General features: G+C 45.9%; 21 protein-coding genes and 1 non-coding gene across 32 annotated transcripts; 13 read left to right on the forward strand and 9 right to left on the reverse strand.

Moving 5' to 3' along the window:
- Positions 1-10,734: 10,734 nt before the first annotated feature.
- On the reverse strand, positions 10,735-12,995 carry LOC9630305 (signal recognition particle 54 kDa protein 2). The gene is made up of 9 exons (XM_002989158.2): positions 12,668-12,995; positions 12,485-12,584; positions 12,267-12,420; positions 12,055-12,205; positions 11,846-11,994; positions 11,673-11,773; positions 11,462-11,619; positions 11,291-11,405; positions 10,735-11,234 (listed from the first exon to the last, which is right to left on the reverse strand). The coding sequence occupies exons 1-9, from the start codon at positions 12,896-12,898 to the stop codon at positions 10,918-10,920; spliced, it is 1,476 nt and encodes a 491-aa protein (XP_002989204.1). The 5' UTR covers positions 12,899-12,995; the 3' UTR covers positions 10,735-10,917.
- A 570-nt stretch (positions 12,996-13,565) lies between these two features.
- On the forward strand, positions 13,566-15,453 carry LOC9630306 (pentatricopeptide repeat-containing protein At2g13600). Of its 3 annotated transcripts, XM_024662911.1 has the most exons (4): positions 13,647-13,682; positions 13,762-13,840; positions 13,903-14,014; positions 14,089-15,453. In XM_024662911.1, exons 3-4 carry the CDS (start codon positions 13,947-13,949, stop codon positions 15,413-15,415), a joined length of 1,395 nt encoding a protein of 464 aa, XP_024518679.1. In that variant the 5' UTR covers positions 13,647-13,682; positions 13,762-13,840; positions 13,903-13,946; the 3' UTR covers positions 15,416-15,453. The 3 variants fall into 3 exon arrangements, with proteins under 3 accessions (XP_024518677.1, XP_024518679.1, XP_024518678.1); XM_024662910.1 differs by having other exon boundaries at positions 13,903-15,453; XM_024662909.1 differs by having other exon boundaries at positions 13,566-13,682; positions 13,762-15,453.
- LOC9629843 (40S ribosomal protein S14-3) lies at positions 15,454-16,401 on the forward strand. Its single transcript, XM_002989117.2, has 6 exons — positions 15,454-15,553; positions 15,613-15,735; positions 15,803-15,848; positions 15,900-15,985; positions 16,063-16,192; positions 16,257-16,401. The coding sequence occupies exons 1-6, from the start codon at positions 15,551-15,553 to the stop codon at positions 16,322-16,324; spliced, it is 456 nt and encodes a 151-aa protein (XP_002989163.1). The 5' UTR covers positions 15,454-15,550; the 3' UTR covers positions 16,325-16,401.
- A 15,456-nt stretch (positions 16,402-31,857) lies between these two features.
- On the forward strand, positions 31,858-32,840 carry LOC9630307. Its single transcript, XM_002989118.2, has 3 exons — positions 31,858-31,995; positions 32,091-32,550; positions 32,616-32,840. The coding sequence occupies exons 2-3, from the start codon at positions 32,262-32,264 to the stop codon at positions 32,684-32,686; spliced, it is 360 nt and encodes a 119-aa protein (XP_002989164.1). The 5' UTR covers positions 31,858-31,995; positions 32,091-32,261; the 3' UTR covers positions 32,687-32,840.
- On the reverse strand, positions 32,761-34,142 carry LOC9629845. Its single transcript, XM_024662963.1, has 5 exons — positions 34,097-34,142; positions 33,707-34,049; positions 33,405-33,658; positions 33,192-33,351; positions 32,761-33,139 (listed from the first exon to the last, which is right to left on the reverse strand). Exons 2-5 carry the CDS (start codon positions 33,909-33,911, stop codon positions 33,063-33,065), a joined length of 696 nt encoding a protein of 231 aa, XP_024518731.1. The 5' UTR covers positions 33,912-34,049; positions 34,097-34,142; the 3' UTR covers positions 32,761-33,062.
- Positions 34,143-38,912: 4,770 nt separating this feature from the next.
- LOC9630308 (G-box-binding factor 1) lies at positions 38,913-40,206 on the reverse strand. Of its 2 annotated transcripts, none has more exons than XM_024662951.1 (5): positions 39,685-39,792; positions 39,390-39,619; positions 39,262-39,339; positions 39,066-39,191; positions 38,913-39,004 (listed from the first exon to the last, which is right to left on the reverse strand). In XM_024662951.1, the coding sequence occupies exons 1-5, from the start codon at positions 39,695-39,697 to the stop codon at positions 38,948-38,950; spliced, it is 504 nt and encodes a 167-aa protein (XP_024518719.1). In that variant the 5' UTR covers positions 39,698-39,792; the 3' UTR covers positions 38,913-38,947. The 2 variants fall into 2 exon arrangements, with proteins under 2 accessions (XP_024518719.1, XP_024518720.1); XM_024662952.1 differs by lacking the exons at positions 38,913-39,004; positions 39,066-39,191; positions 39,262-39,339 and adding exons at positions 39,890-39,981; positions 40,036-40,077; positions 40,167-40,206 and having other exon boundaries at positions 39,508-39,619; positions 39,685-39,832.
- A 709-nt stretch (positions 40,207-40,915) lies between these two features.
- On the forward strand, positions 40,916-42,030 carry LOC9630309 (plant UBX domain-containing protein 3). The gene is made up of 4 exons (XM_024662949.1): positions 40,916-41,038; positions 41,090-41,405; positions 41,473-41,568; positions 41,631-42,030. The coding sequence occupies exons 1-4, from the start codon at positions 40,923-40,925 to the stop codon at positions 42,009-42,011; spliced, it is 909 nt and encodes a 302-aa protein (XP_024518717.1). The 5' UTR covers positions 40,916-40,922; the 3' UTR covers positions 42,012-42,030.
- A 10-nt stretch (positions 42,031-42,040) lies between these two features.
- Positions 42,041-44,043, forward strand: LOC112341923. 3 transcript variants are annotated; one of them, XR_002990748.1, is made up of 12 exons: positions 42,041-42,180; positions 42,237-42,271; positions 42,321-42,384; positions 42,455-42,533; positions 42,586-42,758; positions 42,821-42,853; positions 42,901-43,045; positions 43,094-43,256; positions 43,305-43,367; positions 43,419-43,512; positions 43,559-43,610; positions 43,671-43,734. XR_002990748.1 is itself a non-coding variant. In XM_024662946.1 (12 exons), exons 1-12 carry the CDS (start codon positions 42,064-42,066, stop codon positions 43,821-43,823), a joined length of 1,164 nt encoding a protein of 387 aa, XP_024518714.1. In that variant the 5' UTR covers positions 42,041-42,063; the 3' UTR covers positions 43,824-44,043. The 3 variants fall into 3 exon arrangements, 2 of the variants coding, with proteins under 2 accessions (XP_024518714.1, XP_024518716.1); XM_024662946.1 differs by having other exon boundaries at positions 43,426-43,512; positions 43,671-44,043; XM_024662948.1 differs by having other exon boundaries at positions 42,824-42,853; positions 43,426-43,512; positions 43,671-44,043.
- Positions 44,044-46,137: 2,094 nt separating this feature from the next.
- On the reverse strand, positions 46,138-48,110 carry LOC112341917. 3 transcript variants are annotated; one of them, XM_024662927.1, is made up of 5 exons: positions 47,832-48,110; positions 47,503-47,759; positions 46,961-47,398; positions 46,476-46,887; positions 46,138-46,389 (listed from the first exon to the last, which is right to left on the reverse strand). In XM_024662927.1, the coding sequence occupies exons 1-3, from the start codon at positions 48,077-48,079 to the stop codon at positions 47,079-47,081; spliced, it is 825 nt and encodes a 274-aa protein (XP_024518695.1). In that variant the 5' UTR covers positions 48,080-48,110; the 3' UTR covers positions 46,138-46,389; positions 46,476-46,887; positions 46,961-47,078. The 3 variants fall into 3 exon arrangements, with proteins under 3 accessions (XP_024518695.1, XP_024518694.1, XP_024518696.1); XM_024662926.1 differs by having other exon boundaries at positions 46,476-46,893; XM_024662928.1 differs by having other exon boundaries at positions 46,476-46,893; positions 47,818-48,110.
- A 41-nt stretch (positions 48,111-48,151) lies between these two features.
- On the reverse strand, positions 48,152-50,595 carry LOC9629847 (DEAD-box ATP-dependent RNA helicase 8). Of its 2 annotated transcripts, none has more exons than XM_024662925.1 (10): positions 50,343-50,593; positions 50,110-50,283; positions 49,985-50,045; positions 49,683-49,917; positions 49,383-49,621; positions 49,070-49,321; positions 48,828-49,008; positions 48,690-48,778; positions 48,553-48,626; positions 48,152-48,494 (listed from the first exon to the last, which is right to left on the reverse strand). In XM_024662925.1, the coding sequence occupies exons 2-10, from the start codon at positions 50,280-50,282 to the stop codon at positions 48,416-48,418; spliced, it is 1,383 nt and encodes a 460-aa protein (XP_024518693.1). In that variant the 5' UTR covers position 50,283; positions 50,343-50,593; the 3' UTR covers positions 48,152-48,415. The 2 variants fall into 2 exon arrangements, with proteins under 2 accessions (XP_024518693.1, XP_002989208.2); XM_002989162.2 differs by having other exon boundaries at positions 48,359-48,494; positions 50,110-50,295; positions 50,343-50,595.
- A 405-nt stretch (positions 50,596-51,000) lies between these two features.
- LOC9630310 (pentatricopeptide repeat-containing protein At4g02750) lies at positions 51,001-52,599 on the forward strand. The gene has a single exon (XM_002989121.2). It carries the CDS (start codon positions 51,001-51,003, stop codon positions 52,597-52,599), a length of 1,599 nt encoding a protein of 532 aa, XP_002989167.2.
- Positions 52,600-52,956: 357 nt separating this feature from the next.
- On the forward strand, positions 52,957-57,579 carry LOC112341915. Its single transcript, XM_024662918.1, has 6 exons — positions 52,957-53,733; positions 53,844-53,921; positions 54,232-54,357; positions 54,540-54,848; positions 54,900-56,338; positions 56,397-57,579. Exons 1-6 carry the CDS (start codon positions 53,002-53,004, stop codon positions 57,508-57,510), a joined length of 3,798 nt encoding a protein of 1,265 aa, XP_024518686.1. The 5' UTR covers positions 52,957-53,001; the 3' UTR covers positions 57,511-57,579.
- LOC9629848 (aspartate carbamoyltransferase, chloroplastic) lies at positions 57,561-58,970 on the forward strand. Its single transcript, XM_002989122.2, has 5 exons — positions 57,561-58,011; positions 58,077-58,216; positions 58,281-58,454; positions 58,519-58,755; positions 58,812-58,970. Exons 1-5 carry the CDS (start codon positions 57,579-57,581, stop codon positions 58,917-58,919), a joined length of 1,092 nt encoding a protein of 363 aa, XP_002989168.2. The 5' UTR covers positions 57,561-57,578; the 3' UTR covers positions 58,920-58,970.
- A 21,592-nt stretch (positions 58,971-80,562) lies between these two features.
- Positions 80,563-81,841, forward strand: LOC9629849 (40S ribosomal protein S3a). Its single transcript, XM_002989123.2, has 7 exons — positions 80,563-80,638; positions 80,696-80,743; positions 80,793-80,898; positions 80,952-81,089; positions 81,150-81,335; positions 81,390-81,590; positions 81,657-81,841. The coding sequence occupies exons 1-7, from the start codon at positions 80,628-80,630 to the stop codon at positions 81,756-81,758; spliced, it is 792 nt and encodes a 263-aa protein (XP_002989169.1). The 5' UTR covers positions 80,563-80,627; the 3' UTR covers positions 81,759-81,841.
- A 105-nt stretch (positions 81,842-81,946) lies between these two features.
- Positions 81,947-82,018, forward strand: TRNAH-GUG. Its single transcript has one exon. It is a non-coding gene; the product is annotated as a tRNA-His (tRNA).
- LOC9629850 lies at positions 81,958-82,876 on the reverse strand. The gene is made up of 4 exons (XM_024662937.1): positions 82,862-82,876; positions 82,585-82,821; positions 82,362-82,529; positions 81,958-82,035 (listed from the first exon to the last, which is right to left on the reverse strand). The coding sequence occupies exons 1-4, from the start codon at positions 82,874-82,876 to the stop codon at positions 81,958-81,960; spliced, it is 498 nt and encodes a 165-aa protein (XP_024518705.1).
- On the reverse strand, positions 82,782-85,229 carry LOC112341926 (protein GAMETE EXPRESSED 1-like). Of its 3 annotated transcripts, none has more exons than XM_024662957.1 (7): positions 84,713-85,229; positions 83,874-84,637; positions 83,652-83,808; positions 83,500-83,603; positions 83,249-83,430; positions 83,109-83,183; positions 82,782-83,059 (listed from the first exon to the last, which is right to left on the reverse strand). In XM_024662957.1, exons 1-7 carry the CDS (start codon positions 85,222-85,224, stop codon positions 82,883-82,885), a joined length of 1,971 nt encoding a protein of 656 aa, XP_024518725.1. In that variant the 5' UTR covers positions 85,225-85,229; the 3' UTR covers positions 82,782-82,882. The 3 variants fall into 3 exon arrangements, 2 of the variants coding, with proteins under 2 accessions (XP_024518725.1, XP_024518726.1); XM_024662958.1 differs by having other exon boundaries at positions 82,946-83,059; positions 83,241-83,430; XR_002990749.1 differs by having other exon boundaries at positions 83,043-83,059; positions 83,284-83,430.
- A 621-nt stretch (positions 85,230-85,850) lies between these two features.
- Positions 85,851-87,200, reverse strand: LOC9630311 (40S ribosomal protein S3a). The gene is made up of 7 exons (XM_002989164.2): positions 87,095-87,200; positions 86,990-87,037; positions 86,825-86,930; positions 86,634-86,771; positions 86,380-86,565; positions 86,126-86,326; positions 85,851-86,069 (listed from the first exon to the last, which is right to left on the reverse strand). Exons 1-7 carry the CDS (start codon positions 87,103-87,105, stop codon positions 85,968-85,970), a joined length of 792 nt encoding a protein of 263 aa, XP_002989210.1. The 5' UTR covers positions 87,106-87,200; the 3' UTR covers positions 85,851-85,967.
- Positions 87,201-87,259: 59 nt separating this feature from the next.
- On the forward strand, positions 87,260-87,948 carry LOC112341927 (U11/U12 small nuclear ribonucleoprotein 25 kDa protein-like). Its single transcript, XM_024662959.1, has 4 exons — positions 87,260-87,398; positions 87,447-87,558; positions 87,613-87,712; positions 87,794-87,948. Exons 1-4 carry the CDS (start codon positions 87,290-87,292, stop codon positions 87,869-87,871), a joined length of 399 nt encoding a protein of 132 aa, XP_024518727.1. The 5' UTR covers positions 87,260-87,289; the 3' UTR covers positions 87,872-87,948.
- On the forward strand, positions 87,949-89,054 carry LOC9630312 (NAD(P)H-quinone oxidoreductase subunit M, chloroplastic). The gene is made up of 2 exons (XM_002989124.2): positions 87,949-88,428; positions 88,501-89,054. Exons 1-2 carry the CDS (start codon positions 88,042-88,044, stop codon positions 88,684-88,686), a joined length of 573 nt encoding a protein of 190 aa, XP_002989170.2. The 5' UTR covers positions 87,949-88,041; the 3' UTR covers positions 88,687-89,054.
- Positions 88,721-90,160, reverse strand: LOC9629851. The gene is made up of 7 exons (XM_024662938.1): positions 90,147-90,160; positions 89,790-90,054; positions 89,669-89,727; positions 89,568-89,604; positions 89,435-89,506; positions 89,080-89,368; positions 88,721-89,020 (listed from the first exon to the last, which is right to left on the reverse strand). Exons 5-7 carry the CDS (start codon positions 89,497-89,499, stop codon positions 88,721-88,723), a joined length of 654 nt encoding a protein of 217 aa, XP_024518706.1. The 5' UTR covers positions 89,500-89,506; positions 89,568-89,604; positions 89,669-89,727; positions 89,790-90,054; positions 90,147-90,160.
- Positions 90,161-93,862: 3,702 nt separating this feature from the next.
- Positions 93,863-95,484, forward strand: LOC9630313 (rac-like GTP-binding protein 5). The gene is made up of 7 exons (XM_002989125.2): positions 93,863-94,388; positions 94,454-94,541; positions 94,610-94,719; positions 94,777-94,840; positions 94,909-94,973; positions 95,035-95,100; positions 95,163-95,484. Exons 1-7 carry the CDS (start codon positions 94,290-94,292, stop codon positions 95,259-95,261), a joined length of 591 nt encoding a protein of 196 aa, XP_002989171.1. The 5' UTR covers positions 93,863-94,289; the 3' UTR covers positions 95,262-95,484.
- Positions 95,485-133,266: the final 37,782 nt, after the last annotated feature.

Raw genomic sequence — 133,266 nt, forward strand, 5'->3', positions numbered from 1 at the left:
AGGTCGCCCATTGATGACTTTCTATGGACTCACCCTAATACTCGAGTGTGGTGAATTGTTATAACACATTTTTGCAAGTCTTAAATGACTTACCCAATCAGTTTGGTCTCCGGAGACATAGCATCGCAAATAATCCTCCAACTACCTATTCACCCTTTTTGTTTGTCCATTTGTCAAAAAGTGTTAATGCTATCAAACTTGACTTAATACCTAATACTTATCTATGGATGATAGGCTGTGTTGAATTTCAACTTGGTGCGATACTGTTCCAGGAGAGTTCTCCAATACCTACTAGTAAAGCTCTTATCTCGATCTAAGATAATCTCTTCTAGCCTTCTCTGCACTCGAACCACTTGTTCAAAGAACAGCTTCATCACATTTTTTGCATCCACTTCTGTTGTGGTGGGTGTGAAATGTGTCATCTTTGAAAATCGGTCCACCACCATGAATATCGCATCAAACCCCTCACTCAAGGGGAGTTATGTGATTGTAAGATATTTCCACAAATGATCTAGAATTGGGATGCTTTGTAATAAACCCCCATTAGCCTTAGTCACGGCTTTGACATACTGATATGCTGGACATGTCTTTACATAGTCTTGGATGTCCTTAACCATACTTCCTTTTGAGTAAATCTATCATTTTGGGCACTCCACCGTGTCTCGCCAGAGGTCCATAATAACACTCTTTTAAAGCTACCTTCCTTAGTTCCCCTTCTGGAACATACACACCCTTGTTTGTTTATAATAGATAAGTCCATTGCATTTTCATATAACCTATTTTCTCTTCCGTTGGTAGCTCACATATCTGGTGAGTTTCTCATGCCTCTTGGTTTTTCAGCAACACCTTTTGTGCTAAACCATCGTTCTTATACGCTATCCACACATCATCCCAAAAGGTTGCTGTCGTGCTAGATATCGCCAACTTTAAGCTTGCTTTTCGACTTAGAGCATGTGCCACAATGTTGCTCTTCCCAGGTTTATACAGAATCTCACAATCAAACTCGGCCAAAGCATTGGCCCATCGACCTTGTTTCCCTCTCAAGTCAGGCTGTGATAAGAAGTGTTTCGTTGCCACATTATCCGTGTAGACTTTGAAGTGTCTCCCAAGGTAGTGTCGCCACTCCTTGAGTGCCTTGACCACCACAAACAAGTCCTTCTTGTGGGCAGGCCACTTTCGCTGAGCCTTGTTCAACTTCTTCGAAAAAAACACTACTAAATGGTTGTCTTACTTCAAAACTATACCCAATGCAAAGTTTGAAGTGTCTATTTCTACCTTGAAGTCCTTACTAAAGTTTAATAACACCAACATAGGAATCTTCTTCAACTTCCCTTTGAGGTAAACAAATGTTACCTCACATTTTATTGTCCATACCATTTTTCTTTTTCCCGTTTGGTCCGTTAAGGGTAGAGTTACTCTCGAATAGTGTTTGATAAACTTTTGGTAGTAGTTGTATAACCCCAAAAACGCCCTCAACTCGTGTACATTAAATGGTCACTCCCATTCCTAGATCGCTTGTACCTTCTTAGGGTCCACCTTGAGCCTGTCTTTGCCCACCACATGCCCAAGAAACTTTACCTCTTATTGAGTAAAAACACATTTGCTCTCTTTAGCATATAGTTGGTGTTCCCTTAATTTCTCAAATACCTTTGTCAAGTGTTTGGCATGCTCCTCTAGCATCTCACTATAGATCAAGATGTCAATGTAAACGACCATAAAATGATCCAGATAGAGTACAAAAATATGATTCATCAACGCTAAGAATGTTGCTAATGCATTGCACAGCCCAAAAGGCATCACTAGAAGCTCAAAGCTTGCATATATTGTTTGATAAGTTGTCTTCTCGACATCTTCCTTTGCTACCCTGATCTAGTAGTATTTTGACCTTAGGTCGATCCTCGAAAAGTATTTCACCTTTCCCAACCTATAAATAGATCCTCAATCCTTGGTAAAGGGTATTTATTCTTTTTTGTATACTTGTTGAGCAACCAATAATCTATACACATGCATATAGATCCATCTTTCTTTTTCACAAATAACACCGGTGCACCATACAATGACTTGCTCAATCTAACATACCCTTTTTCCACCAACTCCTCAAGTTGGTGTTTGAGCTCCTCGAGTTCCTTTTCATTCAACTGATAGGGGGGACAAACCACTGCCTTAGCACCCTCGATTAATTTGATCTTATGTTCTATTCAGGGGGTAACCCTGCCAATAACTCTTTTGGCATGGTATCTTGGAATTGGTCCAACACCTGTTAGATCACCAAAGACACTCCTTTTGTCTTTGTCTTTTTGTCACTCTTCATTGAGAGTAAGCACAAAAATGTTGCTTTAGTTCCTTTAGTGAGTTATCCTCTTATAAACACCAGGTTCAAGCAGGAGTTTTTGGCTTTACATTGCCCTACCTTTACATCCTGGGCCTCCACCCTTGATCGTTCTCTTCAGGCATTCGCTAGTACCACAAGGTTCCTATCTTGTCCATGTGGGGCTACCATAAATTAATTGAACCAATCCATCCTAAAGATTACATCAAATTCCACCATGTCCAATATGGTGAAATCCAAATCTACTTTCCATGTCTCTACTTCGACTCTTGCTTGTCGAAGTACCTCATCAGTGCTTTGGCTACCTTGAACGAACTCTATAGTCCTTGGTTCACCCAGCCGCTGGACCGTTAGTCCGACTTGCCAGACTATGTCTGCAACCACAAAATTATTTGAAGCACCTATGTCAATAAGGATCTTAACAAAGTTACCTCCGAGCTTCCTTCAGAAAGCTGGTAGATGTCACAAACGACTTTCTACCAAAGTTGCTCGTGTAATGAGTAACTTTGAGTTAGGGACTGAATCACATACCTCAGTTTGGATTTCACCCAACTTAATAGCCATATTAGCTCTAGCCTTCTTCGGATAGGGACATTGTAAGGAACCAACTCCCCAAGGTGTTGTAGGCTAAAGGATCCCCAAAAGCATGACCAAAATGACAAAGAGTTCATCGGATGGGACCGAGTCTAAGATCGAGTCCAAGACCGACTCTGAGACCGAGTTTGAGATAAAGTCCAGAATCGAGTCTGAGGCCGACTTGAAGACCGAGTTCGAGACGAAGTCTGAGATCCGAAAATCGGGTCCAAGACCGAGTCTGAAGTCGAGTCCAAAGTCGAGTCTGAGATCGGGTCCAAGATCGAGTCCAAGACCGAATCCGAAGTCGAGTCCGATATCAAGTCCGAGATCGAGCCCGAAACTGAGTCCGAGTACTAATACGGGTCAAGGGGTGAAAGCCCAAGCTTCGACAAACGAGGTTCCAAAAGTATAGTAGGGATAGGGAGGTCTAGGAACTAGTCTTGAAAGAACTCTCCAATGGTGCTTCCAAACTGACTTGAGGTTGAGACTGGGGCCAAGGGGCCTTGGGTGGGAGTGAGCATGGACTCGGGTGGTGCCGGAGGGGCCACCCAAAGAAGTGCTCAAGAGCAACTCCCACTCCTGAAAGGGAAACCGATTGCGGTGCTCCCGACTCATGTAGAGTGGTGCCCCACTTGAGTACCTTGTGGCTCATTGGTCCTCGCCCTTCCTAAGGGCTTGGGCCTTCCCTTCGGGATAGAAGTGCAGGGGTAGAGGTACCTATATCGGGCCGTTAGGACACAGTGTTTCGCCCCAGTGTCCCGAAGCAAGTGTTACACCCAAGACTTGGGATTTAGAGGGTCCCATGATCAAGTTTTGTGGTACCAAGGGATGTTAGGAACCTAGAGGCTTGGTATGTTTGGTTGCTTGTGCCTGCGAGGAGTGTAGCCGAACCTTAAATCCAGTCTAACCTGGGGAGGGGGATTGGGAGAGATTTGGGAATTCATGGATGGATGGCTAACACTCTATTGCTCGTGCAGTGAGTAGCTGAAACCAAGTAGGACCAAGTAGGAGCTGGTACCATAGGCGGGAACTTTGGCAAGGGAACTTAGCAAAAGCTAAAGCAGTGTTGGATGGGTAGACGAGGTAAGCTGGCAAATTGGAAAGGAAAAATTTGTGGCTTACAATTTGGTATCGAAGCCTTTTCCTTAGTTCTAGCGAAGGATAGAGGCAGATTGCTGAGAGATGGCAAAGGCAAGGCAAAAGCGAACCAAGGTAGAGACAAAACCTCCTCCAGAGCTAGAGCTTCCGGTCGAACGAGAGGCTATGGATGAGGAATCCTTGCATAAGGAGGACTCCAGTGAGGAAACTTCCAAACAAGAGTCCGGTGGCGAGGTTCGGTCGTCCAAGGCTCGAATGGATGTTCTAGAAGGACAGTTGGCACAAACCAATGCTGGAGACTCTCATACCCAAGCTAAAGTGTGACAAGAAGCGGAAGAAAAAGCGAAAGACTGCGGATGCTGGCAGTGCAGAAGGTGTAGACCCTTCGGTAGGGACTAAGGCAAAACCAAATAAGGTCGAACAGACTGAAGTGGAATCAGTCCCTCAGGCAGTTCCCAAGTACAAACCAAAGCCCCCACCGGTCTTCAAGGGAGTGAATGACTATAAGGTGGTGGAGGATTGGTTTTACGATATGGAGGATTATTTCCGAGCGTTGCGATTACCAAGCTTAAAGAAGGTTCTATGTGTAAACCATAATTGGCAGATAATGCCAAGTCTTGGTGGAGAACGACGGAGGCCAACGAAGGACTAGTGGCTACTTGGGACATGATGAAGGCGAGGATCTGTGCAACTTATGTTCCTCCGAATGCTACTCTGCATCTAAGAGACGAGCTGAGTACGCTGAAGTAGACCGGAACCATTCAGGAGTACGTGAATGGGTTTATGGCAAAGAGGATACTTGTCACGGACATGAGGGATATGGATGCATTCCATGCCTTCATATCAGGTTTGCAAACCTGGGCTTGCGATGAGGTGATGTGCTGGAACCCGACCAACTACAAGGAAGCGTTGGATGCGGCCATCAAGGTGCATTTCAATAATAATCTGCGAAAGGGCAACACAATGGGGTCGGGGTTCACATTTAGCAAAGGGGCTAAACCAAGGGGAATGTATAGCAAAGGGAAATTCAAGAAGAGTTTCTCTAAGAATGAGTCCTCGGGGTTCTGGAAAGGCAAATCCGGTGGCTAGCGAGCAAGTACGTGGGGGAGTCAAGCGAAAAAAGACAAACCCACAGATAAGAAGGTCAAGTCGTATAGCAACGTGGGAAACAACATATGCTACAACTGTGGTGAAGCGGGACACTTTTCGAGGGAATGTCCCTACCCGAAGAAGGCCAGAGCCAATATGGCCATTAAGTCATGTGACATTCAAACTGAGGTATGTGACCTAGTCCCTAGCTCAAAGTTACTCATTACACGGCAACTTTGGTAAAGAGTCGTTCGTGACATCTACTAGCCCTACGAGGGAAGCTTGGAGGTAGCTTTGTTAAGATCCTTATTGACACGGGTGCTTCAGATAATTTTGTGGCTGCAGACATAGTCCAGCAAGCCGGATTAATGGTGCAGCGGCTGGGCGAACCAAGGAGTATAGAGTTTGTTCAAGGTAGCCAAAACACCGATGAAGTACTTCGACAAGCGAGGTTCCAAAAGTATAGTGGGGATAGGGAGGTCCAGGAACTAGTCTTGAAAGAACTCTCCAATGGTGCTTCCAAACTGACTTAAGGTTGAGATTGGGGCCGAGGGGCCTTGGGTGGGAGTGAGCATGGACTCGGGTGGTGCTGGAGGGGCCACCCAAGGAAGTGCTCAAGAGCAACTCCCACTCCCGAAAGGGAAACCAATTGCGGTGCTCCCGGCTCATGTGGAGTGGTGCCCTATTTAAGTACCTTGTGGCTCATTGGTCCTCACCTTTCTTAGGGGCTTGGGCCTTCCCTTCGGGATGGAAGTGGGGGGGTAGAGGTACCCATACCGGGCCGTTAGGACACGGTGTTTTGCCCTGGTGTCCCGAAGCAAATGTTGCACCCAAGACTTGGGATTTAGAGGGTCCCATGATCAAGTTTTGTGGTACCAAGGGATGTTAGGAATTTGGAGGCTTGGTGTGCTTGGTTGCTTGTGCTTGCGGGGAGTGTAGCCGAACCTTAAATCTAGTCTAACCCAGGGAGGGGGATTGGGAGAGATTTGGGAATCCGTGGATGCATGGTTAATGCTTTGTTGTTTGTGTAGTGAGTAGCTGAAACCAAGTAGAACCAAGTAGGAGCTGGTACAATAGGTGGGAACCTTGGCGAAGGAACTTAGTTAAAGCCAAGGCAGTGTTGGACGGGTAGACAAAGTAAGCTGGCAAATTGGAAAGGAAAAATTTGTGGCTTACAGACATTCCCTCAAAAAGTGTCCTGCTTCACCGCAATTGAAGTTATTTCCCACGCTACTAGCAAACTTGACCTTCTTATCTGTGAGTTTGTCTCTTTTCACTTGACTCCCCCACGTACTTACTCGCTGGCCACCGGATCTGCCTTTACGGAACCCTGATAACTCAGTCTTAGAGAAACTTTTTTTGATTTCCCTTTGCCATATGTCCCCCTTGGTTTAGCACCTTTGCTAAACATGGACCACAACCCCATCATATTCCCCTTTCGCAAATTATTATTGAAATGCACCTTGATAGCCGCATCTAATGCTTCCTTGTAGTTGGTTGGGTTCCAATGCATCACCTTGCCGCGAGCCCAGGTTTACAAACTTGATATGTAGGCATGGAATGCATCCATATCACCCATATCCATGAGAAATATCCTCTTTGCCATAAACCCATTCACATACTCTTGAATGGTCCCAGTCTACTTTAACCTACTCAACTCACCCAACACCTTAGGAACATCACAAACGTATTCCTCCCATGTGCCCTTTGAGTGGATTAAGACATCTTTGATAAAGCCAACAATCATCTCTGGCATATCGCAAAGAACATTATCCATCATTTGCTAGAAAGTTGTTAAAGCATTTATCAAACCAAATGGCATCACTAAGAACTTATACAAACCAAACAATGTATGAAAAACAGTCTTAGAAAGGTCGTCTTCAGCCATCAGTACTTGCTAGTAACCAAAAGCAAGATTTAACTTGATGAACAAGCAACTTTTCCTTAGACAATCAAAGAGATCACTAGTGTGAGGAAGAGAGTACACATTCGGGATCATCACTTCGTTTAATAGATGATAATCAATGCAGAAATAAAAACTTCTATTAGGCTTCATCATAAGATGAGGTTCATAAGCCCAAGGACTTTGCAATTTTTGAATAATACCCTTTTCCATCATCTTTTTAATGTTTGCGTGTAAAATATTGATATTTTTGGGTCACCGACAACGAACAAGAACCTTGATTAGATAAATATCCCTAGTTGAAATAGAATGATGTGTTGCAATCTTAGCCCCAAACAATATGTCAAATTCAAAGACATCGGCATACTCCTTCATGAGCCAATCAACCACTGCAATATAAAAACCATTAAAGATGGAAATATATGAAGAAGTAATGGAAAGATAAAAGTGATGGAAGTAAAGGTAAAAGCAAAAGAATAAAAAAGAACAAAAGTGAAAGGAATGGAAGAGATATAAAGAAATATAAAACAAAAGAGAAAAGCCTCAAACTCACACTTGGCATAATTGTGCCGCAATCAATCTATACCATAGATGAGGTCAAAAGTTTGACTTAGCACTACTCATAATGACTACAACTCAAACTTGAGACCACCCATCCACACAACCAGGCCCGCCTCATCCCGTGCATATATGTGTGTACGGCCATTGCCATAAAGAATGAAAACTGGCTCTGCTAAACAATGCAAATATAGATGGTAATATATAGCAATAGGCCAAGCAATAGAAGATAAACTCAAGCCTATATCAACTAATACGGAAAGAAGAATAAAAGACCTCTTGCTATAAAAACAAGATTGGAAAGTAAACACTGAATGAACTAATGCCAAGTGAACCCCTTGATGTTACTCCCGAAATAAAGATGGAGCGGTCACTGACTTATTTACGCAAGGTCCCTCCACTAAACACATAACTCCTCATTTCCCAGAAGCATCTCGGTGTCTAGACTTTCCACTGTAGCATCATCAACAAGATGTTGTTGACACCAAGGTCCACCCATGAAATGGAAGTTGCAAATCTAGAAAATGCCAGTAATGCCACTAAGTGTGACTAACTTTATCACATGCCCAACAGTGGACATCATAACCACAACCACATCCTCGCCCTTGTCTTTAAACTTGAGTAGCAACAGCATTAACATCCATTAGAATAGGATCATTTCCCATAGAAAGTGGAGCTAAAGGATGTGTAATGAGATATGGAAGAAGCGACATTTTATAACATTATGCCAAGCAAAAAGCATCATCAATGGTGGCAAGAGTAAGTGCATGTATAAGTTTTACAAGATTTTGACAAAGTGTTAGCCACAACATTCCTAACTTGATCCGCTCCAACATATTTGGCTCCGCACAAAATAAAAGGCTTAAAAAACAAATGCCAAATTGCATTATGGATTCAAATGGCCCTTGACGAAGATGATGTAATTGTTGAAAGGCATCATCACCATCATCGGCATATCCAAATATGCATTTGAAGACATCTACAAAAATGCTCTAATCTTCATAAGTGGCTACACTTAAACCATTGTACCATTGTAATGCCATCCCTTAGAGACATCCCTTAAAGACACGTGGGAAATTCACGCAAACATTGAATATCATCCCAAGAATGATGTATGGCAATCATCGTGAAGTGATTGAACCAATGGTACACTTTATCTCTAGGATTTCTATGGAAGAACTCTGATCAGACTCAAGGATTGGTACCAAGAGCAGGAGGAGCTGTACCATGTGTCATGAATGCTGTCATCAACTGAGTCTGTTGTTCAATTGCAACCACATAACATTGAGCAATTATACCAATTGGTGCTCCAGAGTCAAAGGAGGAAGTTGCTGTTTTGCTATGAAAATGAACAAAAAGGATAAAAAAGCAAAAGAGAAGAAATTGAAAAAACTATAAGGAAAAGGAGATCTAGACAGTGAGAAAGCTAGATCTATAGCAAAATCCCAAATCTAAGCACTCCTCAAAGACAATCAAAGCAACCCCTCACTTCCACCAATATGAGTGCATAGAATATGGAAATGAAATACAAAAATATGTATATATATCAATTAGCCCAAAAACCTTATTATATACAGGAGCAAGTGGTCTGGATTGAAACCAATCTAATGGCTATTAAATGGCTAATTAGTAGATCACACTTATTAACTTAGTAGATCACACTTATTAACATTATCAGTATTTTCTGGATTGGCAACTTTCATTTCCTGGGTGAAAACCTTGGCATCAATAACATTCTGTTGGTGTTATTGCAATAGAAGGTTTGGATATTGAGATGTTTTTAGAAAACAAGGAGTCATGTGAATAGTAAAGGGTCTTTATGTGAATAAGTCAATAACCCCTTCATCTTTCTTCTGAGAATGTTATTAAGGGGTTCACTTAGCATCAATTCATCTAGTGTTTATTTTCCAAACTCATTATTATAACAAAAGGTCTCTTATTATTTTCTTTGTGTTGGTTGATACCGGCTCAGAGTTTATTTTCTATTGTTCAGTCTGTTGCCACATGTTATCGTTTACATTTGAGTCATGCAGAAGAGCTAATTTTCCCTCTTTATGGCAGCGGCTATACACTTGCTTTTGTATATAAGCTAGGCTTTTTGGGCTAATTGATATGCATATTTCTACTATATTCCATGCAGTCACAATTCTATATTTTATTTCAGAAATAAAAATAAGCATTATAAATATTAAAAGATAAAAATATTATTAAAAACATTTTTACAATAATACTTCTATTTAAAATATTTCAATCTTGAATTATAGAAATCCAAAACTGGAGATGAGGAATTAGACACTAAGAACATAAATGAAAAAATACATATAAACTATTTTATTTTCAAGGTATAATTTATTAATGATTTAGCTATCAAATTAAATAAATAGTTTTTCATAAAAAAATTAAAGTTTTGACAAATTTTTGTAAAGTTGTTGTGAATTAATTTTTCAAGCATGAATTAAAGATATATTAGTGTCTTTAGAAAATCACTTGTATACACTTTACATTCTTACATAATTTTTTGTTAATAATATTATGCTGTATATTTTTTATATTGTCTAAGATTTTAGAATTTTATAAAATAGAGTCAAAAAGATAATTACTACAGTTTAACTTTGTTTTATATATACTCATGTTAATTTAAATACATACAAACTCACTTATTAACTATCATTAGGAAATTATTTTAATAAATATTTTTTTAAAATGTTTATACAAGTTAAAGAACATTTTTTTAAGAAATAAGAAAAATAGACTATTATTTAATATCAACTAAAAAGTAAAAAACTTTTACAAACGAAAAACTTACAATCTTGACATATATATCACATTTGCTCCATCCATTTCCAAGCTTCTAATTATATAAAAAATATAATGATAAGGTCTTTCTAACTTTTAATTTTTTTAAAGAAACTTTTAAATCATAATCTGATCGAGAGGATGAGGGCTAGATTGCTGCTCAGAGACTAGAGATTTACTTGGTAGAGGCCTGGATTGGTGGTTAGAAAGAATTGCACAATATTGCTCATCATTTGCCAGAGAAGATTGACGTATTACATCGCGATTGATGGCTTAGACACAGATAGCTTGTCCCTTTTCTTTTCTTCAGACAGCACTGTGATTTTTCCAAGGAGTTCTGACTGTTCGTCTTGGGTGATCTGGAAACTTATGTTATCAACAAGTAAACTCCAAACTCGCAAATCTGGTTTTAGCAAAAAGAAAAAAGGTTCTACGATCGACTGATGCTTTTGGAGCAGTGGCAGGAATCCCAGTGGCACTAAGCTCCACGGCTTGCTTGACAAGGAATTAAAGCACTAGCGATCATTTTTTTCTTTTTTCCTTTTTTGTTTACAGGGCGCGTCTTTGTTTACTTCCCCATGTCTTTGGGGCCGCCACCTCCAAACTGCTTCATGAGATTTTGGAGGCCGCCGAGGCCGCCCATCTGTTTGAGCATCTGCGGGGGCAGTACTTTGCTCATGTGTTGCGCGTTCATGTTCCTGGCCATGGCGCTCATGTCTCCCTTCTTTGGGATCTTGAGGCCTTTCATCTTGCTCCACAGCTTGGCCAGCCTCTTGTACTCCTCCAGCATCTCCGTCACGTCCCTCACGCTCCGCCCCGATCCCCTCGCCACTCTCATCACCCGCGACGCCTCCGCGAAGAGCTTCGGGTTTGTGCTGTCCAGCTCTGTGTAAGGAAAGTAGAGTCAGGCTTGGAAGAGCGAGCTCTAACTAAAGGCCAACCTGCGCTCGTCATCGAGTCCATCATCGTCATGAACTTTTTGATCTTGGCTTGGCTCTCTTTCTCTCGGCCTTTCGGCATTAGCTCAGAGCTGAAGCCCGGAATCATGGACATTACCTGCGGGAATAGGAAACAACTCAAAACAAACACCAACCGAAGATCTTCCCTTTTACCTGATTGAGAGGTCCCATGCTCATGATGTTCTGAAACTGCTCGTACATAAGCCTCAGTGTAAAATTCCCGTCGGTCAGCTTTTGTATTAGCTCGGGCTGTTGATCCATTGGCACCACCTCTTGTATCCTGTCCATGAAACCAGCCCAGTCCCCCATACCTGTGGAGTTTCTTCACGGTTAGCAAAAGAGGAGCACAAACACAAGAACGTACCGAGTAATCTGCTAACAAAAGGCTTGGTCTCAAACGTCTCGAATTCGTCTATGTGCTCCCCTGTACCTATAAAGATGACTGGACTCTTGGTTGCAGCAACACTGTTGAGGAAAAGTCAAGGAAAAACAAGAGATGATTGCTAGTTCTTTCAAATAGGAAACAAAAGAACTTACGCACTGAGCGCTCCTCCTCCTTTGGCATGGCCATCCATTTTGGTGATGATAACAGCACCGACGGAGGCACTTTGCTTAAATGCTTGAGCTTGATCGAACGCGGCTTGACCGATACTCCCGTCCATTACAAAGATAACCAAGTCTGGGCTCTGTAAATAAAAACCGAGCACTGTCAAGACAGGAAGAGCTCTCGAGGATCTAAACCTCACCGTTGCTGCAGCAACTTGACGCATCTCCTCGAACAAGGCCGCCTCTTGCTTGTGCCGGCCACTCGTATCCACGATGATCAAGTCACACTTCTCCGCCCTGAACGTTTCCAGGCCCTCTTGAGCAATCTTGACAGGATCCGTCTCGGTGTAGCTACAAACAAACGAGTGAGAACTCGAAAGCAAAACGACGAGCACGCGAGGGAAAAACTCACCTTCCATAGAACGGGATATTAGCTTTGGTGGCATTTTGTTTCAGTTGATCGAACGCACCAGCTCGAAACGTATCGGCACAGATCAAAGCGGGCTTGAACCCCTTCTTCTGATAGTGATACGCGTACTTGGTACACGTCGTGGTTTTACCAGATCCTAGGTAGTCACACATCACACACAAAGAGATTAAAAGAGGTTTCGATCGATAGATGGTTGTTACCTTGGAGCCCGACGAACATAATCACACTGGGCTTCCCTTTCTGAGGCGAGAAGGATGGCTTCCCTGGATCGAGCATACTGCAAAGCTCGTTAAACACCGCCTAGAAAACCAAGACAAGAAAGAGAGAATTTCAATCCAGATGATCCAGCAGAAGAAGAAGAATGAATCGATTCTATCGCTTACTTGCTGGATGATCCTTCGCTTGTTGTGGCCGGCAGCCAGATCCTCCAAATTCACGATCTTCTTGATGTTCGTACACATGGTTTGCACCATCTTGAGCTGGACATCGGCCTGGAAGAGCGCGCGCGAGATCTCGTTGAGACACGCCGTCAGTACCTTCTCGTCGATCACCGTGGCATTGGTCATCTCCTGGAGGGCGCGGGAGATGCGCCCTCCCAGCTCCGCGAGCACCATCGCGGCCGATTAGAGAAATCCCAACGAGCGACCTACAAACCCTAGCCTTACTAGCTAGGGATCGTGAAGACGAGCTCCATCCACCGGTGCCGGGCTAGGGAAGATCGTCGATGGCGATCACAAGGAAGCCCACAACACTGGAGAAGATCGATCGTCGGCAGGCAAGCTCTCGAAATATCTGAGATTCTGGATGGAATGGCGGTGGAAACCGCGTCGCTGAGCGCTGCCGCGGCGGTGCGCTTGCTCCACCAGTGCTCCGCCAGGCGCGACTTAGCGCTGGGAAGATCCATCCACCAGATGCTCCTGGCGAAGAACAGGCAGCAAGAATCTGGATTGTCACCGCTCGTCGCCAACACACTGATCGACATGTACGCCAAGTGTGGCAGCGTGGAGGAAGCGCGATGCGTGCTAGAATCCATGGGGAGCAGCGGCAGCACCATTCCAGACGTGGTGTCGTGGACGAGCCTCATCTGGGGCTACTCGCAGCGCGGGCAATGGGATCAAGCGATGGCGCTACTGGGAAGAATGCAGCAAGAGGGAGTAGCGCCCAATAGCTTCACGTTTGGATCCATCCTCAAGGCGTGCAAGGATGTGGAAGCCGGGGCTCGGATCCATCGCTTCCTCCTCCAAGTCCGCCATGGCCAGATCCTCTACCACGACGTTTACGTTGCCACAGCGCTAGTGGGCATGTATGGCTCTTGCGGCCATAGCGCCGCGGCTCGCGAGGTGTTTGACGCCATTCCCAGCGCCACCAAGAACATCGTCACTTGGAGCGCCATGCTGGGTACGTATGCCAGTGCTGCTACTGGCGATCATCCTGGAGGAGATCACTCACTTCCTTCTTCCTTCCCTTCTTCTTGCAGCAATGCTAGCGTGTGGAGGCAACAGGGAATGGAGCTCTTTTGGAGCTTCCTCAACGATGGAAGCCTGAGAGTGGACAAGGTAGTGTTTATCACTGTTCTTGGTCTTTGCAGTAACTTGACGCAAGGATGTTTCTGCCATAGCTGCGCTCTGGAAGCTGGATTTGCTGCTGATCCTGCCGTGTGCCATGCTCTCATTGTCACGTATGGGAGATGCGGTAGCTCTCCTCTCGCACGCCAAGTTTTCTCCGAGATGGTACGTAAAGATGTTGTCTCTTGGACTTCGATGATCAAGGCAGCGGACGCTGACGAGTGCTTGCTGCTCTTCAGGCAAATGCTGCTCGAGGGAGTGGCTCCGAACGAGCTCACGCTTGCGGAGGCTTTGCATTCGTGCTCGCTCGCTCCCGACCTCCCCGCCACCTTTGCTCTCGGCCAATGCGTCCACGCGTGTGCCAGGGAGCTCGGCTACGAGACCGACGTCGTGGTTGGAACTTCGCTGATCAACATGTACGCCAAGTGCGCCGCTCTGCCTCAAGCCGAGGCCATCTTCCATCTCCTGGCGACGAACGCTCGAACGAACTGCGTGTGCTGGACGGCGATGATTACCGCAAATGCCAAGGCAGGGGAATGGAAGCAGGCCATCCGACTCTACAGGCAAATGCAGCTGCAAGGCATCGCTCCCAACAGGGTTTCCTTCATTGCAGCTCTCTCGGCGTGCTCCACGCCCGAGTTTCTGGCCACCGGGAAGCTTGTCCACTCTTGCACTGTGGAGCGGGGGCTGGAGAGTGACACAATGGTGGCGAACGCAGTCGTGAGCATGTATGGCAAGTGTGGAAGCACAGAGGACGCGAGGAAGATGTTTGACGGGATGAAAAGGCGCGACAGTGTCACTTGGAGTGCAATGCTTGCGGCCATCGCGCTGGCCGGGGAGCTAGATAGCCGCGCAAGAAACGAGCAAGCTTTGCTTCTCTTCGCAAGCATGCAGCTCGAAGGGGTGAAACCAACAAAGGTGACGCTTGTTTCGCTTCTAAACTGCTGCTCTGACTTGGCTGCTGGCAGGATGATCCATTCCCGCGTGCTTCTCGATCGCCGGCCCGACGGAGGCGAGCTGGAGGTTGCGCTGTGGAACGCCGTCGTTAACATGTACGCGAGATGTGGATCACTGGACAGCGCTGCTCGCGAGTTCCATGGAGCACAGGCAAGAGATTTCATTTCCTGGAACGGGATGATCACCGCGAGCGCACAGCACTCGCGCTGGAGTGACGCGGTGGCTTACTTCCAAGAGATGCAACAGGAGGGCGTGGATCCGGACGAGGTGACAATGGTAACTCTGCTCTTCGCGTGCAACCATGCCGGATTTGTGGAGCAGGGCTGCAACTACTTTGCGTCGATGAGCAAGGACTATGGGCTGAGCCCGCGACTTGAGCACAGCGCTTGCGTGCTCGACATGCTGGGACGATCGGGGCATGTCGAAGTCGCGCAGGAGATGTTGAAAGACTCGGCTTGCAGCGATCCTGTGCTGTGGACATCGCTGCTTGGATCTTGCAGAGTTCATGGCGATTTGGAGCGCGCAAGAGCGGCGTCCGGCCAAATTCTCGATGTCAATCCCGCGAGTTCTTCCGCTTATGTGGTCTTGTATCAAGCTCAAACCGTGTAAAAATGCAAGCTCGTTTAGGGCAAAAACTCATTTTTAAATTTCGGCCGTCGGATCAATCCGACGGTTGTAAGGTATAGATGCTGGGTTTCTAGGTTTAGGTTTAGGGTTTGGCGGGGAGCTCGGGCGGCAGCAACCATGGTGAGCGATCGGCGCGAGAGAGCTTGGCGATGATGCTAATGGGTGTGTGATCTTGGCAGTCGGGCAAGAAGAGGACCAAGGAGGTGAAAGAGGAGAATGTGACCCTGGGACCGTCGGTGCGCGATGGCGAGCAAGTCTTCGGCGTGGCGCACATCTTCGCCTCCTTCAATGACACCTTTGTGGTGAGGGTTTTGTGGAATCTCTGTTTGCAAGAAACCGCTGAAATCTTTCTTCTTTCGTTACTACTAGCACGTCACCGATCTCTCTGGGAAAGAAACGCTCGCCCGAGTCACAGGTACCAGTGCCTTTCCGAGATCCAAGTGATTGATGGCCTTCGTTTTTCTAGGTGGCATGAAGGTGAAAGCCGACAGGGACGAAGCCTCTCCCTACGCTGCCATGCTCGCAGCCCAGGACGTCGCTGCCAAATGCAAAGTGAGAGAGCTTTCTTCTCGAATCATGTTTTCTTTTCCTTTGTTTTGCGTTCTAACTTGGTGAGCTCGATGTTCCAGGACTTGGGAATCAATGCGCTCCACATCAAGCTACGGGCCACCGGCGGTAACAAAACAAAACAGCCCGGACCCGGCGCACAGTCTGCTCTGCGCGCTCTTGCTCGTTCCGGCATGAAGATCGGCCGAATCGGTACGTGAAAAGAACAAAATTCTCTTGTCACCGGACTGGTACTAAGTTGGATTCAATCTTCCAGAGGATGTGACTCCGATTCCAACTGACAGCACGAGGAGGAAGGGTGGTCGTAGGGGTCGCCGTTTGTAAGGAGCGACTTGATCTCTGTTCTGTTTTTCCAGCTCTGAAGAGTATCTAAAAACTCGTTGAGGTGTCTATTTGGAAAAGTTCTCCTTGCTGCTTGCCTCGCATCTCAACTTCCATTTTCCCTTCTCATACTTCGCAGGATATAAAATTGTTGGTTTGTCTCCGATCATAAAATCGTATGCATAATCCAGAATCTGTTGGCCATGATTCCAAAACTAGGCTAAAACATACAAGGGAAATGAATCATATTCAGGGTTGTGGTCGTAAGTATTCAGAAAGAGGAAGAGGTGTATCCTTTTGAGATCAAGATCCAAGTGATAAACCCTAGGTAGATAAGCCATGATCGGACGGTCACTGGCTCAAATAGTATATATATAGATGCCTCTTCAGCGGGGCTTTGCCACCAAAGATCATCGTGATCCAGAGTCCCTTTCCCTAGGTAGAAGAGCCGCCCAGGATGGACGCTCAGGGCGATGAGATCATGGGCCAGAAGAACAGGATTCCGGAGCAACGTGTCCGACGAGAGCGCTGCCAGCACCATGAGTGACACGGATGTGAGCAATGCTGATGCTACATTGCATCTCAAGGCCCCCAATTCGGCAGATCTTAGTGGCGGTGCTGCTGTTAGTTCTCGACATACTCTGTTTCCCCTAACCACCACTTTATCATTTTCTCCATGTAAATATATAGAAGTCTTGTGTCAACGTCCACATGAATCTCTTGCCTTGGATTAGACTCCAGTCTGTCTATCTACACTCCCACTCAGCTGTGAGAGTGTATAACGCGCATATCTTCACGATGTTTGAAACTTGTCTTTGCTCAAAGCTTTTGTCATAATGTCTGCTGTCATCTGCTTTGTTGAAACATATCTTTGTTGAAACAGGCTAGAACCTGCTCTCAAATAAAATGTACCTTTATCTCGAAGCGTTTGGTGCAGCCATGGAACTTAGGATTCTTCGACAACTCAAGCACACTTCGATTGTCACAAAACAAAGTCACTGGCTGCTACACTGGAACACCAATCTGCTCCAGAAAATCTTTCATCCACTTCGCTTCTTGAGCTGCTGTTGTTGCATCGGCCTCAGTGGATGAAAGTGCCGTGATTGCTTGTCGCTTGCTGCTCCAGCTGACAAGTCCACCTTCCAGGAAGAAAAGATTGTAGATAGCCAGCCTAGAGTCTAATCCAAGGTGGCAAGAGATTCATCTGGACGCTGAAATGAGTGGACACAAGACTTGTATATACTTACATGGAGAAAATGACAAAGTGGTCGTTCGGGAAATAGAGTATTAGGTATCGGAGCAAACGATGATCTCATGGGCAAAACAAGACCACCCAGCGAGCACCAAGGCTACGCGACTCTAGATCGCATGACCGCTCGACTGCAGCAGCAAAAGAGGAAGGGAAAAATCCGTGCTGTAGAAAAGTTCATTCAAGATCAGGGTTGGAGCAAAGCATCACCGATCCCTCTCTTTACAGGCACAGATTTTGAGAATTGGGCGAAAGTGATTTCATTCCTCTTTCTCCGGGACAACTGTCTTCGAGTTGTCCAGGGGACAGAGCTTAAGCGACGAAGACGAATGGCAGGTCAGAAATGATAAGGCAGTCTCCACCATGGGGATTGGCTTGGGAAAATTGCACCACCACCACCTGGATATCACGAAGACTGCAGAAGAGAACTAGACAGCCTTTTGGGGAACCAAGTAGAGATTTCAAAGGTTGAGTTAAAATCTAAACTTTTTGGCTTAAAAATGGCAGCAGCAGCTTTTCTAGGAAGGCTGAAGTCGGTGCTCTCCCAGCTGTCAAGTCTAGGTGAAGCAGTCACCGAGAATGGTAAGCAAGCAGTTCTTCTCAATGCTTTGGTTCGCCCAGAATTCAAATCATTGAAGAGTATGCTCAAGAACTCAATGAAAACCTTCATTGAAATGCAAGCAGCTCTTATCAATGAAAAAAACCAGCTGAAGACCAGACACCCACAGATACAACCACAACCACAGCTTTGTTTGTCAACTCAAAGCAAACAAAGAATTCTCCAGGTAGAGGAGGCAGTGCTAGCAGTTTCAAGGCTGGTGCGAGCAACAGTGCGAGCAGTTTCAGGGCTAGCAATGTTGGAGACAGTAACTCACACGAGCGTAAAGGTGAGTGCAATTATTGTAAGCGGGTTGGATATTACGCCAGAGAATGCCGAGATAGGTTAGTAGGGTGTCCTCGATGATTGGGGGGAAAGAACGCCAAGACTGGCTATATAAACCAGTCAAGAGCTCTCATGGTAAGAGCTATTCCAGAACCTGTGTTTGTTCAGCAGCAGGATCAAGACGTAATCTGGCTGGACATAGCAGCAAATATGCACATGACAGGCAAGCGAGAAGCTTTCCTGAACCTCAGGAAAATTTCTATGGGCAGGCAGGTTGGTTTAGGAGACAAGAGTCTTCTTTCAGTTGTAGCAGTGGGTACAGTTCAAGTAAAGCTGGCCTCAGGAGACCTACGACAGATCAGGAACATGTATTTTGTTCCAGGCTTGGCGTATCATCTTTTCTCAATCGGTGCAGCTTCTGACAACGGTTTTTATTTTATTTTTAACGCCAAGCAGGCTATTATGCGAGACGAGAAGACAGATCAAGCAGTGGCTTATGGACAACGCTATTCTGGACTTTATAAACTCAACGCCACCATGGTTGTTCCAGACAAGCAGTCAGATCGAGCACTCTCAACTCAAGCGAGTAATCTCCAGTTGTGGCATGAGCGTCTAGGCCATGTGCATGAAGACGCCCTCAAAGCAGTGTCCAGAGATCAAGCACGTGCACAAGAATTCGAGTTTACAGGCAAGCTTGAATTTTGTGAGGCTTGTGTGCTAAAACTTTATTCTAAGTAACAACATGTGGCACGCACATCATTTCCAAAGTTTTCAGAATCCAAGAGCAGTCAGCCTCTTGAGCTCGTTCACACAGATGTGTGTGGGCCTCTCCATGTCCAAAGTCATTGTGGAATGAGGTATTTTTTGACATTCATTGATGACTTCTCACGCTACACAGTCGTGAGACTTTTGCCCAAGAAATCTGAAGTTCTTGATCTGGCAAGCAGCTCAAGACTTTACGCAATGACAGAGGTCGCAAGTACAAGTCACGAACTTTTATGAAGCTGTGCAATGAGAGCAGTATCCAGCAGCAGTTTACAGCTCCAGATAGTCCTGCTCAAAATGGAGTTGCTGAAAGAATGAACCGGACTCTTATGGAGAGGAGAGTGCACATAGTATGCTTATTCACGCATATCGTTCTGGGCTGAGGCGATTAATACAGCCACATATATTCGCAATCGAGTGCCTACCCAGCCTCTTGCAGACGTCTTTGGACCGGGAAGCAAGTCAGCTTGAGACATCTACGAGTTTTTAGATAAAAGTTTCTAACAGTCATTGCAGAAAATTGGAGCCGAAGAGCATTCCTTGCATCATGGTTGGCTATTGTCTCGAGACATCGTCTTTACAACATGGCCACCAGATCAATTCTTATCAGCAGAGATGTCAAGTTTGATGAGAAATCTCTTTACAAGCTCCTGAGACTCCATTGATGAAGAGGACGTTTCTAAGGCATCTGGGCCGCAGCAGTCCACGGCCAGCAGCAGCTGCGAGCTCAGCAGCCTCAGCCTCAGCAGCAGGTCGAAGCAGAGCAGCAGCCTCCACTCGAGCCCAGTCCTGTCACACTCGAGCAAGAAGATGAAGCAGTTATGCCATTTGATGACGGCTTCATTTCTCCAGGTTTGTTTGATGAACCAGAGGAGGAGTCTCCACTAGGGCAGCCACAAGCAGATGGCTGCAAGATCTCAGCAAGAAGTCGATCCAATTATTCCTGGGAAACCTTATCAAACTGTCACACGCAGTGGGGGAGTTAGCTATTTATTGCAAGCAACTCACGATGCTCAAAACTCTGACCTCAAATTGCTATCGATGATGGAGCAGCTTCCTCCTGATCCACGCACAGTTTGTGCAACTCTCCAATCACACCATGGAAGGCTGCTATGCAAGAGGAGTACAACTCTTTAATATGTAACAGCGTTTGGGAGTTTGTTTCTCTCCCACCAGGTAGGAAAATTGCCAATACCAAGTGGCTATTCAAGTGCAAATTGGATGCCACTGGAGCAGTGACTTGACATCGAGCTCACTTTGTTATATATCACAGGATTCTACTCTTCCTACATAGCAGCCTTCCACTTTTGGTGATTAGAGAGTTGCATAAACTGTGCATGGTTCAAGAGGAAGCTACTCCATCACTGACAGCAATTTGAGGCAAGAGTCTTGAGCATCATAAGCTGCTAGCAATAAATAGCTAACTCACCCACTGCGTGTCATAGTCTGATAAGGTTAATTGGATTGGTTTCTTGCTGAGATCTTGCAACGATGGGAGTACTAGGCTCTACTTACAGCTGCTCTAGTGAAGACTCCTCCTCTAGTTCATCAAACAAACCTGGAAAAATGAAGCTGTCATCAAATGGTGTAACTGCTTCAACAAGACTGCTTGAGTGGAGGCTGCAGCTCTACTTCGACCTTCTACTGAGCAGAACTTTCCCCAGTTTGTGCCCGCTGTGTCGATCGCCAGAATTGCTGGGCATTGCGAGAGGAGGAGGAGCCGTGGATGAGGGCGATTTCATATGCAACTACAACGAGCTTGCAGCACAATTGTGAGAGGCAATCCAGGCCGAGGAGTACCAGCTGCAATCGTGGCGATGTGGCTCGAGCCTGAAGAATATACTTAAATGCTTGCAATGCCCATTTGCTGCAAATGCAAACTTTAACTTTCATTCATATTGTTTTGTTCTCAAATAGCACCTTTTTTGGGAGTTTTTTCATTGTTGAGCATGCCATCTTTTTTGTTGATGTGTAATGATTTGAGCTGTTTGGAAAACAGCTTAACTTGATCCACCATTTGCTTAACCTCGCCAATACTCCTTCCTGAGTCCTTTGGAATTCTATGTATCTGAGACTCCAACAAACTAGAACTCTCCCTCTCTAGAAATAAACACTTCAGTTAGTAAATAGATCAGAAATAACCTTTGTTCGTCATAGAGTTAGCATGCACATCATTTCCAAAGTTTTCAGAATCCAAGAGCAGTCAGCCTCTTGAGCTCGTTCACACAGATGTGTGTGGGCCTCTCCATGTCCAAAGTCATTGTGGAATGAGGTATTTTCTGACATTCATCGATGACTACTCACGCTACACAGTCGTGAGACTTCTGGCCAAGAAATCAAGCTTATGCAAAAGTTTCTAATAGTTGTCACAGAAAATTGGAGCCGAAGAGCATTCCTTGCATCATGGTTGGCTATTGTCTCAAGACAAAAGCTTATCATCTTTACAACATGGCCACCAAATCAATTCTTATCAGCAGAGATGTCAAGTTTGATGAGAATTCTCTTTACCAAGCATCGTTATAAAAATCCTGAGACTCCATCTTACGCTTTATTTTATGATGACGTTTCTAGCCGCAAGTGCATGGCCAGCAGCAGCCGTGAGTTCAGCAGCTTCAGCCGCACATCGACGTGCTGCGAGTAGCAAGGCCTGCAAAATCGATGCGAACAATCGGTTCGAACGAGACGATCCCAAGGAATAACGCTCAAGCAAATCGGGCATTCAAAAGAGGAAGAATCGCTGCCAGTCAACGACGACGATGCGGGACTGGCGCTCTCGAGATCGTCATTGATAGCTCGCATTGCCTGATTACCATGATCAGCGATGTGAATCAACGAGGAATTACGGCCGGTAGAGATTTCCAGGGCCTGGAAGCCGAGGAGGAATCGGCTGCAGCGATCGCAAAAATTCGAGCTTCGAGGGTCCTGCGCTCCAATCGCCACGGTCTGATTGATCGTGTACACGCCAGACAGCGCCGGCGACGGGGAATCCTGCCTCCTCCTCTCAAGCTTCGCGATCAACTCATTGCGATCGCCTGGAACACCTGTAGGGCACACATAAGCGACACAAGTCTGTATTCCCGAATCAGGTTAAAATGTAGGGTCAAGATCGATCCGTGTGATCGTAGATTCCGAAAGCGAGGAGGAGAATAATGAGGACAGGCGAAGATATCGCCCGTCGAGGAGGATCAGTGTTTGTTACCTTCGGTTAGATCGCACTGCAAGAACTCGACGGAGTGACAGCGGTGAGGATTACTCGCTGGTACTATGGTGTATAACTCCAAAGTCCACACCTCACCTCATACAATCTGGGGATGTTTAAGTTGCTAGCATCGAAGATGAAGCCACTGCAAATTTCTTCCGGGAGAGCTGCCACTCGGGACGATGATTTTGCTGCTAAATTTGCATTTGCAACTTGGAGGCAGAGAGGTGGACGCCTTGGCGAGAATGCGGTGAGCACAGATCTGGGAGGGGGAAGGCGCATCCACGAGGAAAATCGTCTCCAGCGGCCTCGAGCTTCCTTGCTAATCTGGTCATGGAAATGTCTGGAAAGTGTGGGCACTGGGATCAAGATTCTTTCTCGTGGAACATTGCGATCGCGGCATTTGCCCGTTGCCTTGGCACTCTTTTTCTCGATGGCGAGCATCCAATTATTTCTCTTGGCAGCTATCAATGCCGATCCGGTGGACATCCACACGCTAGTCGTCGCTGCTGGGGCCTGGATCACTTGTGCCAGCCAAGAGCACATTCGAGCCTCATTCGGCTTCCAATTGAGGCACTCGGTTGCAGCTCGGACACTGGCATCGAGAAGAATCGTTGGAGCTACACTAGCCTTGGACTCTTCCCCACTCCTTCATTCTCAAGCGCTGAAATTTGGCTCGACGCTAGGAACTCCGCCTCGTCTAGCTTCTCAAGCATCTTAAGTGCTCCATGATCGCGGAGATGCTGTAGTCTTAGCTCTTGGCTTTGCCCATCATCCCGAGATCTCTCACCAGGCACGGTAGCTTGCAAGATGCAAAGGCGAAGAACAAGCGCGGTTGCCCATTCATACAAAAAAATTTGATTAGGTCTCTGGCTGTGGATTCGAACCCGTGACGTTGCCAATATGTTTCTTTATTCTAGCCAGATATCCGGCCATCAGGTTCCCGTCCAAATTGGACACTAATTGCCTCTTAACGTATATCTTATCTTCACCATAATGTAAACAACGGCGCAAGCTCTCGCTCATTTCTTGTTTTGTGGCCGCAAATTCTTCGGCTTGTGGGAATGTTTTATAAGGCTCTCATCCTTTCTGCGGCTGTCAAAGAAACCAGATTTCACCACTAAGTTTGGAAGAATCCCTGGGATGGACAAGGCAAGCTACCTTTTCTTCTTTTGAGAAACAGTGCTGCAACAGAAATCGGCTTGTTTGAGCATTGAAGTTTAAATTGATCCAGGCACGCTCTTGATCAGCAGCAAAGTTAAGAGCCCAAGGCTGGAGGTACTTCTCTGTTCTTTCAAATCCTGGGAGCTTGAGATTTCATCAAGGTCCAAGTTTGATGCTTGTTCCTAGCAGCAACAAGACCAAAGATTTTTAAAACTCCAACACCCACAAGGTTTAGTGTGTGAAGAAGAAGGGGCAATGCATGGAAAATACTCAAGACCAGGAGGTGGCTGTCCTTCACAAGAGTGTTTAGAGCAAAAAAGGGCGAAAGAAGAACTGTGGAGCAGCAATGCTTGTGAGTGCTTGCGAGCCTAGTTTGAAGATTGAGCCAGACCGGATCCCCAGACAAGTCATCGAGAAGAGAGTCGATCAGCTCGACTCACATAGCTACATTCTTGCACAAGAGCCCCCGCCGGGAGCAGCGGATCGTCATCGAGGCACCATGTAGTCAATGGCAATGGCAGTGGTTTTCCATGGCATGATTTCTAGGCAGGGGCAAGCGCATCCACCAGGAATATCGTCTCCAGCGGCATGCGCATCCGACAGCTATCAATGTCGATCAGGCGGAGATCCATGCACTCGTCTCGTCGCTGCATCACCCTGCGCAAACCTTGCACGTATGTTTGTTTATTCTATTTTTATTATTTCAGCCCTCTTGCTTCGCAAACACGAGATGAGATTTTTGTGTATCTAGAAAATATAGGGAAGACCCCTGGCTTTATGTCCGCTTGGCCTTGGATCCGGATCCACTCAGCTTCAAATGGCCGATCAAGGTAAGAAACTTTGTTCACCTTTGGACATTGTACAGGTCCTCGTGCTTCCATCAGCTGCCAGACCCAGCTGCTAATTGATCTATTAGCAGTTTGCCACCATTCTCAAAGAATAAACTAGAATATTCGAATTCTACAGTTCGCAAATTCTGGATTTAAGCAGCATCCTATCACATCCGACTCATGTCACCAGTAAACACGTCCCGTTGCTCAAGTGCTGTTTTAGTCCCTAAAATCCCACATTAAAAGCATACTCTCAGAAAAACTAATGAAATTACAAAAATGGGCCATCTGCCACTTAAATGACTCCACTATAAAACTTGAAACCATCTATTATGTTCTATAGTATGCAAAACTGTTATAGAGCACTCTACCACCAACTTGCCTCCAATGCTAAAATAATGCCCAATTGCAATGTGACTCTAATTTGTAAATCCAAGCAAGGTGTGAACATTCTCCAGGAGTGTGCTATCTTGCCTCTTACACGGGACAAATGCACTAACCCATTTTCAAAAGAGTCTTAGCTCTATTTGTGTGCTGCTGGAGCAAATCAAATATATATCTTCCCTTCCACAAAATTTAATTGCATGACTACAGTGGAGATGCACTTTAAGTTAACACTTTTTAATGATCTGTTTGTTTAAGTCTGTAAGAATGGATTCCATTGACTACAAGTTTGGTTTTTCTTCTTTACTATGATCTAGTACCAACTTAACACCCAGAAACTCAACATAGTTAATCTTAGGTGAGATTTTGAGGAGAGCCACTCTCACTAGTAAATTGTATAGTGTTAAAAAAGGAAAATAATAAAATGGTACTTAACACTTTTTACTGATCTGTTTGTTTAAGTCTGTAAGAATGGATTCCATTGATTACAAGTTTGGTTTTGCTTCTTTACTATGATCTAGTACCAACTTAACACCCAGAAACTCAACATAGTTAATCTTAGGTGAGATTTTGAGGAGAGCCACTCTCACTAGTAAATTGTATAGTGTTAAAAAAAGGAAAATAATAAAATGGTACTTAACACTTTTTACTAATCTGTTTGTTTAAGTCTGTAAGAATGGATTCCATTGATTACAAGTTTGGTTTTGCTTCTTTACTATGATCTAGTACCAACTTAACACCCAGAAACTCAACACAGTTAATCTTAGGTGAGATTTTGAGGAGAGCCACTCTCACTAGTAAATTGTATAGTGTTAGAAAAAGGAAAATAATAAAATGTTACTTAACAGCCAGAAACTCAACACAGTTAATTTAATAATGAAATAATAAAATAATAAAATAGTGTTCATGTTAGGGGGCGACCCTAAGACCGTATTATTCTTAATTGAAAGTTAAGGCAAATGGGAATTGAACCCATGCATGCTATAACCACAAAGCCATGAACACTGGGAAATAACAAAATATAAATTCAGCACCTCTTATTAGATTTGGAATGCAAAAGAATCCATCTGATTGTCCACGTGGACGACATCCAAGGGCTGCGAGGCCAGAGATTTGGAGGATCCACGCGCGGATCCTGGAGAGCAGTTACTGGCCGAATCAATACCGTCTTCATCCGGCATGAAATCAAAGATTTCTTTGGAGGTGGCCCCCTCTGGTATTTGGAACGTCCTGTCATTCTGGGCAGTAGATTCGTCCAGGACACGAGATCCTTGGCCGGCGTTTTTGCCCAAGGTCGATTTCGCTGCCACAATTTGCCCCTGGTGCGCGAGCGCCATTATCATCGAGTTCCATGGCGCTCTGAGACGCAATCAAACATAGACTCTCACTCTCGGATGCGGGATGCCGCCACATACGCGGTGATCATCGCGTTCCAGGAGACGTTCACGGAACTCCTAATCGAACAAGGTTGATGCCGCATCGATCGAATGCCCTGTTCTTGCTGCTCGCATTTGCCAGCGAAAGGGAATATCGCGCGATCCAAGAGCCTGAACCCGGCGCGGCGGCGTGGATCATTCGTGGCGTCGCGCCTGGGGGATCGGCACGATAGAAGATTTAGCTCCAGCAACGCTGCCGAGAGCGACTTTGCGGAGAAGAGAAATCCCTCGTTCATATAAAAAAACTTTGATGGGGCCTCTGGCTGAACCTGTGACCTTGCCAATATATTTTTTTATTCTAGCCAGATATCCGGCCATCAGGTCCCCGTCCACAGTGTACACTAATTGCTTCTTAACGTACCATAATGTAAACAGCGGCGCAAGAGATTTTCGTTTTGTGGGCGCATGGCGCTCAGCGCGTTGCTGCTGTCAAGCTCAAGAAAGAAACCATTCTCTTCTCGATGGAATGAAACTCTCACTTTCTCCATGCTCTGGCGAGGCCATGGCAAACAAAACGGGTTGGATGGACTCTGCATCTCAATCTGAGCAAGCAGCTGATGTAGAAGCTATTTTTGAGAAACAAAGTATAAGTATGTTGCAACAAGAACCAGCAACATCCGTTTAAGATATTGTTCTGGAAGATGGCTTGTCTGAGCTCGAGTTTGATTTGATCCAGGCACCCTGGTCCCGGGAATCTATTCTTCACTTGGTTGTCAAAGCTGGAGGTCCATAGGTTTGGATCCTTTCAAATCCTTGGGGCGTGAGACTCGGAGCTCCAAGTTTTGATGCCTTTTCTTGGCAATAATATATTGCTCTGAAACCGTAAAAGCTTACTCACCCGCAAACAAAACTCCAGGGTTGCACCAGAGATCCAATAAACCTGTGAGAGCCTTGACCAAACTCAAACTCAATCAGCTGAGAGCAAGCTTTCTCAAAAGTTTCCAAAGAGCAGATGGCATAACACAAAAAAGTATACCAGGTCACCAACTCATCACATCACAAGTTGCATTGTGGTCACTCCACGCCTTGGATGTTGATGAACTACAGGCCTCCATTTTATCTTGGAAAATGCTTGAGGCCAAAGGGTGGCAAAGATGAGGAATGAAGCGATCTGGACTAGACAAGAGTATAAGTAAAATGAGCACGAGAAGAACCATACATACCACGGAAAAGCAGTGCTTGTGCTTGTGAGCCTAGTTTGAAGATGTCTAAGACTGAGAAGAAAGACCATGCTGCTCGACTCATAGAGCATGCCCGGCAGCAGCAGACTGCCCGGGTAAAGAGCCCTTTGGATTGAAAATGTGCAGCAGTAGCGTATAATGGCAATGGCGGTGGTTTTCCATGGCATCGTTCTTGAGCCTTTGACAAGGAGGTGCCATCTAGCAAAGATTTGTAGGAAGGACCTTAAACTTTAAAACCCATAAAGAAATATGATAAATTAAATTCTTCACTTTCATAATAAAATGACTGTAATAACATTTGAAAATCATGTAATTATACATGAACCTTCTAGACACTCTTTTGTCATAAAGTAGTTCACTTTTTTGCAATACACTTTTGAGATTAATATTAAAAGCATCTATGTGCAAAATGAAAAATTGAGTGTAGTCAACATATGCCAAATTAAGGGAGTTGTCAATTCTATGAGATTTGCAAATACAATATTTAGACGAAATAAAAGATGATGTTGATATCTTTAATAATGCTTGCAATTGTACAATATGATTAGAAAGATTATAGAATGTTATTCAAACTAAATAACATCACTAAAAACTTATACAAATTAAATAATGCATGAAAAACAATTTTAAGAACATCCTCCTTAATCATTAGAATTTGTTAATACCTAAAAGCCAAATACTTAGTGAATTAATGACTCAAGAAACTGTGAACTTCACTACCAACTCGAATGATGTTGCTGATCCCTGGAACTTTCCTCACTCGCCTCGACTTCATCAGGTTCCAGATCGTTGAGGCCTTGCTGAGAGAGTCGCAGCAAAGATCTTCGAGAGTGCTGGAGCCCTGCTACACAACTGCCTACGATGTTCTCTCAAACATGGACTTATCGATTGGGAGGTGGGACACAATCGGCCATGGAGGACTCAAGCTCCCAGCAGCAACATCCAGATCACGACATCTGGAAGGAATGGCATCGATTTTGACGAGCTCCTCTGCACTCAGAGTTCTCCTGGATCGACCCAGGACATCGATCATGCAGAAATAAAGAGTGCTGCCGTCTCCTCGCCACCATCCCAAAGTATTGGCTGTTCAAGACGCAGTGTTCCCAGGTCGGCTGACCGACATGGCTGCACAAAGTTAGAACGCTCCGGAACGTCAACTCGCCCGACTTGACACCCTCGAGATTCATAAGCTGGAAGACTTCCACTGCTCAATCGTAGTGCCCGTTTTGAGCTTTGGTCGTCCAGGAAACCAGGGTGCGCATTTTCATGCTCTCAGACATGCTCCTGGCGGCGCTCAAGTTGAAACTGGCGTGAGAGCTATCCAGCAGACAATGGTCTTGCGCAAGATCTCGTGAACGGCCTCGTCAAAATGCCCATTCTCGCAAGGAACCACGGTACTGGATTCTTCTCCGGGTATTTGATCGAAGATGTTCTTCGTGAGGGCGACGAAGCCTTGGTGGCTGTCTTCATTGCCGTCCACGCACCACGTCTTGATCTGGCATGAAATCAAAGATCTCTTTTGCAGTGGCCAAATCCCCCGTCTGGTATTCACCGCTGTGCTGGTGAAGGGGAACCGATGGAACGTCCTCTCATTCTGGGCAGTAGATTCGTCTAGTACACGAGATCCTTGGCCGGCATTTTGTCGAAGGTCGATTTCGCTGCCACAATTTGCCCCTATCGGCATTATCATCAAGTTCCACGGCGCTCTGAGACGCAATCAAACATAGACTCTCAGTCGCGGGTCCGGGATGCCGCCACATACGCGGTGATCATCGCGTTCCAAGAGAGAATCACGGAACTCCGTGTTCTTGGAAAGCTCGAGATGCCCGGACTGGGCATACAGTGTAATGAGTGAGTTCCAAGCAACCACGTCATGATCCGGCATGGAATCGAAGATCTTGTTTGCCTGGCCGAGATTGGAGATCCGGATGTAGGATTTTACGACTGTGTTGCGGGACACTGGGGCACTCAATCGAACAAGATTGACACCGCATAGATCGAATGCCCCGTGTGTTCTTGCTGCTCGCATTTGCCAGTGAAAGGGAATATCGCGCGATCCAAGAGCCTGAACCCTGCGCGGAGTAGGCGTGGATCATCGTGTTCCAGGTCCTGGCGTCGCGCTGGGGGATCAGGTACGATAAAGCTTCAGCAACGCTGCCGAGAGCGCAAGAGCGACAGCCAAAAGGCAGCGAAGAGCTGGTGTAGAGAATGTCGCTCTGGCCAGCGACTTTGCAGGGAGGAAATGGCGGTGGAGAAGAATGCTTCCTGTTTTTTGATTGGGTCTCTGGCTGTGGATTTGAACCTGTGGCCTTGCCAATATATTCTAGCCAGATATCCGGCCATCAGGGCGAGCCCGCATTAGCCTTGAATCTAATAAATGCATGCCTTAAAGAGGTCAGGACTCTTTGCACGTATTAGCTTTAGAATTACTATGGTTATCCAAGTAGTAAGGTACCATCAAATAAATTATTATTGATTTAATGAGCTATTCACAGTTTCACAATACAAAGCAATTTATACTTACACATGCATGGATTAATTTTTGAGACAAGCATATGACTGCTGGCAGGATCAACCAAGTAGCTATTGTCTGAGGATGCAAGGCACACAAGTCCTAACACTGAAAGATGGAGCAAAGGCAATGCATAGCCAATATCAATTAAGATGCCACAGCTGTAAGGGTCATGCTTCAAGTGCCAAGGCAAGCCAAAACCCTTAGTAGCTAAGTGAAGCTTACGCATGGTGAGAACACATGCGCACAGCCTTTGCCCACCCTAGCCGGACTTGGACTGGACCTTGGCTACCTAATGCATGAGCCCCTCTACTTGAGCAGGTTCCCGTCCAACTGGACACTAATTGCTTCTTAACGTATACCATAATGTAAACAGCAGTGCAGGAATTCTTTGTTTTCTGGGCGCAAATTCTGGGCATGGCGCTCAGCTCGTTGCTGCTGTCAAGCTCAAGAAAGAAACCATTCTCTTCTCGATGGAATGAAACTCTCACCTGCTCATGTTCTGGGACACGTTTTATTTAAAAACCCAGAGGCCATGGCAAACAAATGGACTCTGCATCTCAATCTGAGCAAGCAGCCGATGCAAACGCTACTTCTGAGAAGCAAAGTATAAGCATGCTGCTGCAACAAGAATCAACAACATCCGTTTAAGATATTGTTCTGGAAAATGGCTTGTTTGAACTCGAGGTGGACCCTGGTTCCATCTATTGTCAAAGCTGGAGGTCCATAGGTTTCAATTCTTTCAAATCCCCGGGGCATGAGAGTCGAGCTCCAAGTTTGATCCCCTTTCCTAGCAATAATATATTGCTCCCAAACCGTGAAAGTTTACTCACCCACAAGAAAAACTCCAGGGTTGCACCAGAGATCCAATAAACCAAGAAAGCTCTCAAGGAAAATCCTAGATTCAACATAAAGTCACACCCCATGGAATTGGTTGTGATCTTGGTGCAACTAGCTAGTGAAGCTTGTCTTCAAACACATGGTTTTAGTTGCCAAAAGTATGGCCATGATGTCTTTCACACTATTGTCCAATCTGGTGAGAGCCTTGATGGAGCTCAAACTCAATCAGCTGTGAGCAAAAAGTTTCCAAAGGGCAGATGGCATAAAATTCTAGCCAGATATCTGGCACTAATTGCTTCTTAACGTATACCCAAGTATATATTTGTAAATAATGTTTTTAGTGTAAAATAATTACATAACAAACATTTCACCACACAATGTACACTTAAGTTCCAACTTAAACTCTTTTGTAGAAATCTCCTTAAAGCACTGCTCATCACCCCCTTGCAACATGGTTTCAAATTCATGCAACTGCCTGATAAAACCATTGTTGGGACTAACACTCTTCCTACACTCTACCAAGCTCTCGAGTGCCTCATCAAAACTACACCCTTCCTTCCACATCAAGTACGCAATCAGCACTGCTGCGCTGCGCGAGCGCCCGCCAATGCAGTGGACGAGCACCATCCCCTGCGCGAGGCCTTCGTCGATAAACTCAAAGCACTCTTGCAAGACAGGGAGAATATCTTGGTCCTCTTTATCCTGCAAAGGGACTATCTTGCGCACCAGCGCCTTGCCCACCATGCTCGGGCAAAACTCCTTGAGCTTGGCTTCCACGCTGTGAAACTTATGGAAGCGATGGGGTGGTACCATGCCGATGAAATTACAATTTGGTTGAAGACATACTGGTGCCAGGGACAAGACGTGACTGAATCCTTGCATGAACCCGCAAAGATAAATCGCTGCATCGTTGGAAGTGCCAATGTAAAGCCTGTCGCGAACTTGCTTCATTTTTTTTGGTAATCCTTAACCTAAAGAAAAAGGATGGTCCGGTCGTTTATATAGGACGCCGCCACGTGGCGTTGGATCCCGGTGTTAGTATGAACGGCTCAGAATTGCTAGGGTTTTCTTCCAATGTTGCGCATAGCGGGGGATGGCATGGTGGCCAGGGTCGTCGTCCACGACGGGCGCGCCTTCAAGGTCGGCGACCAAGATCGAAGACGAGAGAAGGCTGATGGAGGAAATCGAGAGGCGCTGGAGGAATCACCCTCTCAACCGCGGGAATATCAAGGTATGTTCGGTCATAGCCTTCTTCAGCTCTATGTGCGATGCGGCGGCTCACTACCTTCTTCCCGATTATGACTTGGGTGTTTTGGACGAGGATAGCGCGGTCCTCGTGACAACGGAAGTGCCTCCTTTGGCAGCGGATGTTTGGTCCCGGCTTGTCCCTGGGACGAGCGAGCCCGGCATCCTCAAGCTCTACTTGGGGGTTGAACGGACAGAGAATGAAGCGTACGACGACGAGTTCTTGAGACGGCTCATCCAGCCGAGCTTGGGATGGCGGAGGAAGTTCTAGCTATGGACGTGGAGGCAGTGTCCTACGACTTCGCACACTACATGCTGCACCTTGATGCCCAGGACATCGAGCTGCAAGTAGGCTCTGGCGGTTGCACGTTCGTGCTAGATTTCTCGGAGGTCAAGGAGTTCACCAGTCCAGCCAGTGCAGCAAAAGAAATGGTTAGGAACCAGAAATTCCTGCCCACGGGAGCTCTTGGCGAAGAAGAGGTGGGCTACAAGCTATGGACCAAGTTTTCTCGCGGGTACGAAGCTCTTGCGCGGGCTGCTGGTACGTCTAGTGAACTTGCTTTGCTATTTTCTTTGCTCACGTTTGGATGTGTTTTTACTTTGCAGGAGTTCTTGACAAAGCCCAGAAATTCCTGGCTGTTCTGTGTGACGAAACGCGACGACTGAGGCTTGCTTGACTTTCTAGTCGGCAGCATCCTTGTGTACATAGATCTGATAGCGCAGGGATCGAATTCGGCCCATCGGACAAAGCTGAGTCTGAAACATACTTTTCATTGTACTTTATAGACATACGAGTGTGGGAAGATTTCTTCCTTTTCCAATCTCTCTCAATACATGTGAAGAAAGTTAGTGCGAGTTCTAATGCCGGAGGTGAGGGGCAGAATGCACTAACAGCTTGTGGCGTAGATTGCTCAAGTCAGAGGGCAATGCGATCATACTGCTATAGGCAGACAAGCTTGCTAGCTCTTGGTGGCGAGCGACATTGACCACCAGTTTGATCCTCCTGGGATCACTGCGGTGTGGCTCACGTATTCCTCGTCCGAGCGAGGGAGCTCATAGTTGATCACATCCTGGGACGCTCGGTTGTACACGTTCGTGACGACAACCGAGAGGCCATGCTCGTAAACTTTCTGCACACAAGCCATTGTCGTGAGCTCTCTGCCATCCGACTTCTAGCGTTACCTCTAGGATAGCGTCGTCTTGGGAATAGACGGGATACGCCTCGTAACCACGCTCCACCATGCCGCTCACGACTTCGTCCACCTTTGCAGCCGAGTTGCAGAAGACGGAGTAGTAGCGGGGGAACGACCTCTGGAGTTCCTCCCATCACTCCAGCTCCAACCTGAAACAAGCCTGGTGAGCCAAAGAAACATGGGTACAACTCCCGCTCGTCACCTTTGAGATCCTGGCCTCGGACATGCCCATCTCGCGCGCACAGCATTGCACGAGTTGAGTGAGAGCGTGCACCTTGCTCTCTGGCGCAACCAGAAGCGGTGGCGGGGCACAAGGAAGTGCATGTCGGACAAGTCCGGGGATCAAAGCTACTAGCCCGGACCAGTCCTGACACACCACATTGTCTCCACGGGCAGAAAAGCTCCTCATGATCCTCGCAAAAGTTTTATCTCCCCACCCAGGACAGGATCTGGCCTCTGAGAGCAGATTGAAGAGAAAGAAAAGGAAGAAAGAGGAAAGGTTACCGGGCAACTTGGAGGCCAAAAGCTCCTGCAACGTCGAGCTGCAAGAGAGGCGGTCGCGGTCGGAGGGAGAAAACCAGCGCTCTTGTCGGGTCGTCATTCGGGACGAAGGAAACGACGATGGGAACAACCGGTGGATGACGCCCGTGGCCTGCTCGCGGAAAGAACCGCCGATGTCGCCATCGACGAGGATGGTAAGCACGCCCATCGATTGGGAAGGGAGCTTGTCGAGCGGTGTAGCTATCAGGAAATCAAGGCTTGGGATTAGCCATTCTTGGTCGGGTAAGCTCGCGGCTATCTTATCCTCGCCAATCTCCGACCTCACGAGTGAAACCAGGGGCTCAACCTGAGAGAAGAATCAGCGAGTTTTACATTCGAGATGGACAACACAACCTTTTCGGTAGACGTGAGCACCAGGATGAAACGCCCCGGCCGCAGCTTGCTCGAATGTCCCGCCCACCCCAAAACCCTAAACTCCTCCACTCGAACGCGCGACCTTTAATTTCAAAAAGAAAAGCAGCAGGATTGTTAGAGGAATTGGAGCGGGGGACTTCACGAGGTGTTCTCACGCGAGGATTGCGGATGGATCTGCTTCCGATCCATGGAGGATTGCTGGCGAGCATGCCCTTCTGTGCCAAAGTAAGAAAGAAGGAAAGCATGTTGTTAGAAATACGCCACTGATCACCAGGCACGGCAGTGTGTATTCCGCCATCGTTTGAGGAAGGCCGCACAAATATTTTTGAGCGAGCAACGAGCTTGAACGAGGTGGGATCCTTTTCAGCAAAGACCGTGCTGCACCCAGCTCGCAGATTTCATGCTCTTGCCAGCTGCTTCCTAAGCATTGTCCGGCACTGTGGCATTTCTAAGTGGGATTCCCAAGTGCCGCAATCAAAACGTTTGGAGCTATTACTTTTCTTTGGCACGCCTTGCCAAACAACCTGGATCGAACCTTCCAGCCCCCTAGCTTCAATGCACACGATCTAAGATAGATTCTATAGATCCAAGTGGTGAGGGAAGGTGGCTACAAGTATTTAGACATTATTGTAAACACTATAATGACACCCTGTTTTATTGGCCTCAGATCTAAAGTTCCATCAATTCCCTTGTGTAAGTAAAGACCTTTATGTATAAGTAAAACCTGGAAGGTGTCTGTGTATTGAGGAGAGAAGACTTCCTCCTTGTGTTAGTGACTTGGATTTCAAGACTTAAAAGATTGGAGCCTCACAGAAGATTTTGTTCTTGACAGTTTTGATTTCTTGTTTAGCCCATAATGTTTAGATTTTCTCTTTCTTTTGATCTTCATTACATATCCTTCTTTTGCCATGCTATGCTGTCATTGATCAAGGAGTATATAACTTCAAGTTGCTAATGTTACTCCATTGAATCAAATTTTTTATGGTTTGGGGCATGTATCATATTAGTGTTATGCCCATCTTTGATGTGTTGCCACCTCTAACTATGATTACATAATTTATTCTGTTTTTGGTCTTTTGCCATTTCCCATTAGTATAAAGTATGATTGTGATATCGATTTACAAGTTATAAATGATGTAGTTAGTTTTTCGATTATGATGAGGAATTTGATTATTATAGAAATAGCTTTAGAGATGAGTGGAAGATTTTGCAATGTAAGTATAGAAACACTATCTTATATTCATAATGTTTCTTCCTTATGTACAATATTTCATTTTCCTGATATAATGATTCTTATTCTTAGTTCAATGTTAAGTTGAGTGTTTTCTATTTTTATATTAATTTAAATGTTGAGCATGCGTGTGAAGTTGAAAATCTTGTTTATGTTCCAAGGGTTGAATCACTTTTATTAAAGTTGCAAATTGAGTACATGTCCCCAATTGTGAATGCCACTAAAAGACTTTGTTTTACCATTGTTGTTGAAGGCTTTATATGTTTTGAGAGTGAACATTTCTATAGATTTTTTTGTCTCAAGTGTTGAATTATATATTAAAGAAGTTGAGTAGTGTGAATCTTTTACTTATATTGTGGTATTTTATAATAGGAGGTTTTCTATTTCCAAACTTTGAGCACATGTCCTTTTTATTTCTCTATTTTTACATTAACAGCTGTTGAAAATTCCTTCTAATACTTTTATATCCATTTTTTCTCCACAATATCCTCAATTTTCTCTTTGCTTTGACACTTTAAATTTTTTTTCCTTCAGAGAATAAGGTAAAGAAGACATATGGGAGTTTAGCCTTGATGATGGAATGCGGACAAACAAATACAATAATGGAGTGAGGATGAGCATAATAAATTTGAACAGATCCTCAATATAGTGAGGTTGAATAAATGTGATAGTGGAATAAAGCTAAACATAAATAGCAAAATAAAGACAAATATAACACATTTGAATGGAGCTGGTGTTTTAAATTTTTTATTTTTATTTTTTTTGAAGAGGGGATTAGGAGGATGTGAAGGATAAATAAAGTGAGTCTGACCTCCTATATTTAATGTTAGACAAGGATGAAGGTTGTGAGTTTTAAGTTAACATAAGTCTCAAATGCTATTGAAAGGAAGACGCAAAGACATGTTCTACTTATGGTTGAGAATGAGTTAACATCGATCATCGATAGGTAAACTTAGAGATAGAATGTATTATTTGTTACAATGGTACTTTATGAATTGCTATCGAAGTCCCTTGCTTTGGTTTAAAGTTATGATTTGAACTTTTAGCAGCTGTACATAAAGCTGTAATTAGTTCATTAAGATTCAATAGTCAATTGATGTTTGTGCCATAACTTTGAGTTTTGTTTAAATTATGATTGTTAATAATTAGTGTGTAAGTGACTTACTTTAGTCCCTTAACCACACTTTTGACCATTTGAAAGAGACTCACTCACAACTTCCATAAATTCTATTCATAACTTGGGGACATGCTAGCCCTGTAAATAGCATTTATACCACTTAACTTTTGCACTTAGCCCATGTGCTTTATATGTCTGATCCCATGACTGAGAAAATACTCAACACTAGAACTGATCAAAGACTTTGCCAATGAAACAAAAGAAAAATTTTCAACTTCATGGATACACTCAACATCTAGATTAGTATGAAGAGGACAAAAAACACTCAACTCAACACTGGACTAAGAATGAAAATTATGAGAGTCACAAATGATCAACGTGCTAAGAGAAGAAAACATTGCAGATGAGGAAGAAATACTAGAAACATGAAACGATGGCTCAAGCCGAGAAATAAAAAAGGTTGGGAAAGAGTAGAAAGGAAAGAAAAAGGATCAGATGGCAAATTAAAATATTGACACCTACCCTGCAAAATCTCCACTTCATCTTCAAAGTTATCTCCATAATAATCAAGCCCATCATCACACTTTGGAATCCACTTAAGCTCATACATATTGTTTTCTCATAAACTTGATCCTCAAACATTTTCCAAGAATTGGACTACATTATCCATAGCTTGCCAATCAATATCACAAGCACACTCCACATCAATAAGAGATGGCAAAACACCGAGAAAAAGACAAACTATGTAATCACGTCCTACAAAAGTTGGAGACGACAACACATCAAAGATGGGCATAACACCAATATAATCACACCCTATAGCACCAAAAGTTCGATCTAACAAAGTAGCTTAAATGACATATTCCTTGATCAATGACAGCATGGCATAGTAGAAGAAGAAAATGCAATGAAGATCAAAAGAAAGAGTAGATTTAAGCACAATGATAGCTAGAATTTTAAATCTTGCAAAAAACTAATACAGATCTAGATCTAAAAGAGAATGAAGAAATAAAAATAAAAAAACATAATCTCAAACACTAGAGTAAAGCATTGCCAAAAAACTTTACCCTTTAGAGACATTATAATGCCCCTCACTTCCACCAATGTGAGTGCTTAGGATATAGGAATAGATATATTAATTGGGGTTTAAACCCTTGCTTATATATAAGAATTAATGGATTAGATTCAATCCCAAATGGACTATCCATATGCTATAATACTATAATTAGTGTATTACTTAGCTAGGGTAATATATGTATATACATACATGTATTTATACACCTTATAACATAAAAGCTTTGCTGGCCAAATAAACCACCTTTTTTACCACATCCTGTTCCAAAGAAGCAGTCAACACTTCTACATACACGGAAGACCCTCAAGAGCTCTGGATTTGGCTTTCAATCTTCTGCCCTTGTTATGCTTCAAAGACACGATTCTAGCTGCTCCAATCTTGCAACTCACCAGCCCTTTATCATGAAGGCATGTGAAGTGTCTTCTGTGTTCTCTTCTTGAGTAAAGGTTTTTGCTCCAGAGTGCGTAATTAAGTGTTTTATTCACTATATGATCAAAAAACACATATCTGTTGGCCCCATTCTACAGCAACTAAAGGCACAAGTTCTTACACGTGAGTGAGAAGATTAGCATTCATCATGCTCATTGCCCTCAATCTCCTAACCTACAAGTGGTTTTTTAGAAGCAGTGAGACATAGCTTAAATGATAGAAAAGAAAAACTCTGTGAACAACTTCCTCACATGATCAAGCCGCTATCAAATGCTTCAGTGAGTGGCCACTTACAAAATGCCCAGTCCAATGGTAGATCCGATTGTCCAAAACCAGAGATCATCAGGATGGAGATGGTAGTACGAAGATCCAAATGAAAAGAAATGTGAGGAGCTATACCTCAAATGAAAGCTTCCCACAAGACATGCAAATATGAGAACCAGTGCTTACCCAGCATTGTGTGATCATATGATGGGGAGACGAGCAGAGAGGGAGGAGAGGCGGCTGGAGGGTGCTTTAGTAGGGGGTGGGACGCTGCTCCCAGGCGGGGTCGTTTTGTGGAACATTGAAGGGTGACATTTTTCTTTCTTTTGAAGGGGTTGAGATTTATCTTTCACCTTGAAAGTCTATTAAAAAGTATAAACTTCAAAGTATAAAAGATAATCAAAGTTAAATGATATTTTATAAGCATAAGTATTTACCATCAATTACATTATCCTACTACATTATGTTTAATTCTTTATTAATAAGAACACTACATTATTTCAGCCTTTCTTTTGAAAGGTTTAATAATAAATCACCTTTTTATAAAAGGTAAAACACTTTTTTTTTAAGGGTACAAAAAGCTGTCCAAGTTCAGGCATGTTGGCAGTGTGGAATCTTGGGTGTGACTAGGGAATGCGACATTTTTAAGGAAAGAAAAATGACATCCTTTTAGATTTGAGAAAGAATTATGTATTAAATTTAATGAATGATGAATTAACTAGGAGCAAACATTGTGTCTTGCTCGTGTTGTGATTTTTCTAGCACTTGTTCCTGTAAGAAATTAGACTACATATGTTTAGCTAGAAAAACCACAAACTTTGTAAAACCATACCATCAAAGTGACATTTTCTTGTGCGAGCTTGTTACGCTCTTCCATAAGTCGGCCCAACTCGCTCCTCAGTGCCGCGTTCTCCACAGCCAAAGCATCCACTCTGGTGCTTAGTTCTTCACACTCTGCCTGTCTCATTTCACACAAATTAATTCGATTTAAATCACTTTCTTCTGAAAAGGAATGAAGACAAACTTGCCTGCTTTCGCAATCTCGATCGCCTTGCTGACTCCCGGTTGGATTGCTTTCTTCTTTGCCTTTTGAGCTCCCGTTCATCCTACCAGAGGTACATTGAGAAAAAAAAAGAAGGAAACAAGTGTGATAAACCTGTGACCACATATCAGAACCATCGCAAGCGGAAGCAGCCCCCAACAGCGAGCTTGGCATCCCCGGGAGCAGCGGCTGCGATGGCACTGACGAGTGCTTCGATTTCCTGTGTACTCTGGAAACATTTCCGCTCCAGTAATCCATCAGAGTATTCGGTACTCCCGTTGGATTCGCTTCAATGGAGCCAGAGCAGCTTCCAAACATTCCTGCTGTATTGCTACTCTCCAAAACTGCAACATCCGAGACCGAGTGAAGTTCCAGCTACTCAAGAGAACAGACTTTAAAGATCGGTCACCTTCCATAGCCATTTGATGGAAAGCATTCTTCTGCAGCAGAGAACTTGTAAAGCAGTGTTGACGAACGAGGCTAAAACATTCCTTACATTGTTGTTGTTGTTGGAGTTGTCATCTTCGCTTCCTTCGCTTGATCCATCGCTGCCACTGCTGCTACTGTCAAAGTGCGGTGAGCTCGATAATCAAAACGAAAGAAAGCTGGCTGACCTGTGGCCAAAGCTGCCGTTCTTGACGGGCTTGCTCTTCGATGGCGAGTCGGCTTGTTGCACATCGGCTGACGCAGCAGGACCACTCTGAGCCTGTGGAGCTCTCGCGAGTAAAAAACAATCCGTGGTCGCTCACGGTGGACGTACCATTTGGAAAGCCTTTGCACCGAAATGTCCAGGAGGTGGCCCCTAAAAGCATGCTTAAGACATAGCAGGATGCTTGTTGCTCATTTGCTGTATACGATCAACACTGTTTTTTCTGACGAGAAAAATCTTACCGGCTGCCCGTAAGGATTGTATGTCGCGAACGATGGCATCAAAGGCTGAAACGCAAACAAAAAAGAGAAAACTTCTCCATTGTCAAAAAAGAGAGAAAAAAAAACGTATAAAAAGATGAATACTTGCCTGGATTCCTCCCCACATATAGCGTACTGGCGATGAAGCGTAGCCTGGAACAGCTGCTGCCTGCGAGAGAAACCAATCCATCAGTCGCAGAAACGAATCAAAAAGGAAGAACGATCGAAGAACCAAGGATAAGAAGTAAAAAACTCTTGAAAGGAAGAACCTGGAGTGCTGGAGATGGCGCTGCTGCTCCAATTACATCGGCCATGGGCCATTGGCAAGCGAATTGATGAGCGGCGGACGTGGTCGGCTCCTCGTGATCCTCCTCCTCCTCCTCCTCCACCACCACCTCTTCCTCCTCGTCCTGTGAACCAGAAAGAGATAGATTGCTAAAAGCTGGTCGATCAAACAGTGGATGGATGAATGAATCAGTGAGCTCCATTCCTTCGATCGATAGCAAGAAAATGCCATGCCGATCAAGCAAAGAACACACAGCGCAAGGGAATTTCACGCGAACGATCAAGTACCTGGCGCTGCTGCTCCGGATCGTGCTGCTCGGGGGCGATCGATTTGCCGTCGCCTTCACTGCCCATGAAAGAGAGAAATTTTAGGGTGACCGGTGGTGGTCGTTAGTTATGTATAACTACTAAAGTAAAGAGAAAAGGGCTTTAGGTTAGGGTTCTTGGAGGAGGATGGGAGACAAGAAGAAGAAACGCGGCGAGGTCGCTACACTCTCTGATCTCAAGCGCGCGCAGGAATCGGACAGCGATTCGGATGGGCAAGAGTACTACACTGGCGGCGAGAAGAGGTAGGCACATCCAAGTTTCGTGGCCGATGAATCGATCGATGTGATTTTCAGTGGCATGGTGGTCCAGGATCCTGCCAACAACAAGCAGAACAAGGATGTCGACTCGATTTTCAATCGCGCGCTGGAGCTTGGAGCCCAGAAGGGGACGGGCGATGTCTCGTCCTCATCCAGCCGCGCCAAATCCGGTGGGTTTGGGGGCGTTGGAAGAACCCTAGCAGGCGGCCAGACATCCGCGGCGGCAGCTCCGGACGAGGATTCGACGCCGGAGCCAGTGTTTCACACCATCACTTTCTGGAGGAATGGCTTCACTGTGAACGATGGTGGCTTGAGAAGGCTCGACGATCCAGCAAACATTCCTTTTCTCCAGGTGCGTGAGATAGAGTTTCTTGTTTCTCTCTTTCGGTTCTCACAAGCCCCCTTGCTTGTTCTTCTAGAGCATCCACAGAGGTGAGTGCCCGAGAGAATTGGACTCTAGAAATCCAGACATCCCGGTCCATGTCAACTTGATGAAGCGCGACGCGGACTGGACCGTAAGTTCCTTCTCTCAAGTTTCTCTCTTCTCATCTGTGATCTTTGCTTTGCTCCATGCCAGCCGCCGCCTCCAGCGCAGCAGCAATACTTCTTTGGAGCAGGAAGAACTCTAGGATCTTCGCAGCCTCCCAGCAGCAATGACGCTAGTGACGCCGCTGTGACCCCTGCCGCTCCATTCCGTGGGATCGTGGTGGACGAGCAGAAGCCTTTCACGTCGCTCCAGCTGCGGCTCGCCGATGGGACGAGAATGGTAGCGCGATTCAACAATCACCACACCGTGGGAGACATTCGTGGGTTTATCGACGCGGCCCGAGCCGGCGGACCCAAGCTCTACTCGCTCCAAGTCATGGGGTTTCCTCCAAAGCTCCTCAATGATTCGTCGCTCACGATCCAAGAGGCTGGATTGGCTAACGCTGTTATCATCCAAAAGAGCAATGCGTGAATAGAACTCCCCTTATTTATTCTCAAGTTTTAGGGCTTGTGAATCGATCGATATGGATGCGCGAGCGACGCTGCAGCGTTTTCGGGAGGATCTGTATACCGGAGCTCCGGCGGGGGAGGACTTGGATGGCCAGCTCCTGGCAGAGCCCAGCGATGCGCTCTCTCATCAGGTATTTCGCGAAATATTTTCTTTCTTTCTACTCGCTTTCTTCTTGATTCAATGCAGGAAGCTGCTGTTCAGGAAGTAATCGGCAGGCAGAGGTAAGAAGAAATGCTTGATCGTGTGATCGATTTGATGGCGCGTTTGCAGGCAGGATGAAAACGCTACTGGCAACGATGTTCTTTGCGAGCGTCACAGTCCAGGACGCCTTAAGGTATTCTCACTGGCTAGAATCTTGGCGACTTTCTTTTTCTTCTTCATCTCCTTTCTTCTTCTCTGGACAGGATACTCTCGTAAAGATGACGGCCGACCATCGTGCTGATGCTGCCTCGAAACGAGCCAAGCAGTTATCCTCGCGACCAGGTAAGTGATGCTTTTCATGAGCTATCTCTGAGTTCTTAGTTCTTACCTGTAGAGAACACGGAAATTGGAAACGGCTATGGACTGCCTGGAGGTGGCGCCTATGCTGTTCGGCCTCCAACGTTTACTCTCGCGGCTCCTGCTGCTGAGCCTTGCCATCAAACAGCTTCAACAACGCAGCCATCCTTGCAACACAACCGTGAAGAAGTAGCGAACGTCGGCTCTCTTGTAAGTTACTGTGTTTTCTTTGTTTCACGGCGTGAACGGTTTTAACTCGCTCGCTTGGACAGAAGAGTTCATCGACATCCTTGCCTAGGGGCTGGGTAAGATATGGTGAAAGATCTGGTCTAACACCAAGGTTGGGGTTTAGGCAGAAGGGAGGGATCCGGCCAGTGGCTATCCTTTCTACTATAATGAAAGCACTGGGGAAAGTCGCTGGGAACGTCCACCACCGGAAGAAGAATCTGTCGAACGACTGCCTCCTGATTGGCAAACTGCGATTGATCCTGGATCTGGTACGTTTGTGCAGATCTTCGAATTTTTTTCTTATAATGAACTTCCAGGACAAACGTACTACTTCAATGTGAGAACGAACGAAAGCTCCTGGGAGAGGCCCAAAGCTCCCGCTACTGCTGTTGCTCCTATCAAAATGAAAAAATGTACCGGATGTGGAGGCTGGGGCGTGGGATTAGTTCAAGCCTGGAACTACTGCAATCACTGTACGAGGTACTTAACCGCGTCGCTTTTGTTCCGAAACTGAAATGAGGAACGCAGGGTTCTCAACATCACAGTACCTCTGCACAAGATGACGCCTACGAATGAAACTCCCAAGCAAAGGTGAGCTTGCACATCGCATTTCTCTCTAGATGCGTACAGGAAATGTGTAAGTTGCCAGGCAAGTGAAGAACAGGAAAAAAAGGGGAGCGGAAGACTTGGATCCCATGGATCCTAGTGCCTATTCTGATGCTCCTCGAGGAGGATGGTAAGGCCACCAGAAGTTTAGCGGGTTTAAACGGCTTAACTTGCAGGGGTATTGGCTTGAAAGGAGTACAACCCAGGGCAGCAGATACCACTGCAACAGTAAGTGTTGTTTTTGCTTTAGAATATCATCTTAGCTTTGTCTGGATTTGTTTGGTCCAGGGTCCACTGTTCCAGCAACGGCCATATCCATCTCCCGGGGCTGTTCTACGGAAAAATGCGGAAGCTGCTGGTCACCAAGGGAAATCTGGTGCTGGTTTCGCTCCCATCCATAAAAGAGGAGATGGGAGTGATGGATTAGGAGATGCTGACTAAGTTTCACCACGAAGCTGTTTTGAAACTAGCACGACACTAGGTTGTTGTTTAGACAACCTACGCAGGATAAAGACAAACACTCAAATAATTATAACCAGGCTGGTATCAATGCTCTCTCAGCTATCAAGTCTAGATGAAGCAATCACCACGAATCATTGGTTTGCCTAGAATGCATAAGATAGTAAAATGCTCTTATTAATGAAGAAAAACCATTAACTCACAAAGACAACTACGGCCATAGCTTTGCTTGTCAACTCAAAGCAAACAAGGATATCTCCAAGTCGAGGAGGCAATTCCAAGGCTGTTCTGGGTGTCTTGACATTCTCTAGCATAGTGTCTGACCTACTTACAATAGTTACACTCACATTTGCGTTAACATTAGTGGACATCGCCAACATTGCTCAGGTTATAAACATTATGGAATCTATCCTCAAGGATTGAAAAGAAAGAACGCCAGAGCTCTGGGTTTAGGATATCTCTTCAAACTTAGAGCACCAAGTGACAAGCAATCATAGCTCTTTCATCCATCGAGGCAGAGTATTGTAAGATGAGCAAACATGGAAGAACCACTTTTACCTAGGGACTACAGCCTCTTTACATTGTGGCTGTCCAGAGGTTTGTCCTCCTTGGCACCGACCTTATTGGCAGCACCAGTGTGTTCGACTCCATGGCACGCCACTCTCTTGCTATTTCCCTAAAGCTTTTCTCTTGTATTTCCTCCTCTTCACCACTGGAACCCTATGATTATTGCCCACTAATTAATCACACTTAGAGAGAAAAACACACTTTTGACTTGCTAGCCCCTTTACAAGTATATTGCTGCAACACAAGCAACTCAAAAAGCTAGGTGGCTTGAAAACATGACTGCAGCAACCAATGACCTTGTTTTGCAATTATCGGAGTGCAATCGAGTTGTCAAAGAATCTGAATCTCATGGCCACATCAAACACATTGAGATAAGGTACACTTTATTCAAAAACAAGTTCTAGTGAATACGAAACAAATGACAGTAGATATCATGACAAAAGCTTTGAGCAAAGACAATTTTAAACAACATTGTGAAGAGTTCTGCCTTATAGACTGATATGAGCAGACACATGTATATGGTGAAAATACAAAATGGTAGTTAAGGGACAAAGACATAGGCAAAATAAACCTAACGAGCAGCAAGGCTACATGACTTTAGATTGCATGACTGCTCAACTGCAGCAAATAGGAAGAGCAAATGGCCATTCCCAAACATGTTCTTCAAAGCTGTCCAATTCTCTATTGCAATCTTTGTTAAATGGGCCTTTTATATACCAACAAAAAGCTTTCAAAGGGAGGGTTTTACTATGGAAGTACGTACAAAGCAGAGGTTTGCTTGTGAATTAGAACTTTAAATGTATCATCTGAAACCATTCATCTAGTGGTATCCACATCCATTCACAAGTGCCTACCTCCTTTTGCTTCCACAAAAAATGCCAAATTTGTGCTTCTCTTTTTGCTTTCTCTGGACCATTTTGCCCTCATCTTTTCTCTAGTTGGAGCATACAAGCTGCTACTGCAGTGATGATTCAAGCCAAACTCACACAGCTACCACCTTTGGGCCATCTGTTACACCTGGCTTTCAATATTTCCCATAGAGTAATTCCTTTCAACAAGTTTATCAATTTGGAAGACACCTTTGTTTTGTTTGTTTGCAGACTGTTGAATTGGTTAAACCAGCAAAATCTTGGCATTGAACTCACCTTGGCAAGGGAACTTGCCATGTATTGGACGAGATACCATAAACATGCCCTTCTCCAGACTCAACCAACACAATTTTCCCATTCCAGACAGTCGCCAAAAAGAAAGTTAGATGTCACTTTTCCTTCTATAGGTAGCTTTGGGCTATTAGCCGCTTTTACAGAAGGCCACCTGCGCTTGTCTTACACACCAAGCCATTGACTTTTGTATGGGCCAGTTCTAAAGCTTCTGATGGCTATGATTTTCTAAATCACTTTTCTTGTTTACACTATTACATGTTTTAAATCCTTACTTTTATAGTTCTTCTCACTTGCTGGAACACACCACACTCCTGAGGGAAAGATTGCGAGACAACTGATGTTATTGTGACATCCGTAAACAAGCACACTTCTAATTTAGCAGGGTCACCCCATTTCAAACTCAGTTCCTATACATAAGAGTTTGTTTGCCCCTGTGGCTCGAACACCTCAATCCAGCTCTCTCAATCTCGCAAGAAACCTACCGAATGAGTACCATTCGGCTCTTGACCTGGCCGCCGCTGATGCTGACCGAGTTTCACCACGAAGATCTTCGCCATTAGAGGTGATTTAAACTTTTGCATTTTATAAGAGAAAGGATCTTCAATGGTACATCTCCTCTTCAGGCACGATAACACCAGGCTCGCCTTGTGATCTTGTCCTTGACATACATAGTCGTACTTCGCAGTCTCCAATATCAAGCATGTAATGTCAAATTGCTTTTTCTGCTCCTTTAGCTTCTTTCCCAGTTTGAGACTTGCCCAAAACTCCCCAGACTCGTCAAGCATCCGGCTCATCCTTGGACGCGTTCACCACTCATCCTGACCCAGATCAAACCGACAGTAAATTTTTTTTGCTCATTCCAGATATCCCGGGTAGGGGCCTCTGGTTCTATACAGAAACTCACCTGCGCTTGTCTTATCCCAATCCATTGTAAACCTTAAATTTCCTTATACATTTATGAGGAGGTCATGGATTCCTGTGACCCCTGGACGTCATCAAAGAGTCGGAGGAGCTGCAACATTTTACAGATTTAATAGAATCCACTGCTCTCCCGTGAGCTTGCAAAGAAAACATTCAATGTGAATCCATGGCTTCCAACTATATAATGCGAGAAACAAAAAGAGAAGTTTCTCGCCTTTCAACTGGAGTAGAAAGGATGATGTTTCTTGTAAGTATCGTGATCGCTTCTTCCTGTATCATCCTCTGCATCGTCACGACTCATGTGAGCTGCGACGACATGGTCCTCCCGATCATGCAGCAGAATGCCAGCGCTCGCACCGATCCACGCGAGATTCGAGCCGTTTACGACGTCATGGCTGCCACTGGAAACTCGTGGGTCACAACAATTCCGGATGTTTGCAATGGAAGATGGCATGGAATTGAGTGTACCTTGGACACGAGCACCAACCTCCTTCACGTCGTCTCGCTCTCGTTTGGAGTCCTCTCCGACGACACGGCCTTCCCTGCCTGTAGCTCCGACTCCACAATCTCGCCTTCCATTGCCAAGCTAGTCTTTCTCAGGCGCCTCTTCTTCTACAGGTGCTGCAGCGGCAATCCCCGGCCAATTCCGCCGCAAATCGGTCGGCTTGGAGCTCGCCTCGAGTCTCTGGTGCTTCGAGAAAACGGACACGTTGGTGCTGTTCCTGCGGAGCTTGCAAGCCTCTCCAAGCTTCACACCTTGGATCTTCACGGTAACAACTTGAGCTCTTCTATACCACCTTCGCTTGGAAACCTGAGCTCTCTCCAGAGGCTCGATCTCAGCAACAACAGGCTGAGCGGTTTCATTCCCAGCTCGCTGGACAAGCTCGCCAGCGCCATTATTCTGGACTTGAGCAACAACGATCTGGAAGGTGAGATCCCAGGCGTGATCAGCAGCTTGAGGAGCTTGAAGAAGCTCGACTTGGGCAACAACAGACTGAGTGGAAGCTTACCAGACGAATTGGGAAGGTTTGAGTCGCTGCTCTTCATGGATCTCAGTCGCAACCGGCTGGTTGGAGGCATCCCCGAGTCGTTTGGAAGGCTGCATACGCTCCAAGATTTGATCCTCCGGGAGAACAGCCTCAGCTTCACGATCCCAGAGTCACTGGGAAACATCACCAGCCTCCAGGTCCTCGTCCTCTCCTCGACCAACATCGCAGGGAAGATCCCCACGGCGCTTGGAAGGCTCAAGAGCCTCAAAGTTCTCCACCTGGAAAACAACAAGCTCCACGGATCAATCCCAAGAGAGATCCTCGCGCTGCCTCAACTCTGCGAGCTCAACCTTGCCAGGAACTCCTTGTCCGGCCCAGTTCCAGTCTCCAGAGAAGTCGCCACCAAGCTCGGCGCTCGCCTCCGCCTCATGAACAATACGGGTCTCTGCTTGAAGTCGCCATTGAAACACGATGGAGTGGAGCAATGCGCTGAATTGGAGGAAAGTTTCAACAATCCCTCGCAGCCCAGCACTGAAACCTCTAGTAGCGTTGCACATACCGATGAAAGCATAGCTCTCCTTTTCTTTCTCGGCGCCATAGCCTATCTCAATTCGAAAACGTTGTAGACAGAATATCCTCGTTATAAGCGCAGTCAAGCATATTCCGCCTATTCAGAACTAAACTTCGCATTTTACTGAACTTCACGCAAAAGGATGCGGTGGAACCAAAATTTCCACAGTTACGACGACAAGAACAAAGAATTCGCCACCTGCTGCTAACTGGTTAGAAGATTGCTGGTTTTTTTTTTTCCTTGTTTTTTAGCATTTTTTCTTTTTGTTTTTGACGTTTCTCGTTTTTTCTTCTTTTTTCTTTTTTTCTGGTTTTAAGTTTAAATGAGAGTTTTTGGTAGGAAATACAAGTACCCGCTGCTACATCACCTGCAGTAAATCGCTTGATCAATCTGAGGAGGGATGGGCTTGATCTCAGTTCCCAGCTCTTGCTCAATCCGGTATCTGCAAAACAATGTAGATAGGTAAAGCATCGATCGAGCAAAGTCACGGCATCACTTACAAGTTGAAGCGATCTTCGTAGGTTATCAAATTTACAGCGAGGCCGAGGTGACCAAACCTCCCTGAGCGACCAACCTATATATCACAGAACCAAAACGAGTGAGCAAAGCTCTGAGGTTACGCAAACGCATCGCTTACCCTGTGAAGGTATGTCTCGGAGTTCTTGGGGAAGTCGAAGTTAATGACGACGTTAACCGCCTGAATGTCAATCCCTCTTGTAAAAAGGTCTGGAAGGAGATGAGAGTCAGGCTGTATAAACACAAGACGTTCACGTACCAGAGGACACGAGATTGCGGCAGGCCCCGTTTCGAAAGTCGTGGAACACTCTGTTCCGATGAGACTGGAGCATCTTGGCGTGGATGTAGAAGCACGAGTATCCGAGCTCGGTGATCTTCTTAGCTAGTAGCTCAACACGATTGACGGAGTTGCAGAAGATGATCGACTGGTTTATTTGTAGCTGCGAATCGCATTGGGTGTTAGCACCTGAGTTTCTCCACAATCGAAAACTAATTCCAAACCTTGGAGAACAGCGTGTTGAGGCAGTGAACCTTCTGTCTTTCCTCGACGAACGCGTAGTACTGGGTTATACCCTTCAGCGTTAGCTCGTCCATCAGGTTAATGACGTAAGGCTTCCGGAGAAACTTCTCTTTGAACTGCTTCACTGTGACAGGGAACGTTGCCGAAAAGAGTAGAACCTGGCGGCTTTCGGGAAGGAAGCTCAGCAATCGTTCCACCAAAGGCTGGATCTCCGGTGAGAGAAGCTTGTCAGCCTACACAGAAAGCCCTCTTTAAGTACATCCCAAAGTAAGAAAACGTTGCGTGATATCTTACCTCGTCCATCACCATCATCGAGCAATCCTTGAGCTTGCAAACGCCCTTGTTGGCCAGGTCCAGTACCCGACCAGGAGTCCCAACCAGAAGATGCACTGGTTGATATAGCCGCATGATATCGTCTTTCAGACTCGTCCCTCCAGTCGTGACCATTGTCTCAATCTTGAGATGTTTTGCAAGTTCTTTGCATACTTGGGACGTCTGTAGCGCGAGCTCGCGCGTGGGCACCAAGATCAGAACTGCAAAAAAAAAAACACACCAGAGCGTCAATCACAAGTCCGGCTTTGCCAAAGTGCGTACCCTGGATAGCATTTTTGTTTGGATCTATTTTCTCGATCGCTGGAATGCAAAAAGCCGCAGTCTTTCCAGTCCCGTTCTTCGCCCTCGCCAATATGTCGCTGCCTGTTAAGGCGATAGGGATGCTCTCCTCCTGTATGGGAGATGGCCGCTCGAAGCCTTTCTCATAGATTCCCATGAGCAGTTCCCTCTTGAGGAAGTAATCCTCGAATTCATTGCCTTTCGTGGCGGTCACATCCTAGTATAAGTCGCTCGTGTTAGTCAGAGAACTACAGACGAACACACACACACAAAACGCTTCTTACTTCGGTCCTGTACCGCGCATCCGCTGGAGGGGTCTTGAGTTGCGCTTTCCACTCTTGTAAGCTGGAAGAAACAAGAGAAGCCCTTGTGTCAAGAAAGGAAACGCACCGACAAATCGACCGCTCACCTCGAACTTGCGAGAACTTTGGCATTTCCATCGGCATCGCCGGCCGGGCCTCCCGCGAGAGCGTTGCTATTCTGTAGCGGCGGATTTTGCTGCTGGCTTTGTTGCTGCTGCTGAGCGAATGGCTGCGAAACCCTCCCTTGCGGACGCGCTAGCCGCGGTTGATAATGTTGCATCCTGCGCGAAGAACTAGGTCAAGGAATGAGGGCAAAGATCGAAGGAGAAGAAGAGCTCACCTTCACTGCCGCTGGCTTCTCCGGCTTGGATTTCTTTGGCACGACTACTCCTAGGACCTCCTGCTCAAAGCCATGTCTCCCCCAACCCTAGACCTAAGGCCGCCTAGCGCCGTCGCCTACCTCTCTCCTCCTCCAGCCGCCCCATCGCCATCGCTCCACTGCTCAATCGCCAAGAGCGCGCGCGCGAGTAGGGCAAGAGATTTGCGCGCAGTGAAAATACGCCAAGCCGCCCAGCCAAAGCTCTCCTCCTAGAGTCAGCCGCATGCACCAATTGGATAATCCCTCAAAGGATATTCCGTTAGCTAGAAAAGGAAGTAAAAAAAAATAATGCCGAGATTAAATCGCTGGTAATTACCAGCCAGCCCGTATGGAAAGAACGACGACGCAAGAGCTCGCGAGACTCCTCAAATCGGCAGGAGATTCCAGGGATCTTGGGCAGGCAAAGCGAATCCACGCCGTCCTTCTCGACAGTGTCCACGGCTGTGATCGATACCTCGCGAATTTGACGGTCGAGATGTATGCCAAGTGCGGGGATCTTGTCGAGGCAGAGCGCGCATTCACAGCGATCGGAAGACCCAACGTCTTCTCCTGGAATATACTCCTCTCGGCATATGCCCTGCATGGGCATCTGGAAGATGCAAAGAGAACATTCGATGACATGGAGCAGCGTGACGTTGTCTCGTGGACAACTGTGATCGTGGCCTATGCCCAATGCGGTAATCTCACACAAGCTAAAGGAATGTTTGATAGGATGCCGCGATGGAATGTGGTCTCCTGGACTGCCATGGTTCAAGCATATGCCCAAGTCGGGGACATTTTAGAATCCGAGAGAGTTTTTCACGGCATGCTAGAGAGGAACTCCGTCTCCTGGGATACTATGATTCAGGCTTTGGTAAGCCATCGGCATTACCAGAGAGCCAAGTTTCTGTTCGATCGATCGCCAGAACACACAATAGTCTCTTGGACAGCGATGATTAACGCCTGCTTCCAAACAGGGGAAATTGATCGCGCGAAGGCGATGTTTGATGCGGTTCCAGAGCATAATGTGGTTTCTTGGACGGTTTTGCTGCAAGGATTTGCGGAGAGTAAGCATTTAGAATCAGCACAAGTCATCTTTGAAAGGATGGCAGAGAAGAATTTGATATCGTGGGCGGTGATGCTCAATGCATTTGCCCAGATTCCTCGATTGGAAGATGCACGAGAAGTTTTTAAATCCATGCCTTATTGGAATCTGTCGACTTGGAACACCATGGTTTGTGCGGAGGCTCAATGCGGAGAAGTTGACAATGCTCGGGAGCTGCTGGAAACGATGCCAGAAAGAAACTTGGTGACGTGGTCAAGCCTTATTGGGCGTGTAGGGATGGGCGAATCGCAGGAGATTCTCAAGAAGATGCCCGAGAGGGACATAGTGGCATGCAATGCTTTGCTTGCTACATATGCCCAGCTGGGGTGTCTTGAAGATTGTGAAACGTTCTTTAGAAATTCTATGCCTGAGCACGATATCTTTGCGTACACCATAATGATCAGTTTGTATTTCTCTAAAAACCAAATAGAAATTGCAGTGCACTTGTTTAACTCCTTGCGATTTGTAGATGTTGTCGTGTGTAACTCATTCATTTCAGCAAATGCCGCGTTAGGGCATATGGAAGACTGTCAGAGATGTTTCGACACAATGAGAGACCAGGACATGACGACCTGGAATACGATGCTGGAAGCTTACGCTCAGAACTTTAAGATTTTAGAGGCGGAATCCCTGTTTCAAAACTTTCCCAGGAAGGACACTGTGTCTTGGAACGTAATGGCAATGGCGTATTCTCAGACTGGGAATCTCCCGATGACGGAAGCGTTCTTTGACGCCATGCCCAAGAGAGATTCCGCGTCGTGGAACATTTTGATAACGACGTACTGTCGCAGAGGCCGTGTCAATCAGGCCGTACGTTTCTTCCAAGACATGAACTTGTGGGCTGTTCATCCAATCGATCCCGGGTGTTTCTCGAGTATTCTTCTCTCGTGCAGTCATCGCGGGCTCGTCAGTGTTGCCCGACGCTACTTCCTTCGAATGGCCGCAGATTTTGGCATCGAACCGGACGTGGAGCTTTACTGCTGCATGATCGACGCATTTGGGAGATCCGGCCAGCTTAGAAACGCGAGAGAATTGGTGGATTCCATGCCCTTTGTTCCCGAAAGAGTGGCATGGACAACAATTCTTGGAGCTTCATCCAGAAATCCCAAAGGTTTCGTAAGTTCTTCTGTGTAAAACCCGAGCACTGTTCAAGAAATTCCAAAGTTTCCTAGGTTCTTCCTACCCTTACAGATAGAACCCTGAAATATATTCTTGAATTGATCAATAAAAAACAAAGTGGTCCTAGCTAGCTAGACATGCTAAGGTCTAGGACTAGCGCCGGTTTGATAATCCATTCTCCCACGTGGCCCAACCAGAGTGCGCTAGGTGTCCACACACCATTGGTCCCCGCCAGCTTTTGTCAGTCGCATTGCGAGCCGCGCCGACCGTAATCTCGCCACATACCGCAGGATCGATTGCATCCGACGGCTCCACGCTTCTTTATCGGCAAGCAAAACAAAGGTGCGAAAACCTAAAGCGGACCTTTTTCGTTTTCTCCCACTCCACCATGGCGGTGACTTAGGGTTTTTGTGGGCGATGAAGGCGAGGAAGAAGGCGGGCGTTGGGGCGAGCGCGAGCGCCAAGGGCGTGCTGCGCGTCACGGAGTCGGGCAATGGCAAGCAGATGAGCGTGGTGGTGGATGTGGGGCAGCATCCCACGCGCATCCGGAGGTTTGATGGGGATGATCTTGGTTGTGGCGATGCGGCGTGGTTCGCCGCCAGCACCGATGCCGTGCCCACATTCAAGAAATTCCTCCTCCGCGAGGACACGGGCGCGTCGTCGCGACTGGATAGGGTACCATCCGATAATCGGACCAGGTCTTACATTTGCCTCCGCCAAAACAGGTGGACGGGTCTTCGATTCGCCGTGATCATGTCCAGGCTCGCGAATGGGCAGCTGAGGGCCATGTCGTTCCATCCCCGGAGATTGCCCAAGCAGCAACGGGATCGGTCTAGGAGTAGCAGCAGCGCGGGCGACGAGGAATTGGTGAAGAGGGCGGTCTTGTTTGCGAGGAGCGCTGCGTTTTGCCAGTGGCGGGAGCAGCAGCAGCAGCAGCAGCTGCAGCTGGCGATGGAGGGCATGCCATCGTCGCAGCAGCACGAGCTTGATGCCGAGCGGGGCCTCAAGCACCCGAGCGCGCTGGTGGGATTTGACAAAGGGGACAAGGTGGATTGCAGGTGTGGGAAGAACCGTAGCAGAGGTCAAATGGTGACTTGTGAGGTGTGTTCCACTCGGGAACATCTGGAGTGTCTGGACTCCAGCTCGCAGGTGTGGTCTCTTCTCCCTCCTCGGATTATAGCTTTTAGAAAACAGGATGCTACAAGAGGTCCTTTGCACAGCTCAAGGACGCTAAAACAGATGTTTGATCTCTCTTGCAGATAGCAGCGGATTACATCTGCTCCGCCTGCCTGAGGGCGCAGAAAGAGGAGGTTTTTGTCATCAGTATGGATGAACAGGTTAGTTTCGAGGCATGCACGTCAGATGAGTGGGGAAAAACACACAGGATAGATATATTGACAGGGAAAAGTGGCTTCCTTCGTGTGCACAGAAGCTGGAGTTATTTCGTGCCGTCGTCTTTGCCTGAGACTTGCCTTTGGAAAAAGCTGATTTGCTTTTTGTGCTCCCTCTTGAGAGAGATGGATGGGTGGATGGATGGATGATAGAGATGTTGCCTGTGCGTTCTTGAGCAGGGATTCCAGATGTTCGCATCAGTCCTAGGGGAAAAGCATTATAATCACTCGATGCTCAGACAGGTTTTTGTTGCAGGAGGAGGGTAGGGTACTACTAAATTCAGGAGATTCTTGGACTAACACGCCAAAGGCGAGGGACACAGGAGATGAGTCCGTTTGTTCCCTTTGTGGCTGCGAAGACAATGAAGATTTCGAAACCATGGTACGTGGTGGTAACTCTCAGGATAGAAACCACTCGGAGGAAATCTAGTGCATAGTCGTTTCAGAGGTCTCACAGGGGGCATGCAGGCTTGGCAGTCGGTGTAGAAAAGTTGTAGGAAGCAGATATTTGTCGCGCGGAATTTTTGGGACAGAAGCATTTACAGCTATGGTTTTTCTGTGCAGATACAGCCATGTACATGTGATAATGCTGCAGTCTCTGCTCATCCTAGCTGTGTCTCGCTAGCACTGGAGGTTTTGACGCAGAAAGATCGAAGTAAGCAGCCGCACACATGCCACGCCTGTGGCTCTGCCAAGCCTCCTGCATCCAAGCGTTCGTCAAAACGAGCCCCTGCTACGGACACCAGTTCTACGAAGTGCGTCAAGAGATTGCGTAGTGCGCTGGCGCATCCAGGGAAGACTGAAGCCGATGAAGGCGTACACACAGGAAAATCTCACGAGGCACAGGAAAAAGCAGACGTTGAAGCAAGGAAGGTATGGCTTGTGTTCATACTGTCTATTCTCTCTGACTTGTGCATATTCCAGCCTGAAGCCAGTCTTTTGGGAGGTCGTTTTAGTAATGCGGCCTCCACTGTTCCAATAAAAAAGCGGAGGATACAGATTATGGATTCTGTGCGGTCTCCATCGCCACCATCCAGGTCTCCATCTCCGTCGATAAAGGTGAACAGGGACGAGTTTTCAGGGAGCAGATATGGGAAGCTGGAGTCGGACAAAGTGGTGGACGAAAGACTACCAAAGTGCACTCAGAACAAAGTCGAAGAAGAAGAAGAGCCGGGGCTTCACGATTATGATCTGGTGAAGGATGAAGATTACGAGCGTATGGATCATTTTAGAAGGGATATTGATGGAGATGAAGACGGCGGCATGAGGAAGGATGTTGACAGTGGTGACTCTCATGGCAAACGCTCTCACTGGGACTTGAATAAAGGCATGGATGCCTGGGAACGTCCGTGTGAAGATGGACCTGATTACTGCATCGACGCAGGTGCTGAGAAGTCTCAAGAGATAGTTTCTGGGAACATCACAGAGCATGCTACGTCCGATACAGATGAAGCCGCAACCAAAGACAGGACAACCGAGGAGTTGTGTGCGACAAGCATGCAGAGCACTGAAGAGAAAAATGAAGCTGATAATGCCAGAGACGAAGGTCAAGCCCAGGGGGACACTGCCGATTATCAAGCATCTCCGGAACAGGAACAGGAGCCTGACTCTTTTCCGTCACCGGCTAAGGGTAGTAGTGATCAAACTCAGGCCGAGGCAGTCGAGGATATAAACGGTGACACCAAGGATGATGATCCAAAGACCTTTGAAGACTCCGGGGTGAAAAGGACCGGTGAAGCTGAGGACAAAGAAGTCTTTCAAGAGGATGACACGTTCGAAGAGGAAGAAGAACCCGAGTCAGATAAAGTGCGAGTGGAGGTCGAGGAGGCTGAGAAAGTGGAGGAGGGTCAAATAACTGCTGAGGACTGGGCAGAAGAGGCCTGTGAAGCCGAGCACGTTGATTATGATGACTCTGAGGAAGGAGATGAGCCGGTGGAAACAGTGGATGAAAAGGTGGCGCGAGCGGAAGGGGATTCCGAGGGTGAACAAGGAGAGATTCACGAGCTCGAAGCCAAACGTGAATCTGACAACGAGAACAAAGAAGGTCCTTCGTCGGGTGATTACAAAAGCGGTGAAGGTCAGCCTACCGCTAGCGGCGACGAAGAGTCCAAACCAGAGAAGAATGTTGGCGCGACGCGGCGGGTAAAGGCTTCTGGATGGGATCAGCTTCCTGAAGGCTTCGACACAGCAGAAGAAGCTTTACGTGCTTCCAAGGAGCTTTTCAGGCGTGGTGTGAGGCCAAATGCCTGGACTGGCAATCGCTTACGACCCCCAGCAGGCTCCCGAGTGTCGCAGTTTGAAAGCTACGATAGGTTTAGACACGAGGATCCAGCGTGGAGTAGGCACGACCATCACGATCAGAGGTAAGCCGACCCATTCTTGCCTCTGGAAACTCTACTCAAGCTTTGTTACTCTTTGCAGGAACGAGATGTACGATTCGGACAGGTTCTACTCTCGCGATTTTGGACGTGGTAGAAGTCGGGGTGGTCCGAGCTCTCCACTCGTACCTCGAAGAGCGGAACCATGGATGAATGGTTCCGTGGTTCCGCCGGGACAGTGGGGTCCAAAGCACCACCTTTCTCCGCCAGCTCGTTTCTCCGAGGGTGGCGGCGGGTTTGGTCCCCACGGCCAAGCTAACGCCGCCGCCGTGGCCGCTGCAAAGGTGGAGAGTAGCGGCTTCGTTGTAGCACCGGACGGCACCATCACCAAGGCCGGTAGTCCAGGAGCGGCGGTGGTCCGGGGTGGTGGCGGAAGAGCATTTCCAGCAGCAGGACGGAATCCTCCTCCCTTGATCCTGAATCCCACTCGAGCAGCGGACCCGGAAGCCATGGCTCCTCCAGGGAGAGGCATCGGTTTGAGTCCGGTGCTGAGAGTCGGCCCCGGGATGGGAATGGTGGGAGTAAGCCCCGGCTTGCGAAGCAGTCGTGGGGTGTTTGACAGGAGCTACGGTGGTGGTCACGGTTTGGAGGGTCCGGCAATGAGAGCAGCGCCGGATGGTCGAGGTGGTGGCTACGTTGGTGAGCCGCATCCGGAGAGATGGGATCACCGCAGGGAGAGGAGCCCGAGCATCCGTCGGCGATCGAGATCGAGGTCCAGGAGTGACTCGCCTCGGAAGAGTCTGAGGCACCACAGCCGGTCTCCTCCTCCGGGGTACGCGAGCTCGGCGAGAGAGATGTCTCCGGCGTCGTCGGTTCCAAAGCTTCCGCTGCCGCCACCACCCCCGCGAGGCCAGAGGTCGCCACCCGCGGGGCTCAAGCGCTTGAGTGATCGAAGAGACGAGCGGAGGTTTTTCGAGATGGAGTACCACCATCACCAGCAGCAGCAGCAGCATTGCCTGGAGTCGCAGCGAGAGCCTCGAACTTCGGGGTGGGATCTTGGGCCTGGCGACGTTGGGCGGATCTCGTCGGGGAGATTTGACGTCGAGTTAGAGAGGAATCACGATAGGCGGAGGAGGGACAGAGGGTTTTCGAGTAGCAGGCCTGGTAGAGATGGCGAGGAGGAAGTGGCTCCCAGGAGGAGACGACCACCTTCGTGAAAGGGACGAAGACGAAGAACACACTTATTCCCTGGATATGCTTTTGATAAACCCTAAACCCTTGGGCGATGGAGGTAGCTCTAGCGCCGCGCCAGGGATTGTCGCCTCAGTGGAATGTGGATGATCTGCATCCGCGGCGGCGGCGATGGCAGCAGCGCGTGGATTGTCGCGTTGGATTCTCCGGGGCCGCGAATGCGAGCGGCGGTGTGATGCTAGGGCGGAAGTTCGAGGTGGAGCACGTCCTCGAGGCGCAGCAATTCGACCGGGAGCTGCTGGAGGGGATCTTTGGCGTGGCCAAGGAGATGGAGGCGATCGTGGAGGGGAGATCCGGCGGCGGCTCCACGATGCTCAAGGGATATCTCATGGCGACGCTGTTTTACGAGCCATCGACGAGGACGAGGCTGTCGTTTGAGTCGGCCATGAAGCGCCTGGGTGGAGAAGTGCTCACCACGGAGAATGCTCGCGAGTTCTCGTCGGCTGCCAAAGGGGAGACGCTCGAAGGTGAGGTTTGGTTCTCTCTCTTCATTGTTTTTCTTCGATCTCGGAAGCTCAAAGATGTCTATCAGACACGATCAGGACGGTGGAAGGCTACTCGGATATAATCGTGATGAGACACTTTGAGAGTGGAGCTGCCAAGCAAGCTGCCGCTGTGTCGAGCATCCCAGTGATCAATGCTGGCGATGGACCTGGGCAGCATCCCACGCAGGTAGCTCAAAGGCCTTCCTTCCTTCGTTGGATCGAGTAAGGAAAAACGCTTGGATCTTTGGCAGGCACTGTTAGATGTTTACACGATTCAGAGAGAGACCGGGCGGCTCGACGGGATCAAAGTCGGGCTCGTTGGAGACCTTGCCAACGGAAGAACTGTTCGATCTCTGGCCTACTTGCTCGCCAAGTACGATGGTGTCAAGTTCTACTTCGTCTCTCCAGACGTGGTGAAGATGAAGGTATGAGGAGACGAAGAAGAAGTTCCATGAGTTTTCTGACGAGCTCTTTGCTTCTTGTGTCAAGGATGATATCAAAGAGTATCTTACCTCCAAGAACATAGAGTGGGAAGAGTCGAAGGATCTCATGGAAGTGGCATCCAAATGCGATGTCATTTACCAGACGCGCATTCAACGCGAGAGATTTGGCGACAAGATCGAGCTCTACAACCAGGCCCGTGGAAAATACATTGTGGACCGCAAAGTAGTGGATGTGCTTCAAAGCCATGCCGTTGTTTTGCATCCTCTTCCCAGGCTTGACGAGGTATCTGTCTCACACACATTTGTTTCGTTGTCTTATTTGGTTTCGTGTGTGCGCAGATTACCACAGAAGTAGATGTCGATCCAAGAGCTGCGTATTTTAGACAGGCCAAAAATGGTCTTTTCATTCGTATGGCTTTGCTGAAGTTGCTATTGCTTGGGTGGTGATTGAAACTAAGTTCATAAATGATAAAACACTCGCCAAACGCGATTGTGGAACGGAAGAAGCAAGACTTTGGAAACCATGGTCCCTTCATCCTGGATAGCGTGTGCCTCTTCCCGTTCTTGCTGGCCAGGCTCACGGAACTGCTCCACTCTCTTTTCAATCTTTACGCAGCAGCTGCGCCGGAATTGTCATCTTCCACAAGCATATAGTCCTGGATCAGCTGCAGAAACTCGGGGCACTCTTCGAAGCTCTGGTATGGAGCGGCGAGCTTGTCGACCACTAATCGGAGGATCCATTTCTCATCACTGTTTAGCTTCTCAAGGACATTCTTTTTAGCTTGCGGCGGGCGTCCATGGCGTGGGAACATGCAGCCACCGCATCCAGTTGTTTGGGAATTTGTCCATCGATACACGATCCTGTGTGTTCATCCAAACTGATTCAACGCTTACTTGGATGGACGGTGCGAACCTGTGAAGCATATCAGGACTCCACAAAGAAAGTTCGGGCATCCAAGTCGATGACGTAGATGAAATTGACGTCGATCTTGATATCCAGCTACGGCCGCTCCATCGTCGGTTCGTGATTGACACAAAAACGCCCAGCTCCAAAGCAACAGAATTTAGATTGGCAGGCTCGTGATGTGCAGCTGACAAACAAGTGGTGTCAACCAAATGGTTATTTCGAGTTAAGAGGAACGCAGCGAATCAGGTTGTTTGGTTTAAACCCAGGTATGTGGCCCGTGGATTTACACAAATCCCGTACTGGTGTTATGGCTGCTCCTCTGCAACTGTAAACTGTTGCAATTGAAACCAGACTTATCTTATGGAAGAGACTTGGTCAGTATATCAGCTAGCTGCCTCATGGTTGAGCAAACTTGGAGAACAAGCTCCTGGACATAGTGATAGCGTAGCTGTCTTTTGGTCATGGATGTTGTTGGAAATGGTTGAAGACTAAAGGTTAAGCTCCATAGGGTGGAAACAGGAGTACAGTCGTGCATATTAAACCATTTGAGAATTTCATCACCTATGGAACTGGTCCCATATAATATTAAGACCAAGACAGAACTTAATGTCACCGAGATTGTCCATCTCAAATTGAGAAAAAAATCTGTTCTTTGATATTTTGTAGAAAAGCAAGACAGTTTGTGACGAAATCAATACGTTTCTGATTAGCAGCATTTCTGAAAAATCCAATAGAGTTGAGAAATTTGTCCAACCAAGCTTTAGGAGATTATTTGAGACCATATAAAGCTTTCTTGAGGTGACAAACTGCTTCTGATAACCCTTTGATTTCTGGATAAAGATTTCTTCATTGAGATCTTCATACAGGAACGCTGTAGATGTACCTCAAGATCATATTGATGCTAAAGCAAGCATATGTACCACAGGTGAGTACGTCTCAGTAAAATCTAAGCCATTGTGTAAATCTGCAGGATATACCTGAACCAAACGACCTGATTAGTACTTAAAATAGCCATTTGGTTTGTCTGTCAGCTGCCTTTCAAACTAGCATCCAAGTGTAAAGAGTGATTGATACTTGGAGTCTATTATGGCTTGCCACTCTGCAGCAAGAGGACCTGTGAGCACCTGAGGAAGCTCTGGTAACTCAGGTGGTGGTAGAGGTGGTGGATTGATTGGAGGCTGCCTTGCTTCTTGTGGTGCTCCCTCTGAAGCTGAGCATACCTATGGAGTCATTCCTTGTAATCTTGTTATTTGTACTTGCCCAGATTAGTTTTGTCTTCTCCCAGGGTTGTGGGTGATGTGGCATTTAAAGTGTGATATGGAGATGAATGAATATTCATGATTCTAGATTCCCTAGGAATCATGAGAGAAAAATATAACACAAATAGAGATTTTAGAAGAAACCAATAAGTTATATAAAAGAAGGCATTAAAGATCTAAAAGAAATTAACAAGTGTGAGTGCATGGGAATATATAAAATATGCATATCAATTAACTCAAAAACCTTAGTTTATACATAAGAGCAAGTGGTCTGGATTGAAACCCAACAGTTACCAAAATCCCACTATACTAATATTAATATATGGCATCGTAACTGTAAACTTGGACCCCTCCTCTTGGAATAATGGAAGACCATTAGGGTTTTCTTGTAGATGGGCCGGGATTTGGAGGAAAATTAGGAGGAGGCATTGGTAAATTTGTAAGTAGTATTAGTTGTTCTTAATCCCTTTGTATGATGTCACAATTTTTGGAGGATTGGTTTGTTAGACATCATGCCAAACCTCATAAATTTGTGGTCCAACTTGCCGCAACACTTGATATGGTCCTTTCAACTGCCCTTTAGATAAACCACGTACTATAAAATGGGGAAAACTGACTAACACCAAATCATCCACTTTATACTTTGCAAGTGGATAATGATGGCAGTTGTAATGCCATTGTTGTCCCACTTATACACAGCCCAAGTGTTCGGTAGACTTTGCTTGAGCAAGTGAAAGAATGCTTGTCAAATATTGATCCCATGACTTAGTATCGGCAACTCGTGATAATTACAAAGGTAAACCCAACTCCATTAATAATATTGGATCATGACTATATAAGAGTTTATGTGATAAAGCACCAACAAAACTCTACACCCTTGTGACATATGCATACCAAAGAAATGACAAATAACCATCCCAATCCGAATAATTCACGTACTTCGCAATCATCCTTTTGAATGTTCGAACGAGCCATTCCACTAAATTATTTGTTTGTGGATGATAAGCACTCATGAAAGTGTGTTATATCCCCAACTGAGAAGTCAAAATATGAAATGCCTCAGCCATAAATGCGAGACCATTATCCGAAAGAATCCACTCTGGACAAGAATGCTAGAACACCATTGATTGAAGAAGGAGTATCCAACAGCAATTTCAAAGGTGCTAGCAAGAGCAACAATTTCCACCCAATGAGTTAAGTAGTCAGAAGCAATAATAACATACTCATTGCCAACAGTTGATCGTGGAAAAAGTTCTATAAGATCAAATACCACTAACTCAAACAAATGAGAAATTACAATTGACTCTAATCGTCCTTCAATAGCACAAGGGGGAGTACTACGAACTTGGCACCAAACACAACTACGCATAAAATAAAGAAAGCCGTCTTCAAAGTGATATTGAGAATGTAAATGTCAGAATGGTAAGTCATTAGCAAGTGATGTAGGATTCTCAAACCCATCTCGAAGCTTTCGAATCCATGGCTCAATTTTTTGAGCTTTGCAAACTTCATCAAGACAAGGTAAATTTTGCTCTACACCTTGTAAACATTAAATGTCAAATACAGCAACTACTAATAGCACAGAATCCTCATCTAGAAATTCTATAGATGCTGGAATAATAGGCTCGTCAAAAATATTAGAAGAGAGTGAAAAAGGAAGAAGAGCTTGAGAAAGGGCATCAACATCAGCTATAGAACTCCCTGGGCGATAAACAATATCAAAATCATATATCTGAAATTTCAAATCCCACCAAGTAGTACAACCAACTAGATTATTCCACTTCAATAATGAACGGCAACATGATCACCTTCCAGTAATGTTTGAGAACTATGTAAATATGCATGAAGTTTCTCGAAACCTCAGATTGTTACTAAACACTCCTTCTTTGTCGTGGAATAGTTCACCTCTGTTAGTTGTAATGTACAGCTTATATATGTAACAGATGGCACTGACTAGGCACACTTAGCCTCTTTTGCATCAACACACCTTTAAGACCAATATCAGAAGTATTTATGTGCAAAATGAAATGTTGAATGTAATTAGAATATACCAAAACTAAAAGAGTTGTTAATAGCTCCTTGAGATCCATGAAATCCCACTCACAGTCTTCAGACTAAATGAAAGATGATGTTGATAATTTCAGCAACACTCACAATAGTGCAATGTGATCAGAAAGATGATCTATAAAATGACCAAGATATTACACTTTACCCAGGAAGTGTTCTACATCATTCACACACTTCAGAGTAGGGAACTTTAGAATAGTCACAAGTTTGCCATTTTTGGATCAACTTGCAAAACCTCACAAGAAATATAGTACCCAAGATAAGTTGTGTCCTTGGAACCAAACACGCACTTTGACCGCTTCAACTTTAAACTAACTTCCCATAGTTGATCTAACACTTTACAAATATCGGACGTGTTCCTCCCATATCCCTTTCGAGTGGATTAAGACATCATTGATGAAGTTATTAGTCACCTTCAACATATCATAAAGAACCTCATCCATCATTTGTTGGAAAGTTTCAAGAGCATTGTTTAAACCAAATGGCATCACCAAAAACTCATACAAACCAAATGGTGTACGAAAAGCTTTCTTAGGAATATCTTCTTTGCATATCGGTACTTGCCAATATCTAGAAGCAAGATTTAGCTTGGTGAACCAATGACTTCTCCCCAGACGATCCAAGAGATCAGTAATGTGGGGAAGAAGGTACACATTCGGGATCGTCCCTTCATTTAACGGATGATAGTCAATGTAGAAACGAATACTTCCATCAAGCTTCATCACAAGATGAGGTTCATATGCTCAAGGACCTTGCAACTTTCAAATAACACTTTTTTCCAACATCTTCTTGATGTTTGTACGTAAAATCTTGATCTCTTTGGGTGACCGATGACAAATAGGAACCTTGATTGGATGAGCATCCCCAGTTGGAATCGAATGACATGTGACAATCTTGGCCCCAGACAATACGTCAAATTCAAAAAGATCGGCATACTCCTTCATAAGCTAGTCAACTGTTGCAACACAAATACCATTAGAAGGATCAAAAAAGGGAAGAGCGAAACAAGACAAAAACATAGAAGGAAGTAATAGAGAGACAAAAGTAATGGAAGTAGAGGTAGAAACAGAGGGATGAAGAGGTACGAAAGTGAGAGGAATGGATGAAATATAAAGAAGTATGAGATAAAGGGGAGAAACCTCAAAGTCACACTTTGCATGATTGTGCTGTAATTAATTTATACCAAGGATGAGGTCAAAAACTTGACTCGGCACCACCTGCAATAACTGCAACTTAAGTTCAAGATCGCCCATATGCACAACTAAGTCTACCTCATCTTGTGCATATGCATGTGTATAGCCGTTGCCATAAAGAATGAAAACTGGCTTTGCCATACGACATAAATGTGAATGGCAACATGTGGCAATAGGTCGAGCAATAGAACATAAACTTGAATCTATATCAACCAACATAAAAAGAATGACAGGAAACCCTTTATTATAAAAACGAGTTTGGAAAGTAAACACTTGATGAACTTGTGCCAAATGAACTCCTTGATAATACTCTCGAAAGAAAGATAGAGGCGTCACTAACTTATTTGCGTAAGATCCCTCCGTTACTCGTATGACTCTTTGTTTCTTGGATGCATCTCAGTGTCCAGACCTCTATTGCAGTAGCACCAATAGGACGTTGTTGACACCAAAGTCTCCATCCAAGGAATGAAGGCCACCAATCCGAAAAACGTTGACAATGCCAATAAGTGTGACCAACTTTATCATATGCTCAATAATGATCACAACCATGACCATGTCCTCACCCTTGTCCTTGAACTCGAGCAGCAGTAACATCAACCTCCATTGGAATAGGACCATCTCTCACAGGAAGTGGAACTAAAGTACGTGCAGCAAGAAGTGGAAGAGGCAATGTCTCATAATGTTATGCTAAGTGAAGGGCATCGTCAAGGGTGGCTTGAGCAAGTGCATGCATAAGTCCTTGAAGTGCTGGCCACAACATTCCCAACTTAATCTGCTCCAACATATTTGGCTCCGCACGAAGCAAGAGGTTTTGGAAACGAATACCAAATTGCATCACCGACTTAGATGGCCTTTAACAAAGATGATGCAATTGTTGGAAGGTAGCATCACAATCGTCAATATATTTAAATGTGCATTTGAAGACATCCGAGAGAATACTCCAATCCTTACAAGTGGTTGCTCTTAAACCATTGTACCATTGTAGTGCCATCCCTTGGAGATATATGGGAAATTCACATAAACATCAAGCATCATCCCAAGAATGATATATAACAATTATCATGAAGTGATCAAATCAATAGTACACATCATCCCCAAGATTTCCATAAAAGAACTTCAGCCGAATATGAGGATTGGCATCAAGAGTAGAAGGAGTTATACCATATGCCATAAATGCCACCATTAATTGAGTTTGGTTATTCAACTGCAATCATATAGCATTGAGCAATTGCACTAACTGTTGCTCTAGAGTCAAAAGGGGAGGAGATTGCTACTTTGCTATCAAGATGAATGAAAAGAAAAGAGCAAAAGAAAATAAATGAAAAAAAAAACTAGAAGGAAAGAGAGATCTAGACCATGTAAAAGCTAAATCTAAATTAAAATCCCAAAAGGAAAGAACAAAAAAAAGGAAATGGAAAAAACTAAATCTTAATATGCAAAAGCTAAATCTAAACCAAAATCCCAAATCCACAATTAAAGTTGCCCCTCAACTCCACTAATGTGAGTGCATGGAATATGGAAAGGGAATATAGAAAATATGTATATCAATTAACCCAAAAACCTTAAGTTATATACAAGAGCGAGTGGTCCAGATTGAAACCAATCTGATGGCTACCAAAATCCCACTATGCTAATATTAGTATATGGTGTACTCTTAGTTATATAAAAGAATGAAAAAAAGCTTTTGAAATGTCTAAATATGTTTAACAACATTTAAAAGTGTTTCTAAAGTGATCTTAATAAACAGTAATAGTGAACCACCGACATTGGACCAATCAAGACAAGTTCAATTATTCCCCCTTCCTTGAGCAATACAAGGAACCAACTCCTCTTTTGATGTACAGTGTCCAAGTCAACATCCCTAGACTACCTTTTCATATCCATTGCTTGCTTTTCAATTTTGCACTTAATTTGCTTCATGGGTTTTTTTTTCAACGAATGACTTAGCAAAGAAATTTCAAGTTCAAGTTACAACTGTCCAATCACTAGGGAGACATTGGCATGCTAGACAAGTCCAATGATATCCCTATTATTCAGCTTGAGCTTCTTCATATCAAAGAAAGCATCTGCAAAATAATCCATGTTAGAAAGGAAATTCTTTCCTTAGTAGTTCTGACAAACAAGTTCCAGCAGTTGAGTTATGGATTGCTTACATATCCAGTGCCAGAAAAATGTGCTCTACATAGAGGTGGAGACTGTGGAACATATTATGCATATGTGTCCAGCATTCAAACACATCCCAGAGCACCTCCATTTACAACAACAAGGGTCATGATTGACTACACTAACCACCCCAAGCCAAAGAAGTGGCAATCTTCCTCATGGAGATCATCGCATATCCAGCTCCTTCAGTCTGCCCTAGCTCTCCCAGAGCCGCTGGCCGTGGCCGCTGGTCATGGACAGGATCAAAATCCCTTGCTCGGGGGGCAATGCCCCTAGATCCACACAAAACAAGAGATCCGTGTAAGGAACCAACTCGCCGAGGTGTCGTAGGCTAAGGGAACCCCGAAAGCATGACCAAAATGACAAAGAGTTCATCGGATGGGACCAAGTCAAAGATCGAGTCCAAGACCGACTCTAGGACCGAGTTCGAGATCGAGTCCGGAATCGAGTCCGAGACCGACTCGGGGACCGAGTTCGAGTCCGAGTTCGAGACCGAGTTCGAGACGGAGTCCGAGATCCGAAATCGGGTCCGAGACCGAGTCCGAAGTCGAGTCCGAGGTCGGGCCCGAGATCGGGTCCGAGATCGAGTCCGCGATCGAGTCCGAGACCGAATCCGAAGTCGGATCCGAAATCGGATCCGAGATCGAGCCAGAGACTAAGTCCAAATACTAATACGGGTCAAGGGGTGAAAGCCCAAAGCGTGCGTCCCCCAGGGGGGGGGGGCTGCAGGGGGTTCCAAAAGTATAGTAGGGATAGTGAGGTCCAGGAACCAGTTTTGAAGGGACTCTCCAGTTGGGCTTCCAAACCGACTTGAGGTTGGGACTGGGACTAAGGGGCCTTGGGTGGGAGTGAGCATGGACTTGGCTGGTGCCGGAGGGGCCATCCAAGGAAGTGCTCAAGAGCAGCTCCCACTCCCGAAAGGGAAACCGATTGCGGTGCTCCCGGCTCATGTGGAGTGGTGCCCCACTTGAGTACCATGCGGCTCATTGGTCCTCGCCCTTCCAAGGGGCTTGGGCCTTCCTTCGGGATGGAAGTGGGGGGCGAGAGGTACCCATACCGGGCCGTTAGGCCACGGTGTTTCGCCCCGGCGTCCCGAAGCAAGTGTTGCACTCAAGACTTGGGATTTAGAGGGTCCCATGATCAAGTCTTGTGGTACCAAGGGATGTTAGGAACCTGGAAGCTTGGTGTGCTTGGCTGCTTGTGCTTGCGGGGAGTGTAGCCGAACCTTAAGTCCAGTCTAACCCGGGGAGGGGGATTGGGAGTGATTTGGGAATCCGTGGAAGGATGGCTAACACTCCGTTGCTCGTGCAGTGAGTAGCTGAAACCAAGTAGGAGCTGGTACCATAGGCGAGAACCTTGGCAAGGGAACTTAGCAAAAGCCAAGGCAGTGTTGGACGGATAGACGAGGTAAGCTGGCAAATTGGAAAGGAAAAAATTGTGGCTTACAATTTGGTATCGGAGCCTTTTCCTCAGTTCTAGCGAAGGATAGAGGCGGATTGCTGGGAGATGGCAAGGGCAGGGCGTAAGCGAACCCAGGCGGAGACGGAACCTCCGCCAGAGCTGGAGCCTCCGGTCGAACAAGAGGCTATGGATGAGGAATCCTTGCATGAGGAGGACTCCAGTGAGGAAACCTCCAAACAGGAGTCCGGTGGCGAGGTTCGGTCGTCCAAGGCTCGATTGGACGTGCTAGAAGGACAGTTGGCACAGACCAATGCCCTGCTGGAAACTCTCGTACGCAAGCTAAAGCGTGACGAGAGGCGGAAGAAAAAGAAAAAGACTGCGGATGCTGGCAGCGCAGAAGGTGCGGATCTTTCGGCCGGGACTGAGGCAAAACCAGACAAGGTCGAACAGACCGAAGTGGAATCAGTCCCTCAGGCAGTTCCCAAGTACAAACCAAAGCCCCCACCGGTCTTCAAGGGAGTGAATGACTATAAGGTGGTGGAGGATTGGTTTTACGATATGGAGGACTACTTCCGAGCGTTGCGGTTACCAAGCTCGGAGAAGGTCCCATGTGCAAAACCATACTTGGCAGATAATGCCAAGTCTTGGTGGAGAACAACGGAGGCCAACGAAGGACCGGTGGTCACTTGGGACATGATGAAGGCGAGGATCCGCGCAACATATGTTCCTCCGAATGCCACTCTGCATCTGAGGGATGAACTGAGTAGGCTGAAACAGACAGGAACCATCCAGGAATATGTGAATGGGTTCATGGCAAAGAGGATACTTGTCACGGACATGGGGGATATGGATGCGTTCCATGCCTTCATATCAGGTTTGCAAACCTGGGCTCGCGGCGAGGTGATGAGGTGGAACCCGACCAACTACAAGGAAGCGTTGGATGCGGCCATCAAGGTGCATTTCAACGATAACCTGCGAAAGGGGAACACGATGGGGTCGGGATCCACATTTAGCAAAGGGGCCAAACCAAGGGGAACGTATAGCAAGGGGAAATTCAAAAGGAGTTTCTCTAAGAATGAGTCCTCGGGGTTCCGGAAAGGCAAATCCGGTGGCCAGCGAGCGAGTACGTGGGGGAGTCAAGCGAAAAAGGACAAACCCACGGATAAGAAGGTCAAGTCGTATAGCAGCGTGGGAAACAACGTATGCTACAACTGCGGCGAAGCGGGACACTTCTCGAGGGAATGTCCCTACCCGAAGAAGGCCAGAGCCAATATGGCCATCAAGTCGGGTGAAGTCCAAACTGAGGTATGTGATCCAGTCCCTAACTCAAAGTTACTCATTACACGAGCAACTTTGGTAGAGAGTCGTTCGCGACATCTACTAGCCCTCCGAGGGAAGCTCGGAGGTAGCTTTGTTAAGATCCTTATTGACACGGGTGCTTCGGATAATTTTGTGGCTGCAGACATAGTCCGGCAAGCCGGACTAACGGTGCAGCGGCTAGGCGAACCAAGGACTATAGAGTTTGTTCAGGGTAGCCAAAGCACCGATGAGGTACTTCGACAAGCGAGAGTCGAAGTGGGGACATGGAAAGTGGACATGGATTTCACCGTCTTGGATATGGCGGGATTTGACGTGATCTTCGGAATGGATTGGTTTAATCGGTTCGTGGTAGCCCTGCATGGACAAGGTAGGAACCTTGTGGTATTGGCGAATGCCCAAGGAAGAAGATCTAGGGTGGAGGCCCAGGATCTAAAGGTAGGGCAAAGCAAGGCCAAAGAGTCATGCTTGAACCTGGTGTCCACGAGAGGACAACTCACTAAAGGAACTAAGGCAGCCTTTTTGTGCTTACTCTCGGTGAAGAGTGACAAAAAGACAAGAACGGAAGAAGTGCCTTTAGTGATCCAGCGAGTGTTGGACCAATTCCAGGATACCATGCCGGAGGAGCTACCGGCGGGGTTGCCCCCCGCACGACCGATAGAACATAAGATTGAGCTTGTCGAGGGCGCTGAGGCGGTGGTTCGTCCCCCCTATCGTTTGAACGAAAAAGAACTCAAGGAGCTCAAGTGCCAACTAGAGGAGTTGGTGGGCAAAGGGTATGTTAGGTTGAGCAAGTCGCCGTATGGGGCGCCGGTATTATTTGTGAAAAAGAAAGATGGATCTATGCGCATGTGCATAGATTACCGGTTGCTCAACAAGTATACCAAGAAGAACAAGTACCCGTTGCCAAGGATTGAGGACCTGTTCGATAGGTTGGGAAAGGCAAAATACTTCTCGAGGATTGACCTAAGGTCAGGATACTACCAGATCAGGGTAGCCGAGGAAGACGTTGAGAAGACAACCTGTCGAACGAGGTATGGGAGCTTTGAGTTTTTGGTGATGCCCTTTGGGCTGTGCAATGCGCCGGCAACGTTTTCGGCGTTGATGAACCACGTCTTTGTACCCTATCTGGATCACTTTGTGGTCGTCTATATTGACGACATCCTGATCTATAGCGAGACGCTAGAGGAGCATGCCGAACACTTGGCGAAGGTGTTTGAGAAACTAAGGGAACATAAACTGTATGCTAAAGAGAGCAAATGTGACTTTGCTCAGCAAGAGGTAAAGTTTCTCGGGCATGTGGTGGGCCAGGACGGGCTCAAGGTGGACCCGGAGAAGGTCCAAGCGATCCAGGAATGGGAGCGACCATCGAATGTACATGAGTTGAGGGCGTTCTTGGGGCTATGCAACTACTATCGAAAGTTTATCAGACACTATTCGAGAGTAGCCCTACCCTTAACGGATCAAACGGGAAAAGGGAAGATGGTATGGACAGCGGAATGCGAGGCGGCATTCGTCCACCTCAAAGGGAAGTTGAGGAAGGCTTCGGTGTTGGCATTACCGGACTTTAGTAAGGACTTTGAGGTAGACACGGATGCTTCGGACTTTGCGTTAGGCGCAGTTTTGAAGCAAGACAACCATCCAGTAGCGTTCTTCTCGAAGAAGCTGGACAAGGCTCAACGGAAGTGGCTTGCCCACGAGAAGGAATTGTTTGCGGTGGTCAAGGCGCTCAAGGAGTGGCGACACTACCTTGGGAGACACTTCAAGGTTTACACGGACAATGTGGCAACGAAACACTTCTTGTCACAACCCGACCTGAGAGGGAAACAAGGTCGGTGGGCCAATGCCTTGGCCGAGTTTGATTGCGAGATTCTGTACAAGCCTGGGAAGAGCAACATCGTGGCAGATGCGCTAAGTCGAAAAGCGAGCTTGAGGTTGGCGATCTCCAGCGCAACAGCAACCTTCTGGGACGATGTGCGGACAGCATATGAGAACGATGGTCTAGCACAAGAAGTGTTGTTGAGGAATCTAGAGGCACGGGAAGCTCACCAGAGAGGTGAGCCGCCAACGGAAGAGAAAACGGGCTATGCGGAACGCAATGGACTCATTTATTACAAGCAAACGAGGGTGTATGTTCCAGAAGGTGGACTAAGGAAGGTAGCCTTAGAAGAGTGTCATGACGGACCTCTTGCGGGACACGGCGGAGTGCCCAGGACGATGGGCTTACTCAAGAGGAAGTACCATTGGCCAGATATGGCTAAGGACGTCCAAGACTATGTAAAGACATGTCCAACATGTCAGCAGGTCAAAGCCGTGACTAAGGCTAGTGGGGGCTTGTTGCAAAGCATCCCCATTCCAGATCGTCCGTGGAAATGTCTCACGATGGACTTCATCACGGGACTACCCCCAAGCGAGGGGTTCGATGCGATATTCGTGGTGGTGGACCGATTTTCGAAGATGGCACATTTCATACCCACCACAACGGAGGTGGATGCGGAAGGTGTGGCGAAACTGTTCTTCGAACAAGTGGTTCGAGTGCGGGGAAGGCCAGAGGAGATTATCTCAGACCGAGATAAGATCTTCACTAGTAGGTTCTGGAGGACCCTCCTGGAACAGTATCGCACCAAGTTGAAATTCAGCACAGCCTATCACCCACAGACAGGTATGGGGTATTAAGTCAAGTTTGGTGGTCCTAACACTTCTTGACAGACGGACAAACGGAAAGGGTGAATAGGCAGCTGGAGGATTATTTGCGATGCTATGTCTCGGGAGACCAGACCGATTGGGTAAGTCATTTGGGACTTGCGGAAATGTGTTATAACAACTCACCACATTCGAGTATCGGGGTGAGTCCATGGGAAGTCATCAATGGGCGAGCTATTGAAGGTCCTGTGGAACTCGGCGTGGCCGAGTATCATGGAGAGTTACCCGCAGTGGAGGCATTCACGGCGGAAAGACTCAACATTTGGAATCTAGTGAGGGATTCCTTGGAACGGGCTCAACAAAGGCAAACCAAGTACGCGAACCTAAAGCGCCGGGACGTAGAGTTCCAAGCTGGGGAGAAGGTGTGGCTGAACACCAAGAACCTTAGGCTACCAAGTGGGATCAGCCGAAAGTTGACCCAAAGGTAAAAATGCATGTATTCCTGTAAATGAATTGATCTTGAGTTCTTTAAGCAGGTTCGCGGGGCCTTACGAGATTGAGGCACGAATCGGTAAAGTGGCTTACCGACTCCGACTTCCTCGAGAGATGGGGAAGATGCACCCAGTGTTCCATGTGAACTTACTCAAGCCGTACTTTGAGGATCCGCTTCGCAAAGACCAAGTAAGACCTTTACCTGAGGTTATCCAAGGGGAAGAGGAATACGAAGTCGAGGCCATCCTCAATGCGCGCAAGAGCAAGCGACAAGGACGCGAGGTGAGAGAGTTCCATGTGAAGTGGAAAGGATTTCCACACTGCGAAGCAACATGGGAACCGGAGGAGAACCTAGCGAACGCGCGAGATCTAGTGGAGGAATTTCTGCAAGGCAGAACTCTATGTACTTATGCAAAGTTCAATTAAAAATATATCAATTTGCAAAGTTGAGCAAGTGGCATATGTTGGGACCCGAAGGCGCGCCAAAGGTGAGCTAATTAGCATGGGTTAGCTAGGTTGACCAGGCGTAGGGAGCTACGCCCGACTCCCTGCGGGGATGTCGAAACCGTAGACGTATTCTACGGAGGTTGGGTTCGAGTCCCAACCCCCTAGTAAAGCAAGGCTGGGTTCAAGTCCCGACCCCATACTAGGGCGTGGTGAGGGGTGGAGTATAGGGACACCTATATTCCGTTGTCATGAGCTCTTGGCCGGGGAGGCTAACTTAGGCACACCGCTAAGTGGGGGGATGCCCCCGGAGACATGGTCAACAAGTCGTAGGATAAAAAAGAGACGTTCGATGTGGGCATCGAACTTCTTCTATGGGTGGTGGAGTTGTAAGGAACCAACTCGCCGAGGTGTCGTAGGCTAAGGGAACCCCGAAAGCATGACCAAAATGACAAAGAGTTCATCGGATGGGACCAAGTCAAAGATCGAGTCCAAGACCGACTCTAGGACCGAGTTCGAGATCGAGTCCGGAATCGAGTCCGAGACCGACTCGGGGACCGAGTTCGAGTCCGAGTTCGAGACCGAGTTCAAGACGGAGTCCGAGATCCGAAATCGGGTCCGAGACCGAGTCCGAAGTCGAGTCCGAGGTCGGGCCCGAGATCGGGTCCGAGATCGAGTCCGCGATCGAGTCCGAGACCGAATCCGAAGTCGGATCCGAAATCGGATCCGAGATCGAGCCAGAGACTAAGTCCAAATACTAATACGGGTCAAGGGGTGAAAGCCCAAAGCGTGCGTCCCCCAGGGGGGGGGGGCTGCAGGGGGTTCCAAAAGTATAGTAGGGATAGTGAGGTCCAGGAACCAGTTTTGAAGGGACTCTCCAGTTGGGCTTCCAAACCGACTTGAGGTTGGGACTGGGACTAAGGGGCCTTGGGTGGGAGTGAGCATGGACTTGGCTGGTGCCGGAGGGGCCATCCAAGGAAGTGCTCAAGAGCAGCTCCCACTCCCGAAAGGGAAACCGATTGCGGTGCTCCCGGCTCATGTGGAGTGGTGCCCCACTTGAGTACCATGCGGCTCATTGGTCCTCGCCCTTCCAAGGGGCTTGGGCCTTCCTTCGGGATGGAAGTGGGGGGCGAGAGGTACCCATACCGGGCCGTTAGGCCACGGTGTTTCGCCCCGGCGTCCCGAAGCAAGTGTTGCACTCAAGACTTGGGATTTAGAGGGTCCCATGATCAAGTCTTGTGGTACCAAGGGATGTTAGGAACCTGGAAGCTTGGTGTGCTTGGCTGCTTGTGCTTGCGGGGAGTGTAGCCGAACCTTAAGTCCAGTCTAACCCGGGGAGGGGGATTGGGAGTGATTTGGGAATCCGTGGAAGGATGGCTAACACTCCGTTGCTCGTGCAGTGAGTAGCTGAAACCAAGTAGGAGCTGGTACCATAGGCGAGAACCTTGGCAAGGGAACTTAGCAAAAGCCAAGGCAGTGTTGGACGGATAGACGAGGTAAGCTGGCAAATTGGAAAGGAAAAAATTGTGGCTTACAATCCGAGTACGACACATAAACAAGATTAGGAATCTAAATTTGGACAAGGTCAGATGCCTTATATTGTTCACAAAATTCCTATGGTGGAAATGTTGGAAATTCTTAGTAGTCAGGTGCAATGTAGTGAATACTGATCTGGCATTGATGTGGAAGGTCATGAGTTGGTGAGGTAGCCTAATGATGGCACTTCTTTGGGGGGATAAGGAGGAGTTTTAGGGAGGCTTGAGGGTGGATCTTGGAGGAGACAAGATTGTCCTCCTCACTTAGTTTTTTCAGCTCCTAGACTCCTCATAGGCTTTGTTGTAATATCCAGCACATTTTACTAGGGAATCCCATTTTTCATGGCATGATTGGTTCACCATTCCCCCCAAGAATGGGTGACCCGGGCGTTAGCCTAGCAAGTGCATCTGGTGGGGTGGGCGAGCCTGAACTGTCTTAATGGGCACATGGTCATCCTGTTCCAAGGTCATCCTGAGAACTGAGACTATTTGAAAGAGACATAGGCCCCAGATCTAAAAGCTTAATGTCTATGTAGCTCAGTTGGAGTTATGCTGCTTCATCTTCGATAGCTCTTTCACCTATGCCAGGAAATCCCCAGTGCAGCCTAAAAACAAACAAACAATCAGCAATGAGTAATTAGAGAAGTCACCAGCTGTCAATATGCCCTTAGCTTGCATGGCTGCAGCAAGCAACTTCATGTTCCTATACTTGTCAGGATCCATTCTAGCTGAGATAGCAATGGCATTGAGTTGTGGCTCTCTGAGATTCTTGAGTTCTGTGGGCGACAGTCACACTGCTGCAGCCGCTGCAGACACATCAGGCGATGGTCGAACTGGCAGACAGCTAGCAAGTGCTGATGGAGCTGGTGGAACTGGCAGACAGCCAGCAACTGTGGCATAGCATTCCTCCCTTTTGAGTGCAATGTCGCACAAGAGATTGAGTTCCTTGGTCGGCAGCAACGCATCCAGGGCATCATCAAAGGACCTGATGTGCAGCGTATATGGCAGGACACCGAAGCATGCTCCACTACAATGCTGAGTAATACTGCCACCCTTGGGAGCTTCATCTTTGCTCGTCAGGCATATAAAGGCGAAGTGCAGCTTCCATTCCTTCAAGCCCGAGGGGATCCACTAGTTGATCATTTGGATGCTCATAAACCTGTCCGCAGAATGCAAGTGCTTGTCTAAGCTGGTGGTGACCTGCAGCGCCACCAAATGAAGCTGGCCAGCCATGTCCCTGTATACTACAGCCAGTCAATGTCTCCAAAGTTGAACTTGGTGGGGAAGAACACAATGCCGTAGCCATGAGTAGGCAGCTCCTTCAACAGGTTTGGAGCAGTCCTGAAGCATTCAGCTTTCAGTTTGGACAAATCCAAGTAAGGAGCAATCCTTATTCCCAGCCTGGATACCATTGTTGGTCCCGACCGCGTTCGGCCGGAACCCCGACCACTACCAGACAGCTCCGTTTGGTGATTCTGTTCAGCGATTATAATGGTGATTGTGCTCGCAGGGGCTAGATTTCCGATGCTGCTGCAACTATCACCATCACCACTGCATCTCCACCACTTTGCTGTCCTCTTGCTGCTATGGAGCGATCTATAGCTCTACAGGGCGACACTCTCCAGTTGGTTGGCCTCCACTTTCGATTGAGTGTAGAGCAGCTCGCTAAGGCCTTGCAAATCACTCAGTCCGCGACACTTGAATTGTAATTTTTGCCCTAAAATTCCAGTGATTTCAGAGATTTGTTTCTAGCGATTCTAGCGATTCTAGCACAATTGAGCAATGGTGCCTAATTGGGCATGGTCCTATGTTACCAAGTTCACTCCTTATGCTTCCGGCAAAAGAGTTGGGTGTTGGAAATGTAATTATTGTGGAAAAATGTATGGTGGTCCATCGAAACAAATCAAGGCGCATCTTGTTAAAATTTCTGGGCATGACATTGAAACATGTAGTGCTTCAAACATTCCTCTTCATGTTCAAAACCAAACTCGCCAAATGTTTATGGAACAAATCGCAAATGCCCCTTTATCTTTACCTTCTACAGCAAATCTACAGAGTGAGCATTTTGATGGGGCATCTACTTCTGGAGCTGGTACACAAAGTGTTAGTCAATTTCAACTTATGAGTGTTTCTAAAGGCCATGAGGGATCATTTGTTAGTCAAAAGCAAATGCAAGATGGCAACATTGGGGAAATGCTTGATGATGCAAGAAACATGAACTTAGATGATGCGATATCAAAGTTCATTTTCTTGAATGCCATACCATTTAATGTTGTGAAAAGCCCATATTTTCATGTGATGATCGCAACTACTTATAATGTTAGACCTAGTGCTGCATTGAGGATTTTTGGTTACAAGAAGTTTCATATCACTCAACTCTGTCATCACTATACTCTAATCAAGGAGAAGCTAGCTATTGTGGACTATTGTGAAGTGGTGATGAAGGAACCAATTACCAATTGGGCAGAAATAAGCTGGATATGCAAGCAACTTTGCACGGACGTGGTATCTCCTTGATTAGAATATATTGACAAGTGAGCTGAGTAGTATGAAGCTTCTTGTAACCAAGAATCCTCGATGCAGCACTAGGTCAGACATTACAAGTGGCTACGATCATCAAACGAAAATATGGGTTTTTCACAACATTAAATGGTATGGTATTCAATAAAATGAACTTTGATATCGCATCATCTAAGTTCATGTTTCTTGCATCATCAAGCATTTCCCCAATGTTGCCATCTTGCCTTTGCTTTTGACCAACAGATGATCCCTCATGGTTTATAGAAGCACTTAGGTTGAGATTGACTAGCACTTTGTGTACCAACTCCAGAAGCAGATGCCCCATCAAAATGCCTACTCTGTAGATTTGCTGTAGAAGGTAAAGATAAAGGGGCATTTATGATTTGTTCCACAAACATTTGGCAAGTTTGGTTTTGAACATGAAGAGGAACGTTTGAAGCACTACATGCTTTAATGTTATGCCCAGAAATTTTAGCAAGATGCACCTTAATTCGTTTCGACGGACCACCATATATTTTTTCACAATAATTACATTTCCAATGCCTAGCTCCTTTGCTAGAAGCATAAAGAGTGAGCTTGGTAACATGGGACCATGCCCAATCAGGTGCCATTGCTCAATTGTGCTAGAATCGCTAGAATCGCTAGAAACAAATCTCTGAAATCACTAGAATCGTAATTTCCATTTTAGGGCAAAAATTACAGTTCAAGTGTCGCAGACTAAGTGATTTGCAAGGCCTCAACGAGCTGCTCTACACTCAATCGAAAGCGGAGGCCAACCAACTGGAGAGTGTTGCCTTGTAGAGCTTGGTATGCACGCAGCTCCTATAGGCTATAGCCATCTTGGTCAGATTTGATGTAAGCTTGCTGGGCTGGGCATTTGTGCATGGATGGATCGCTCCATAGCAGCAGGAGAACAGTAAAGTGGTGGAGATGCAGTGGCGATGGTGATAGCCGCAGCAGCATCAGAAATCTAGCCCTTGTGAGCGTGATTGCCATTATAATCACCAAACAGAATCACCAAACAGAATCACCAAACAGAGCTATTCGACCGCATTCGGCTGACTGCATTTGGTGGCAGTCGGGATTCCAGCCAAATGTGGTTAGGACCAACAATGGTCGGGATTGAGCAGATCTTTGTGCTTGAGTTTCCGCATAGCAGTCCATGCTTCGACGGCTGCTGTTGTGTCATCCAGGACCACATCGTGCTTGGGCTTTGGGACTGCAGAACTCCAAAGTTTCATATTCAAACCCTATTGATAAAAATACAGTTGAAATTTTCAGAGAAAGGATATTCTCATGTCCCAGATGAGCATCCACTTGTGAGGCTTTTGCAAGTCTGATTGGGCTGGCGATAAAGATACACGGAAATCCACATCTGCTTATGTGTTTTATCCCCTCAACCTTAACTTGGAGGAGCAAGAAACAGAGCATCACAGCTACTGAAGCCAGAGCTGTCTGGATTAGATTTCCGCTCTTATGTTGTGATAACAGCGACATCCAAGTGAATGAAGCACATCCAGACTATGTCCGGGAGCAAGTTCAGGAGGGCGTTACATGATCCATGTACCCTCTCTTCTTGTTAGCACGACTCCTCAGTCTACATGAAAGGGGATGCATGTCGTGCGTATGGCCTGGAGCTCTCGTGATGAATCTCCTGGGACCTTCGGGAAAGCTCGAGCTGGTGGGTGAGAAGCCACCAAGTGTGTACGTACTTTGCAGCGCTTGCAGCCACCGCATGAATCCGCAAACCAAACAACAGCATTCTCCAATCCAGTCCACAGAAAGCTGGTTTGGCAGGTGAACGAACTCCATGAGAAAACTACCCCGCTGTGGAATCCTTTGCAGCAAAGACCGTGCTGCTGCATCCAGTTCGCGGTGCAGATTTCACGCTACTTCGAAAGCATCATGCCGCGCTGTGGTATTTCTGAAATGAGCGCGTGTCATTGCTCCAGATTTCTCCTCTGGGCAAGTGCCGCAATCAAAACGTTGCAACAACTAGATCGAGAGGACAACCATATCATAGATTGCTGGCACACGACCTGGTAAAAGGCCTTGATGGCAGATCCATATCTGGACGAGCAGATTGCAGATCTCTTGAAATGTAAGTGTACAGAGGTGGTGTAGCCCATCATCCCTTCTTGAAAGCTTTCTTGCCAAACTTTTTCAGTACCTCTCAATGAGATTTGTTACTGCTGCAGGATCTTATTCAAATCTCAATGTTAAATTTCTGCTCGACTTTGTAAATAGTATGGAAATGGCAGCGAGAGTTCTCACCTTGTTTAGCGAACCTGGCATACCAATCAATATCAGACGGAGAATATTATGGCTGTAATGTTGTGGAGCGCTTATGGGAGACAATATTCTATCCGTTGCAATCCTCCGTATGTCCTGAAGGAAACATTTGACAATATATGTGAGGCTGTGACGAGTGTGAGAAGTTCCTCTTGATTTTCGCTGATAGTTGTGAGGAGCATCGTCCAGGAAACGAAACGAGAAGGAGCAAAATAATGGCTGTCTGGAAAGAGGTGCATTGCCCTTTTTCTGCGTGTGAGTGACATCTTCAGTACTTCCACTTGCGCTATATTTATAAAAAAAAATGTTAAGGTGTCAGCGGCTCTTTCGTTCCATCCCAAAACAGCATTCGCTACTGATGATACGCTGACTGCGGCCGAGGTCTCCAAGATGGTCGTACCTTCGCCACTCTCCAGGTGATCCCGTTAACCAGGATTTTGGTGGGGATGGGGGCCCATGGTCACCGGCCTCGTGGGATAGCTTTGACGACGAGGTGGCGTGCTTCATGGGTCTCTTCCCAAACACTGGTGCTTATTACTGGAACGAGTCGGAGCCTGGGTCATGCAGCATGGAGCATCCATACGCTGGGCTTTGATTTAAGAGACATGGATAAAAGCTCGCTTGGCCATCCAGACGTGTTCTTTGAGCGGGATGATCACAAGACTGGTCTTTTGCTCGGTCTAGTGGAGCGTCCCTCATTGCTGCCCGAGCTGATGCCGAAGGAAATTGCCTTGTCCATGCAATCGTCTCCCACGAGCTGTTTCTGGCCCGTGCTGAACCGCCTGGGGGAGCTCCTGGCGCTTGCCGGGCTGAACTACGGCTTCTTCACGACGCGGGATGTGTATTGGTTTTGTTTCAGCGATGCCTCCGGGAAGCTGGCGATCTCACGTCCACTCAAACGGGTGGAAGCAAGGCCAGACTGCTTTTGGTATCTTATGTCGCTCTCGGCTGTTGAGCATCAGCGCCCGCAGGTTATCACAGGAGGCGTGATGTGGTAAAAGATAAAATTCTGGAAGGTGACTAGGGAAAGCTTAAGTTCGTGCCACTGGCGAGAATGTTGTGCTCAAGATCAGGGATATGGGGTTCAAAACTTTCTCGAAGCAGCTCCACGACTTTGTCAAGGAGATCTGGGCTTACAAGAAGTTCAGAGGTCACCAAGGTCGTGGCATTCACGAGCTCAAGGACTATGGCTTCATGTGTGGAAAGATGTTTCCGGTGCTGGTTCTTAGCTACGAGGGAAACAAGCTTGGGAGGCTTCCTGTCGAGGTTTACTCGAAAGCAGCAGTCCCTATACTGAAGAAGATCCATAAGAAGGCGGAAGAGTCGACTCAAAATCAATACTAGTCAAGAACAATGAGCCATTGCAGCTGAGCATTGTTAGATTTTCGGAAGTCGAGGTCCCGACCAAATTTCCAGGTATTTCTGGCGAGAAGTGAGAAATCTCAAGGCTGCTTGTGGAGTGGATATTGAGGCCACAACTAATGAGGATAGTGGAGCTTCTTCTGATGAGTTATGTGGATGCTGAGTTTGATTTAGATTTGATCTCTTGAAGTAGATTGCCAAATCCTAAGGATTGCGTTTCTCTCCAAAGGTGGAATCGATGCTCCTCCTCGCTCTCGCATTCTCGCACTTCGCCTTGGACATCCTGTCTGTCAAGCCCAGGCAACCCCTGTCATCTCATGGATATGCAGGGTTCCATTCGAGATGGAGACGGCGTCGGTGCCAGGCAGTGAAAGGGGCTTTGATTCTTCTGCCGTCAAGGAGTGTCGATCACCGGCACCCCAATTTTCGCATCGGTGTGCCACCACCTCCTCTATGAGCTGCTAACTTAAATTCAATCTAGCTGGACGGTCGAGATCTATTTTCCTCATCTTTTAGGTTTAAGGTAGGGTTCGTGAGCAGCGAGGCGGCTGCGCTGTGCCATGGCCGTCGGGTACGTGCGCTCGTTTCTCGCCGTGTAGCTCTAGCTCAATCAGTGTTTCCTTGGCAGGAAGAACAAGCGGATTTCCAAGGGAAAGAAGGGAGGCAAGAAGAAAATGTAAGTGTTTGGCGCAGCGTTTTGCCTGCTTGATTTCTTCTTTCCTCAGTGTCGACCCTTTCTCGAAGAAGGATTGGTACGATGTCAAGGCCATGTCCACTTTCAATGTTCGTCAGATCGGGAAGACGCTTGTGACGAGAACGCAGGGAACAAAGGTGAGCTTTTTCTACTGATCTCGATTTAATTTGATGTGTTCCTGTGCTTGCAGATTGCCTCGGATGGTCTCAAAGGGCGTGTCTTCGAAGTGTCGCTGGCGGACTTGCAGAATGACGAGGATCACGCCTTCCGGAAGATCAAGCTCAGGGCCGAGGATGTCCAAGGCCGGAACGTTCTCACGAACTTCTGGGTAAGAGAATTTTCTTTTCTCTCCAATTGTGCTAGCTTCATTGTTTTCATGTTCCTGCAGGGAATGGACTTCACGACCGACAAGCTCCGGTCTCTCGTCCGGAAGTGGCAGTCCCTCATCGAAGCTCACGTTGATGTGAAGACGACTGACAACTACACCTTGAGGCTCTTCTGCATTGGATTCACCAAGCGGAGGCCCAACCAGGTGAAGAGGACTTGCTACGCTCAGTCGAGTCAGATCCGCCAGGTACACTTGAAAAGAAAGAGTTTGCTGTTCATTAACAAACATGCTCTCGTACAGATCCGCAAGAAAATGAGGGAGATCATGGTTCGCGAGGCCCAGTCCTGCGATCTCAAGGACCTCGTCGCCAAGTTCATCCCCGAGGTTATTGGGAAGGAGATCGAGAAAGTGACTGCGGGAATCTATCCCCTGCAGAACACTTACATTCGTAAGGTGAAGATTCTGAAGGCCCCAAAATTCGATCTTGGGAAGCTGATGGAGGTAATGAAGAGCCATCTTTCCAGCGAAACCTTCTTGTGCTTACTGTGCTCTTGTACATTTCTTCAGGTTCATGGCGACTACAGCGAGGATACCGGCGTCAAGGTTGAGCGACCAGTCGGTGATGAAGCCGAACCGGAGGCAGCAGAGGCTGAAGTAGTCGGGGCGTAAGGCATCGTCATTTGTTTTTTCCTGACTGTACACATTTTTGATATCGTAAAGAGTTCAGTGACTCAAATCCATGCTTCTAAGTCGCCAAGTAAGACTCGGCGTTTTTCTGCAGAAAGTGAGGTCCAGGGTTTGTGCAGTGTACAAACTTTACAACACCACTTGACATATGAAATAATTGAAAGTGTAATGTGGCTGTAGTTTAGTGGTAAGAATTCCACGTTGTGGCCGTGGAGACCTGGGCTCGAATCCCAGCAGCCACAATTTCTTCCAGAAAAACCTTTTCCCAAAAAGTGAGCTTGTAATAGCTAGAATTTAATCCCTAAAGAATCAAATATATAGATCTTTAGTCACATTCTTCACTCTACGGTCACAAGATCAGCAACGCCCTGTCTCTCACGCATATCAGATTGTTGCTCACCTCTTTCTGCAACCTTCCCTCGAGTAGAGCTACTGGAATCCATATCTTTGGTTGCACCTCCAAGATATAAGTGAGGGAAGTTTGAGTCGTCGCATCTTCAACGTTATGGAGCATCTAAGAAAGACAAAACAAAACAAAACAGCACTCTTAGGAAAAACAAAGAGACAAGACGCGCGTACGTGTACCTGTTCGATGCGCCAGATCCCACGAAACAGATTAAAGTCGCCTTCTACCATATCAAACCCAATATCTCTTCGGCAGCCATTGTCCAAGAGTTCCAGTGGCAATTCAGTCACTTCTATCACTCCTTTGGCCCGGAATTTCACACCCAACGCCAACTCCTGCTCACCAATCTGGAAAAACAAAACGGCATAGAGATTAGAATCAGGAGAGAAAAGAAATCTATACCTGCAGAAGCTGAGCTCCATTTTCTCTTCTTTCCAAAACCTTGCTGGAAGCCAAGCCAGGAATGAAGTCCGCTAGCCCCTCGTAGTCAGTTAACACGCCCCAGACTGTCTCTAGTGGTATGCAGCCCATAGAAATCGATGCACTTATCCTACGCTTGTTCTTGGCCACTTTCTCTATGCTCAAAGTGACGCCATCGTCTTCGTCTGGTACCGTGCTCACAAACGAAGAACTATCCTCCTGCGAAGCAGTAATTCTCAAGCACAAGTAGTCCCACGACCTGCCCCTCCTCCATATTAACTTAGCACCACCACCGTTTCTCCTTACAAATCCCGACTTGCCTTGAGACGTGAACCATACACCTGTTGGAAATACGCGCTCCGTCAAGAGACCCCTCATTGCGCAAGCCCGTGACTGAATGCCCTATGCAGATAGATTTTTTATAGTTGCTCCTTAGCTTCATCTCGGAGAAAGAGGCCTGCTAAGACAAGTCTTGTTATGAAAGGAAAACTCAAATTGCAACCCACCTGAATAAACTTACAAACATTTCTTCGTTCTCCCAGCTGAGTATCGCGGCACTCCGAGCTAGAGGACGGCCACTCCTGCAAAATGACAAGCCAGATTGTTGAGAAACAAAGAACCAGTTGGAAATGGTTTACCTCCGCACATTTCGACGGAGGTTATAGTCGCGTGAGAAAGTACATTGAAGCTCCTCGCAGTCGGAGTCTTCTTGAGGGTCATAGTCCGGATCATCCGAGTAGTCGTCTTTCCTGCTCCGTTCGCCTTCATCTTCGTATCCTCTGAAGCGTGGAACATTGGCCAAGAGGCTAAAATCTCCATTCTGCGCTTCTATGACACCAAGGAAAGAAAAAGCCCCGAGTCAGAGAGAAAACTACAAGTCAAGTTGAGTGTCCATACCAGAAGTGGAAGACCCAAAGTACAAAGAGCCGAGGAAGCTCGTATTTTCATCTAGTCGTTTCTGCATGTCCAAAAGGATCTTGTAGCTCAAGCTCGCATAGTCCCTGTAAGAAATGTGAGGGTAAAGAAAGAACGAACCGATATCAACTTACTTGAAGGTAAGAATGCAATAGAAGACGTATAGAATAGCTGCAACAGCATAAGTTCCTCGTATGTAAAGCGCATTCGTCAGATACTCATGTTGATAGTAAGGGCTGGATTTTGGAAGACGTAGCGACCAAAACTCGGCCGCAAAAGAGAGACACAGGCCTACACAAGGATAAAGTTACGTAGAAGCAAAAAAATCAAAATAAAATAAAAACGAGATTGCTTACCAGCGTAAAGAACGACCCTTCCATTGCTCGTTTGCCTCGTGCCGGTGATGAGGTATATCAGTATGGCAACGGGAACGTAGAATAGAACAGCCTTTACGGTCCGTGACTCGGTCAGAATCGCGTTGTGCAACGCAAAGAGACGCTCCAGGGACGTGAAAATGAGAGCCTGCTTGGACGCAAATACTTCCTGGGCCTTGAGTATAGCCTCGGATCCGTCAGCCAGTCGTTGATGCATCTCGTGGAGCCGCTTGCTCTCTCGAAGCACGTCCTCTTGCATTTTCTCCTGTATTCTCTTGAGGCTTGCTAGGCCACTGAGCGCGGCTTCCTGGCCGGAAAGAAGCTCGTCCTGTCCGGAGAGGGACTTGACAACGTTGCTGTTGATGTCTTCCGCCTTGGACCTCAAGCTCGACACTTCCTCTTGCAAGTTCTCCGAGAGAAGCTGCTGCTGGCGAACCATCTTCTCCTGGTGATCCGCCAGCTCCCTCTGGAAGGACGACACGGCCACCATGTGTTTGTTCGTCTCGTCCGCGTACTCCTTGAGGTGAAAGATGCCTTTGTTGAGATCTTCGTGCATCTCAACCAGGCCTCGCTTCATAACAAAGTACTCTTCTTCCAGCCGCTGCTGCAAACCGAAGATCTTGTCCGTGTTGTCTAAGATCGACCTTGCCTGGCTCTGCATCACAGCCAGCTTATCTTCCACCCAGTGAGCCGAGTCCTTGAGGTTGCCGATCACTTCTTCCGTTTCCAGCTTAAAAGCCTCGCTCCTGTTTCCAGTACCAAAGAAGAAAGAACGTGTTAAAGCGCTCATGGAGTGGTGGAAGGAAGCGACAAAAACTTACTGAAGGTGGTGGCACATCGATGCGATGTCGATGAAAAATTGGAGAAGAAGATGGTGTCGGTGATCGGTGAGAGACTTGGTACACTCCTTGACGGGAGAAGAATCCGGGCAGGATTTCAAAGGATCCTTACCGGAGCTCCGAAGGAAGCAATCGGCAAACTTGTAAGCCAGCCTCATTTTCTTGCTGTCATCCTTGAGCACCTCACGGCAACTGGAGAAGAGGCTCGAGTAGGCGCTGTGCCAGCATGAACTCTGCAGCTTCTTCTTCAAATCCTCGAGGAGCTTGCCGCCCCTCTCACTGCCTGGCACCGACGCCGTCTCCATCTCGAATGGAACCCTATGATCCATGAGAGGCAGCGCATTGTGTACCTGATCCGGCTGCTCCTCCCCATTGGCGGCCTGGCGAGGGGGTCGCCTGGGCTTGACAGACAGGATGTTCCACCAGGCGGAGTGCGCGGGGGGGAGGAAGAGCGAGAATGCGAGCGCGGCGAGGAAGAGGAAGCGAGAGAGCATCGATTCCTCTTAGAACCCTAATTCGAGAGTGGCAATTTAAAACTTCCGCCTTTTTAAATCGCAACTTTAAAGATACCTTTCCTTTCTTGAACTACACTCTACTTCAAGCGATTTGTTTTGGTAAACGGGAGACAAACTCTATTTCAAAATTGATACATCTCAACCAGGGATGTCTGGATATTCAAGTCTTGTAGCGCTATCAGCCGGATCCGGAAGAGTGTAAAAGGCCGTCTTCATCCAGGTGACATATCTTTTGGAGCGATCAATCTTAACTCTCGAGTGCCTGATAGTTCTGCCAGACAAGCAAAGTATCAGCCCTCCAAGGAAAAGAAGGGGAATCAAAACCGAAAACTCCAAGGAACCATAGCTTAAACCTGCTAGCTTGAACTTCACGAGTTCTGGATCGCCCTCTGAAACGCTGCTCCAGAGAGAATGCGAGTAGCTCCACTCGATATTTCATTGTTTCAGTTCTTGTGGATGAAGCCGCCAAATCAACACCAGCAAGCTTCCACTCCAAATCACGCCTTTCCCATGAATCAAAGATTTGAATGTGAAGCTGAATCAAGCCCCTGAAGATTTCTACCCGCTCCCTTTCCACTCTGTACACTCGAAGCCGCGAGAGAATATAGCTGGGCTTTCCTATGGAGAAGAAATCTCCAGAGAACTTTTAAAGTTGTGCAGAACGATATCTAAACTGTGTACTGTTAAGGAAAAGAGGCAAAACAAATATCAAGTAGGACGACTTACGCCCCGACTACTTCAGCCTCTGCTGCCTCCGGTTCGGCTTCATCACCGACTGGTCGCTCAACCTTGACGCCAGTATCCTCGCTGTAGTCACCATGAACCTGGAGAAATGACAGTAAGCACACAAGTTCTTGCTGGAAAGATGGTTCTTCATTACCTCCATCAGCTTCCCAAGATCGAACTTTGGGGCCTTCAGAATCTTCACCTTACGAATGTAAGTGTTCTGCAGGGGATAGATTCCCGCAGTCACTTTCTCGATCTCCTTCCCAATAACCTCGGGGATGAACTTGGCGACGAGGTCCTTGAGATCGCAGGACTGGGCCTCGCGAACCATGATCTCCCTCATTTTCTTGCGGATCTGTGCGAGAGTATGTTTGTAATGAACGGCCAACTCTTTCTTTTCAAGTATACCTGGCGGATCTGACTTGACTGAGCGTAGCAAGTCCTCTTCACCTGGTTGGGCCTCCGTTTGGTGAATCCAATGCAGAAGAGCCTCAAGGTGTAGTTGTCAGTCGTCTTCACATCAACGTGAGCTTCAATGAGGGACTGCCACTTCCGGACGAGGGACCGGAGCTTGTCGGTCGTGAAGTCCATTCCCTGCACGAGCATGAAAGTGGAACAATCAAATACTGAAGCTAGCACGAGAGAAAAGAAAATTCTCTTACCCAGAAGTTCGTGAGGACGTTCCGGCCTTGGACATCCTCGGCCCTGAGCTTGATCTTCCGGAAGGCGTGATCCTCGTCATTCTGCAAGTCCGCCAGCGACACTTCGAAGACACGCCCTTTGAGACCATCCGAGGCAATCTACAAGCACAGGAACACATCAAATTAAATCGAGATCAGTAGAAAAATCTCACCTTTGTTCCCTGCGTTCTCGTCACAAGCGTCTTCCCGATCTGACGAACATTGAAAGTGGACATGGCCTTGACATCGTACCAATCCTTCTTCGAGAAAGGGTCGACACTAACGACAGAAGAAATCAAGCAATAAAATCGAAGCAAAACGCTGCGCGAAACACTTACATTTTCTTCTTGCCTCCCTTCTTTCCCTTGGAAATCCGCTTGTTCTTCCTGCCAAAGAATCACACATTGAGCTAGAGCTACACGGCGAGAAGCGAGCGCACGTACCCGACGGCCATGGCGCAGCGCAGCCGCCTTGCTGCTCAAGAACCCTACCTTAAACCTAAACGATGAGCATAGATCTCAACCGTCTAAATGATGAGCCAAGCGGCACAATGTCATTGGTACACGTGATCCCTTCCCGGGTTTTTGGTTTTTCCTTCCTGAGGAGCCCTAGCTCCCTTGAAAATCCTTTGAATCGAGATGAAGATCCGAAAGGCGAAGCAAGAACATGGCCCAATCTTCTCCGAGGATACACTGGCAGCGAAGATCATGAATGTCAATGTATTGAAACTGGATGGAACAGCCTTTGGTAAGTCGATTGGATTTTACTTGTCATGGATTCGCAACTCTTCACTAGAGATTTCGGTGCTGGACGGCGCGAGCGTGGCCGATCTCAAGGCATCGCTGGAATTCACCGCGAATGATCTCCAGAAGAAATCTTTGGGGCAGGGCTCTGGCAGCATCGATTGGTTCGTTCGTAACTTTAGAAATCCTTGTGTTTAAAATTCCTTTTGTCCTTCCAGGGATCAAGTATGGGCGAATTTCTGCTTGTGCTACATGAATCAAAAGCTCCTGGACGATTCAGCGTCACTGCGATCCATTGGAATACAACGCGATGATCAGGCAAGATCGTCCCCCCCCCCCCCCTTTTTTGGATTCTCTCCTCTACACGATCGATCTAAATTGTTTGTTTCTGACGAGCAGATCACGTTTGTTTGCCACAAGAGCTGTCAAAACACTCGAAGGAAACGCTGGCTTGGGGGATGCTTCGCTCATCCATGATCTCTTGTCCTTTCTCAAGTTAACTCTCTCTCAATTGTAAATAGAACACTAACAGAGAATGAAAGAAAACTTCCATCTCTCCAAATCAAGAACAAACAAACATTTGTTTTGTGCCAATTGGCAGGAAAAGTCTGAAAAACAACGACCACATTTTCCTCTTTGCTTTGGCTATGGCTGCGTCGAGCGTGAGAGGGGTCAATTTCGCTCTTCCTTCATCCAATTGCAAGCTCATGACGAAGAACGGGATTTCAAGCGCCAGTTTCAAGCGCAGCAAGAATCCCAGGAGGAGATGGATGGTTGTGAGGGCCGAGGGCGAGCAAATCCAGAACAAAGGCATGACTCGCGATGGCCCCGCGCAAGGAGGGAGATGGCTGAGTTGCACCACTCGTCACGTCCGCCTCTACGCCGCCGCCATCGATCCCGTGACCTTCGCCATGGATCAGACGCAAATAGATAAGTTGACGCTCATCTTGGATCCCGACAGCGAGTTCCTCTGGCCGGACGATAAGGTGGAGAAAGTCTACGATCATCTCCGCGAGCTCGTCGACACGTATGAAGTAAAACCTCTCCACCGAGTCCTCCGTAGATGATAGTAGTAGGAAAGAAAAGTCTTGACATGGGAATTACAGGGAGCTCCTCTGGACGAGTACACACTTCGCTTGGTAGGATCCGACATCGAGCACTTCATTCGTAAGTTGCTGCTGGCAGGAGAGATCCAGTACAATCTCGACTGCAGAGTGCTCAACTTCAGCATGGGAAAGCCTCGTCTCAACTTGTACTCCCCGGAGCAGGATCAGCAGCAGCAGGATTCGTGAGAAACTCGTAGGGTAGGAGCAATCGTAGCGCTGGTCATATGAAGATCCAGTAGAGCTGGAGAGGCATCATGAAAGAAGCCGAGAGTGCGAATCCAAACCAGCTGATGTTCAAGCCATCGATGAGCTTGACGCAGCGTCCCGTCACCAGCACGTTGAAAGCGTTGTGGATGAAAGTGCAAGTGAGGATGTCGTTGACGTTGGGGATGAGGCTGTAGACGGTAGCGCCGGCGGACATGGCAGTGGCCATGTTTTGATAGTTGCTGTTGAGAATGGGAGTGTTTGATGCTGTGCAACTGGCCTGAACGTCGTCGACGCATCTGTAGGGGCCGAAGTCCTGGAGGAATGGAAAAGTTTACATCAGGATCTTAGAGCTTGAGCCAAGTTAGAACTTACAGTCTGGAAGTCTGCCATGGGGGTGGTGCCTAGAGCACAAGCAACGTCGGCGTAGCCAGGACCAGCTCCATAGGGGTCACAGATCTGTGGCAAGCTCGAGCCGGTGTTGGAGTTAATGGTAGTAATTGCCGTGTTGGTCTGAGCGATGATGTCCTTGAGTGCTGATTTTGCACTTCCCGTGGTGGAACTGGCGGAGGCCTGTGACTGGCACGGGAAGATGGTGGCCAGTGTTGTGGTGGTCGGATCAGCGTTATACTCCCGCATGGCCTCGCATGCATCGTTTGTAACACTGCGAAAAGTCACAAGAGGGGGAAGCTTAAATTCCACCTCTACCTTTTTTAAAGTTTTCACGTACCGGGAGAGAACGAAGTCTAGTCCTGCCAGTAACCACGCTGCAAAGAGCATAACCGCCATTCCCATGAAAGCTCTGTTGGCACGGCGTTTAGTAAAAATCCGAAGAAAAGGTTTAGATGTTAAAGCTCACTCACATATTCCCGTATGCAGACGACTGTGCACAAACAGCGACTGTGAAGAAAAGGTAACTGTGAGATTGGCGAGAACCAAACAACTTGTAGAAGCTAAGAGTTACCTAGACCGATCACCGCAAACAAACATATGAAGGCTCCAATGATGTTGAGGAAAATAAAGCTGCAAGGTGATCAAACAGGTCGTGAGGAAAATGCGAAGGAAGACGAGTGCGCGTCACTCACACTAGCTTGAGATAGAAGGGGATTTTCTTTTTGATCTTGGACACCTTGACCCCGATTCCACCACTCCCACCGTCGACGTTGTTAGCAGCTGATAGAATGTTGGCTGAGGCCGTAGGATCGGATATCACGCCCGCTGCACTCTTGAGAGACGAGACAATCTCATCCGCCGTGTCCAAAACAAAGTCTGTCGCATTGATCACTACATCCGTGGTCTGTTTCAGCTGTTTTCCAGTCTTCGAAGTCCCCCAGAAAAGCACTGCTGTGCCTGCTCTGCGCACAGCTTTAGAATAATGAGATGGAGTGCTCGGATGAAGAAGAACAAGTGAAAAAAATTGAGAGTACTTACATGGTACACACCAGCAAGAGTAGAAGGGAGGTCATTCTCGAGCACCTTTTCAAAAGGCTTCCCCCTTCATCCTTGGTTGGAAGCTTGTAGCCGCAGAGGTAGCAGCAGAATTTGCAAGCGCAAACCATGCACGCACACATGAAGGTGAGGACTGCCAGGACGTAGCCCCAAATTCCAATGAAGGCCACAGACTGTGGAGGACAAAAGCAGGAGTTTAGAACACACCGAAGAGGAGAGGAGAGAAACCAAAGTTTTCATCGCCAATCACCACTTACGTGGGTGTTTTAGTGTGCAGGGAAAGCGATGAGGGAGCATACAGCCCAGTAGTGCTTGTTGATGACATCGAACTCTCCATTGTACTTTTTGAACTTTTGAAGGGCATCAAGGCGTGGAAACTTGAGCACAGCAATGTTGAGCGCCTTGGTGGCTTTGGACGCGACCTGGTTTGCATTGCTCCGGAAGAAAGCCGGCACCTAGAAGATGGAGAGAACCGCAAAAAGAGGAGGATTATCATCCGGCATTTCCTCTCGAAAAACTCACATTGACATCGGAGACATTGAAGATGCCTGGCGATGGCGCCCTCCTGCCGTAGCCAGCTGCTCCAGGCGCCAGCAGCAGCAACGCAAACCCTAATCCCAGACCTAATCCAAAAGCCCAGCCTCTCCTCCGCATCACGAAAGTCTGAAAACCCTTTGGCGCGCGCGCGCGAGGATAAGAGATGCTGGGGTATATTTGAAGAATCATTTTTTGAATATGCTGGATTTGAAACTCTGTTTTGATAATTGAGCATAAAAGGAGATGTATAAAAGTCGTCCAAATAAGCATGAGATATTCACTTGGTTATTCCATGTGATTTTTCATACTCAACTTTGTGTATGAATGCAGAGGTGGTAGAGAGCATGCAAAAAAATTTCAAATCGATTGATCAAAAGCCACTATCATAGAGTTAACTGAACAAAAGGACTACGCACTTTTTGGGCACATAAACCAGGTGGACAGTCTTACAGTTCATGATTTTGCAGAAGCCCTCCAGGATCTCTGGGACGATTGCATTAACAATGGTATTCTGCATGCAAGTCGCGATTTTGATTGTAAGAAGTGTGTTGGTGCTAATTGACAATACCCATGACAAAAAAGTAAATCGTTTGTTTTAAATTAATATCATTTCAATGCTATAAAGTGGATGCATGTCCATTCCTTGGGGTGAGCAATGAGATAGAGACAAAGATGGACAAGGTTCTGGTCACGAGATTTGACTTGAAATTGTTTGGTTTTAAGGCTAGAGACGACAGGATTCTAGTGCAGGTCGTCCTTTCTGCTAGAAGCTGTGTTTGCCTGCTGTTGTGATCTTGTGGCGAGGAACAGGTCCTGCAAGAGTAATTTCAACAAGCTCAAAAGAATTAAGCAGTGCTTATAGAGGGCTAGCTCTTGAGTTCTTGTTTGTTTTTATCTCTCTAGACTCCAACCTGTTAGAAGGAGAGTTTTGTTCTTGCCTGATGCAGATGAAACCGGGGATTTCCAAGCCAAAGCTATAACACCTAGCTCCAAAACCAGCCTTTCTAATATGAAAGCTAGTATATTAAGAACTTATGGACTGAGGGAAACTTCGATCGTTCATGCTGCTGCTGCTGAGCCCGAGATTGTTTCTTTCTTGATTCCCTTTGAAGATGAAGAAAGTGGAACCTTCTGTTTATCTTAAGCAAACGAAGTGTTTTGGCAAACACACAGAAAATTATTCCTTATTTGTAGTATTAATATTATTACATATTTTAAACAACTAGAAGCATAAGATTAACATTCTTCCTTCGGAGGCTTAAATAATCCATACACTCAAGGTAGAAGAATATATTGATAAGATGTCTTTTAGAGTAAACAGCAATACCCCTCGTCATTGTCAACTCTTTTGTTTTGCTTTTGCTTAGTGCGTGACAACAATTCATTTCTTAAGATTTGGACCTCAACAACCATGGAACTGTCCGAGAGGGTCAGCTTAGCACCTGTGAATCCCTGGCTGATGCATTGATCCCAAAGATCTTGGAGGCCTTCTGCAAAATCAGCAACTGTAAGCTGATGCACCCGGTTGAAGTGAGCAAAAACTCCAATAGAGTTCTCTATGGCAAAATAGAGCCCTGGAGTAAAATTCCTTAAGATAAAATTTCTCCATGCACCTGCAGCACTTTCGCAATAGTCTTCTTGTTGGGTTCTCTGACTTCTACGCCCCACACATTCATGATATGCCACAACTGAGTAATTCAAGGATCTAATGACAGAATTTAATAGTAGAATCCACATTAGCAAATATCTCATTGTCGCTTATGATATATATGAACAAAATGTTTTTTTATAAGATACAATTCAAATAGAATTATCTTCACTATAATCTTGACTAGTTTTAAATTATTTTGTTACAATTGTTTTATTCGTTATCCTAAAATATCTATTAATTATTAATATATAAGTTTTAATCTAGAAATAATTTTAAATATTCTTTTAGATAAATTTCTATAACTTAAACTAAAGTAGCTGTTCTTTTTTAACAGAAAAATCCTGTTTAAGAAATTATAGAAATTATAAACATATTGATTTTTATAAAAAATATTCTCATTAGATCAGAGATTATACTAAAATATCCAAGTATATACTAGGTGCCTATAGGTTTAACCAAAAATAGAGTTGGAAATAGTTTGCACTGCCAAACATTCTTTTAATTGATTCTAGTATAATATTAATCATTATTCTGAAAATGTTATAAATATAAACATGCTGTATAAAGACGTTTAAAAAAAAAATAGAAATAGGATGAATAAATAAAGTTTTATAAATAATTAAGTCAAACTTAGTCAATCATGATTGTAGGAATAATTGGATATCCTATTTAGCTGTATATAAATACTCACTTTTCTTTGTTCATGTATTTCCAACAGACAATGAGATATTTGCTAATGTCGATTCTGCTATTAAATTATGTCATAAGATCCTTAAATTACTCAGTTTTGGCATATCAAGAATGTCTGGGGCATAGGCGCCAGAGAACCCACCAGGAAGACTATTGCGAAAGCGCTGCAAATGCATGGAGAAATTTTGTCCAGATGAGATTTACACCGGGGCTCTATATTGGCATAAATCGCGGTATTGGAATCTTCGCTCACATCAACCGGGTGCACGAGCTCACAGTTGAAGATTTTGCGGAAGGCCTCGAAGATCTTTGGGATCACTGCATCCAACAGGGATTCACAGGCGCAAAGTTGACCCTCTCAGACGGCTCCATGGTTGTCGAGGTGCAAATCGCAACAGAGGACCTTCTTTCACACACTGAGCACGACAAAGGAGTTGACAATGACGAGGGGTATTGCTGCTTACTCTAAGCCACACCCATTATCCGCATATTCTCCTACCTTGAGTAGAGTACACATGTATCTTTTAGAGCCTTGGGAAGGAAGAATGTTACTAAGAATAAGAGAAATTGTTATCATATGGTTTGGAAATTGGAGCCCACCCAATGTTGTTGGAGTGACTTGCAAACATCAGTCAAATGAATCCATTGGCGCCACCTTTCCAAGTCATGAAAGAAAATTTGGGCCCTTTTTAAAAAACAAAAATCGTCCCAATCCTGACCGTACACCACTGGCCCAACGGCAACCACTTGGGAGGAGAGTTTCTCTTTCATTTAAAAACAAACGCCAAAGCTCTTTCTTTTACCCATCGCCCCCCCCATTTCTTTCCACTGTCTTTCCCCTCTCTTTCCACGCTTCCAAGACGAGGTATAGTAGAAGAACAACGCACACACTCACATAAAGAGTTAAGTTTTTGTCCTCCATTTCGTCCGCTTTGCCCTTCTTCCTCTCTAGGCGCCGGCCGAGGCGCAGATCCACGCGCTTGGTTTGGAAGATTGGAAGATTTCTCTCCTTGCTCTCCGGCGTCGGTTGCAAGCAATCCAGCTCCAGTGACAGATCTAGGTCACGGCATTGGGGAATTTCTCGGAGCAATGCAATGCAGTAGCTCCCGCGAGGAGGAGGAGCGGCAGTGGGGTAGGTTTTGGTTTCTAGGGGAATAAATGCGGGAGGAAAGAAGAGGCGCTTGGCTGGTTCTTGCTTAGCAGAGCGAGGGAGAAGAAAGAAAAAAAAATCTCGAAGGAAAGGGGCAAGAGGAGAATCATGAGCACTTCAAGATTTATCAAGTGCGTTACCGTCGGAGATGGTGCGGTGGGCAAGACTTGCATGCTCATTTCATACACGAGCAACACTTTCCCCACTGTGAGATTTCGTTTTGTTCTTTCCTTTTTCTCTAACTCTCTTGGGCTGGGATCGTTCATCAACAGGATTACGTTCCCACTGTTTTTGATAACTTCAGCGCCAATGTGGTTGTCGATGGCAACACTGTCAACCTTGGGCTCTGGGACACTGCTGGTTCGTCAAAAAAAAATCTGTGTTTGAGGATGAATCAATCTCTCATCTCTGGCTGCTTCGTCACGCAGGTCAAGAAGATTACAACCGCTTGAGGCCCCTCAGCTATAGAGGAGCCGATGTTTTCCTCTTGGCCTTTTCCCTTATCAGCAGGGCGAGCTATGAAAACATCTCGAAGAAGGTTGCAATGTTTTGCTTTTCGCCTCACATTTTCTAAATTTGTTTCTTCGTCTTGTAGTGGATTCCGGAGCTGAGACATTATGCTTCTACCGTGCCTGTCATCCTTGTGGGTACAAAGCTGGGTAAGATTAACGTCATCCTTTCTCCGTTGTAATTGCTGCTAACGGAAGCGTTGTTGCTTTGCTCTCAGATCTCAGGGATGACAAGCACTTCTTTAACGATCATCCGGGTGCTACAGCTATTACCACTGCACAGGTCATAACACCTTTGCTTGTCTCGACTCTTTACTGAATTTATAAGCCACGTGATGCTGCAGGGCGAAGAGCTGAGGAAGCAAATCGGGGCGGCTGCCTACATCGAGTGTAGCTCAAAGACGCAGCAGGTTTGGCTCGGCCCTGGTTTGAGGCACAACTTTCTAAAACACCCTTCGTTTTGGTGCCCCAGAATGTGAAAGCTGTGTTCGACGCGGCAATCAAGGTGGTGTTGCAACCTCCAAAGCAGAAGAAACGAAAGAAGAAGCAACGGGGATGTACAGTGCTGTGACGCCGGGACACAAAACAGAAGCGAAGGGGGTGCAATAATCCTTAAGGCGACAAACAACTATCTATGAAACTGGTACTATCCACCAGATACCATTAACTAACTGTGGTCTTCAATTCTTTTGAGGAGGAGAGAGCAGAGACAAAAACAAAGCATGGTCAGTAAGAGTTTGTACCTACTGGAAGAGATCTACGGAAATTCAAGTTTGATGGTTTTTCGTGTGTAAGTTTTTCTTCTTTTCTATCACTCTTTGAGGCGGACAGGTATGCCGACAAATCTTTTTTGCGGCAGCAGTGTGCTCACGGGGGGGCTGTGTGATGCGTGAAAGCTCCTCTGCCTCGAGCACTGGGCGCTCCCTCGCCCCCCTGACACACAAAACTGAATTTTATTTTATTTTTTATGTTCTCCGCTCTTCTAAGGTGTAGTGTTGTTTTGAGACAACTCAGGAAACCGTGAAAGATATGAGTAGCTTACGATATAAAGACTTGCTGAGCTTTCCTTTCTGTTGCAATCAAGCTAAGATGGAGGTTCCAAAACTATAGTTTCAGACGAATATGCTTGCCTAAATTTTGGAATTTTGGAAAGAAATTATTGTGCCTTGACTTTTCCTTCTGATAATTGAGGACACAGTCAAATAAATAGATTATTTCTCACATGTTTGCAACCAAAATGTATATGTTACTGTCACTCCTGGTCTTTAATCTCGCCATTGAATCCATTGCTTATTCAAATTTGTCATATCGTCGATGTGTAGGTTATAGGCACCAGAGAACTCACCAGGAAGACTATTGTGCGGGAGCTGCAACTGCCTGGAGGAGTTTCATTGCGAATAATTTTAGGCCAGATCTCTATGTTGGTATACATGGAAACTTTGGAGTCTTTCTTCACATTCGCCATGTACATAGGCTTACAGTAGATGATTTTGCAGAAGCACTTCAAGAGCTTTGGGACAGATGCATCAGCCAAGGTTTCACGGGTGCAAAGCTGACAATTTTAGATGGTTCCATGTATGTCGATATTGAGATCTCAAGAGATGAGTTGCTCTCACAAACTAAGCAAGAGAAAGCAGATCAGCATGTCAATAACGATGAGGGGTTTTGTTGCTTACTTTGAAAGGTGTTTGTCTTACAAATGAAGAAATCTAACAAAACTTTAAAATTTTCAGTGAATATGTATATCATTCATGTATTTTAGATGTAAGTAACATATTACATTTTTTAAAATAAAAAATACAATTCAAAGTAATGTATAATGACACTATTTTTGTGTGTGTGTGTTTATATATATATATATATATATATATATATATATATATATATATATATATATAAAAGTCATTACTCTCAAATATAGAATCCACTGGCTAAGGATTTCATTCTAGTTTAGTATTCTAGGAAAGGAAATTTTGCTCTTTCCTTTTCATTCATCTTTATGGTAGAGTAGCAATTTCCTCCTTTAACTTTAGAGCAGTAGTTAGTGTAATTGCTTGATGCTATGTGATTTTGCAATTGAACAATTTAGTGCATGTGATTATGGGATGAGATTTAGATATATTGCCACTATGGATCCTTAGAATTTTAGGGGATAAATAGGGATAAAATAGCCACTAAGGTTCTCTCATTAAGCAATTGCCCCTTTTTTAGTTGGCTTAAGGAGAGAGAGATAGGGTATGTTACATATGGTATCGGAGCAAATGGTATGAGTTCAATTCCCATTGATTTGTAGCTACTTAAAAATATAATATCCCCTTTAGCAAGGTATATTCCTACTCTTAAATTTGAAATCGTACATATTATGCATCCATGCATATTTCCTTTCTCTTGATGGAGCATTTACAGACGAAGGTATCCACTATGGGACATCTCTTTTATCAAGCAATTGCCCCTTTTCCAGTTGGTTTAAAGGGAGAGAGATAGGTTGTGCTATAAACAACCAAACTCAGTTGATGGTGACATTCATAACACATGGTACAACTCCTCATACTCTTGGTGCCAATCCTCATGTTCGACCAGAGTTCTTTTATGTGAATCCTGGGGATGATGTGTACTATTGATTTGATCACTTCACAGTGATTGCCATATATCATTTTTAGGATGATGCTTGATGTTTGTATGAGTTTCCCACGTGTCTCCAAGGGATGGCACTAAAATGGTACAATGGTTTGAGTGTAGCCACTTGTGGGGATTGGAGTGTTTTTCTGGACGTTTTCAAATGCATATTTAGATATGCCAATGATTGTGATGATGCCTTCCAACAATTGCATCATTTTTTTCAAAGGCCATATGAGTTGGTGATACAATTTGGCATTTGTTTCTGAAGCCTCTTGTTTTGTGCAGAGCTAAATATGTTGAAGCGGATCAAGTTAGTAATGTTGTGGCTAGCACTTTGTCAAGATTTTGTTAGACTTGTGCATACACTTGCTCCAGCAACCCTTAACAATGCTCTTTGCTTGGCACAACGTTATAATATATCATCTCTTCCACTTCTCACTGCATGTCCTTTAGCTCCACTTCCTGTGGGTGAAAGCCCTGTTTCAATGGAGGTTGATGCTGCTACTGCTTGAGTCCAAGGACAAAGGTGATGATGTAGTTGTGGCCGTGATTTTCGCTGCTAAGCATATGATGAAGTTGGTCATACTTATCGGCATTGTCAATGTTTTCCAGATTGGCAGCCTCCATTTCCTAGGTGGAGACCTTGGCGTTAACAATGTTCTGTTGGTGCTGCTGCAATGGAAGGTTTGGACACCGAGATGCATTTGAGAAATGAGGAGTCGTGCGAGTAATGGAGGGACCTTATGCAAATAAGCTAATGACCCTTTTATCTTTCTTTTGGGAGTATTATCAAGGGTTTACTTTGCACCAGTTCATTCAGTGTTTACTTTTTATGCTTGTTTTTATAACAAAAGGTCTCATATTATTTTCTTTGTATTGGTTGATACAAGTTCAAGTTTATCTTCTATTGCTTGATTTGTTGCCACACATTGTCGTCTACACTTGTGTCGTGTAGTAGAGCCAGTTTTCATTCTTTATGGCAATGGTTGTACACATGCATGTGCACGAGATGAGGCAAACTTAGTTGTGCATGTGGGTGATCTCGAGCTTGGGTTGCAATCATTGCAAGTGGTGTTGAGTTAAGCTTTTGACCTCATCTTTGGTATGGATTGGTTACAGTGTAATCATGTTAAGTGTGACTTTGAGGCTTCTCCCCTTTGTCTCATACTTCTTTATATTTTATCCATTCCTTTCACTTCTTTACCTTTTTATCCCTTTGTTTCTACCTTTGCTTCCATTACTTTTGTCTCTCTACTACTTCCTTCCATATTTCTGTCTTGTTCCACTCTTCCCTTTTTAGATCCCTCCAACAATCTTTGTGTTGTAATGGTTGATCGGCTCATAAAGGAGTATGTCGACCTCTTTGAATTTGACTTATTGTCTGGAACCAAAATTGCCACATGTCATACAATTCCAACTGAGGATGTTTGTTTAATCAAGGTTCCTATTCGTCATCAATCACCCAAAGAGATTAAAATTTTACATACAAATGTCAAGAAGATGTTGGAAAAATGTGTTATTCAAAAGTTGCAGAGTCCTTAGGTATGTAAACTTCATCTTGTGATGAAACCTGATGGGAGTATTCGATTTTGCATCGACACTCGACCTTTCATTTTACGTGTGGATGCTTTTGATATTAATCTTGAAGGTGTATTGATGCAAAAGGGCCTGAGTGTGCTTGGTCAACACCATCCTATTGCATATATAAACTATACATTACAACTAGTGAATGTGAACTACTCCACAACAAAGAAGTGTTTAGTAGTAGTTTGGGGTTTTAAGAAACTTTATATATATTTACATGGTTCTCGAATATTACTAGAAGGTGATCATGTTGCTATTACTTCATTATTGAAGTAGAAAAACCTGGTTAGTTGTACTGCTCAGTGGGTTTTGAAGCTTCAAATATATGATTTTGATGTTTTTCATCATTTGGGGAGTTCTATGGCTAATGCTGATGCCCTTTCTTGAGCTCCTCTTCCTTCTTCACTCTCTTCTCATGTTTCTAATGAGCCTGTTATTCTAGCATCTATGGGTTTTCTTAATGAGGATTTTATGCCGTTGGTGGTTGTTGTACTTGACATTCAGTGTCCACAAGGTGTAGAGCAAAATCTACCTTTCCTTGACGAGGTTTATGAGGTTCAAAAGATTGACCCATGGATTTGAAGGCTTCGAGATAGGTTTGAGAATCTTGCATCATTTGCTGATGACTTGCCATTTTGGCATTTACATTCTCAATATTGTTTTGAAGATAACCTTCTTTATTTTGTGAGGATGGATCCTGATGATCATTTATGGTTGATGGTGCCTTCAATCTTTATTCCATGGTTTCTTCATGCCTACCATGATTCTCCTGTTTTAGGCGGGCATATAGGACATCATTGTGTGACTGAGAAGTTTCACAGATCTTTCTATTAGCCGGAGATGTGACATGATATTATCCGGTATATGTGTAGCTGCATTTGGTGCCAAACTAATAATACTCCCCCTCATGCTGCAGAAAGACAGTTGGGGTCAATTGTAGTTTCCCATCCATTTGAGTTAGTGGCATTTGATCTTATGAGACATTTTTCACGATCGATTGTTAGCAATGAATATGTTATTATTGCTTCTGACTAATTGACTCACTGGGTGGAAGTTGGTGCTTTTGCTAGCACCTTTACAACTGTTGTTGGATATTTCTTCCTTAATCAAGTGGTGTTCCAACATTCTTGTCTAGAGTGGATACTTTTGGATAATTGTCCTGCATTTATGGCTAAGGCATTTCATGTTTTGATGTCTCGGTTGGGGGTATGTTACATTTTCATGTGTTTATCATTCATAGTTAGATGGTTTGGTGGAATAGCTTGTTCGGAATTTAAAAGGATGATCACAAAGTACGTGAACTTTCAACATTTAAATTGGGATGGTTATTTACTGTATCTTTGGTATGCATATGTTATAGGGGTGCAAAGTTCTATTGATGCTTCACCATATAAACTCTTATATAGTCATGATCCCATATTACTAATAGAGTTGGGTTTACCTTTGTGATTGCTACGAGTTGCCGATGCTAAATCGTGGGATCAATATTTGATAAGCATTCTTCCATTTGTTTGAGCAGAGCTTGCCAAACATCTAGGCCACGTACAAATGGGATAACAATGACATTACAACTCCCATCATCATTCATCTATGGAGTATAAATTGGATGACTTGGTCTTAGTATGTTTTCCCCATCTTATAGTACATGATTATCTAGGGGGCTCCTTACTCAATGGAAAAGATTGTATCAAGTGTTGCAGCAAGTTGAACCGCAAGTTTATGAGGTTCAGCATGATGTCTAGCAGGCTGATCCTTTATAAATTATGCATGTGAAGCGATTGAAACACTTCGTACAAAGGGATCATGAACAATTGGTACCACCTACCAATACCTCCTCCTAATGTTCCTCTAGATCCCAGCCCATCTACGAGAGAACCCTGATGGTCTTCCATTATTTTGAGATGAGGGGATGATGTGAAGTCTAAGTGTACGGTTACGATGCCGTATACTAATATTAGTGTAGTGGGATTTTAGTAGGTGTTGGATTAATTTTAATTCGGACCATTCGCTCCTATATATAAGCTAGGGTTTGTAAACTAATTGAGATGCATATATTCCATATTCCCTTTCCATATTCCATGCACTCACAATATGAGTAGTTTTGGCATTCTCCTGCATTAAAATAGGCTTCAATTTGGTATATTAATTATACCAGGTTTTAAAGAATTTACATGATAATATTTCTGAAAATCTAAATTAAGTTTATTCATATTTAATTACAGTTTACCTCTATCTATCATTAAAATATAAAAATTATTTTAATTAGAATAATTAATTGAGATTCAGCTTATATAGAATTTTCTTATATTTTAGTTTTTATAAATATTGATATACCAATATTGTGCATGAATCTTTGTAGTAAAACATATGGACTACCCAATCAACTAGTTCAATGGTTTTATAGAAACTTTTTGTCACTTAAAAATTCACATTCAGGTTAGCATATAAAACTTTGATCAAATTATTATTTTCTTTATAACAGATGAGGAAAAAAGCATGTTGATAATATTTTACAAAAAATTAAAAAGAAATAAGTTGTAAGAAGTTTTAAAATAATAATATACCAATCTTTAATTCTCATCTTATTATTTTTTAAATTTATTTTCCAACTGATTCAGAAGTAAATTTCAAAGAAATTGGAGTAAAATTATTATATTGTAAATATAATCTCCTTAAGAAGTTTCTGTACTTTTTAAAAATGTTTAAACATATCAAGTATATAATATGATTCTTTTATGACTCAAATAGAATAAAAATTCTAATTAATAGTACATATACTTAATTGAATTTATATCTAATATATAGCATTATCAATCATGGCAGCGTTTACTTATCTTGATTAATTTATTACATTTGTGTGTGTGTGAGATAGAGAGGTTTCAATTGTATGGCTACAGTGCCATATACTATTATTAGTATAATAAGATTTTGATAGTCATTTGATTGATTTAAATCTAAACCACTCACTTTTGTATATAAGCTAAAGTTTGAGTTAATCAAATATGATTTTTTTTTATTCCATTTATGTATTCCATGCACTTATATTGATGGTAAAAAGAGGCACATGTGATTGTCTCTTAAAGAGTGGTTGGATTTATACTTTTGTGTAAATTTAGCTTTTGCATTGTTTAGATCTCTCTTGTTTCTATAGTTCTCTTTTGTTTTTCATTTTCTTTTAATTCCTCTCATGGCATAATAACAAACTCCTCCTTTGCAGTTGCCTCATCCTCCTCTAACTTTGGATTAGTTATTAATGAAGTTGCTCAATGCTATGTGGCTATAGTTGACCAATTTGATTTAGTTGATCATGGTGTTTATAGCATATAGTGCAGCTCTACTTGCTTTTGTTGCCAATGCTTGTATCTAGTCAGATTTCTTTTATAGGAATCTTATATAATTAGTTTGATCATTTTATGGCAATTGCCACTTATCATTATTGGGATGATATTCGATATTTGTGTTGCGAATGCAATTGTGGGTATGGAAAGTTATCTATTGGTTAGTTCTTTTGGATATTCTTTCCCTACTGCCATGATGGCAGGAGGTTGGTATTGCTAAACCCTTTATTAGTCCTCATTATTCAAAACTTGATTTAGCATCAATACTTGGTCAAATAAGCATAAGGAAGGAATTCCTAAGTATCTATATAGCCAAACATACTTGATTTAGCTTGTTAATTCTTGTTTGCTTTGTCTTGCATTGGTTTGACAAGAACCCCTACAATTTTGAGAATGGTTTTTTAATATTTGCTAGATGATAGCTTACTATGTCTACCAAACACCTTGCTATCATGCCTTTTGTGTTAGTCCTATTTAGTCTTAATTACTATTTATAGAAAGTGTTTACATTTGCTAATTTTGCATATTTATGGAATCTAGAGATTGTCCTAAACATAATGGTGTTGATCCCGTGTCCAAATTTGCAATTTAGTGCCATTCCATAATCAGTAAATTTCAAGTTTATTCTCTTAGTTCTAAGGGTGACTAGTGTGAAAGCCCAAAGCATGCATTCTTTGGGGGGGGGGGGGTGGTTTGTAGAGGGTTTTAAATGTATAGTAGGGATAGTGGGTAAGTTAGGTATGGTTCTCTTGTTTGTGTGTTTGTCTTTGTTCTATGTTTGGCTTGGATTTAAGCCTAAGTTCCATACCATGCTAGCTAATGGAATACCCATATCCCCATATTAGGCCACCAGTATACTTAAATAGTGCTAGACTTTTTTTGGCTCTGTTTTGCATGTTAGTTTTGGCATAGGGATGTTGAATGTTCTAGCATTATTCCAAGTCGCTCCATATTCCTGTTCCTTCACTCTTTGGGTTAAACACTCAGGAGTTGTTTTGTGCTCTGGTTTCTTTACTCCTTAATTGCAAGCTTAAGAGTTTAATTCTATTTCTTCATTTAGTGGCCCAAGGCCTGGAAACTTAGGTTCCACTCCACTGTCCTTAGACATGTTATATATGGCATGTGGTATGTGACTTGTGGCACATGGAGGGTTTAGATTCCACTTCATGGTAATTCTATGATAAATCATCATAGGATAAAGGGTGCTATATGTGCTTAAGTTTGCTTAAACCATATATGCTATAGTTTACTTAAGTTTCTTATATATGTAAGCCACAAATTTTTCCTTTCCAATTTGCCAGCTTACCTCGTCTATTCGTCCAACACTGCCTTGGCTTTTGCTAAGTTCCCTTGCCAAGGTTCTCGCCTATGGTACCAGCTCCTACTTGGTTTCAGCTACTCACTGCACGAGCAACGGAGTGTTAGCCATCCTTCCACGGATTCCCAAATCACTCTCAATCCCCCTCCCCGGGTTAGATTGGACTTAAGGTTCGGCTACACTCCCCGCAAGCACAAGCAGCCAAGCACACCAAGCTTCCAGGTTCCTAACATCCCTTGGTACCACAAGACTTGATCATGGGACCCTCTAAATCCCAAGTCTTGAGTGCAACACTTGCTTCGGGACGCCGGGGCGAAACACCGTGGCCTAACGGCCCGGTATGGGTACCTCTCGCCCCCCACTTCCATCCCGAAGGAAGGCCCAAGCCCCTAGGAAGGGCGAGGACCAATGAGCCGCATGGTACTCAAGTGGGGCACCACTCCACATGAGCCGGGAGCACCGCAATTGGTTTCCCTTTCGGGAGTGGGAGCTGCTCTTGAGCACCTCCTTGGATGGCCCCTCCGGCACCAGCCAAGTCCATGCTCACTCCCACCCAAGGCCCCTCGGTCCCAGTCCCAACCTCAAGTCGGTTTGGAAGCCCAACTGGAGAGTTCCCTTCAAACTGGTTCCTGGACCTCACTATCCCTACTATACTTTTGGAACCCCCTGCAGCCCCCCCCCCCTGGGAGAGCACGCTTTGGGCTTTACCCCTTGAGCCGTATTAGTATTTGGACTTAGTCTCTGGCTTGATCTCGGACCCGATTTCGGATCCGACTTCGGATTCGGGTTCGGACTCGATCACGGACTCGATCTCGGACCCGATCTCGGACCCGACCTCGGACTCGACCTCGGACTCGGTCTCGGACCCGATTTTGGATCTCGGACTCCGTCTCGAACTCGGTCTCGAACTCGGACTCGAACTCGGTCCCCGAGTCGGTCTCGGACTCGATTCCGGACTCTATCTTGAACTCGGTCCTAGAGTCGGTCTTGGACTCGATCTTCGACTTGGTCCCATCCGATGAACTCTTTGTCATTTTGGTCATGCTTTCGGGGTTCCTTTAGCCTACGACACCTCGGCGAGTTGGTTCCTTACAACTCCACCACCCATAGAAGAAGTTCGATGCCCACATCGAACGTCTCATTTTATCCTACGACTTGTTGACCATGTCTCCGGGGGCATCCCCCCACTTAGCGGTGTGCCTAAATTAGCCTCCCCGGCCAAGAGCCCATGACAATGGAATATAGGTGTCCCTATACTCCTCACCTCACCACGCCCTAGTATAGGGTCGGGACTTGAACCCAGCCTTGCTTTACTAGGGGGTTGGGACTCGAACCCAACCTTCGTAGAATACGTTTACGGATTCGACATCCCCGCAGGGAGTCGGGCGTAGCTCCCTACGCCTGGTCGACCTAGCTAACCCATGCTAATTAGCTCACCTTCGGCGCGCCTTCGGGTCCCAACATATGCCACTTGCTCAACTTTGCAAATTGATATTTTTAATTGAACTTTGCATAAGTACATAGAGTTCTGCCTTGCAGAAATTCCTCCACTAATCCTCGCAAGAAATTACTTGGTCCTTGCGAAGCAGATCCTCAAAGTACGGCTTGAGTAAGTTCACATGGAACACTGGGTGCATCTTCCCCATCTCTCGAGGAAGTCGGAGTCGGTAAGCCACTTTACCGATTCGTGCCTCAATCTCGTAAGGCCCCGCGAACCTGCTTAAGGAACTCAAGATCAATTCATTTACAGGAATACATGCATTTTTACCTTTGGGTCAACTTTCGGCTGATCCCACTTGGTAGCCTAAGGTTCTTGGTGTTCAGCCACACCTTCTCCCCAGCTTGGAACTCTACATCCCGGCGCTTTAGGTTCGCGTACTTGGTTTGCCTTTGTTGAGCCCGTTCCAAGGAATCCCTCACTAGATTCCAAATGTTGAGTCTTTCCGCCGTGAATGCCTCCACTGCGGGTAACTCTCCATGATACTCGGCCACGCCGAGTTCCACAGGACCTTCAATAGCTCGCCCATTGATGACTTCCCATGGACTCACCCCGATACTCGAATGTGGTGAGTTGTTATAACACATTTCCGCAAGTCCCAAATGACTTACCCAATCGGTCTGGTCTCCCGCGACATAGCATCGCAAATAATCCTCCAGCTGCCTATTCACCCTTTCCGTTTGTCCGTCTGTCAAGAAGTGTTAGGACCACCAAACTTGACTTAATACCCCATACCTGTCTGTGGGTGATAGGCTGTGCTGAATTTCAACTTGGTGTGATACTGTTCCAGGAGGGTCCTCCAGAACCTACTAGTGAAGATCTTATCTCGATCTGAGATAATCTCCTCTGGCCTTCCCCGCACTCGAACCACTTGTTCGAAGAACAGTTTCGCCACACTTTCCGCATCCACCTCCGTTGTGGTGGGTATGAAATGTGCCATCTTCGAAAATCGATCCACCACCACGAATATCGCATCGAATCCCTCACTTGGGGGTAGTCCCGTGATGAAGTCCATCGTGAGACATTTCCACGGACGATCTGGAATTGGGATGCTTTGCAACAAGCCCCCACTAGCCTTAGTCACGGCTTTGACCTGCTGACATGTTGGACATGTCTTTACATAGTCTTGGACGTCCTTAGCCATATCTGGCCAATGGTACTTCCTCTTGAGGAAGCCCATCGTCTTGGGCACTCCGCCGTGTCCCGCAAGAGGTCCGTCATGACACTCTTCTAAGGCTACCTTCCTTAATCCACCTTCTGGAACATACACCCTCGTTTGCTTGTAATAAATGAGTCCATTGCGTTCCGCATAGCCCGTTTTCTCTTCCGTTGGCGGCTCACCTCTCTGGTGAGCTTCTCGTGCCTCCAGATTCCTCAACAACACTTCTTGTGCTAGACCATCGTTCTCATATGCTGTCCGCACATCGTCCCAGAAGGTTGCTGTTGCGCTGGAGATCGCCAACCTCAAGCTCGCTTTTCGACTTAGCGCATCTGCCACGATGTTGCTCTTCCCAGGCTTGTACAGAATCTCGCAATCAAACTCGGCCAAGGCATTGGCCCACCGACCTTGTTTCCCTCTCAGGTCGGGTTGTGACAAGAAGTGTTTCGTTGCCACATTGTCCGTGTAAACCTTGAAGTGTCTCCCAAGGTAGTGTCGCCACTCCTTGAGCGCCTTGACCATCGCAAACAATTCCTTCTCGTGGGCAGGCCACTTCCATTGAGCCTTGTCCAGCTTCTTCGAGAAGAACGCTACTGGATGGTTGTCTTGCTTCAAAATTGCGCCTAACGCAAAGTCCGAAGCATCCGTGTCTACCTCAAAGTCCTTACCAAAGTCCGGTAATGCCAACACCGGAGCCTTCCTCAACTTCCCTTTGAGGTGGACGAATGCCGCCTCGCATTCCGCTGTCCATACCATCTTCCTTTTTCTCGTTTGATCCGTTAAGGGCAGGGCTACTCTCGAATAGTGTCTGATAAACTTTCGATAGTAGTTGCATAGCCCCAAGAACGCCCTCAACTCATGTACATTCGATGGTCGCTCCCATTCCTGGATCGCTTGGACCTTCTCCGGGTCCACCTTGAGCCCGTCCTGGCCCACCACATGCCCGAGAAACTTTACCTCTTGTTGAGCAAAGTCACATTTGCTCTCTTTAGCATACAGTTTATGTTCCCTTAGTTTCTCAAACACCTTCGCCAAGTGTTCGGCATGCTTCTTTAGCGTCTCGCTATAGATCAGGATGTCGTCAATATAGACGACTACAAAGTGATCCAGATAGGGTACAAAGATGTGGTTCATCAATGCCGAAAACGTTGCCGGCGCATTGCATAGCCCAAAGGGCATCACCAAAAACTCAAAGCTCTCATACCTCGTTCGACAGGTTGTCTTCTCGACATCTTCCTCGGCTACCCTGATCTGGTAGTATCCTGACCTTAGGTCAATCCTTGAGAAGTATTTTGCCTTTCCCAACCTATCGAACAGGTCCTCAATCCTTGGCAACGGGTACTTGTTCTTCTTGGTATACTTGTTGAGCAACCGGTAATCTATGCACATGCGCATAGATCCATCTTTCTTTTTCACAAATAATACCGGCGCCCCATACGGCGACTTGCTCAACCTAACATACCCTTTGCCCACCAACTCCTCTAGTTGGCACTTGAGCTCCTTGAGTTCTTTTTCGTTCAAACGATAGGGGGGACGAACCACCGCCTCAGCGCCCTCGACAAGCTCAATCTTATGTTCTATCGGTCGTGCGGGGGGCAACCCCACTGGTAGCTCCTCCGGCATGGTATCCTGGAATTGGTCCAACACTCGCTGGATCACTAAAGGCACTTCTTCCGTTCTTGTCTTTTTGTCACTCTTCACCGAGAGTAAGCACAAAAAAGCTGCCTTAGTTCCTTTAGTGAGTTGTCCTCTCGTGGACACCAGGTTCAAGCATGACTCTTTGGCCTTGCTTTGCCCTACCTTTAGATCCTGGGCCTCCACCCTAGATCTTCTTCCTTGGGCATTCGCCAATACCACAAGGTTCCTACCTTGTCCATGCAGGGCTACCACGAACCGATTAAACCAATCCATTCCGAAGATCACATCAAATCCCGCCATGTCCAAGACGGTGAAATCCATGTCCACTTTCCATGTCCCCACTTCGACTCTCGCTTGTCGAAGTACCTCATCGGTGCTTTGGCTACCCTGAACAAACTCTATAGTCCTTGGTTCGCCTAGCCGCTGCACCGTTAGTCCGGCTTGCCGGACTATGTCTGCAGCCACAAAATTATCCGAAGCACCCGTGTCAATAAGGATCTTAACAAAGCTACCTCCGAGCTTCCCTCGGAGGGCTAGTAGATGTCACGAACGACTCTCTACCAAAGTTGCTCGTGTAATGAGTAACTTTGAGTTAGGGACTGGATCACATACCTCAGTTTGGACTTCACCCGACTTGATGGCCATATTGGCTCTGGCCTTCTTCGGGTAGGGACATTCCCTCGAGAAGTGTCCCGCTTCGCCGCAGTTGTAGCATACGTTGTTTCCCACGCTGCTATACGACTTGACCTTCTTATCCGTGGGTTTGTCCTTTTTCGCTTGACTCCCCCACGTACTCGCTCGCTGGCCACCGGATTTGCCTTTCCGGAACCCCGAGGACTCATTCTTAGAGAAACTCCTTTTGAATTTCCCCTTGCTATACGTTCCCCTTGGTTTGGCCCCTTTGCTAAATGTGGATCCCGACCCCGTCGTGTTCCCCTTTCGCAGGTTATCGTTGAAATGCACCTTGATGGCCGCATCCAACGCTTCCTTGTAGTTGGTCGGGTTCCACCTCATCACCTCACCGCGAGCCCAGGTTTGCAAACCTGATATGAAGGCATGGAACGCATCCATATCCCCCATGTCCGTGACAAGTATCCTCTTTGCCATGAACCCATTCACATATTCCTGGATGGTTCCTGTCTGTTTCAGCCTACTCAGTTCATCCCTCAGATGTAGAGTGGCATTCGGAGGAACATATGTTGCGCGGATCCTCGCCTTCATCATGTCCCAAGTGACCACCGGTCCTTCGTTGGCCTCCGTTGTTCTCCACCAAGACTTGGCATTATCTGCCAAGTATGGTTTTGCACATGGGACCTTCTCCGAGCTTGGTAACCGCAACACTCGGAAGTAGTCCTCCATATCGTAAAACCAATCCTCCACCACCTTATAGTCATTTACTCCCTTGAAGACCGGTGGGGGCTTTGGTTTGTACTTGGGAACTGCCTGAGGGACTGATTCTACTTCGGTCTGTTCGACTTTGTCTGGTTTTGCCTCAGTCCCGGCCGAAAGATCCGCACCTTCTGCGCTGCCAGCATCCGCAGTCTTTTTCTTTTTCTTCCGCCTCTCGTCACGCTTTAGCTTGCGTACGAGAGTTTCCAGCAGGGCATTGGTCTGTGCCAACTGTCCTTCTAGCACGTCCAATCGAGCCTTGGACGACCGAACCTCGCCACCGGACTCCTGTTTGGAGGTTTCCTCACTGGAGTCCTCCTCATGCAAGGATTCCTCATCCATAGCCTCTTGTTCGACCGGAGGCTCCAGCTCTGGCGGAGGTTCCGTCTCCACCTGGGTTCGCTTACGCCCTGCCCTTGCCATCTCCCAGTAATCCGCCTCTATCCTTCGCTAGAACTGAGGAAAAGGCTCCGATACCAAATTGTAAGCCATAAATTTTTCCTTTCCAATTTGCCAGCTTACCTCGTCTATTCGTCCAACACTGCCTTGGCTTTTGCTAAGTTCCCTTGCCAAGGTTCTCGCCTATGGTACCAGCTCCTACTTGGTTTCAGCTACTCACTGCACGAGCAACGGAGTGTTAGCCATCTTTCCACGGATTCCCAAATCACTCCCAATCCCCCTCCCCGGGTTAGACTGGACTTAAGGTTCGGCTACACTCCCCGCAAGCACAAGCAGCCAAGCACACCAAGCTTCCAGGTTCCTAACATCCCTTGGTACCACAAGACTTGATCATGGGACCCTCTAAATCCCAAGTCTTGAGTGCAACACTTGCTTCGGGACGCCGGGGCGAAACACCGTGGCCTAACGGCCCGGTATGGGTACCTCTCGCCCCCCACTTCCATCCCGAAGGAAGGCCCAAGCCCCTAGGAAGGGCGAGGACCAATGAGCCGCATGGTACTCAAGTGGGGCACCACTCCACATGAGCCGGGAGCACCGCAATCGGTTTCCCTTTCAGGAGTGGGAGCTGCTCTTGAGCACCTCTTTGGATGGCCCCTCCGGCACCAGCCAAGTCCATGCTCACTCCCACCCAAGGCCCCTCGGTCCCAGTCCCAACCTCAAGTCGGTTTGGAAGCCCAACTGGAGAGTTCCCTTCAAACTGGTTCCTGGACCTCACTATCCCTACTATACTTTTGGAACCCCCTGCAGCCCCCCCCCCCTAGGAGACGCACGCTTTGGGCTTTCACCCCTTGACCCGTATTAGTATTTGGACTTAGTCTCTGGCTCAATCTCGGACCCGATTTCGGATCCGACTTCGGATTCGGGTTCGGACTCAATCACGGACTCGATCTCGGACCCGATCTCGGACCCGACCTCGGACTCGACCTCGGACTCGGTCTCGGACCCGATTTCGGATCTCGGACTCCGTCTCGAACTCGGTCTCGAACTCGGACTCGAACTCGGTCCCCGAGTCGGTCTCGGACTCGATTCCGGACTCTATCTCGAACTCGGTCCTAGAGTCGGTCTTGGACTCGATCTTCGACTTGGTCCCATCCGATGAACTCTTTGTCATTTTGGTCATGCTTTCGGGGTTCCTTTAGCCTACGACACCTCGACGAGTTGGTTCCTTACAATATATCTCAAAGGGATGGCATTGTAATGGTACAATGATTTTAGTGTAGCCACTCATATGGATTACAATATTCTTTCAGACATCTTCAAGCACCCATTTGGACATGCTAACAACTATGTCAATACCTTTTAACAATTGCATCATCTCTATCAAGAGTTGTTTAGGTTAATTATGCAATTTGGTATTTACTTCCAAAGTTTTTTATTTCGTGTAGAGCCGAATATGTTAGAGCAAATCAAATTGGGTATGTTGTAGCTAGCACTATCAAAATCTTGTGAGATTTATGCATACATTTGCCCTAGCCACCTTTGACAATATTTTTTGACTAATACAATGCTATAAAACATCCCTTCTCCCACTTATATTTACATGTGCTTCAACTCCACTTCCTGTGGGAGATGATATTGTTCCAATGGAAGGTCAAGCTACAGTTGCCCATGCTCTAGAATAAAGATGAGATAGTTGTGATATTTGCTACTAGGTGTGAAATATATTTGACTTAATGATAATTTAGGATTTCTTTCTTTATGCCCTTCTGATCTATGTGCACATGTCCTAGCTAGTTTCTCAACTAATTTAGACCAACAAAGGGAACCAACAATATTGACTTCCTATCATTATGGCAATAAGGAGAGAGTGTTTATAGGGACTAGCTAACAAGTATCTTTTGATACTCAAAGTCACATTTGCAACAATTGCAACTGCATCAACAAGACATTATTAATGCCAAGGCTTCCACCCAAAAATTAAAGGACACCAATTGAGGAAATGCTAATAATGCAGATACAAGTGACCAATATTATTAAGCTAATAACATAAGTTTCTTATCATTGTATTTACATTTACTACTGTTAAGAACCCCCATGATATTGAGTCTAGTCCCTTAATATTAATGTGTGATAGTACCATGTCTCATTATTATGCCCCATATATTAGTCCTATTTCAGTCCTATATACTTTTTATGGTAAGTGCCTAGATATACTAATGGGTATATTTATGGAATATAGAGAGTGTCCTGAATATCATAGTGATATTTAAATACCTTAATTCACAATTTAATGATTCTATATTTAGTAAGTTTTAAAACTTGAACTAAATACTAACTCCTGGAACTAAGGCGAAACCCCATAGAAGAGATGGCTAACACCTTATTATTCATATAGTGAGTAGTTGAATGCAAATAGGACAAAGTAGGAGATGGTACAATAAACATGAACCTTGGTAAAGGAATTTAACTAAGGCGAAGGTAAAAGTGGTTGGATAGATAAAGTAAACTAATAAATTGGAAAAGGAAAAATTATAGTTTATAATATGATTAATAAAGTTGGTAGACACCTTAGGTATATTGTAGAAAACCTTGTTTATTATCTATTGGAAAGTCACTAGAGTATTATTTAAACTGAATGACATCATTAAGAACTTGTACAAATTAAATGGTGTATAGAAAATAATTATGAGAACATCCTCTTTAGCTATTGACTCTTGGCAATACCCCTTACATGACAGCACATGGATTCCCAACCTCTCTCCAAATCCCTTCTTAGATTAGACTAAATTTAAGGTTTGGCCACACTCTTTGTAAGCACAAGCAGTTAAATACACTAAGCCTTTAGGTTCTTAACATCCCTTGGTACAACAAAATTTATTCATAAAATCTTTTAAATTCCAAGCCTTAGGTGCATTTATTAATTTAGGACCTCAAAGGGAGATATTATGGCCTAACAGCCCATTATAGGTACCTTAACTCCCCACCTTTGTCCCAAATGAAAAGCCTAATGAGTTGTATAGTACTCAAGTGGAGTACCATTCTATTTGAGCCAAAAAGCACCATAGTTGGTTTCCTTCTAGGAATAAGAGTTTTTCTTGAGTATATCCTTGAGGGGAATCTCAAGCATCCCTCAAACCCCTACTCACTCCCACCCAAGGCTACTAACCCTCAATCTCAACCCCAACCCAATTTGAAAATACCATTGAAAAGTTTCTTCAAAACTAAAGTTTTATTCTTATTATCCCTACTATACTCTTGGAAACCCCCCACAACCCTCTGCCCCTTAGGGAGATGATCATTTTGGGCTTTTACCCCATAACTTATATTAATATTTAATAAAAGATTTTATGAATAAATTTTGTTGTACCAAGGGATGTTAAGAACCTAAAGGCTTACATACATACATATACATACATATATATATATATATATCCCACTATGCTAATATTAGTATACGGTATCATAGCCATACACTTAAACCTCACATCATCCACTCCTCTCAGAATAATGGAAAACCATCAGGGTTCTCTTGTAGATGGGCCGGGATCTAGAGGAACGTCAAAAGGAGGCATCAGCGGATCTGTAGATGGTATTAATTATTCCTGATCCCTTTGTATGAAGTATTTCAACTGTTGCACATACACAATTTCTGGAGGATTGGCTTATTAGACGTCATGCCAAATCTCATAAACTTGTGATTCAACTTGCCACAACACCCAATATAGTCCTTTCCACTGAGCAAGGAGCCCCTTAGATAAACCATGTACTGTAAGATGGGGAAAATGGACTAACACTAGGTCATCCACTTTGTACTCTGCATGTGGATGATGGTGGGAGTTGTAACACCATGGTTGTTCCACTTGTACACAGACTGTATTCAGTAGACTCTATTTGGACAAGTGGAAGAATGCTTATCAAATACTGATCCCATGACTTAGTATCAGTAGCTTATGGTAATTGCGAAGGTAAACCTAGCTCCGTTGGTAAAATTAGATCATGATTATATAGAAGTTTATATGGTGAAGCACCAACAAAACTCTACACCCTTGTGACATATGCATACCAAAGATACAACAAATAACCATCCCAATCCAAATGTTGAAAGTTCACATACTTCGCGATCATTTCTTTGAATGTTTGAACGAGCCATTCCACCAAACTGTCTAATTGTGGATGATAAGCACTTATAAAAGTGTGGCATATCCTCAACTGAGATGTTAAAACGTGAAATGCCTCAACCATAAATACGGGGCCTTTATCTGAAAGAATCCGCTCTAGACAAGAATGTTGGAACACCACTCGATTGAGGAGGAAATATCTAATAGCCATTGCAAAGGCATTAGTAAGAGCACCAACTTCCATTCAATAAGTCAAATAGTCAAAAACAATAATAATATATTCATTGCCAGTAGTCGATTGTGGAAAAAGTCCCATAAGATCAAATGCCATTAACTCAAATGGACGGGAAACTGCAATTGATTCCAACCATCCTTCCACGGCACGAGGGGGAGTATTATAAGTTTGGCACTAAACATAGTTATGCACATACCGAATAACATTATATCGCATCTTTAGCCAATAGAAAGACCTCCACAGCTTCTTGGTCACACGACGATGTCTCATATGCCCACTATTAGGAATCCCTTAATTTTTGCCACATTCCTGACTCTCAAGACACTTCCCTATTCCTAACTCTCTGATTTCCCTTATGATTCTTGATTCTCGAACCACATTTTTTATGATGACGTGGCACCTCCTCGACATCAACTATATTTAGGCCGTCCTTGATCCAAGAGTGGTGGAGCTTCATCAACCTATAGTATATATAGGTTAGCATTGTTCCATTTCTCCACAATCTGAATCAACGCCAGTCTAAGGCCTCTTCTTTGTCTCTACTATTTTTCTCTTTGTCTTCTGCATTTTCCAGTCCTGATCTTATTGAGGCTCTTGATAGTTTGATAGGAAGGTGGCGAGGTACTTTATTCCGGGCGCAAGTATCACAGGAGGTAACAAAAGCTTTGATGTAGTTGTCTATATGAGGCCACCAAAAGTCCCATGCAACCAGCTCATAGGTTTTTACAATGCCTTTGCCTTTTTCCCCGATTGAGAACAGAGTCGAACTTGCCGTCACGAAACAGGAAGTACACTCCCGCAGCTAGCTTCTCCTTGTAGTAGACTGCTGTGCGCTTTTTCTTTCTTCTTTGCCAATGGAGTCTCCAAGCCATCCTGATTCCTTCACCAAAGTCCTTGCAAAAATCCAGTTTGAGATTACCGAGCTGAAGGCGGCCCTTCTTCACATGCAACAGGAGCTTGCTTCACTTTCAGCTCAAGGATCAAGCAGAGTTCTTGAACCGAAGGTGAGTTTCCCAGCGAAGTTCTTAGGCAAGCGTTCAGAGCTTTGCAGATTCCTAAACCAGATGGAGCTGATTTTCGCACTTCAACATCGGCAGTACCCCACTCTTGAGTCTCAAATCAGCGTGATCGGGACGTTGCTTGAAGGTGCAACTTTATCATGGTTTTCTCCTCTCCTACAGAAGAGCATGAAAGGGGTCATGGTTCCGGAGTTGATGGATCTTTAGTTGTTCAAAGAGAAGCTCGAAGCATGTTTTGGCGAGATGGATCGGGTTCGGGCTGCCACCACAAAGATGAAACGTCTCTCTCAGGGGTCTCATTCTGCCTCAATCTATGTTGCGGAGTTTCAACTCCTTGCCTTGAACACTCAGTGGGATGAGCAGGCCATGATTGATCAATTTTGTTTTGGCCTCAACAATAGTGTCAAGGATTTGTTGCTCACCATGGAGGATCCAATGGACCTGTCGGATGCTATCAACAAAGGTATTTGATGCAATAATTATCTCTTTGAACGTCGTCAGGAAAGTTGCCATGCTGCCATTTCCCATCCCAGACTCAGGAATCTCAGCTTGAGTCTTTGGGGCATATTCTTGAACCTACTGCTCTGGTCCCAATGGATATTTTTAGTACTCCCGGAATCATCAGAAGGAAGTTGAGTCCTGCTAAAAAGCAACATTGAGTATCTCAGAATCTTTGCCTTTACTGTGCTGATCCTAATCACAAAGCAGCTGTGCGTCCCAAGAAGCCTCCCCAACTGCTCAAGTTCACTCTACCTCAAGGTCCACCTTTGTTACAATTGGGAAATGACCCTGTCCAAACAGAGTAGGAGCTGTCTGTTTGGACTCCTTGAATAAAAATCACTTTTCTTCTTTATCAAGCTCTTCACCACCTTTCATCAAAGCCACTACCAATTCCCACAACTTCCACATCCCATGTCTTCTTTCACCAGACAATCAGGATTCAAGGCTCTGGCACTACTAGACTCGGGTGCAACTTCCTGTTTAATGGACACGGACTTTGCTGCGCGACATCACGTTCCTCTTTCTCCTACTCTGAGGGTTGAAGGCATCGACGGGCATTTTGTGTCTCCATCTTCTGGACTTAGGGAAACGTTGCCCGTTTGAGTACACATCGGGTCCACCATCACTGATATCGCCTTCAACATCATCAATAGTAAGTCCTCCTCTGTAGTGCTCAGCCTTCCTTGGTTCCAATTGCATCAGCCTCAGATCTGTTGGAAGGAATTACAGCTCTTCTCTTCCACGTCACCATCTCCCACGTCTTCCCTTGCTGTTCATCGAGTCCAAATCAGGAAAAGTTCCTTAAACTCAAATTGGGGTTTTGTTCCTGATTCTACGAAATTTTCACCCTCTTTGCTCCCTATCCCTCAATCTTCTTTTCCCTCTCTTTCATCATACACTGGACAGTATCCACGTTCCATCATTCCATTCAGTCATACACCTCTTCCTATCTCCACAATCACTATGAAAGAACTCCTTCATGAAGAACTTGTTTTCCTTTTTGCTTTGCATGTTTCTCCTATCAGTCTTCCTGATAAGTATCATGATTTTCCATTCAAGCTCTATTTCGTTAAAGTGGGAATTGTCATTATCCCACTTGTAAAATAAGGTTTCCAAACCTTTATATAATATATAAATATAACAAAATTCAACTGCATTGAGGCACATGCCATTTTATTTTAAACAAGGAAATGTCTACTCAATCACTTCTCCTCCCCCTGCCACTGCTTCACCTCTCTCTTCTCCTTGTCATCGTCGTCCAATTTCTTTCCATCCTTTTAATATTGGCTTAGTTGCTCCGAGTCTAGGTGGAGCCCAAGTCCCCATTCAATCTTTACTTTCCCCTTATTAATAAAACAACTTCGTAGACTTCCAATAACATGCTGTAACACTTCTAGTATAATGCAAATCCTCTCAAAGAATTGTCTTTTAATATTAATACAATGGCATGGAACCCCATGCCATAATAAGTTACATTTTTAAATAAATACATGCCATCTCAGACTGTTATTTTTTGCCTCCAACGCCTATACAATAATCTTGGAATTTCATCACTCTCCACACTATCAGGATTTAAACCCAATAGTAATGCCATCTCTTCTCTAATACGTCCACGCTCATGTTCAGTGGTCGAAGAACCCATCCGGTTGAGCAGATTATGGAGATGCGGATAGTGCTTGGCTAGACAATATACATGCCATAAATGATGACTGGTGTCTGTCCGATCAAATGGCTTCTGATATACCGTTCCATCTGCCATTTGGTTGATTTCTGCAGCCACCTCCTGGACTGGCCGGTTCTCTATCACCATCGCTTCAAGCCGTTTTGCAAGGTCCCCCAGAACATATGGTTTCTTCTCCCTAGTTTCCATACTGCAAGAGATGGGGTGCACTGCATATGTGTGCGTGTTCGCTGCAGTTTTAATCGGCGAGTCATCGATGATGAGGATTTCACTTGACCTAGCAGTCCGGTTCATCACTACAGCCTCTGGCTTGACGAAGATGGGCTTGCTACCCCTCACATGGACCATAGTCAAGCAATCCTCCTGCGTTTGGAGAAAGTCAAATGGTAATATTACTCGCGTCTGATCGTACATCATCTGTAGCAATGTTAATGCATTGTGGCGCATCATGGATGTTTAAACTCCCAATTGCAAATTGAACCCGGCCCTCTGTTTTAAGTGTCGCATGGTTATTATTAGATCCCGTAGTTTCTCCCGTGTGATTAATGTGAATCTGTCTCTTTTGACCAACTTGCGACCGCAGGCTTTGGAGGGTGCAGTGACATTCGAGGACGAGCCACGCTCATGGGAGAAAAGGACACCGTTCAGATCAAAAACGATACAGTACTTTCGCCGTGACTCTGAAATGAAATGCATCAGCATAAAAAATGGTACAAGTCAATTTTACCATCTACAATATTAGCGAATGGTGCTCCCGATGGTCGTTCAGAGGGTTTTGGTCGAGGAAACGTGAAGGGCGGAAATACTCTCCTCTGCAATGTGGGGTCAATCGCATCCTATGGCGTGTGGGCACATGCCATTTCAGCTGTAGACTCTGGTACAACTGGCTCAACAGTGGCATGGGGTGGTTCCGATGGCGTGTGATCACACGCCATTTCAGCTGGTGCCTCCGTTGGCAAAGTGGACATGACCGAACAGGCAGCAGGGGCGGTGTAGGGAGGTTCCAACGGCGCGTAGTTTGACGATTGGGCACACGTTGAGTCCGTTGAAAATGAGGATACGACCGGCTCGGCGGCTGGGGCGGCCTTATGCGGGTCCAATGGCGCCTGGTCACCGTCAGTTGGATACGTGGACAAGATTGACTCAGTGGTATGGGCAGCATCAAGTGGAGCGTGGTCAGCTTGCTTGGCGTTGATATGGATAGTAACCTCCACCAGCTCTGATGACTCTTGCAGGCAAGTAGAGTCCACTGGCGGATCCATATGCATGTCCAAATATCTCCCTTCGATTGAGATGGTATCCTCCCTACTGGCTACTAAAAACAAACTCATTAGCACATTGAATCGACTATACTGTATTTACCATCAACTGCTATTGGGCGCACTACTGATTCTGAAGGATTGGACATACGTTTCGACCCTTGCTTGGCACTATCCTTCCTCGACACTAAAGGCTAGAGTTTGTATCTTAATTCAATTGAATAATCTTTACTTACCATTTCTTCTGCGACCTACATGGACAATGTTAGAAATGGTAAAAGGTTAGGAATGGATGTACTATTATTTACCTGATGGTTTGTCTTGTATGACCTTCCTCCGCTGCTCTTTGGCCACCTCAGGCTGGCCATCGTCGTCATCATCGTCATCGTCGTTATTGTGATCGTCACCATTGTGAGGACCATCCAAGTCCTCTTCGTCCTCCTCTTCTTCGTCCTCCTCTTCTTTGTCCTCCTCTTCGTCCTTCTGCTCTTCCTGCTCATTATCTTTCTCTGGCTCCTCATCCCCCTCCTGCATTTCTTCCATAGGCTGCTCAGGCTGGATGGCTTGTTTTTCCAGGACCATCTTGGGAAAATCATCTGGCCGAGTCTCCATCTCAAAATACAAGAGATCCATAGCCTATTTCAGTGCTTGACCTAGGACCGTATCCTCACCCGACTGTCTTAACATGGTTTCTGCACGTTCTTGCACCCTTCGAAGATGACGAGATGAGAAAAACGTGGCCCTGACTTGAAAAGCATCCCTCATCCATTGTACCTCTCCATTGAGATTGGGGAAGGGGAGTCCGCCATAGGAATCTGAGTCAGGAGGTGGTGACTGGCTCCTTTCACTCAGCCCTTGATCTGCAATGAATGGCATGAGCACATACGCCATAACCGCGAGGCATTACCTATCATCTTTTCGTTGCCCTTCTTCCTTTTCGAATCAAACGCCTCTGATCCCGACGACTGTCCAACGTGCTTTCGCTTTTTATGACCACTGTCAGTTTGAGCTTGGCTGGTGCTTGCCTGTTTTGCCTTTGAAGAAGTGTCCCCTGCAAGGAATGGCATGAGACCACACGCCATTGCAAATATAATTTGTACCTCCTTTTTTCCTATTGCTTGTCTGTTTGTCCTTCTTCGACGCGCCACTAGTGCGCTTTTCAGTCCTCGTGTCTGAATATTCACAACGATCTATAATCAAAATGGCGTGAGGCCTCACGTGACCTTACCTTGTGCAAGTTGTGAGCTCGGCCTAACATCAGTAGCTGTTAACGCCGTTTCAGCATCTGGGGGTGGCCACGCTCCTGCATACAGAGCTTGTGAGATAACATTTAACCTTAAAGTGCGTACTCACCAGGTTCGCAGAGAAGATATTGTTTTTCTTTGGCAACTGTAATTATATGCTCCATTGAAGTCACCTCTTCAATGGAGTTTGTCACCGCAACACACGGGACACCCTTGAGTAGTGCGGCTCGAAAGAATAGTCCGCCGCAGTTGTACTCGACAACGCATTTGCCCTTGGTGTCACCCGCTATTGCGTTGAAGACCCAGCTGAGCATTTCCCATGCTACACCTGGAGCTTTCTTTGGATTCGAAAGCTCCATAGCCGTCTTCAGTTCCTCAGGCACGGGTAAATTGACCTCCCTCAGATCAATTCGATCGGCCTTGTCGAATGAAGCTGGGAAGTCACTCCAGTCCCACTCTGCTACAGGACCAATAACAAGGGCGAGTGTGAAGATGTGGACATTCGTCGGTATCTTCTTCTTAGCCATTATCCCATGGATCTCCCGCATCTCCTTGCCTTTCAACCGAGCCTTCACCTCATTCAAGGCCTTCCAGAACTTGTGATAGGATTCGGAGTCGTAGATCATATAGTGGATTGAAGATTCCACCTCCGCAAGTCCCACCATTAAGTCAATGATGGAGCTGACTTCGTCTACATGAGTGATCTCTTCGTTTGTGAAGTCCATCACACAAAAGATGCTCTTGACCTGCTCATCTCCGCGGGAAACGATGCTCCTCCACCTTTGATCCTCATCCGAATTCACGTATACCTGGTAAGGTTCTCGATAGGCCTCTGCTGCGGGGTCGAGCTGTTTCTGAAGCCGGTGGTCGACATCCCTTTTAATGAAATTTGGATACTGATCCAACTTCTCAGCTTTACTTTTCGTGGCATCCCGCAGCAGATCGATGAACTTGGGGGCCCCCTTCACGTACTCGTCGATGTCTTCATTTGACAAGTCCAGCTCTTCCATCATCTCTTGCGTGGTGTCGATGCTCACCCTCTCCACGGCCACTTGCTCGAAGATCCAATCCTTCAATAGTGCACGAGCTCTCAGAGTCGTGCACAAGTCCTCGTATGTCACAATATGGCCGGGAGTCATTTTGGTCTTGTTGAAGACTACCTCACCACGTAGAAGAGCATTAGCCACTGTCAGAAGGTCGTCGTCGTCTAGAGACCGCGAGAAACGCAAGGCGTTGAGCTTCAAATCATTGGGCTTCCAGCCGTCCTCCACACCCATTGAGTTTAGCAACTCCCCGTCATGGTACCTCCTCAGCACATCTACCCATTTGTCAAAAACAACTTTTGTCGCGAGTAGAATGTTATGGATGCTGAGTGTGTCATTGACCCCCAATGTTTTCGAGAGAAGACTCGAGAATTCCTGCAATGGAAATGGCGTGAGGCCACATGCTATGCCACATGCAACGAGGCTTACCTGCCAGGCGCTAGTTGCTAGTGCACGTCCTTGTCCTGGTTTTTGTGGCTTCTTCAGTTGAACCCAGAGCTTCCGTGTTCGTGCCAATGTCTCGTGTAGACCCAATTTGTAGCATGTTTCTTGCTTGACATTCTGCGCGTGGGAGATGGATATGATAGATCGGAGGGGCGAGTTGCCTTTTATCAGGCGGACAACTCTTGTCTTGAAGACTTTCTTCACCTCCTCGCCCACCATAATATCCACAACTATCTCTTGCATCGCCAAGCTAGAATGCTGCCCGGAGACGGCATAGAACCGGATGTTCTGATCGTCCAACACCTTCCTATTGATCAAGTTTGGAAACCTCGTCTCGCCCTTCATTGTTTGGTAGTAGGGGATCACGTCTGCGATGTCGGGTGTTACTGGACTTGCCAGCATCTTCTGCTTCAGTTTCTCCACCCACTCATCAGATACTAGCCTATGGTTGTATTTGCTTTGGATGTCGATACGGCTCACGTCGATTGTATATACTTTGTTGGAATAGTAACAAGTACTATTATCTGCGACGATTTTTGCTGCCTCTTCTTGCTCTTTCTGCTCTTTGCGGCTCTTCTTTTTGGTGGGTGTAGTGTTTGAACCCGAGGCAATGGCATCACCGAGTAGCTTCTTTTTTGGAGCAGCAGAGTCGGACGTCGGCTTGAGCTTGACCACCCTTTTCAGCTTCGGGGTAGTTTCCAGATCGACACCCTTCCCCTTCGCTTCGCGAACTGGAGGCACTCTCAACGGCTCAATGTTGGAATATAGTTTTTGAACATCGCCGTAGGTGAGGTCCATGGATTCCATGTGATCTTCATAGACCCGCAGCGTCTTTGAAATTGTGGGCCTCCTGGACAACCTCTCCCTAGCTCCCTCTAGGAATTCCTCATAGCCGCTGCCCCCCTCCGGGAAGCCGCTAGGATGTGCAAGGTGGATCTTGAAGGCGGATGCTGTCTCTACCACAAGTGCCAGTCCATATTCTTGCATGGAACTGCATGGAGTGTCTGTCACTTGGATGAGGATCCCCATGCATTCTTTTCTCCCACCATCTGTGTTGTACAGCATCAGATCCTCGCCTTCCATCCCGAAAGTCCAACTGGTGAGCTCCTCCCCCTTCTCTGCATCCACATTGACAGTGGCTGGAAGAAGAACGCAATTCCTCGCCTGTTCAGAAATGCACAACAATTAGAGCTGACAGATGAAAAGCTAGCAGCTGGAAATAACGTGAGGCCACACGCCATTCACCACTGCATCAGATGTCTTGAGGCTGCATCCTAAGATGGCGTGAGGCTACACGCCATCTGTAACCGGACTGCACTCGAGAGCCCAATCGGTGCATGCCAATGTTGCTACTGAATGGCATGTGGCCTCATGCCATTTTCTACTTGGCCTAAAAGACTTACCATTTGAAGCCGAATGGAGGCCGTGACAATCGAGGCCGGACTCGCTGGCGAATGTGCACTGTGTGTGCAGCGGATCGTAGCAGCAAGGCTACTCTGCCACTTACAGTTGGAGAGTGGCGCTGAAATCTCCCGGGACGCCAAGTGGGCTGCGTGTGGGTGGCGGAGTGGGCGGCGGAGTTGGCGGCGAAGTTACAAACTGGGTGTGTCTTGAAGTGGACGCCGATGCACACGAGCGCGATGCGAGCGCGAGTGTGATGCAAGCGCGAGTGGACGCCGATGCACACGAGAAACCTGTAGAGAAGTGAGCGTGATCGCGAGTGGGAGCGTGATGCGAGCGGGAGCGCGAGTGTGATGCGAGCGCGAGCGCGAGTACGAAGCAAAATGCAAAACCTAACCTCACACGTGCGAAATGTCACAACGGTTGGTAATCCCGCCACGTCATCATTCCTCGGACTTGGGCGCCACCATTCATTTCTGGATTGCCGTGCGCATGCAAGCACGCAAAATCCAAAAGAAATCCGCAACGTCATCATTCCTCGGACTGCATGCACGCGAAATCCAAAAGAAAGATCATGATTGGGATATCATTTAATACCCTCGCTATATTTATACCATGCATGATTGGATATTCCAAAGCATCTTGTATTTCCAAAAATGGCAGATGTTCAGCTAAATAAAGAAATTCTATCTGTTTCTATTTTTCTCTCAAATCAATATTATAGCGTGTGGGCTCATGCAATTTTGAACCAAAGAAACCCAAAAAACGTTAGACCCAAAATATTTTGAAAAAACCCAAAAAACCCTAAACATTTTAAACCCAAAAATCCAGGCGTCCTGTGGCGTTATTCCTTGAATGGCGTGTGGGCGCATGCCATTTTCAGGGCCAAATGCTGAATGGAGAAAAATTCCCTTTCAGTGCAAATGCTGCAAGAGGCATATGCCGAGCACAAAGGACTGTAACTACCTCACATGACATAGATAAACTTTTCTCTATTTAGGAAAGATAAACTTTATAGCGTGTGGGCTCATGCAATTTTGAACCCAAAAAATGCACCAAAAAATTCTCGGCGTCATCTAGCGTTATCTCTTGAATGGCATGGGGCCGCATCCCATTTTCAGGGGCACATAGGAGTATATTCCTAGGATATTCTAACATGCGCGAGAGTTTTTTGAGTTTTCTGGAGATCCAACCGTTAGATCGCAACTAGATTTTACAGAATGGTATACAATGTCTTTCTTGATGACCCTGCAAAGAAGCATCTCGATCGGACACCACATGAGACCACACGAGCCTTACAATGTTTCAGGGGCATTTGCCATAGATTCGACCGTTATTTTGCTCCAAGATTTTACAGTTTGGTGTGCATTGACCTTTCCATCGACACTGCAAAGGGACATCACAATCAGATGCGGGATCACAAGAAACTAACTTCACTAACTCTGGTTTCACCAAGATCTACGTAAGAAGTTATGAAATGAAAGGACCCTCTCTATTGAAATGTGTTTATGGTCCTAAGGGCATTGTGACATATCAAAGGATTTTGCATCAAGTTCTGTATTTGCATGTTTATCAAGCTACTGAATTGCTAAACCCTAAACCCTAAACCCTAAACATGTGGCAAATGCTGCGTGAAGAAAGATGCCCTTTCTGGGCAAATGTTGTAAGAGGCAGATGCCGAGCAGATGTATCTCAGGCTAGCGAAGGGGACAAACGAAAGCTAGCTATAAACATGACGGGATGCAAATAGATTACTAGGCTGGTCCTGCGAAAATCAAAAACCATAATTGAAAACATTGAAAATGCAAAAAGAAAGGTTTATAATATTTTTGAATTTTAAGCAACCAAAGGAATGTAAGTAGGGCATGTGTTTGTAAGTTTAAAAATGCCTCAACCACTTAAATTCCCAAGTAAATAAAGCTGTTTCTATTTTTGGTACAGGTAAACTTTATAGCGTGTGGGCTCATGCAATTTTAAACCCAAAAATGCACCAAAAAATGCTCGACTAGCATTATTCTTTGAATGGCGTGTGGCCTTATATTGCCATAAATGGACGTACACACAGAGCATAATTATTCCTTTACACGGCGAATAATCTTGGCGCGGATCGCTGACATGGCATGGCAAAGTTCGAATCACTGACATGGCACAGCTGGATCGAGGCAAGGACATGATGTGACAAAGTTCAACCTCCGACAACAAAGTCTAGAAGCTACTCAATTTGAAATTTGTCAGAGGAGTCATAAGATCTGGTTTGTCAGAGGATTTGATGTGACATTCAAGCGTGTGTTATTTTTGAATTCTCGAACTCATTCCTAGGTCTATCATTTTTGTGCGCCGTGTTCTTGGTTCTGCTGAGCGTAGTGAGCGCTGCTTGTGTAAGCGGCGTTGTGGGCTGTGGTTTATGCGTCTACGAGCGGTTGCGGCATTGCGAGCGCCATTGCGAGCGGCAGTTTATGCGAGTGGCAGTTTGTGCGAGCGGCGCTACGAGCAGTTGCGGTGTTGCGAGCGGCGCTACGAGTAGTTGCGGTGTTGTGAGCGGCACTGTCTTTGGTGTGGCTACCGCTTCCTCTTGATATTCGGCACTTGTGCTTCCTGGTATGTTCACCATGGAATGGCTTAGGACCACATTTAGAAATGGCATGAGGCCACATGCCATCTTGGGCCCTTGCAATTTCATGGCTAGCGTATTGTCATGTATGTTTTTACTTGCCTGCAGCTGTGTGTATATCAAGATGGTATGAGGCCTCATGCCATCTTTGGCCCCTACTAGCCTATTGCCATATTCCTTTTGCCTTGCTGCAACTGTATATATTTTTGTATGGGTGACTAGTCACGCACACAAAAATATATACAGTTGCAACAAGGCAAAAGGAATATAGCAACAGGCTAGCAGGGGCCAAAGATAGCGTGAGGCCTCATGCCATTAGTGGTACCACTAATGGCATGAGGGCTCATGTCAATTTTGTGAATGCAAAATTTCACGTGGGTGTCAATAGCATGTTTGAATAATGGCATGTGGCCTCATGCTATTGAGGTTGTTTGGTATGTTATGATTTAGGCCATTCTCCAATCATTTTTTGTATGGTTTTAACTTCTTTTCTGCACTTTCAGAATGGCCTTCAGGGTTGGGGAAAAGGTTTACATTTTGAATGGTGGGAAGAGAGTTGCAAAAGGGACCCTTGTGTCTATGGATCGGAACTTTGTTATACACTGTCAAAGGCTTGGGGAAGGCAATGCTGCTGTATCAGTAGAGACTGTCTTCGATGGGAATGTAGTCGCTATTGAACGAGGAGAGATGGTCGTTGGGGTAAATATTGTTGTTGCCTTGAAAAATCTTCAGAAGAAAGCAGATGTTGGGGATAGCGCAAGTGCGACGCATGTTCCCTCCGTGGATCTTAAGAACCATGCTACATGGATTCAGGCAAAGGTGTTTCTAAACAACCCCGAGGGGGAGGTGGTAGCTGAGGGCTTAGCCACAGTTGTCGATCCAAGAGATGCGGTTGCTAATCAAGAATTGGGCTGGGATTATATTGGAGTTGCAATTTTAGAGGTTGTTGACACAGAAGAAAACAGTCTGACTATTGGAAGCATTGTGTGGTGGAAATTAAGGCACTTAGTGTTTAAGAATGTGAAGGATTCACAATCAAACACCACTACAACTGATGACAGAACATCTCTTCATGGGAAAAGAAAGTACACCTTCCTAAAGCGCAGCCAAAGGGATCTGAGCAACGAACCGAAAAGGCAGAAAATGGCGATGGAGGTTCGAATGGTCTCGACAGTTGCTTGTTGCAAGAGGAGCTGCTGTCAACATGCTGATTGGGATGCTATTGAAGAGGAGAGAGCAAGATACAAGACATTGTCCTGGAAGGCAGCTCGCAATTTTGTGTATGAGGCATTACGGTCATCTGTTGATGCTTCAGAACATCAGGTGGGGGGCATGGTCTTCTAGAGGGGTTTGGTCTGCATGAAGGCATGGAGAATCATTTATGGAGTCCCTCGAACCACATTCTACAGAATCAAAACTGAGTTCGAGGAACAAAGGGTTCAACAGGCAGTCCATGGGAACGACGGTACGCACAAAACCAGGGGTCATGTTGTATATGGAGAGGCAATCTTCAAGAGGTTTGTCGAGACATGTAGCGAGCAGCAACCACATAAAACCCGCCTCTTGGAAGATGGAACACGAGACACCCAACGAGTTCTCCCTTCCATGTATACCAAGGGGGCCATATTGGAAGATGTGAATCGGGAACTCCAGAGTAATGGCTACAGGAAGCTGAGCCAATCTAGATTTAGTAGATTGTGGAGCAACAGGTTCAGGGATGTGAGTATAGGAAAGTACTCCAGCTTTTCAAAGTGTGACGAGTGCACTGCTATCAAAATGGCTTTGTCGAAGAATTCTTGCAGCGCTCAAGAGCGAGAGACGTTGGTTAGAAGGCGGCTCGACCACAACATCGAGCAGAGAAGCTGCAGGACTGCATATTATCATAACAGGATTCTCTCCATGGAGAGAGCTGACTCTTACCTCTGCATCATCCACGACAAAATGGACCAGAAAAAGACGTGCTTACCTCGACTCAATCCTGCCCCCAAGGCAATCTCTTCTTCCATGCAGCTGCCTGTGTCTCTGTTTGGCATAATCGCTCATGGGCATGGTGCCCAGAACTATGGGAACTTCTTTGTACCTCTATGGGGTGGCGGGGGTGCAAACATGATGATTGCGTCCCTAGCAAAACACTTAAGGTCTTTGCAAAGTGCGCAGACTGAGCTGAACGGCCAACCCTTGCATAAGGCCCTTGTCGATCGAACCCCATACAGGGTTCAGCTGGAGGAGGAGCAAAGGCTTGCAGTATCGCGTGGGGCCCCATGCCATCCCAGTGAATATGTTGGCCGTCAGATTGTAGGGTTATCACGTGAGGCCTCATGCCATTCCGACGAGGCTGGTCGCCCGGTGAATGCACAGCCTCATCCAAACGAAGCAGAATCTCAAGGAAGTTCTTGCGGCCGATGTGGCCTTCCACCCCATCTTCTGCTCCAAACAGACAATGCTGGCAGTGAGAACAAAAACATGTACGTCTTCGCGTACTTGGCGATGCTTGTTGCCAAAGGCATATTTGAAACGGTTACACTTGGCTTTCTCATGGTTGGGCACACTCATGAAGACGTCGATGCCATATTCAGTCACCTGGTAGAGTCCCTCCGGCGATCCAATGTCCTCACCCTCCCACAACTCTACGATGAATTCCAAAATTGCATCAAAGGCACTGTTGAAGCTGCACTTCTGACAGAGGTTCCAGACTTTAAGGGGTTTGTAAGAGGCTACATCAGGGACGGATCCGAAACGCTGATTGGCCACTCCAAGCCTCTTCAGTTTCATTTCAGCATGTGTGACGGTGCTCCAGTGATGAGGTACAAGATGAAAGAATGGGACACAGTGTGGCTGCCAGTGGACGGCATTGAACTCTTCAAGAGAGATCCCATAACTGGGGAACCTATGATTCCTCAGGGTTCCCCACGGCCGATGCACCCGGATGGACTCAAAGACCAGGAAAGTATAGTGGCCGGGATTAGACAGCATATTGCCTTCTGGAAGAGGGGGTTGGTGTTTGGTGGAGAATCCTATTTTCAGAGGTGCAAGCCTTTGCTCGAATACTGGGAGAAGATTATATCTGCTATCCAAAATGGGCCAGTTGTATATGAAGAATTGGAAGAGTCCTTTTGGCCAGAACCCAGAGCACCAGATAGTAGCGGAACAATGTTGTCTGGAAATGCAGTGACAGATAACGATGTTGAGGATCACTATTGTGGGCCGAGGAACAAGAAGCCGGATTCAGCATTCAATCCAGTACAGGTCTGCAAAGGAATGGTCGTGCTTGTCAGACCCAGTAATAAAAAACAAATGATATGGGTGGGGCGCTGCATCACTGATGCAGAGGAGGACGCGGAAACTAACTCCTTCAATGTAACTGTGGAGTGGTTCAAGCCAAGTTCCGGATATACGAAGGATTGCCTAGAAAAGAGATGGGTGCTGAATCCAAGGGATCCCAGCATGAGCATATCGGTGGATAATGTTGTGCATGGTTGGATGCGGAAGCAGAGTGCCACCATCACCTTGCCAGACCATGCAAGAGATGCAGCAAGAGCATTCATAACCCGGGTTCAAGGTGAGATTCATTAATATTCCTTTACTAAGTTTCTAATGTATTTTATTTCAAGGTGAACAATCCGAATCTGAATCAGAGGAGGTCTGATATAGTGTGTGAGGTAAAACAAAGATGATGTGACATATGCATTTACCAATCACACGTGCATAAATCTAATAATATGGCGTGTGGCCCATATTAATGGCACATAAACCCATATTGTGGGCTTACGTACTTTATGTACCATCATTCCCTTGCAGCGTGTGTGTTGGTTTCCTTTTATAACACAACGAACTCCATATTTTAGGGTGAAGAGCGTTCTCATGGCAAACACAAAATCTGTAAGTGAGGCAGAAAAGGAGACGGAGAAGGAGATAGGTGAAGATGTAGAATATATAAGTCTTCCAAACTCCCCGTACTATACTCCAGGTGATCATTTTTCTGAACAAACGGCAATATTAACAACTATCGAGAACGCCCCAGTAACGTCAGAGACAACAATCCAAAGCAAAACAACTGACCCGGAGAAGGATGATAGTACCGCTGAGAGTACCAAAAAGGAGGTGTCCACTAGCGCTTAGGCTTATAATGGCGTGTGCCCTCATGCCATTTACTTGATCACCAAATACCTTTTTCCCTTTGCACTAGTATATCTTAATACCGGTCTGAGAAATAGAATGGCATGTGCCCTCAGGCCTTTTACTAAATCACCTTTGAAAGAAATGCAAGCCTCTATGTCGTAAAAAAAAGGTACTAGAGAAATTCCTTAATAATATGAATGTTATTTAGTTTCATGAAAATACACTAAGGGTGGTCAAATGAGTTAAATGACTTCTCCAGACTAGCAATGCCTCTTGCTACACCTTCACAATTAGATTCGTTAGAAAAAGATAACATTGAATAATATCTAAATGTTCTCACCATTAAGTGATATGTCTGGCTAATAGGAATGACGTTCATCTTGGAAAGCTCACCACACGCTCAATGAACAAACAAATAGTGTGTGCACGCATGCCATCGCTCTTCTTTAGCTTCAGATTCGGCTTGTTCACCTTGACAATGAGATTTATTATACAACCAGATGGACTCAGTCTGGACATAAAGTCACCGCGCTAGTCACCATGCCCCAGATATGTCTAGCCCCTAGACAAAAAACATATAATTTCACGTCATTTTCAAATACTTGAAAATTTGTACCTAGTCCCATTTTACTGAATAAATCCCACTTTAACGAAATAGAGCATGGATGTGTTTGACAAGAAAAAAGCTAGTGTACTACCTGTTCATCGGCCTTACAACTGTCCCATTGATTTACAGGAAGGAGTGTCACCTCCGTGGGGGCCTATCTACAGGTTATCCCCGTCCAAGCTTAAGGCCCTCAAATAGTATGTGGACGAGAACTTTGCATCAGGGTACATTTAGCATTTGTAGTCCCCAGTTGGAGCGTCTGTCTTCTTTGTTAAGAAGAAGGATGGGAGTTTGCGTCTAGTCATTGACTACCGAGGTTTGAACAAAGTGACTGTTCGAAACCGTTATCTACTGTCCCTGATCTTGGACTTATTGGAATGCCTCGGCAATGCCCGCTTCTTCACCAAGATCGACCTCCGTGGAGCATACAACCTGATTTGAATCCGGCCTGGTGATGAATGGAAGATTGCGTTCTGAACCCGCTATGGCCACTTCGAGTACACTGTCATGCCATTTAGCTTGACAAATGCTCCAGTAGTTTTCCAACACATGGCAAACAACGTCTTTTAGGAGTTTCTTGATCAGATGGTGATTGTCTACCTCGATGACATCCTCATCTACTCAAAAACTCAAGAGGAGCACAATGAGCATGTGTGCAAGGTGTTGGCGAAGCTGCGGGAACACGGCATATATGCGAAGCTTAAGAAATGTTCCTTCGATCAGGAGTTTGTGGAGTTCCTTGGGTACATTGTCACTCCTGAGGGTATCACGATGGATCTTGCCAAAGTCAAGACTATTCTCGAATGGGAGCCTCCACAATCAATGTCGAACGTTTAGGTTTTCCTTGGCTTTGCCAACTTCTACCACAAATTCATTGATTACTACTCCGACATTGTCTTTCCTCTCATGCATCTCACTTGCAAGGATGTTCCCTTCTTTTGGTCTGCTGCTACCCAGTAGGCCTTCGACACACTCAAGGCAGCCTTTAGTTCTGCTCCCGTCTTGATCCATGCTGATCCCTCACAATCTTTCTTCATCAAGGCGGATGCCTTCGACTTTGCCATTGGTGTTGTGCTGTCTCAACTCAAAGCAGATCAGGAATTCCATCCGGTCACTTTCCATTCTCGGAAATTCCAGCTTGCGGAGATCAATTACGAAATCCATGACAAGGAGCTCCTTGCCATCGTGGATTCCTTTGGCGAGTGGCGTCGTTTCTTGGAGGGGGCAAGCTATCAAACAACAGTCTAGATGAATCACAAAAATCTCAAGTACTTTGCCACTACCCGAGTTTTGAGCCGTTGTCAGGCAAGGTGGGCACAATTCTTAAGTCAGGTTGACTTTGTTATCAAGTACAGACTTGGAAAGCTTCAGGGCCTTCCTAATGCTCTTTCAAGGTGCTCCTATCTCAGTCTCAGGCCTAGTAATCCTGCCTTCAATCAATAGGATCAGGTTATCCTCAGTCTTGATCAGCTTCAAGTTATGGCAATTTCCCTGGCCCCTCAAGACTCCTCCTTGATGGACGCGATCAGAAACGATTTTTAATCTGACAACCTCGCCAATGACATTTTCCCCCATCTTCAGGCTGGACACCTAGTGACTCCTGACTACTGGCAATTTGACGAGTTTGAGTTCTTAGATGGCTTGTTATACCATGGGGAGCAGCTCTACGTTCCTGAAGGTGATACTCAAAGATTGGTCCTAATGGTGTGCCACAATAGCTTGACTACTTGTCACTTTGGCATTGCAAAAACCTATGAGCTGGTTGCACAGGACTTTTGGTGGCCTCACATGGACGATTACATCAAAGCTGTTGTTACCTCCTATGACACTTGCGCCCAGAATAAGATACCTTGCCACCTTCCTTTAGGTTTGCTTCATTCCCTCTCGGTCCCTTCAAGTCCTTGAGAATCCATCTTGGATTTCTTGAGTGATCTTTCGAGTTCTTGAGGCTTCAACAACATTTTAGTCGTGGTGGATCGCTTCACAAAGATGGTGCACTTCCTGCCGTGTACCAAGGAGTTTTTGGGCAAGGACATGGCAAAACTAGTATTCAGAGAAATTTTCCGACTTCGTGGGATTCCTGCAGATGTGGTTTTGGATTAGGGACCTCAATTCATCTCTCATTTCTAGCAACGGTTCTTGCAACTGCTTGGAGTGAAGGCCAACCTCTCTTCAGCGTATCATCCTCAAATTGATCGACAGTCTGAGCGAACGATTCAGACGTTGGAACAATTCTTGAGGTGCTTCATCAACTATCATCAGGATAATTGGTTCGATATCCTTCCCCTTGCTGAGTTCTCCTATAACAACTCTATTCACTCCTCTCTTCGAATTTCCCCTTTTTTTACGAACCCTGGCCAAAATTCCCGATTCAATCTCTCACTTCCTTCCCCATCCGAATCCTCTTGTTCAAATCCCCGCTTTGAGGCATTTGTCTCCAACTGTAAGCAACCAAAGGGAACGACTTGAGAGACGATCCATGGGGTTCAAATATAGAGGGAAAGGGCTCATGAACAAGAGTGCACCCCCTTTTCCAATCAGTTAAAGGTTTTGGGATATTTGGGGTTAAACGTCCTTGGGTTTGAATAGTACTGGGTTGGGTGACCTCCCGGGAAGTCCAAACTCAAGATCTTTACATTTGGTATCGGAGTGGTCTCGAGTTCGACTCTGTTGGTTGGCTAGGGGAATCACACCACATGTTGATTGACATCTGGCTGGTCCAGTTTGCTCCCACTGGGCTTGACCCGAGGGGTAGCGTGTCAAGAGAGTGGGGCTCTCGGGAGAGTTGTGGCTCTCAGCTTCCGTTCACGAAGGCGTGAACTTGCAGGGAAGTGTGGTGGATTATAAGCAACCAAAGGGAACGACTTGAGAGACAATCCATGGGGTTCAAATATATAAGGAAAGGGCCTATGAACAAGAGTGCACTCCTTTTTCCAATCGGTTAAGAGTCTTGGGATATTTGGGGTTAAGCGTCCTTGGGTTTGAATAGTACTGGATTGGGTGACCTCCCGGGAAGTCCAAATTCAAGAGATTTACACCAATCTCTAGGAAATCCATAACTCTATCTCCTTTCACCTCCATTGTGCTTAGGAATCTCATAAAACATTCACCAATGTCCATCGTCAGAATTGTTCCACTTACAATATTGGGGATAAAGTCTGGCTCCTCAGGCGAAATATCTCCACCACTAGGCCATGTCCTAAACTCAATTTCACATGCCTTGGTCCTTTCCCTATCACTGCCATTATTAATCTTGTCACTTATCACCTTGCACTTCTCTCCTCATATCAAATTCACCTTGTTTTTCACTCTCTCCTTGAGCTTTATATTCCCAGTCCTATTCCAAATCGGG

Source organism: Selaginella moellendorffii, unplaced genomic scaffold, assembly GCF_000143415.4.
Source record: "Selaginella moellendorffii unplaced genomic scaffold, v1.0 SELMOscaffold_94, whole genome shotgun sequence".
NCBI lineage: Eukaryota > Viridiplantae > Streptophyta > Lycopodiopsida > Selaginellales > Selaginellaceae > Selaginella > Selaginella moellendorffii.

What these genes read in the sequence shown, in the direction of transcription:
- LOC9629843 (XM_002989117.2), top strand. An exon ending in CCTTCAATGACACCTTTGTG is followed by an intron (nt 15,736 to 15,802) that starts GTGAGGGTTTTG and finishes CGTTACTACTAG; the next exon opens with CACGTCACCGATCTCTCTGG. An exon ending in CATGAAGATCGGCCGAATCG is followed by an intron (nt 16,193 to 16,256) that starts GTACGTGAAAAG and finishes TCAATCTTCCAG; the next exon opens with AGGATGTGACTCCGATTCCA.
- LOC9629849 (XM_002989123.2), top strand. An exon ending in AAGGGAGGCAAGAAGAAAAT is followed by an intron (nt 80,744 to 80,792) that starts GTAAGTGTTTGG and finishes TTCTTTCCTCAG; the next exon opens with TGTCGACCCTTTCTCGAAGA. An exon ending in ACGTTCTCACGAACTTCTGG is followed by an intron (nt 81,090 to 81,149) that starts GTAAGAGAATTT and finishes ATGTTCCTGCAG; the next exon opens with GGAATGGACTTCACGACCGA.
- LOC9629848 (XM_002989122.2), top strand. Translation starts at nt 57,579, where the DNA reads ATGGAGGTAGCTCTAGCGCCGCGCCAGGGATTGTCGCCTCAGTGGAAT. An exon ending in CAGACGTGGTGAAGATGAAG is followed by an intron (nt 58,455 to 58,518) that starts GTATGAGGAGAC and finishes TCTTGTGTCAAG; the next exon opens with GATGATATCAAAGAGTATCT. An exon ending in CTCTTCCCAGGCTTGACGAG is followed by an intron (nt 58,756 to 58,811) that starts GTATCTGTCTCA and finishes GTGTGTGCGCAG; the next exon opens with ATTACCACAGAAGTAGATGT.
- LOC112341926 (XM_024662957.1), bottom strand. Translation starts at nt 85,224, where the DNA reads ATGCTCTCTCGCTTCCTCTTCCTCGCCGCGCTCGCATTCTCGCTCTTC. An exon ending in CTTTGGGTCTTCCACTTCTG is followed by an intron (nt 83,431 to 83,499) that starts GTATGGACACTC and finishes TTGGTGTCATAG; the next exon opens with AAGCGCAGAATGGAGATTTT. An exon ending in ATGTTTGTAAGTTTATTCAG is followed by an intron (nt 83,060 to 83,108) that starts GTGGGTTGCAAT and finishes TTGTCTTAGCAG; the next exon opens with GCCTCTTTCTCCGAGATGAA.
- LOC9629845 (XM_024662963.1), bottom strand. Translation starts at nt 33,911, where the DNA reads ATGGGCGTGCTTACCATCCTCGTCGATGGCGACATCGGCGGTTCTTTC. An exon ending in TTTGGCCTCCAAGTTGCCCG is followed by an intron (nt 33,659 to 33,706) that starts GTAACCTTTCCT and finishes ATCTGCTCTCAG; the next exon opens with AGGCCAGATCCTGTCCTGGG. An exon ending in AAGACGACGCTATCCTAGAG is followed by an intron (nt 33,140 to 33,191) that starts GTAACGCTAGAA and finishes GCTTGTGTGCAG; the next exon opens with AAAGTTTACGAGCATGGCCT.
- LOC9630307 (XM_002989118.2), top strand. Translation starts at nt 32,262, where the DNA reads ATGGCGGAGGAAGTTCTAGCTATGGACGTGGAGGCAGTGTCCTACGAC. An exon ending in AGCTCTTGCGCGGGCTGCTG is followed by an intron (nt 32,551 to 32,615) that starts GTACGTCTAGTG and finishes TTTACTTTGCAG; the next exon opens with GAGTTCTTGACAAAGCCCAG.
- LOC112341923 (XM_024662946.1), top strand. Translation starts at nt 42,064, where the DNA reads ATGGATGCGCGAGCGACGCTGCAGCGTTTTCGGGAGGATCTGTATACC. An exon ending in GAAGTAATCGGCAGGCAGAG is followed by an intron (nt 42,272 to 42,320) that starts GTAAGAAGAAAT and finishes GCGCGTTTGCAG; the next exon opens with GCAGGATGAAAACGCTACTG. An exon ending in ACAGTCCAGGACGCCTTAAG is followed by an intron (nt 42,385 to 42,454) that starts GTATTCTCACTG and finishes TTCTCTGGACAG; the next exon opens with GATACTCTCGTAAAGATGAC.
- LOC9630312 (XM_002989124.2), top strand. Translation starts at nt 88,042, where the DNA reads ATGGCTGCGTCGAGCGTGAGAGGGGTCAATTTCGCTCTTCCTTCATCC. An exon ending in AGCTCGTCGACACGTATGAA is followed by an intron (nt 88,429 to 88,500) that starts GTAAAACCTCTC and finishes TGGGAATTACAG; the next exon opens with GGAGCTCCTCTGGACGAGTA.
- LOC9630305 (XM_002989158.2), bottom strand. Translation starts at nt 12,898, where the DNA reads ATGGTGCTCGCGGAGCTGGGAGGGCGCATCTCCCGCGCCCTCCAGGAG. An exon ending in TATGTTCGTCGGGCTCCAAG is followed by an intron (nt 12,421 to 12,484) that starts GTAACAACCATC and finishes GTGACTACCTAG; the next exon opens with GATCTGGTAAAACCACGACG. An exon ending in GCATGGGACCTCTCAATCAG is followed by an intron (nt 11,406 to 11,461) that starts GTAAAAGGGAAG and finishes CTATTCCCGCAG; the next exon opens with GTAATGTCCATGATTCCGGG.
- LOC9630313 (XM_002989125.2), top strand. Translation starts at nt 94,290, where the DNA reads ATGAGCACTTCAAGATTTATCAAGTGCGTTACCGTCGGAGATGGTGCG. An exon ending in TGGGCTCTGGGACACTGCTG is followed by an intron (nt 94,542 to 94,609) that starts GTTCGTCAAAAA and finishes TTCGTCACGCAG; the next exon opens with GTCAAGAAGATTACAACCGC. An exon ending in ATGAAAACATCTCGAAGAAG is followed by an intron (nt 94,720 to 94,776) that starts GTTGCAATGTTT and finishes TTCGTCTTGTAG; the next exon opens with TGGATTCCGGAGCTGAGACA.
- LOC112341915 (XM_024662918.1), top strand. Translation starts at nt 53,002, where the DNA reads ATGAAGGCGAGGAAGAAGGCGGGCGTTGGGGCGAGCGCGAGCGCCAAG. An exon ending in GTCTGGACTCCAGCTCGCAG is followed by an intron (nt 53,734 to 53,843) that starts GTGTGGTCTCTT and finishes TCTCTCTTGCAG; the next exon opens with ATAGCAGCGGATTACATCTG. An exon ending in ATGAAGATTTCGAAACCATG is followed by an intron (nt 54,358 to 54,539) that starts GTACGTGGTGGT and finishes TTTTCTGTGCAG; the next exon opens with ATACAGCCATGTACATGTGA.
- LOC9630306 (XM_024662909.1), top strand. Translation starts at nt 13,790, where the DNA reads ATGGAGCTCTTTTGGAGCTTCCTCAACGATGGAAGCCTGAGAGTGGAC.
- LOC9629850 (XM_024662937.1), bottom strand. An exon ending in ATGGAGCTCAGCTTCTGCAG is followed by an intron (nt 82,530 to 82,584) that starts GTATAGATTTCT and finishes TTGTTTTTCCAG; the next exon opens with ATTGGTGAGCAGGAGTTGGC. An exon ending in GGATCTGGCGCATCGAACAG is followed by an intron (nt 82,036 to 82,361) that starts GTACACGTACGC and finishes TTTTGGGAAAAG; the next exon opens with GTTTTTCTGGAAGAAATTGT.
- LOC9630310 (XM_002989121.2), top strand. Translation starts at nt 51,001, where the DNA reads ATGGAGCAGCGTGACGTTGTCTCGTGGACAACTGTGATCGTGGCCTAT.
- LOC9630311 (XM_002989164.2), bottom strand. An exon ending in AAGGGAGGCAAGAAGAAAAT is followed by an intron (nt 86,931 to 86,989) that starts GTAAGTGTTTCG and finishes TTCTGTCGTTAG; the next exon opens with TGTCGACCCTTTCTCGAAGA. An exon ending in CGAGAACGCAGGGAACAAAG is followed by an intron (nt 86,772 to 86,824) that starts GTGAGATTTTTC and finishes CTGTGCTTGTAG; the next exon opens with ATTGCCTCGGATGGTCTCAA.
- LOC112341927 (XM_024662959.1), top strand. Translation starts at nt 87,290, where the DNA reads ATGAAGATCCGAAAGGCGAAGCAAGAACATGGCCCAATCTTCTCCGAG. An exon ending in GGCTCTGGCAGCATCGATTG is followed by an intron (nt 87,559 to 87,612) that starts GTTCGTTCGTAA and finishes TTGTCCTTCCAG; the next exon opens with GGATCAAGTATGGGCGAATT. An exon ending in GAATACAACGCGATGATCAG is followed by an intron (nt 87,713 to 87,793) that starts GCAAGATCGTCC and finishes TCTGACGAGCAG; the next exon opens with ATCACGTTTGTTTGCCACAA.
- LOC9629847 (XM_024662925.1), bottom strand. Translation starts at nt 50,282, where the DNA reads ATGCAACATTATCAACCGCGGCTAGCGCGTCCGCAAGGGAGGGTTTCG. An exon ending in AAAGTTCTCGCAAGTTCGAG is followed by an intron (nt 50,046 to 50,109) that starts GTGAGCGGTCGA and finishes TGTTTCTTCCAG; the next exon opens with CTTACAAGAGTGGAAAGCGC. An exon ending in CCGAGACATACCTTCACAGG is followed by an intron (nt 48,627 to 48,689) that starts GTAAGCGATGCG and finishes TGTGATATATAG; the next exon opens with GTTGGTCGCTCAGGGAGGTT.
- LOC112341917 (XM_024662927.1), bottom strand. Translation starts at nt 48,079, where the DNA reads ATGGCGCCGAGAAAGAAAAGGAGAGCTATGCTTTCATCGGTATGTGCA. An exon ending in GACAAGGAGTTCCTGGCAAG is followed by an intron (nt 47,760 to 47,831) that starts GTTGAGCTCGCA and finishes GTTGTTTTCCAG; the next exon opens with GTGGAGAACTTTGAGGCTCT. An exon ending in AAACCTTCCCAATTCGTCTG is followed by an intron (nt 47,399 to 47,502) that starts GTAAGCTTCCAC and finishes TTGTTGCTCAAG; the next exon opens with TCCAGAATAATGGCGCTGGC.
- LOC9630309 (XM_024662949.1), top strand. Translation starts at nt 40,923, where the DNA reads ATGGGAGACAAGAAGAAGAAACGCGGCGAGGTCGCTACACTCTCTGAT. An exon ending in CAAACATTCCTTTTCTCCAG is followed by an intron (nt 41,406 to 41,472) that starts GTGCGTGAGATA and finishes TTGTTCTTCTAG; the next exon opens with AGCATCCACAGAGGTGAGTG. An exon ending in AGCGCGACGCGGACTGGACC is followed by an intron (nt 41,569 to 41,630) that starts GTAAGTTCCTTC and finishes GCTCCATGCCAG; the next exon opens with CCGCCGCCTCCAGCGCAGCA.
- LOC9629851 (XM_024662938.1), bottom strand. Translation starts at nt 89,499, where the DNA reads ATGGGAATGGCGGTTATGCTCTTTGCAGCGTGGTTACTGGCAGGACTA. An exon ending in CTAGACTTCGTTCTCTCCCG is followed by an intron (nt 89,369 to 89,434) that starts GTACGTGAAAAC and finishes GACTTTTCGCAG; the next exon opens with TGTTACAAACGATGCATGCG. An exon ending in CCATGGCAGACTTCCAGACT is followed by an intron (nt 89,021 to 89,079) that starts GTAAGTTCTAAC and finishes CCATTCCTCCAG; the next exon opens with GACTTCGGCCCCTACAGATG.
- LOC9630308 (XM_024662951.1), bottom strand. An exon ending in GTTCTGATATGTGGTCACAG is followed by an intron (nt 39,340 to 39,389) that starts GTTTATCACACT and finishes TACCTCTGGTAG; the next exon opens with GATGAACGGGAGCTCAAAAG. An exon ending in AAGAAAATGTCACTTTGATG is followed by an intron (nt 39,005 to 39,065) that starts GTATGGTTTTAC and finishes AATTTCTTACAG; the next exon opens with GAACAAGTGCTAGAAAAATC.